The sequence below is a fragment of the Falco cherrug genome, chromosome 8, assembly GCF_023634085.1.
Source record: "Falco cherrug isolate bFalChe1 chromosome 8, bFalChe1.pri, whole genome shotgun sequence".
Lineage (NCBI taxonomy): Eukaryota > Metazoa > Chordata > Aves > Falconiformes > Falconidae > Falco > Falco cherrug.
Window position 1 is genome coordinate 53637572 of NC_073704.1, and position 103789 is coordinate 53741360.

Genomic DNA, 103789 nt, shown 5'->3' on the forward strand with positions numbered 1-103789 from the left:
ACAAGGTTGCAGCCTCACACCCTACAGGTGACAGACACCTCATGCGATGGTTAAGGGACAGAAGTAACTCAGCAAGTCCTCTTCTGCCTGGATGGGCTCACTGCAGAGCTGTCACTGCAGAGCTGATGGGAGCAGAGGCAGAAGGGGAGCCTGTGCCACATGGAAAAAGGCTGAATGATAAAAACTGCAGCAAGAGAAATAGCACCAAAAAAGGCCCCACAGACTTTTATCTATTGAAGAAACATGTGTTGTGAGCTCTCCAGATCCAGACTATCTGTGGCTTAGAGGATCTGCAGAAAATAGCAGCTTTGCTAGTAAAAAAGACTTACTCCAGTGTATTGCCTGACACTAGCCAGGAGAGGAAGAGGTTAACCCAGATGGAAGGTTTGCTCCCTGAACAGTGTAGGATGCCACATATTGTTACTTGCACTGTTTTCAATTTATGCCTTTGCTAAAGGTGGGTGGATTGCACAAGCATGGGGTGAAGATGAGAATCATTTTCACACTAATAGCAGCAAATCACAGATTACGACCGGAATCAGAGGCAGGGGACAAAAATAGATCTTCCAGAAATAAATAACATCACAAAAAACAGAGCTGGAAGAGACTGCAAGAGGCCAGCTAGGTTTTTCCCCTGCTCCAAAGCAGGTTCAGCTTTTCCTGAAACAGTCCCAAAGGACGCTTGCAGCCCAGGCTCCCCAGCCACCCCTCCCAACTCTTCACAGTCCTCCCCCAGAGCACCAGCATCCAAACTAAGCCACCCCTTGTGAACACAGAAGCACAATCTTAAATGCTTAATACAAGGCTGGCCCAGGATTGCTCCTCAGGGGGGAAGGTACGGGGGGGATAAAGGCATGAGGATGCCAAAGAGCCTCACCTGAAGCTTCTGATGGACTTCACTGCCTCATTAAAGTGGGAAATGCTTGCATTTGGGATCTGCCAGCCCTGGGACAAAAAGATTAATAGCTTGTAACATTTCCTTTAGTAATACCGAACATTTTAGTGCTTCCAGAGCATCTCTGATACTTTCATTTTCTCAGATAGAACAAACTTATCCCATGGTAGCTTTTACAAGATCACAACTTACTAAGACAATGAAGTTACTTTGCTTCTGGTGATCTGTTTTCAAACCACCCAGATTGGTAATAATGTTGTAATTGTGCCTACAGTTATAAACGGTCTTGTCCTCCTTTCCTATAAATATTTCTCCACCTTGTATGAGGGTATGAAAGCTGGCAGAGTTTGGTGATTTTCTGCTTGGAACACAGAGCTGAAACACATTGCTAGGAGAGATCTGTGTTAGGAAACATACAGTCCCTGGAGAAACCTACTCTAATCCCGGGGCTAATCACTTAGCAGTGCTATAAATGAAGCCAAATTTGTTATTGTTTTTAATTCAGAAAACCAATTCACATAACAATTGATTTAGAGTGGTAATAATTGCATAATCGAGTCTAAAATTATATATACTAAAGAGAAATGTGTAGGGTAATGCTGATCATTACTGGAAAAAATAGCAGCACATGCTTGGGGAGCTAAAGCAGGGAAAAACAGAGCCCCCAAAATAGCATCTATGAACCAGGTTGTATTTTTAGCCTCCTGCAAGTTGTGGAGGGGGTGACCAGGAGCCAGAGACATGCAGGGTCTGCACTTAAGCAAGATTGTAATGCAGACCCTCCCTCACAACAGCACAAGAAGAGCCCCTGAATGGCAGCAGATGTTGTCCATACCACACATGCTGAGCCAGCAAAAGCTCTCTCTTGTCAGTATATGTCAGTTTACCGCCTGGCTTTATGGGCACAGCAAGCCAAGCTGGCTGGGTCAGCAGGATGGGACAGAGGACACCTGGTCTAAGACAGAGAAAAAAGGCAAGAAATATGATCCAGTGATTTTTCACCCCTCCTTGATTTGGAAATGCCACGTAATTCTAAATGGCCTATATAACACAAAGTGTTTCACTTGGAACATGAAACCTCTTAAAAAAGAAGCAGTGATCTTGGCTAAGGTTTCCAGAATCTCTGGGTGCAGTAATAAATAAGATCTATGCAGAGACGTGGGAGCCTGGCATGTAACTGCTGAGTCTGGATGCCAAAGTACAGATATTTGATTGCCTTAGGACAGGCAGGCAATGCCAGTGGTTTTGGTGTGTGAAAAGGAGCAGCAGTGTTGCCCTGAAAGCCAGACAGCTTCAACACCAATGTGGAGAAAATCTTTAAAACTCCATCAGTTCTAACCAGAACGTAGGACCTGCCCACACATCTCCTGGGTGCCACAGATAAAAACATATCTATTGATTACTGGAGGCACAAAGAAATACAGGGACTGTTACTGTTATCATTCTGGTTTAAAGGCAATGAAAAGGCATTGTAGATCTGTAGCGCTGCAGAGCTGAGGCTAAGCAATGTAAAATACATCCACGAGATCTAACAACACTGCAAGGGAGGAACTGAGTTAGAAAGTCAGCTGCGCTGTTGGCGGACAGCAGGGGAAATAAGTTTCAGTGCATTGGGCATCACTGGCCATGTAAACCCAGACCTTTCTGGGATGGCTTGTCTGCTTCTGAAGCATGTCAGCTCTGTCTGTTCAGCCTCTCTTACACTGCCCTCTGTGTGCAGCACGGGTGGACAGACCTTGTGCACACTTCTTTCTGGGTTCCAGAGACTGCTCAAGGCAGCTGGTTCACAGAATAAATACGGCTCTGAACCGATAGGTTTCCCCAAGCAGTTCACTTTGTGCAACGAATTAAGGATCAGACCTTTTAGTTTTACTTGCTAATATCCATCTGTTTGATGGATTCAGGGAGGGGAACCTGCTCTGTGATGGGCAGCGAGTTACAAAGCCTGCATTCTAACAGACACCTTAAGGTGTTCTCAAGGTCCAAAATGTGTCTCAGTACATCTGTTCTGTAAAAGTCTTTTGCTTAAAATTTTAGTCTACAGCTTGATTTCTGGAGCTCTGGAAACTCTCAGCCAGAGCTGGACCACAAAATTGGGTGTACGGTGTATCCCAGACTCTAAGCCTGAACTGGAACATCCCCTGGTCATGTTTTCTCCAAGCCAAACTTGGGTAAATCTTGACCAAAATGACCCATGCTCTCCCAGGTCCCCAGTCGCTTTAGAAGGTTTCCAGAGCTTTGCAGCATTCTCAACCTGCCTGTTTGTAGCTTTGCATCCTCTTGACAACATTTTGTCCTTATTCACCTACTTGGAGTGAAGCATTTTCAACCCGGGGATAGATGTGTCAAGGTGCTGATGACTAATGGAGTTTTACTGCCATTAAGCTGGCACGTTAGTCTGCTGAGGGCCACCAGAGATTGCAGGGGACTCGCTGCCTTAATAAGCTAAGTGCCCCACGTGTCCCACTCCCCGAGGTGTGCACACAGGCAGTTGCCTCCAAGAAAGCCTCCAGCATGCAGGAAGACAGATGGCTCTGATAAGTGGAGGGATGAACAAGCATGATGGAGTTGGTTAAAGGGGTCTCCTGGAGTAGGACTGCTGTCGGCCTGAAGGGCAGGCAGCGAAAGGGGCTGTCAGCAAAGCCCAAGGTGCAGAAAGCCAGAAGCACCTCGGCTTGTCCTGCGTTTGTGTCATCGGGGCTGAGTCTCTCTGCATGGGGCACCATGGAACATGTCTGGGAGACCAGCCTTGCTGGAGGATTGGAATCACTGATGTCTAATAAGACACAAGCTCCTACCAGCTACTCCATTGCTGGAGGCTTTCCTACATCTCATGCCCATGCCAGTCCTCCAAGACCTCAGGAAGGTTGTGCTGATGCTGCAACCTCTTCCTTAGAGAGGATGTTGATAGGTTTGCTTTCTGCTGCTCGGACACATTTTTTCACAATATTTTTAGGAATTTTGTTCTCTTTGGCACCTGTGTCCCTCTGTTAAGTTTGGTGGAATTTAACCAAGTTCAAAGTTAGTAGGGGGATGAAGAGAGACAGTGAAAAAACATGTAAGCCTTGTTCCATGAAAACACCAGAGAAAAAAGCCTTTTCTGTGTTGTTTATCCCCCAGTCCGAAATTACTGTATATATTTATTACAGCTACATTCAGCTGACAATGAGGAATAGCCCAAGGCCATGCTGAGTGTCACTCTGGCCCCTCAGAGCTGGGTCCTGAACTTCTCCTGAGTACCCAAAAGGGTGATGCCAGGCCTTTCCAGACACTGGCCTGATCGGTGAGATGTAACTGGCCACATACTCTCTCCTCTTGGCCATAAAATAGAAGTCTGACTATCTCCACGTGTGTCCTTCCCAGAAAGGAGTGAATCGGTCTCAGAGCAGGGCATTCAGACCAAAGCAGGACAGGTGCCAGCACTAATTCTGGCAATGAAACAAGGAGTCCTTCCTGCGATGGATGGAAAAGCAGGAACGGAAGAGCTTTCCAGTCCCCAGTCCTGGTGGCAAATGTCCAGTCCTGGTACACTGGGTGGTTTGTTTAATGCCCGGTGTGGAACGCAGGAGAATGAATAGCCACACAGTCAAGCAGGAGCCTGCTCGGCAGGGGTATTTGGGGTATGAGAGTGAGAAATCCCGCCTGCCCACTGCCTGGCAAGACCTGGTCCCACAGGAGGCAGGATTTGTTGTGCTAGTTGGATAATCACTGCGGCACAAGAGGCTCTGCCCCTGCATCCATCACCAAGATAGCAACCGGACTAACCTCTCCTAATGAAAGGCCCTTGCTTAAACCCAGGGATCCGTTCCGGCTTGCTTTCAAGTTCAGTCGCTCTCCCATTTCACAGTCAGGTGCTGTAGTGAATTAATAACAGCAGTACGTAAAATACCGTGCTGTTTTGTGTGGGTCCAGCCGGGCTTACCCTCACCCTGCTGCTTACATTGACTGCAGCATCTGGCACACAGCTCAAAACCCTGAAAGGTAAAATACAACCACAGTCAGGGTCTGAGCTCGAAACTCTGAAAGATAAAATACAACTACAGTCAGGGTCTGTCCGTCTCATGCCCAGTGCTTGGTTAATGTGGTAGGCCCCAACACCAATTTTCCAAACTCCTGTACCTGTGATGCTCTTGGCTTCTTGTCCAACCCAAGAACACCATGTGGTCACCAAAAAGCAAGGATATGGCAGACAATTAGGTATTGCACCACCCTTCACATTCTGTGTTGTCTCCCACTGAATTACAGACTACCATCTTCTATATTTTCTGATAGGAAAGTGTCTGTTCCAACTCTGCCACGCTGCTTTTCCACTCTGCAGCACCTGATGAGGGCAGCTATCTCAGCAGCATTTGCTTAGCAAGATTCATTTACCCCAGAGATACTTGTGTTGAAAGCACTTCACAAACATTTCTCTGTTACTGTTGATGGAGCTAATGGACAAGAAAAGAAGGCAATGAACAACTTCCCAAGGGTCCGTACTTGCCTATCAGATTTGCACCAAGAAATCAGGCTTTCCTAGCTTTTGATCTGCATTTATTTTGATACTTCTGCTCACTGCTGTCAGTATCAGAAAGGCAGGAGAATACAGTAGTTGATTGCACAGCTCTTAAAACACCTCAGCCCTGCCTGTATCTTGGCTCTTGCAGCTGGCATGTGGCTGGACATAACTCCAGCCCTGGCACAGAGGAATCCATCCACGTGCAGGCATGGCACATCAGCGCAGATAGCTTGGTGGCAGGCTGGGTTGCTGCCTTTGCCTTTTCTGCTTTGAAGCTGCCTGCCTGCTTAGTGTCTCACCAAACACGAGCTTCATATTTTTCAGCTGCTGAGTGCTGCAGTCCCTTGGGTACAACAGCTTTGGGCAAAGTGGCATGGGGCAATAAAGGATACTTGGAAATAGGATACTAATTCCAGGGCTGGTTTACATATAGATGGGGGCAGCATGAGGAAAGCCTTGCTACATCCCTGCTAATTGATCCTGCCCCATCATATTACCTGCCTGGGGCATACACTTCCCCGAAGGCAGGGAAACATTTAATTTAATGAGCTAGAAAAATGAAGAAAATTTATGAAGAGCTGCTGGCACTATATTCTCAAGCACACAGAGGGAAAAGAGGGATTTTTATTTTCCACCACACTTAGATTATTGTTATAGAGCTCCCTGAGATGCCTGACATGGGGGCATACAGCAGCAGGAGGGCTAGCTGGAGAGCATCATTACAGGGCAAGCAGAGTCTCGTGGGGTCCGTGATAAACGGCTTGGTCAAACGATTGGGAGTGATCCCCTGTAGAACGGACTGAGCAAAAGGATACATATTTTTATCTGTACCAAAACTTGTGGAAGATTGTTTGGCCTTTTTTAGTCAGTGTTTGTGTTTATCACAGCTGCACACTCAGGCTTGGAGTGGCGCTACACCCTACCTCCCTCACCTAGGGTTGTACCTTCTCTTCTGAAGGGAAAAAGCTGGTTTCCCCTTTCCCCTCTGAAGAAGCTATTTTCCCATTCACAGACTGCTTTGCTGAAGTGCAATCACCAGCCCTTTGTTCCCTGGCCGAAGGGTGCTGGTAGGTAAAGCAAAAGTCTGTTCCCTATATGCTGTGCTGAAGAGCACATCTTAGGATATGAAAAATATGACACAATATATGCTTCAAAGAAGATTGAAGAGACAAAATGCTCAGTTCAACCCAGAGCCTGCACTGCTGCTTCTAAATTAACAAACTTTGATGTCAGATCTATTATCTAGTTATACTAGTAAATACTGGATGGTGTCCCAGCTGCTATACTGGAAGGGGAGCATGGCCAGGCAGGATCTGGAGGGACTCCAACCTGCCGTGGTGCGGCTGCTGTCCAACCTCCAGCTTTCTCCCAGGCAGTACCTCGGGGCAGAACAAGGTACCATGACCCAGGCTGGGGCCTGAAGCAGACACCTCCCAGTCCCTGAGCCTGCTAAAGAGCCACCCAGCATATCCCAGTGGCCCAGCTTGCTAGAAGAGCATTAAAAAAATTATAAAGCTGTCCTGTTTGGTGTAGAGGAGGAAAGGGAAAACTGTGATGGTAAATCCTGCTCACCTGTGTCTGCCTGCACACCATGGGTTTTCACTATTACTGCCTGCCTGCTGCTCTGGCCTCCCTACCAGCACAGACTGCAACTGGGAAGTGACTCAGGGATGAAAGCTGAAAAAATGGTGATTTTGTTCCCTCTATTGACATCCCTCAAGCCACCCTCCTGCTGCCTCCTCCAACAGACTGAACAGATTTGGCAGAACCTGGCTGAAAAAGGGGCACTGGGTGCAGGGGGGGTGGGTTGCAGGGCAATGCTGAAGGATGTTTGGACCAGGGGCATCCCAGTCAGCTCTGATGGGTGTTTCAGACACAGCAGCCTGAGGCTGCCTCTCCTGCAGCACCACTGGAGGTTTCCACCCATGTCACATGCTCTGCTGAACAGAACCCTTGCCAGGGCCTCTCCCAGCTCCAAGCCCATCATCCCACCCAAAGCCACCAAAAGGTGTTGGGTTATGAAACTGAGTATCTCAGGTCCCGGCAAATCCTCTGTCCCTGTGCTGCACGCTCAGCCACAGTGGGTAGGTTGCAGTGAGCAGCAGGAGGCAGCTGTGTCTGCAGCACTAATGCAGTGGTTCCTCAAATGCACGTTTGTGCCCTGGCTCCTCCATCTGCCTAATGCTGCACAGCCAGGAAAGCCCCAGGAGAGCAAGCAGGGCCAGGCAGCCCCGTGACACCACCTGCCAAACCCAGACTCTGGGACACATCTCATTGAGGGGGTCGTTAAGAGGCAGGAATGATCTATAAGGCTCCACATCCCAAGGCTGAGTCTGGGGTAAGAGTAGATAGGAAAATCAGCTTTTAATTTGTAGTTGGAGAAAAAGATTATCTGGCATTGCTTAGAGAATGAACAAAAGATCCTGCAGTGTTAATTTATACTGTCACCCTCCTCCCCTCCTAGTGAGCTGTAATGATAGGAGCTTAATGATCCTTTTTCAAATCACAGGAATTCATCTTACACAGTCTATATAGCCTCCAGAGCAGAGGAATGTGTCCTATGGAGTCTCAAAGGGACTTGGAGACTTAACTGGGTAGGAGCAGCCCTTCCAATCTGTTTTTGTTACAAATGCTTTAAAAGAGGCAGGTCTTGGTAATGTAGGGTCTCCTTAGCCAAACTCAAGTCCAAACCATCTGCATGCACAGTGGCTTTAAATGAGCAATCCTGCAACTGCAAGTAATATATGGTGAGAAACAGCTGGTCAATTTGCAGTCCTCCTCCTTCCCATGTCCCCAAGGAAGGGTGTGCAGGACAGGATCTTCATTTATTAGCATGGCTGCACTGTTTTCCTTTTATTTCTTCTTACGTTTGTAAACAGCCCTGTCTGTGGGTCACCGAGGACTGAGGATGCCATACAGCTTCCAGGTTCCCCCAACATGCCATCACACTTCCTTAAAAAATGAGTGGAAGGATAAGGAGCCAACTTGCTAATTCACTTGGTGTTGGGGGTGAGAGGTCTCTCATTTTCACAGGACCCAGCCTCTGCACCAAGTGAAAATCAAATATTGGGCTCTTGGGATCATTTATTTGGTACTTTGGCAGTTGCCAACAGTCTTCTGCTCCCACTTTCTGCAGGGCAGGTTGTGTTCAGAGGCATATGAAGGGCTAAGGAGGTGTGCCACTTGGATATGTCTCTCTCGCTCTCTCTTGGATGTATGTTTAAGGCACCGTAAGAGTTTCTATGAAGGTGACATTCTCCTTCTTACTGCCTCTGGTACCCATTGAGAATATAGCTGGGCTCTAAAATTTGGTGAAGGTAGATAAATAAAACTTAATTTTATAAAGCAGATAGGAAAATATTAAACTGTCCTGTGCTCTGGTTAGATTTAGGCACTGCATCTCAAGACTCTTTAATTTTAAGCTTGGCCCTATTATTAATTTGACGCTAATATGCAGGCTTGGCCAGGTTTCCTAACTGCTCTCTATCAATTTTCCCATCAGTAACAGTAGAATAACAGCACGGAGCACTGAGTTGTTTAATTAGTTATTTAATAGTAATTTAAATAGTTGTTAATACTTGTAGACCATTTTGAGATCCATTTTTAATTCTTGTTTATGGACTTAGAAGACCTCCAGCAGTGATTTCAGAGGGGATTTGAGAAGGCTCTGACAAAATGGATTTGTCCTCTGTTCCTTTGTTCTGCCATCTTGGTCAGCTCCTCTGTGCCAAGGAGAGCAACAACAAAGACGAAGGATGGAGGGTTTCATTTCTGGTACTTTTCCCAATTCATAGGAAAGGGCATGGCTCCCAAGATGAGAGAATGTAATTTCAGCTGATTAACCAATATCTAGGCTCAGTGTACAAGCTTGGTTTGCAGTGAGCGCCGGCTGCCTCTGGCACATGGGTGGAAAGGCAGCCACAGGCAAACCTGCTAGATACCTCCAGGCAAGAAGAAGACAACGGGCACTGGAGTCAGCAATAGCTCTATGTCAGGTCTGTCTTGGAGTGTGAAGTGCTGTAGACGTGAAGATGTGAAGGGAGAGATTCCTCTCAGCTAGCGTTAGTCGTCTGGAATTCTGGCATCAAGTTCCCTCCACCATCAATGGAGGGTTGGGGGCATCTCCCAGAGGGCAGCTCAGCTCTGTCTCCAGGCTCCTGTCTTTGGAGAGGAAGGGTCTGGCTCTCGGATTCAGCAGGGAAAAGAGGAACCCTGCCTTCAGAAATAGTAAAATGTCCCAGGCATCATCATTTTGTTACCTGATGCCTTCAGATCAGGGCTGTGAGAGCTAGAACAGCTGCCACATCTTTATTTTAACATAAGCATTCAGCTGAAAAGGAGAAATGCTCCAGAGCTCAGCCTTGAGAGAAGGAGCTTTGGGAGTTGCCCCTCTGCTTCACTATTGTGTTCAGATCACCTCAACCTAAGCAGGATCTTTGGCATCTGAAGCATCAGCAGTGACCTTCAGACACTCTCGTTCTCCTGCCGGTTGCTTTCCCCATACGCATCCTGCATACTGATGGCCAAACTGAGCATCCTGACTTTCTCCCCCACCAGTTCAGGTGATGAAAATAATTCTGTCAGGAGAGCTGTGGGGAAAACTAACATGCACAGAGATGAAAGGAGAGGATGTGAGCAGGAAAAATGTGATCTTGTCCTCTGCATAGAGGCAGTGCCCATTGATACATTTGGTTGGCAGATGTGTGATGCTGATGGTGTTGATCTGCACCTCTCAGAAGCAAGCAGTGCTTCACAGCTGGCTGCAGCTGGCCGCAGCAAGGCCGGAGAGGAATGATCTATTACGAAACAACCTGTGTAGTTCGCCAGGTAATTGGGATCACCTGCTGAGCTCCCTTTGTGGAAGAGTGTTTCTAAAGCATTTCTTACCACGATTAATAGGGGTCTGCCAAAGCACACCTCCCCTCCCTGCCCTGCAAACCACTCTGACAGGAGAGTTACCATTTTTGCCAGCCAATGTCATCTGTAACCACCCCTGTGCTAACAAAAGTGCATTCATCCCATAAATTCCCTATAAACTAAATATAGCTGAGGGCAGAAATTGGAAGTCGTCTTACTGAACAGAGAGCTTTGGGGTTTTTTTTTAATAAAAGAAGCTTTCTGAAAATGAAACCTGACATGATGAAGCCTCAAGAAGAGAAAGCAAATATTTATTACTGGTGGGGAATGTGAAGAGAGGGAGGCAACTGGTAGTAACTCAGCCTGGGTTGTGCAGGGAGTCATTCATGTCACTAGAATCAACACAACCTGGCAGAGGGTTCCTCTCTTGTCCTTTTTCCTTGTAAGTCCCATTTCTTCAGGAGGATCCTTATGGCCTTTGAAATACTTTTAAAAGGTCAAACTGTGCAACGGCAAGAACTACAAAGAGAGAGGGGGAGAAAAGCAGCAGAGAGAAAAGCCATCAGTGGAAACCCATTGAGAGGAGAATATTGACTAGATAAATAATATCATATTAAGTGGGATTCAAGAGCCAGACCTGCCATGCTGTGCTAACAGAGAGTGAATAATTACAGGAGGGGTTAGGAGGTGAAATCCTGTCTGCTGCAGGGGATGAGGAGAGGATAAGCTTAGCACACTCGCAAAGGCAGCCAAGGAAATCTGACCCTTATCACACACTATCTGTGGAGCAGCAGATGAGATTAGGCCCATAATGCGATTGGTGCCACATGAAGCTTTGCATTTCTGACGTTGCAAGGAGGTTACTGACACCAATCCCTGCTAATTTATTGAATTGCTGCAATAAAAATGCCTTCCCTACTGAAAACAGTGGAGAGTAACTGAATAAACCTCTTGAGTAAAAAGGGATTCATTGCCTGAAGAGGATTTGCAGGGCACCGCAGTTATCGAGTTAGCAGATTCGGAGGCAGCCGGCTGCCCTGGGGAGAGCTTGAACTGAACCGTGGTGCTTTCCCCGGCCGTTCTGCTTCTCATCCTTGGCACTGCAGGGAGCTGGGCGCAGACTCTCCCATTCCAGAAGGAAGGGAAGGGATTTGTTCAACATCAGGCAGCAAGCGGAGGTTGGGGGATTGCCTTCATCTTTGGGCCAAGCTAGCGCAGGATTCCAGATAGAAGCAGGTCCCCATGCTCCTCACCGTGTCCTGGAACCAGGGTGCTTGTAAGGCTGACCCTAACCTGGATATGGCCGTGAGGGCTGGGCTTACCTTAGTTCTTCCTCCCCATCTGCCCAGTCACCCCTGCGCCCTGGAGGGACCATGGGCAGCGGAGGGTCCTCAAGTCTGGGAAGCAGGTTCTCTGGTGGTGTGAAGGATGAACAGCGGGGTCGACTGCTCCCACTTCTTTGGCGACACTTCCCCTCCTCTGACCTTTGAATCTTTTTTTCGGGGCCTTTTTTCTCCCCTCGGAAGGAGCTTTTGAATGGTTGATTTTTCTCCCAACAGTTCGTGAGCTTCTCAGCATCTGCATGGCCCAAACACATTAGTATCCTGGGAACTCATGACAGATACTGATAGAAAGTACTGTTTAAGTAGTGGCTACTGATAAAGCACAGATGGAAATGGGTAGAAGTTGGCTGTAAACAATTATTGAGTGAAAAGCATGTGATTACAGTAACATTTGAGAGTGACTCAGCTAGGACTAGCTAAAGATTAAGAAACTTGCGGGGATTGTTTCTCAGGGAACAGCAGATTTATAACCCTTTCCTCCAAAAAAGGCTGAGTTCCTTGAATCCTTCCTGACATAAATGTTGAGGTGGAAGAAGAAAAGCATTTTCATAAAGTCAAAACACATTGTTTCAGCTTTTTTAAAATCAGGTGGTCTGTTCAGGGGCTAAAACCAAAGTGGTCAGATTTTAATTTTGAAATATCCCTTTTTTTTACAGTTGACCTGTTCTTTGAAAAATGTCAAGCAAAGTCAGAGTCTTGAAAGTGTTAAATTACTTAAAAATGAAACAAAATGCAAGGTTTTGGGTTGAGCCAAAATAATATTTTTCTTCCTTTTTTCATTTCAGAAGGAAATAAAAATGTTTTGATTCAGTGGGGGCTAACATTTTTATTAGATTTTTCTATTCAAGCATCAATCGAAAAAAAAAAATCAGTGCTTTCCTCAGTGCTAATTAAGACCATTTTTGGCTGGAGGCAGAGCAGAGAGGGTACAGCCCCAAGAACCAACTTTTCATTTGTGTCTCGTTACGTCATACCAAGAATAATCTTTCCACTTAACCAAACCATAACCAGGTATGTTTAGCACATTCCTCTCAGAGGAAACTTGGATGGTGCAGGGAGGCCAAGAAAGAAGCTCTTTGGCAGAGCGGTGTGGGCAAGCAAGGACCAGGACAGCAGAGCTGAGACATGGTGCTGAGGGCACAGGGATGCTGCATGCAGAGATCTCCTGCCTTGTGCAGAGGCAAGCAGCAAATAGGGCTGTTTCCCCTTCTCTTATATTGGATTCATTTTAACTCACTGGCATTTCTGTACTGATTCGGGGATGTATTTTAGGGATACTTTCTTTTAGGGATATTTCTTTTAGGGATACTTTCAGCTCCAAAATCCTCCATCTTGGAAGCAAGCATTACAAACAAAGCCTGCCAGGTGACAAATGGGCTTATGCCTTGCAGAGGATTTTCTTGTTCACATCGCTGGAAAGATGGATGGACAAATGGGTAAATGAAGCAGCCATTCCCACAGGGACGATGCTACAGGTGCAGAGTTCAGCTCTTGGCTCCCATGGGAGCCTTCAGGTTTAAGTCTTTCTGTTTGTAGCATGAAACTTCTTTTAAACACCCCAAGTATGATGCTGACATGGAAGAATTTAAACATGGCAGTGTGAGCTGGAGTGAAGGAGGGGTACAAACACAGCAGGAGTGAGGGGCTGAGTTATGTTACTCAGCCAAATGGCAAATCTGGAGAGCAGAAGGTGGAGTGTGTAGTACAGAGTGAATCCTGCAGGACAGAGATGCTCTTTTTCTCTTGAAAATGCTGAATGTTTTACACTGGCTATATCTCAGAAGAATACTTGACCCCTCCACTGTCAGCTCATTAAAGAAGCAATCTTCCCTGACACCAGTAACTGTTGGCATGAACTGTTATCGAACTCTTACCCTGGCTGTTCTTAGTAACAGGACTTTCCAAAACAACATCAAACATAAACATATAAGAAGAGGTTTCCAGTCTGCAAAATAACCCTGCAAACAAGTGTAAATTTAACTCTCAGTCCAAAGCACCAGCTAGCCCTCCAACGCCACAGGTTTAATACCATATTCTCTCTGGCAGGAGGTAAGACCAAGGAGCAGGACTAGGCTGAAGCCATGGCCTGCAAGATAAAACAAGCCAGACTGCAGTCTCCTTGCTCCCAGAATCAGCATCTCACTCTTTGGAACAAGAGTGAAAGGTTACCATTTTGACGTACTTGCAAACATTTTCCACAAGGTATAAAAGATGACGCACAAGGAAAAAAGCAATGAAGAAGGCAGCCCTCCCTTCCCCGCCCCCATCCATGTAGTCCCCTCCATTTCTTTCTAGTCATTTAATTGGAAAGCATATTTGCTTGTGACGCACTCCAGATATCATGTTCCGTCCTGATTGTTTCCACTTTGTTTGCCTATATATTAATTCTTACAGCTCACTGCCTGTCTCTACAAAGAAGGTCTCTGCCCAAGAAGACAACCCCTCTGCCAGCCACCCATGTCACGTACAGTGTGAGGCCACCCAGCTTTCTCACCCCATGGTGAAAGAACACCTTGTTTGGGGTGGCAGGTTGGGTTTCCACACCAGAGTAGAGGCAGTCACAGGGTTTCATGGGAGGGATGATGGACATGTCCGTAATGGGAAAATAGGTTGTCTGTTATTCCTGGTGGTAATAGAGCCCTGCAGCCCCAGAAAGAAGGCTTCCAGAACCAGAACATCTTGTCCTTCTTCCTGGGTAGGCAGCTGACGACCTTTGTGACGTGTCCAGTAGATGGGCTGGGGAACTCCTCAGCTCCGGAAAAACGGGGAGTGAACAGTAGCAAGGTTTCGTCCTTTCTCTGCAGCAGGAAGGAAAGACCCAGGGTGCTGGGGAGGCAAATGGAGGGAACACCCCATCCCTGCACTCAGGTAGCTCCTTCCCAGGTGGGGGTTTTCTCCTTCGAGCATTAGTGCCCCTGATCTGTTATAAACACTCTCAAAGCCTGGAGCTGGCCCTTGTCTGGCAGTGACCGACAACCTTACCTGGATCAAGCATCGCTCAGAGATTCATTTCTGCTTTATTTAGAGTTTACTCTGCTCTGCCCCGTCACTGTCTGTTTTAATCTTTCATCTTCTGTATCAGTCTTCCTGTTAGGCACACCCCAATTTTTCCCTTCCTTAGCCTCCTTGCTACACTGCAGCTTCCCAGGGCTGCTGCGCTGCTCCATTCCCAGCAGCTCAGCGCCACGTAATGGTGCAGGAGACGTCTGACCATTTCCTGACATCTTCCCTTCCTCACATGTGTTTTAGACAGACCTTGATGTACAAGTGGTGTTCTTTTCACAGAACCCATCTCCAAAACAGGTGGCGTCCTGTGTTAGCAATTTTGCTTCACTGCTGGAAGGAAAAAGTTTTTTTTTTTTCCCTGGTCTGCTCTCTCATGCTTTGAAAGGTTTCCTCTAGAGGAGATGGGAAAACTCCCAAGCCTGGTGCAGAGACCATAGTTAAGACGGGGCTTTTCCTCCCTGGCCTGGCCATCAGAGCAGTGCAGAGCAATGCACAATCCTGCACCGCTCTGTAGGGCCAGCCCCACCAAGAGTTTTGGCTGCACCCATTCCTTGTTCCTCGGTGCACGCCAGCAGCATCCTCCACACAAGGCTGGGAGGACTTCACATAGCAGCAAAGAATGTCACAAGATTTTCCAGCTGTGCCTGCAAAGTCTGTTTCTTATTTAGGTGGCAAATTGCACAAAGTGAGGCTTGTCCCTCCCTGTGCTCTGCAGACTTCTGGCACTCAGTTATTGTAGCATAATTATACTTACTGTCAGCTCTGTAAGCAGTAATAAAGCCTTGCAGCATAAAAGGCAGTCTGGATTAGCAGTTTATTGGTCCAGATGAGCCAAGGAAGTGAATGCATGGAAAAATGCAGGAAGCGTTTAAGGCTAGAACCAATTCCCGTTTATTTAACTTCCCACTGCAGCCCAGCAATGCAAGAGGAAAGCAGTGCAAGCACTTAGGTCTGATAACACAACACCAGGCCAATAATTTTATGGAGCCCTTTTTGGATATTACTTTTTCTCTGTTGCTTTACCCACCTAAATTATCATAAATGAAAACTGTGAGTTTGCTGAGGAAAACTAGGAAATAGCTAGATAACAGCTATTTCCCAGATGCAATGGTTGTCTGGGGGAGAATCAGAAGATCATTTAGGTTGGAAAAGACCTTTAAGATCATCAAGTCCAACCATTACCCCAGAATTGCCAAGTCCACCACTAAGCCACGTCCCCAACTGCCACATGTACACATCTTCTAGATACCTTCAGGGATGGTGACTCATCCACTGCCCTGGGCAGCCTGTTCCAATGTTTTACCACCCTTTCAGTGAAGAAATTTTTCCTAACGTCCAATCTAAACCTCCCCCGGTGCAACTTGAGGCTGTTTCCTCTCATCCTATCACTTTTTCCCTGGGAGAAAAGACCGACCCCCCCTGCCTACAACCTCTTTTCAGATAGCTGTAGAGAGCGTTAAGGTCTCCCCGGAGAGTGGGGAGGGAAGGCATCATTCCTTCTCAGATTTAATTCCCTGCACCCCACCAAAACCTGAGAGAGAGTGAGCAAATGAACCTTCAGCTTTATACTAAGGTACTTGGTCAGCACATGCCCGTGTGGGCACACAGGCACTAACATGCCCACACGAAATGTGCTCACCATGGTCCCGAGGGGCTCTGGGCTCCCAGGCTTCAATCCTGGCCATGCTTTGCTGCAGACCATCCCTGGGTGGGGTTTGGCCAGCCCTACCTCCACCATCCTTTGTGAGCTCCCTGAAAGGACGCTAAACATGTCAGCCAGCATGTTTGCGCTATACAGAAAATGGACCATTGCCCTGCAGAATCAGGGTGCTGCACATCGCTGCACACACACAGAGCACCTCTCTGCATCTTCGGGTTAGCTTCCCTGTCTTGAAGGAGTTACTGTCCCTCTGCTCGACTCTAGCAGACTGCCTGGGCTGTGGTCATTCTGCAGCTCTCCAAAAGCTGGATGGAGAGCTGAGCTGAGCTATTCCCTCCTCATTTGCAGTGTCCAAAACCTGAAGAGCTAATGCATACGTGGCGTGCTCTGCAGTCCCCTCCCCACTCCCCCAGAAGGACCTCTGTGCTGCAGTGCCTGTGGATGGTGCGGTAGATAGCCCACTCTGCCCTGTGACACCTGTGGACGTTATCCAAAGCAAACCCAAACTTTCCCCACGCTGGTACCTGAAGGATGCAGTGGTACAGTGCTACCAGGATGAGCATGTGCATTTATACAGCACCACCCTGTGTGTCCGTCAGAGCCTGGTGCTCTGGGTGAGCAGTGATGACTCCAGCCTGCTTGATTTCACTGTGTGGTGGTCAGCTGTGGGTTCAAAAGCTCAGCAGAGGAGGCTGTGGGCTCCCCATCAGCAGTACCTGGCAGCCAGCGGGTACCAGGAGGGCACCCATGTGGCTGCACATCCCCACAATCACCTCCTGACTGCATCCACCCCAGCTTTGGCTGGAAGACAGGGAACATAGCACGTCAGAGAGGCAAGAAGGATGCGACTGCCAGACACGCACACCACGTTCTTCTCCACTGGAAGAACTAGAGTGAACAGAAACATGGAGCATTTTGGAGCCAGAAAAACATATCTCCTTCTTTACTTTTTCTGGCTTTGGACTTGGGGGTGGAGGGGAAGTTACTATTTTGCAGCTGGTGAGAGAAACACCTTTTTCGGCCAACCCCCCGCCGGGTGAACAGATGCGTGATGCATGGCGGCATAAGCAGTACAAGGCCATAGCCCTCCACTGAAGATGTTATTTTTCTGCTTATTTTGGGTCACTCATGCCAGGCCCTGAACAACTGCAGAGATAGAGCGATTTGCAGAGACATGGTCTCAATGAGCTTGGGAGTGCTTCTGAAACTTGTCCATGGCTGCTGCGGAAGGAACAGAATGAGCTGATTGACCCTCAGATGTTTCTGCCTTCGGAGAAAAGACAAAGTGCATCATTTTTAAATGCTTCAAATCACCACTGCGGTCTGTAAGGTTGCAGTCCCCACCCAGCTGGGAAGGGGGAATGATGGCCACCTGCTCAGTGGGAAGAAAAAGAGTGGGAAATGACTGTGTGGAGGAGTCTCCACTGCACACCGATTGCTCTCTCCACGTGGCTGGGTCTGCACTGTCCTGTCAGCTCATCCTCACTGCACACAAGGGCAGCAGAGATGTTCATACCTCTCCCCCTGTTTATCTCTCTTGTGCCCTGGTCTTTCACCTCAGCATGTCCCTTTGTGTGTACACCAGGCTGCTCCTGTATCCCAGCCTGCCGTCACTGAGTAACATTGGCCCTTCTCTGAAGGGAGGGGAGGGGGTGATACGTTGCCCTGTGGTGTGAACAGAATTCTCATCAATTAGCTTTGGGCTGCCATAAAAGTCATCTGAGGTACTTGTGACCCATGACAAATTCCGTGGTGTTTTATCTTCTGAGGCAAAAAGCAACAGATGACATCAACATTTCAAACCCACCTTCCCATGGGCAGCCCAGCAGTCCCCTTCGCTGCCAGTTAGTGCAGTGACCCCTCTGGCAGCATGGCAGGGCTTTGCTGACACCTGTAATCAGGCCAGAATGGTGATTTTCCCCTTCCCGGTAAATCCCACCTCTTCCTACAAGCTTTCATAAAGACAATTTCTGGGCTGCTAGACCAAAACCTCTTGGTGCTTCTCCAGGCTGTGCCAACATATAAATGTATACCCAAGTGAGTGCCCAGATGCACACACAAATATAAAAGTATGCCTATATCATTGGCCTTTAGATAAGGAAGTTAAAACTGTCTTAGCTGCATAGGGTTGTGGCTTGTACATGGGCAGTTTGAACTATCCCAGGGAGAAGGTATGTGCTGCATGTACCCAGTGGTCATGGTGCTGCTCCCAGACACACACTCAAGACAAATCCAGCCATACAACTGCACATACAAAAATGCAGAAAGCCGCTTCCTTTATTCTCAGATTCTTTCTTACTGTTTCTGTATACACCAAAGGAGCTTTTGGCCCAAATATCCCTCAAAGAGGGGAGACAGTGAAGAGGGACCCATAGGATACCATTGCGGCCAGGCCAGCCCTCATGTTCATTAAGCCCTGAAAATCTTCTTCCATTTTCTGTCTTTAAAGCTGTGTTTAAAGCATGTGCTCTTTAACACTATGGTGCCAAACACATTTTTTTTTCCTTGAAAGAGTCAATGAGAAACAGAAGCAGTGCCCCAGAGCGGGAACAGCTTGCCTAGTCACTGGGATTAGGAGGGTTTCTCTCTTCTTGATATTTCAGAGCTTACAGTGGAAGCTACAAAGTTTGTAAACATTCCCACTTGGCAGCCTTTTCATATTTGCTTAGACTGTGATTTATAAACTGAATCACAAACTCCCTTTCCAGGATGAGCTCTTTGCTGTATCAATAAGTGTGCACACAGGGATCAGCTGTGGATATAGGGCTCCCAGCATAATTTTCCTAAGTGCGAGCTACAGGGCTCCGTGTCATCTCATACCCCATTTCCTATTGATTATCTCATGCATTTTGCGTCAGCCCACATCATTAGACAGACCTAGCCCCAGTGGGCTGTGGTGGTTTCTCAACACTGACTTCACTCCAGAACTACTTGGCAAACACCCCACAGCCTGCAGCACCAGCCCCGCTGTCTGTGCAGCGTGGTCTCATGCTGGGTCCGGCTGGAATTGCTTGGATATTTGTTGCTGGACAGCCAGCGGTAGGTGGCTTGTTACCTGGTTTTTGAGGACCAGTGGCAATTTGCCTGCTGGAATGAAAACTGTCCAAGTGTCTGTCATGGTCCTCATATCACTTGAAATAGCCTTCCAATGACCCAAGTGACTGTGTGTGACAATTCAGACCACACGGATATTTTGTGACCGGACTGGAGTGGGCTCCTATGAGCAATAAATGGAATTTATTCTGTGGGGCACACAAGTTGGGCTGCCTCAGGAGATGAGCTCATCATGGCTAGTGTGCACAAGTATCGAGGGTCACCATCTCCAGTGCAGAGAAGCCCTCAGACAGGACTGTGATGGGGCCCACCCGTGATGGGTGCCCTGTATACACATTTTCCCATCCCTCAGGCAAACCCAATGTATGGCCCCAAGGACAGGAATCTGCTCTTTGGGGAATTGGGGGTGGGGGTGGGGTGGGGTGTTGGAGGTTTTTTTGCAATTGTTTTTCTGGCCGGTAAACAAGGCAAGGGAAGTGCTTTGCATCCAGGGCTTCCTCATGCAGCAGAGAGACAAAGTCACTCCATCCTGCTTTTAAACAGAATGTCTCCCGCTAATAAACAGGAAGCAACCTCTTTTGGTCAATAAAGCCCTTCCCCAGTGAACGTCTCCCCTGGACCTGCTCTGTTAAGCCCTTGGGAGCCTGGAAACTTTTCAGGTGTAAAAATAGTCTCTGCAAAGTCAGCAGCCAGCCCCTGCTCCTGGGCAGGTTGCTTGGCCGGGGTCTTTTTTGTGCTTTATTTATTTTCCCAAACCTGTTCCAAACTCTATTGAAGGAAGCAGGGACTCTCCCATGCCATCTCAGAGTATAGAATACTGAACGATATTCCACCTGAGCCTGACCTCCCGGTGCAGGGAGGAGACCTCAGAAATAGATTTCCCGGTAAATGGAGCTCCTATCCGCACTGCTGAAATGCCTCTAACGGCAGAGGCGCACCCAGTCCTCAGCAAAGCTCCTGCCCTCAAAGCCAGCCCTAGGGTCTTCCCAAAAGCCCCCTCCTGTCCCTGCTTTGCCTGGGAGGCTCCTTGGTGACCCCATTTGCTGTGCTGTTTTCAGGTTAAAGCCAGATGGCTGTTCTCAAAAACAGAGGTGGGAGTCCGTTCTGGGAAACACTTCCAGGTTTGCTAGCAGTCCTTTTGGCTCACCGTCAGGGCACTGCGGGGAAGGAGGAGGCTGGTGGGCAGCAGGGCACTCACTCACCAGGGAAGGATAAAATCCATGAGTGCCTACCTGGGATGGATGTAACTGGCAGATCCTTTAGAGGATCCTCTCTCGCAGTGCTCTGAGCTCAAAACCTGAGGTTTAGCAATGCTTCCAGTATCCCCTCCAGAACCTTTCCCACAAAAAGTTCCGATTTGAGTAAACTGGCATTTTCTGGGGAAAAAAAAAGCTATTTCTGAAGAAGCATTTCAGAAAATTCTCCATTGTCTCAGCTGATAATAGCCTGTACAAGTTGAAAGCCCTGAGGACATCTTACTGCGTTATGTTCACTTGCGTATTGCATGCCCAGCTATCTCTTGAACAGATCAAAGGGCAATTTTGGCTACTGCAGCAGAGGAAAACAATAGTGGAGTATGTCCTCTTCTGCTCCTTCGGAGTTGTTCAACCAGAAAATTATGAAGAGAGAATTGTTTTTCTTTGGCTATGCAGTAGAAGTTATTAGTGAATAAATAAGCCCAAAGGCCAAAGGATGAAGCATTTATTGATTTTTGCAGTGTTTATTTCTGAGTTAATTTGCAACCCACATAAAGACAGAAAGAAATCGCTGCAAATATAGCATGCTTTATATTGTATGTATTATGAAAAGGGTTTCAGTAAAAAGATCATTGCATCTTTCTATGTGGCATTCACTGAGTTTGGTTGGTTTAACTCCTGACAAAGTAATTTGATGAAATCTTAGCAGTCGCAAGGCAGACCCATGTGAATTTTATAGTTTGCTTTAAAGCACACAGATGCCATTTTGCAAACCTGAAATTAAGGAGATGCGGAGATGTAACAAATGCATTATCTCAACTCCCTGTGAGACCACCTAGCAGTCCCTTGTATCCATCTACAGATGTGTTTCCTGTGTGTACAGTGAGCTCACAATGCCAATATCCCTCTCAAAATTTCAGTAATGCAGAGTTGAAAAGACTTAACACAGGAGATTTCTGTGCTCTGACAACTCCATCCAACTGTACCATCTGCCAGAAGTCCCCAGCTAATTAACTATTGATCTAAACTTTTGGGGGTTTTATTAGAATCTCTTAGGTGTCACATTATTGTTAATAGGGCTTTAGCATATAGCGAAGAGAGATCTGGCTCTGAAGATGAAATGTTGACAATGAAATGTCAAAAATGATCATTTTCAAGAAGCATGACGGTGTTTGCGAGGCAGGCTGTGGGTGTGGGTGTGCTATTTCAGTACATGCTTGCAGTAAGCACCGCCTGGTTCTGTGGTTTCACAGGATCCCCAAGACAATACAGGACCCTGATTGCTGGTGGTAAAGTTTTTGGACCCAATATATTTTAAGATCTTTTATCGCCTCTAAGCTAACCAGCAGCTGACTGGATGGATCCCATGAGTACAGACATTGCAGAGCATCAGAGAGGAGTGGGGAGGAGCACCAGCCTACATAGCATACACAGAAGTTCAGCAGAAGATCTGAGCAAGCATCTACCCTGCTGAGGCTGCACGTGCCAGCCCCCATTCTTCTCTGGCATGGGGCAGGAATACAAATGGGGAAGAGAGACACCAAACATCTGATCACCAAGGGGAACAGACTGGCCTCAGCACAAGGCGTTTTGAGTAGTCCCTTTAGCCTGTTTCTCAGTCTGAATAATTAAAACTCCCTGCTGGTTTAAAGGAAAGAACATGCTGTATGGTAAGCTGCCGTTCCCATGTCAACACCCCTAAAGCATCAGAAAGGACACTTCCTCCCCTGTCCAGGTCACACTTCTTAACACTTCTTTGCTAAGCGCTGTTATTGCTGATGAAGACGCGAGGTTGTACACTTCTGCTGAACAGAAATCGGCCAGCACTTCTGAAGCAGATTCCAAGTGAGAGATGCTGGAATCTATTAAATAAACACAGAAAGACAGCTTTAAACAAGCACAGCTAAAGTGGCACAGCCCATCTAGCTTCCTATCGGCGCCTTATCTAAGTTAGCCTTTCCATTTTTCTTTCTTTGCTGTAGTGTGTTTTCTCCATTTGTATTGTACTTTTGGGCAGTAGTTCTCCAGCTTTGACTCAGCTCCTTTCCTAAAGGTGCTCTTAATAGACCGAGAGAGGACACCCTTCATCGCTGCAGCCTAGGCACTTTGGATCTTCTTTAGATGAAAACATAACACGCTGTCAGGATGAAATTCAAAGTCCTGCGCTCTGGACACTCTCCCACAGAAGAGGAGGCAGTGGGGAATTTTGATGCCTTAGTTCTTCTCTGACACAAGGGCTGGGACAGGCAGCACCGTCACATGCCTCAGAGAATTCTGATAGACGTGGTCTGTCAGTACAGGAGCTTTCCAAAGTGCCCTGCGAAGCTTCTCTGCCCTAAGCACTGCCATGCTGCTGTTCTGGCTCTGAGGCTGCTAGAAAGCTTCCTGATCCTTCTGCAACAAAAAAAGCCCATTATATAAAGAGCCGTGGGCCAGACCGGAGGGAAATATATTCAGTCCCTGCCATTAGCTGCTGCTTCTGCCTTGGTTGTGCTATGCCCTGGCTGCCTGCGCTTGGGCTGGCAGCTGCACCAAGTTTGCCTTCCGTCAGCACAGTGCCCTCCCGGAGGAGTCCCGGTCTCACAAGGGCTTCCTGGCAATGTAATAATAACAACAATAATAGCTGGCTTTGTTACTCTGGTATCTTAGTACACACAGCGTGTTTTAAAAGTTCACAGTCCAGCGATGCTATTAAAATCCCAATCAGTCTAATTGTAGTATTAATTCTGAGCTGAAATAGCCCACCATCTACATCACGGGAAAAGTATGCAGAAAAACACTGCCTGTCTCTCGGACTCCTGGGGCGCTTTGGATATACGGTGGCCATTTACATTCAGGTGGGCAGAAGGGTGGTTTATGATATTCTGTGCCTCCTTTTTTCCTAGGCATGACAGCTGAGACCCAGCATGTATCAGTGTCTTGACCACCACAGTGTGAATGGGGAGAACAGTAAATAAGAAGGTGCTAGCAGGGGCTAGCACCCTTGGTACACTCGGTACAAGCAGGGGCTTTTAATGAAAAGCCTCTTGCGCCAGAAGGGTTGGAGGAACGGATTTACTTCAAAGGTTTAAAACTGTGATATTTAAAGTCTTGGGGACAGGGACAACTGTGTGTCCTCTCAGGTCACTTCATGGTCTTAAGCACAGGGTGAGTGCACAGTAACACCAGGCTTCAAATCCCACCCCTACACAGCTCAGCCCGGCCTCACCACACAGGCTGCAAGGAGGGGAGGTGGGCATTTAATTAGTCATCTGAACTTGGAAAACCTAAATCCGTGTGGAACTTGGGTCCTGAATGAGGAAGGACACGGAGCACCCCATCAGACAAGAGCCCATTCTCCTTCCAGCCTGGCAGCTCTGACCTTGGGCACCACTTGCAAAGTATTGCAAAATAAATTAAATCTGCAGAGCCCTTTGCCAGTGGGGAATGGGGCTCACCAGAGCAGGGCTCTTCGGGGCCTCTGGCCGGGAGCTGCACGAAAAGCCGCCTGGGAACGCCAGCAGTTGGCTCACGGCTTTCTCACCCTCTGCACCTGGGGAAGAAGAACCATGCTCTGATCAAAATCCACCTTCCCATCCTCACAGCAGGGTGATGGGTCAGAGGGCCGCAGCAAGCCATGGTTCCCATTCTTTGTGTTGGCCTTGTTGACTCAGTTGCACTTGTTTATTCACTGCATGTGGTTGGAAGGATGCTGTTGGCCTTGGCAAACTTGCAGCATGTCTCGCTTTGCCAGTGCTTTGTGCTTGTTTTGCTACTCTGCAGCAGGGACACAGTGGAAAATCAAGGCTTATTGCTCATATTGTGGCAAATGTAGCAGAATCCTTTGTCCAGACTGTCCCTAAAAAATCCCCTTCCACTTTAGCCCTATTCTTTAGGCCAAAAAGGAGTATGTGGATGAATTTAACAGTGGTGAACACTGGGGTTGTCTTCATTATCCACACGGAGCATCCCCAAGGCCATATTCATGCCCAGCCATGCTGCTATGACTGAGAGGTCCTTCTCCAGCAGCCGAGGAGAAGCAGTGGAGATGGCAGGGGCATGAGAGAGGTTACACCACTCTTCAGGACACTCAGCAAACCTCACTTTCAAAGTGGGATGAAGGCAATTTGCGGGCTAAAGCAGTATTTTCCTGGAGGTAAACCACCGAAGCACTGCCTGGCTGAAGCCACATCCAGAGCTGCATCACCACCTTCACAGAGCCGTCCCTTTCACTGGTGAGATGGGTTTCAAGAGCTAACATATATATACAGACATGAGTGAATCTCTCCAGTCCTCGTGCATTATTCCTGTTTAAATCAACGTGTTTTACCATAGCAACTACCAAAGAAGGAATCAACAGCTTTTGAGCAAACAAACACTTATTAAAGCACCCTTCTGAAATATTTATGCTTTGTTCCCAAAAGCCCACTAAGTGCATTGACAGAGTGGTGCAGCACAGTGCTGCGTGGCACCAGGAGCATCAGGAGAGCCTTTTCTCTGCTGCCTGGCAAAGTGGAAAAAACATTCTTTGACAGTCTGTTTATCAGACCGGGAGTTTAACCGTCTCCGCACAATGTGATTGAGAAACTGGGAGGTGGATGGATGCGATTCTGTCAGAGAGCAGGACAGCCTCAGTCCTTCCTTCAGTCTCAGGCCAGTCTTGAAGAGTGGCTCTAAATTATAAATTGCCTGTTTGATCAAATTCCCTGAAGAATTCACATCAAAGTCCAATGAAACAGTTTTTGTCAAAATTATTTCTGTGCTGATGTTTATAGTGAACGGAAGGAGATAAGAAATGCAAGAGGAGTTTGTGGGGTGGGAACTGGAAAGTGTTCAAGAAAGGAAACACAAACTTACGTAGAAAAATAGGGAGAAGAGACCTAAGGAGATCAAGGACGTCATGACATAAACACTCCCTTCAGCAGTGAAGGCAGCTGTGGAGGTACTTGTCCACCTCTCCCCTTGGTCCACTTTGCTGCCACCTCAACACTGCAGATGCAGCATGGAGACTGTTCTGAGAGCACTGGCAGCATCTGGGATGGGGAGCATCCACCTGCAAACAGGACCAAGGAATGGAGGTGGGGAGCATGGAGGGAAGGAAAGACCTTTTAAATGAATTTTACTGCTGTGAAACAGCAATCTGAGAGAAGTGCACTACAGAGGGCTAGCTGTATCTCTCATCATTCATGGTTCATCATCCAGGACCTGCAGAATGGCCCTGTGGCCTCTTGTCCAAGAAAGACAAACACTGGTGATTTATTTTATGGGTGTCTGCTCTTCTGCTGTGTGCCTGCCTCCCTCAGGAAGCAAATCAGATGGCTTGCTCTTGAAAACAGGCTCCCCAAAAGCTCACTGTTTCAGGCGTGTGCTGGTATTTAACATGGCCCATGTCTGTCATCTTGCGCCAAGTGTTGCTTCTTGACAATGATGGAGCTGTTCAAAGCCAGGGCCATAAACCAGAATGAAATGGTTCTGCTGAAGAAAAGTTGTTTATGATCATGCTTTCCTGGAGTTGTCAGCCAGCTCTTATGAGTAAATATTGTTTTACAACTGAAAAACTTTCATTGGGCCTGCTGTTATTGCTGTTTTTTTTCCTGGGATGAGTTTTCTGCATAAATCAAGTTAGCAAGAAAATTGTGTGCTGTTACGCTGACAGGAAGGTTTAAAACACTTGAGGTGTTTAAACTGAACTGTGGGGCTTGTCAGTAACACCAAAACCTGTAACAAGACTGAAGTTGTACTAGCTGCCCTCTGCTGAGGTTTATCTATTTGCAGCTTTCAGGACCACCAGAAGCTGGACCTGGAGATGGCCACACAAGAAAATCAGTGGACATTTTTACTTTATTTCATTTGGTAGTTGGTGGATCTGTGGGGTGTTGGGTATGGATGAAAAGATGTCCATTTCCCCCAGTGTTTTCCTTTGAAAAGAAGCAACACAATTAAGCTGTTAAGAAACAAGTGCCAGAGAACTCTACGAGAAAGGGCTGCTGAAAGTGGGCATTGCTTACAAACGCAGCAAGGGAGTGGGTACAACTGATGGAGCAAACATCTTGGGGGGCATCAGCCTCACGAGTGGGATCTGTGTCACTCCAGGCAGGCAGACTGGAAAGATACAGATAAGATGACTGTTCCTCTTGTGCAAAGATGATGTACACACGGTCAAAGTATGTCAAACAACCTCTACCGTGAGAAGCAAGGGAATAAGAAGCAGCATAAGCAAAGGCCATATACTTGGATGCACATTTAAATTGGCACTGCCATCAGCATCCCAGCACTTTTTGTCCTGGGTTCATTCACTTGCAGGCACCCCCCAGTGATGCCTCCTGTACTCTGCATGCACAAATATCCGTGTACACACGGAAAGAGGTCTTTCTAAGCAGAGGTGTACAGCGATTCAGTCCAGCTGGCTGTTTACCTTTCCTTCCTGCTGGGTTACCTGGGCCCATACAGACGCAGAGCAGAGTGGGTGGCACGGTGGCTGTAGTGAACGGCCAGGCTGTGGGGAGGCAGCCACTGCTTTCCACAGCCCCACTGCCAGCTTAAATGCAAAGCTGACCTAAAGAGCTTGTTTTGCTCTTAGGGCACATCTCCCCTCCACAGCTCATTTACTGTGTGTAGACACATGAGCAGGATGGCATGGGATATATGAGTTAACTCTGGCTATGTTAATGTAGCTACAGAGCCTCTTGGACAAGCAAATTGCTTTAGAAAGAGTTTGCTAATCTCAATCCTGGGTTGCAGTGTGCTCTGGACACATGCAACACAGGTGAAAAATGCGGCTATGAGGCAGGATCGCCTAAAGATTTATCCCAATGTGATAGACGATCTCAGTCCTTTCAATCCCCACTGTCACAAAATAGCAGAAAAGGGTTTGGAATCCCAACTCCTAAAATTGCTTGAAATCTCTCATTTTGCAAACCTAAGAGCTCTACTATTCAGCTATGAATTTGATATTTACAGCGCAGGAGATGAGTCAAACAGAGAAAATGCGCTGCAGCACACAGTCCATCAGTACCTGCCTAAACCACAGGCTTCCATTATCATGCCTCACTGGAATGGGAGGCAGCGCCTGCACAGAAAGGGCTCTCCAAGCTCTGTTTGCCTGCAGCAAAGCCGAGGTTTTTGAGTCAAGCTTCAGGAAAGAAGGGCAATCACTGAACCAGTTCAGTCACCCCAGGATCTATACAAAAAACTTGTTAATAAGGACATGCTGCTGCCAGGGAGATCTTCAAGAGCTGGAGTACTGTCCCACAGTATCCGTGGGCTCAACCTGCTCTCAGATAATAGACCACATTTTCTGTAGTTTGTTTGGGGCAGTAAGACCCCCTGAAGGGCTATTCAGTGACTGACATCAATGAATGCAGGGGATAAATAATAGCAAACTGCAGCTTTGTTTTCTGGTGTTGGAAGAACATGAAGAGGGAGAATTATGTGACCATTTAACCTAAATGATGCCCAGCTGACTGTGCTAGCCTGCAGAGCCCTGTTTGTTTATCCAGTGATGCTATACACAACTATTTGGCAAGCTTTTGTCAAACTACTTCGGGAAGTTTTCCTTTAAATAAGAGAGTCCCGCTGTCCTTTGCAATATTCTCTACTGCAAGCACTCATAGATTTTTTCCACTGAAGGTTATTACAAATCACCCAGACACTCAGCATAGAAAGATGAGGAGGAAGGGGCGCTGTTTTACTTCATGTATTTTTATTGCTTTGTATTTGTTGCTGCCACCTTTTCCCATTAAATCAGGCAGGCAGATGTCTAAGGAGAGGTAGCCGTCTTTCAAAAGCAGCTGTCAGATGCAGCCCTAATGCCAGCAGGAGATAAAGCCCCCAATACTGATTGCCACAGTAAGTCGCATACCCGTGCTGGGTCACAAAACAGGGGACACTCCCCCAGGAGGCATGCTCACAGCACACACATATGTATCACATCACACAGCACAGGAGGTGGCCAAGGAGGAGAACGTCTCTCTCATTTACACACACACAGAGCCCACAAGGCTCTTTCTAGCAGCTTTGCAAGGTCCAGGAAGGAGCCATGGCCCTACAGAGCAGCTGGGAACACAGAGGCAGAGGTGCCACCACCCACCCTTTCTCTCCGCTTGTCCTGCTGATTGAAGTGAAACTTATAGCCAGTGATCTCAACCTGTTCGTAGCATTAAGTTTGCTCTTTCTCTTCCAGACTTCCACTGTGCATCCAACAGTTCATCTGTCTTTCTTTCCCCATGATATCAATCTAATAAAAGTTATTATTTTTCTCTGCCAACTTTGTCTCACTCATACCCTTAGACCATCAACATTACTTATAGACTTTACTACTAAGTATTCATGCCTTGACTTTTTTAGTACCACTGAATTTCTCCATTTATTTCCCAAACTTGATTTAGCACATTTTATCCTGCCAGTGGACAAGGCTGGTTCTTTATTAGTGGACTGCCAGCCGTGTGCTTGTACTGGCCAAAGGCAGGCTATATATGTTCTGGCTCAGTGTCAACTCAAGGCCATAACATGAGTCCCAGATTGGAGCTGGGTGGCTCAGATCGCAGGCAAACCAGGCTCCTTACACCAGCCACAAAAACATTGGCCTTACTCGGGGCAGTTGACTCCAAATCTAAACTGAAATGTTCCTCAACTGCTCTTCACATTAATCTCTCTAGCACAGCACTTCGTCTCCACCCCAGACTGAGGTGGCAAAGGGGACGCTTTGGTGGATAGAATTTTTGCCCTTGCACAAGTTAGGCAACAATCATTTGCTTAGTTAAGAGCTGTGCTAAAACCTTTTAAAGGATATTTTTTCTGGCGCAGTTACATAGGAGATTAAGGAACTCTCTAGACACAGAATGAAATTTAGCACCTTGAAAGCCCCAGGACAAGATAGGGGTGATGTTGGGCAGCCAATGTGTCTTATGCCTGAAGAGAGCAGAATTTCCAAAGCACTTGCAGGAGCCGTTTCGATCGTTCATCGCAGGTGGAGCCAGACTTTGAAGGGAGATATGCTGCCCCTTGGCCCATAGGGCAAGGGGAAAGGTGATGTACCTTAGTCCTGAGATGATGGGCATGAGCTCTAATCACAAATTTTGACTTAGTTGTTCTGGATCTGATGATCTGACATGTCATTTCCATTTCATGCTACACAACAGTTGGCATTGGCTATAGTCTGGCTCACCCTAGTGGTCTGAAGCTTAATGAGATGTATGTAATACTCTGTAATTGCTTTGGGTGATTTAAGTATTAATGAAAAGTCACCCAGTCACTTTTGAGCAGTTAAATTAAAAGCAAACTGGATTTTGCTAACTATGATATGTTTCCAGGTGATAAATGCTTTTTAAAAAAACTCATAAAACCTCCTCTTTCTGCTGCACTGAATGAAATTCGGATTTTTATGGTTCTTTTTAATAGTTCCTCAAATAATTTCATCACCATAAAGTCTCCTTCTGGACAGAAATTTAATAAAAAGCTGAATTGTTGTGAAAGGTATGAGCATGATCTCATCTTGCCCACTCTTATTCCCAGACCTTGTAAATGTATTCCTAACAGTCTGAGAGTTAATAATTAATAAATGAAATAAATTACTTGGAAATTTCAGGCTTGCACTGTGCTCTCCCCACCTGCCTGGCCAATGATAATTAACACTCTCATGTTCAAGTCAGATGCCCTGATGCCTCTGTGGTCCGCTGTAACCAGCTGCACTACCCAGCTGGAGATGTGGAGTGTCCCGTGTGTCCCACCATGACCATGCCTGTGCCTTTGGCACCAGCGGGGCCTCGGCTCTTTGTAAAGCTGCACCAGTGTGAGTTTGCTGGGTTCAGACCCAGGCAAAAGTGCACCTAAATAAATCCAACAGAAAACACTGGTCCTTCTTGCAGGTCATAACATGTCAAAACAACAGCCCAAGCACATGAGCTATCATGTGGACCATGACTGAATCAGTGAGGTAAGAGTACCAAAGTTCCCAGTGCAGTGGATGATCTGTGTTCTGACTCTCCAATTCCTTTTCAAAGTTAAGAGTTGCAAGTTCAAAGCTGCCAGAAACCCTTGAATGCATCTGCATCCTTCTATGGGCCATAGGTGTCCTCACAGACCAGTTTGCGTGCATAACCAACATTTTAGAGTTTCACAATCCATCTCACGATTCGGTAGCCTTACTGTAGTGTTCTGCACCTCAGATGAGCAAACACAGTATCAGGAAATAACCCCTGTTCAGTAGCATGAGGTTTAGAGATAATTGCTGCAAAACCATGGTCTTACTTTTTCTGCAGACCTGCATGAGGGGCACCACTCATTGAAATGAGCAGGTGTGGGTAAAGCAGCTCAGAGGTTTGTTACGATCAGCCAGACTGTGTCTGTGCCGTGGAGGCCAGGACTTTCCAGCTCCCTGCCTGGGCAATGCCTGTCGGTGTCTGGGCTCCATTTCAGAGGGATGCTGCTTTGCTCCATCATGAAATCTTCCCTCACACAAAGCATCATCTGGTGCATGGGCTAGAAAGGAGCTGCACATGCAGTCTGGAATAAGAGAAGAGCACCTGTGGAAATGTGTGGATGTCCTTAAGTCAGCAGAGTTAATGGAATTCATCCCAGAGCACTTGTGAACCAGCCAAGGAAATGTCTAAAGCATTAGTAAATATCTCTGCGAAGCGATGGTGGCAGGTCCCCAGGGACAGGAGAAATGAACAGTGTCCTAGCTTGGAAGAAGAGAAAAAAAGGCCCCATGAGTTATCCGTCAGCCTGCCTAACTCTATTTCTTGGAAAGATACTGGAACAAATTATTAAATAATCAATACAAACACCTAGAAGATAATAAAATGACAAGAAAAAGCCAGCATGGATTTCTCAAGAACAAATCACATCAAATCAATCTAATTTCCTCCTCTGACAGAATAACAGGCCCGGTGGACAAGGGAGAAGCAGATGTCATACATCCTGACTGTAAAAAGACCATGTACTCAGTATTACATGACAGTCTCATGAACAAATTAAGGACATGTGAACAAAATAGGAACATAAACAAAATCATCATAATCTGGGTGTATAAGCAGGAGAAAAACCCATTTCCCAACAGGCCATTTCGAGTGGGGACATTGGAGCCTGGTTTGTTCATCGTGCCCATTAATAACTGCTTTGTATGATAGCAAAGATAATACAGTTTTATAAGCTGGGAGCTATTGTAAACAATGTGGAGGACAGGATCTGAATTCAAATTAATCTAGATAATGGGGCGAAAGCTGTAAGCGAAAACTCCATGAGGACAAATGAGAAATACGGTGCTTAGGCAAGAAAAATCGAATGTACAAATACAAAATGAGAAATAACTAACAAAGCATCACTGAAAGGATGATGATACCAATTACTTTATCACTTCTGCCTGTGTGCAGAGTATTTCTTTTCTGATTACAATGGTTAACCTAGAATTTACTGCTGTGTGCTGATACTGTTGATGTTGACAGAGCTGCTGTAAGCTCACACTTTTTTATTTTCGGCAAAGAAATTTTCTTCCAAGGTTTATTCGTTAAATGGTAACTTTCTTGGGCGGAGCTTAAGTGGAGAAAAAAGCAAATGTTGCACAGTAGAAATGATCCCCTTCTCATTTAAGGCAGAGTTTCTCCTTCAGGACAGCAGTACTGTATGCAGTGTGCTGTCATGTGCCCATGAGCCCTCTGAGCCCTGGACCATCTACCCCCGAAGGACAGACTTCACTGTGCTCATCCAGCTCAGCCCTTGTACCAAGCATTGCATGCTGGCTAAGCCAAAAGACAGAGGAAACCTCAGAAATGGTCACTTATCAGTTTCCATTCCCAAAAAGGGGTTCCTTTTTAGATCCAGCAGCAAGGGTCTTGTGGCTCAAGGTTTAAGAGGTTTTCATTTTCCATACCCAGCAATGTGATGCTCCCATTTACTAATATCAAGATTTAAACCATTTTCCCATCTCTTCAGATTTTTCCTATCATGAGTGGCTTTGGTCAGCAGATTGCAGGTGTGATGTGAGGTGACATGAATCCAGGCTGTGGTGTTAACTATAGCACAACAGAGGAGGTTTCCTAGTAGAAATAGTGGTGATCATTCCTTAGTACCACTTTTCCTGAACTGGCATCCTTTGAGGTTCCCAACTCTGCCAGAGTCGCTCTAATCCCTCTGTCCCTTCAGTTTAAATCACTGGCAGTGGTTTGTGGAAGAGTGCAGAATGCTGAAGTGGAAATTAAAGCAACACCTACTTCTCAGAATTCGTGGATTATTAAACTTGGCTCTGTGTCTCTCACTGGGTTCCTCATATGCACTGGAGGCCACGTCTCCACCAGGACAGGCCAAGGAGGGTTGCTTACACCATGCTCCTTCGCATACAGATGTGTTATCTTCCTCGATTCATACAAAGACTATCTAATAAGATGGAGAAACTGCCTCTTTGTTTATTGGAAATATAACAATAGGATCCTATTCTAAATCCCGAGCATAGGAGACAAACAACTCGTCATGAACCAAGGTCTCTTGTTGTCATTACTCGTTTTTTTAATATCAGCATCAAAAGTTCAAAACAGATTTTCAGCCAAGTTTATCATCCCTGATACAATTCCACCAACTCAATAGAGGTACAATATATATGAAATAAACTTCTCCTCAGAGACGATACCGATGAGACAAGCTTTTGACATACATCCAGGCAAAGTCATCCAACAATTCAGTGTGAACGTACCCTGCCATGCTGGGGATCTGGTTTTGGTTGTTTTTTTTTTTTTTTTCCTTTCCATGCAAAGCTCAGTCCTATAAAAGAGAACAAAATATTTCACCTCTGAATACTGTATGTCACCGTTGGGAACTGTGAGCTGGCAAGAATCTGGGAGCAGAGAAGTATCACTCCTCTTCTTGGTAGCATCTGGTGACTGATAGCTACTGTTGTCACTGTCGTGACTTCTGGTTTTCTCTGTAAGACTGGTAGAAATGAACAGGTCTGGGGCTTATGCTCATTCACCCCTCACCCTTCACCTCTGCCTCCCCTCTGCTGCCGCAGGGATGGAGCAGGAGGTCCCGACCCCCCTGGTTGTGGTGCCTCTCCTCTGGATGTCCTGCAAACCTCTGGGTTGGGGAGCGACTGGCAGTGCCAGTGTCCCTGACCTGCCCCATGTGTGCAGTGAGACCTTGTCCTGTCCTCTGTTTCCATTTCCCTTGTGGGAAAGCACCTGCCCAGACACACACACTGCTGTGACATGCTCCCAGCACAGAGCAGGGAGAAAAAGCAACAGCTTGGCCAGATGTTTCCTACCGGTGAGGAGAGCGGAGGAGGAATGAATATCCCACCGCAGTACAACTGCAGTCCAAGCAAACACTTCCTGAGCATGTGCATCTTCTTCCAGCTCACAGCCCATGAGAATGCTCAAGATACAAATCTCAAATATTTGGAATATTAACATCTATCAGTTTCACACATTCCTTAAAGTAGCATATTTCTTGCATGACTGATCCTGCCATATGGGAACGTTAGCCTGTACCATTACCATCTGGCTCAGCCTTGATTTTATCAAAGGCAATTTGACAGGAGGTAGCATCTTTCCTTTTCCACCCCTCCTTCTCCTCCCGCCAAAACCTGTATGATTTCTCCTCAAATGAACCCAATTTTCAGTCCTGTGTTAGAAGGTTGTCTGTATATTCTGTCTAGAAAATAGCTCTTTGATTTCAAATGCTTTGCATTTGGGAAGCAGAGCAAAAACCCAAGAACAAGGGAACTCCCAAACTTCTTCCCCAAAGAAATTTTTGGTGCTCATTAACACAAAACCAAGAGAGAAGCAATTGGTCCTGGGTGTTCGGCATTTCTTCCACTCTCTACTCAATTACATGCTCCATGAAAAAAAATTTTCCCTGGTTAGCCCTGACTTACCCTGTTACCGTTGCAAGTATGTGTCCTCATTTGTGCGCAATAAAAAGGAAAAAAAAAAGGAAATCCAGATCTCTTGCCCTGTTTCTTCTCACTTACTCAAGACCACAGATATTTTTGTCATGCCCCCTGCTATGGTTTATTTTTCTAAAGTAAACTACATCCTACATCACCATGTCTTCCCTTTGAAACTTCAGTGTCCTTTCAGGTGGAGATATGGGATCCTGAGTGAGCCCTCCAGATACTAATGCAATATTGATAATAGCAGCAAATGCAGGAACGGTAATAGCACAACGCATCGTGTGGCCTGCCCTTCTGTGCTGGCGCAGTGACCCAGAGCCTGGAGAACAGCTCCTGCTGCATCAGAGCAGTTTGCAGGTAGGCTGGGGGCCCCCAGCCACGGCAGCTCTTTGTCCCGCTGCCACTAATCCTCTTCATTATTTAGCAGGGCCGATACGTACGCTCCTGCACCCACCCAGGCAGAGAATCAATTCAAATGCAGCTGAAAGAGGAGAACTTGTCCACAAACAGCAGGTCATAATGAGATAAGGTTCTCACAGCTTCTATTGCAGCTGATTAGCAAAGCTGGCACTTGGTATGCTTCACCAGCGCCGTCCAGCTTTGGAAAGACACTTAAATCCAGCGCCGTAACAATAACAGCAGGATGTGAATGACTGCTTGGCTGCAGATTAGCAAGAAAGCTCTTCAAATGTCATTGTAATAATAATATTTTTTTTAAAATCACTTAAAATGCACAATTTATTTTGCCTGTAGTGTTTCCATGTGTAGTAAGGAAGGTCACCACAGGAGGGAAGCAGTGTTTCACTTTTGTTTGTTTAGTAGGAAAGCTAAGTTAAAAAAAAAAAAAAAGTCTATTTTGACCATTAGAAACATCTTCCTGATGTGACAAAGCAATAAATATCTTTTATTCGGAGAATTCAAGTTGACAGGAGCTGGTTGGGATGGTGGATTAAAAAAATCCTGCTTTCAGAACAGCTTGCAGAATTCAGAATTCATTAAAAACGAGAAGCATGTTTAAAAAGAAGAGCAGCAATAAAGCTGTCATGGAACAGAAAATGAAAGTGGACAACTCACTTGCCAGCTGCCTTCATGTGTGCCTGTCAGGAGGGTACCTGCTGGCCAACAGCTAATGTTGTATGGTCCCTCTACCCAGTTAAAAGAATGAATTTGGAAATCCTTGATTTGCAGTGCGAACAAGAAATGGAACTTGTAGTGGAATTGCTTATACACCTGTAGCCTAAAGTTAGAGCAACTCTTTTTCCACACAAATTGTTTTGAGAAACATAATCTCACAAAGTTCTGGTTTTAAACATGTGAATGAAGGGAGAAATAATCTGATTAAACTCTGGACTGATTCATTTATCCATTTTCAAGGTTTTCAGACTAAAAAGCAAAATGTTTCCACAGTCCCTATAAAATAACATCAGTGCTGAAATGCTCAATGAAAAATGAGCCTTTCCTCAACAGCCTGTCTGTCGGTGGAGGGTAGCGCCACTGCTGCGTTCTGGGCACCTGGGACTCCTGCAAAGTGGAACTGCCAGCAAGCAGTATTTGGGGGAATTTCCTTCTGTTATTAACACAGAAGATATAAAGACCCTGCCAAAGCAGTCCACAGGAGTAGGTGTAGGGCTTTGCAGAGGTCAGGAGAGAAAGGTAACCTGCTCTCCACAGCCATACACTCTCCAGTCTATGGAAGTTCCCTCAGAAGCTCAAACTTCCCATCCCAGGATTTCCTGCAGCAGAGGTGTGTGCCAGGGCATTCGGAGTGATGTGTTTGTGCTCCTGGAGCTGTGCTGAAGGACATGCACTACCACAGGCACAGGGCAGGCACAGGCAGGACTAGGCAGACATTCACTCTGTTTGTCCTCGGCCAGCTCTGGGTGTCCCGATGTCTGATGAGGCCACTCAGCACAGGGACTCACCCGTGCAGTACTTTTCTTTCCCTTGGTCATTCCAGGCAAACAAACTCTGTCCGGTTTAACATCATTTTGACACAGCTTTGTGGTCTCTAGGTGGTGGAGATTGACACCAGTCGCTTTGGTATGGCTTTCTACGGGACAGATTGTACTAGCTTGGAAGCAGCCTAAAAGTTGCTGGTGGGAATTTTGGAGTAGGAACCAGCGTTCCTCAAAAAAGCATCTAAATGTAAGTGCTGTGCATCACATGGGGGCAGGGAAACCTCTGTCATGTCGCCTGTGAAATTGAGGCTACAGCCTCATTAGCTTTCAGGAAGAGCAACCATGTGGAAGTAAACCTGAAAATAGCAACTTGCTCTATTTCTTAAGACTCTCCAAGGAGGAAGACGGGCTTGGCATCACACGATGGTTGGACTCCACGGTTCTTTCCTGCTTCTGCTTCCTGTGGGACCTTTGACAAATAACCTCCTCTCTTGTTTCTCCCCATCCCATCTGTCAAAGGAGGATGAAAGAGACCTGGGTAGACTTTCACTTACAGTGATAAGACTTTGATACTACAGTCCTAGGTAGCACTGGTAAAAGTCAAACTGTTGATGCCTGACACAGAAGTTTCAGCACTGGTGCAATTTGTTAGCACCTCATACTTGTTCCCACGCAAAGCTGAATCATCAGAGAACAGAGATTTATCATACTGTATCATCATGTGATGGCAAAACCCACCACCACTGACTGCGAGAAAACAGTGAGATCTCAGCTGGAGAGAAAAACTGGTGAAGTATACAAAATATTTTAATATATAGGAATATATAGGAAATAACCCTGACAATACATACATAGATCAATTTAGGCCTTTTCTGTATGCTGCGTTCCTTGGCCACAAACCGCACTGCTCTGGCCCTCCTGGTATAACATGCAGTCCAGTAGCACCTTGTGCCGAAGGAGTATCCTTTAGCCGTTAACACCGTAGGGTTTCTGACCCACAGAGAATCATTTCCAACCATATAGGGCAGTCGTACCTGTGTGGAATAGTCAATTCATTACACTATTTAATTTGTGAAATGACACTTCTGATCTACAAAGTGTTTCACATCCCACACATTGCAGGCAGTTAACAAGAAATAGAGAGTAAGAATTAATTAATCTGAGCCATAGCCCCAAGAGATATGTAGACAAACATTAATCTACTGATAGAAATAGAGCAACTGAGGTTGTGCGACTTGTCCAAGGCCACAGTGGGAACCTAGGGCAGAGCCGAAATTAGAGTGCAGCAATTCTGACTGCAAAGCTCAGTCTTGCCTCTCACGAAACTCATTTTCAGGAGGAATATAATCTTTGAAATACACCATGCATTTAGAAAAAGTCATGGTTTGTCTTCTGTACTTCATTAGTGTGTTGCAAGTGCCTCCTGATACATGGGTTCAGGCTGTAAAATATTGACTTTGGTGCATCTTGAGTGTTCATATACACAGAAATACACTCATATATATATTACATACAGCACGTGCATGACAACAAGGTATCTGACGAAAGAGTTCAGTAGCAAATACACAGAATAACGAGTGGTGATGTGTTACTGCACAGCTCTGCAAGCAGACTGCTGTCCGGGTGCGGACACACATTCCCACGCCAGCTAGCTGGAGTCCTGCAGCCACCCTGTTGTGGAACAGAGTCACGTTGCATTTAAGCCCACTCAGCCTCACTGACGGGCATTTTTGGAATCCCACTGGGAAGGATGATATCCAGAGGTAGAAGGCCCCCCCGTACTCATCCCGAGTGCTTCACCACAATCCATGCTTTCTCTGCAGAATCCTCATATTCTGATGATGATACACCCACGTCAACACCTACTGTCATGAAAATTTGCAAACATCCTCAACTTTCTTTCATATGGCTACAATTTTGAAGAAATTACATTCAATCAAAAAAAAAAAAAATACCCGACATACCTTTGATTATGCCTGTGTATGTTCAGGCAAACTTTTGGGTACAACCTGAAAAGAAAACTAGAACAACTGAGCTCTGTGTGTTTCCTTTATCTGGTTTAAATGCCTGCACAGACAAGGAATTTTTGCTTTCCTTGTAATTAGTGTACATGTGTTCAGACTCAGATAATCTTTTCCTTAGGTTTTTTTACCAGTCCTGACCTTCCTATTCGGACCCGTGAAGCAGACCAGCTCTACGTCTTTTGGTTCTCAGATGATGAAGTGCTCGGCATTTGGCACTTGGCTTATCTCATACATTTGGGATTATAATTATCGACACAAGTGCCTTCCCAAAGGCTGGCTGATCTTTCGGTATGAAGATTATGTAGGAAAATTAATGGTAGAAACACGGATTTGTCCATCTGTTCCTTTCACTGTGGTGACTATGAGCTCTACAAACAACTGTGCTATTTCAATTCTAAAAAATACATTTGCAATGTCATCTTTAAGGAGGTAAAATACGCTCAGCTTGAGTTTTGTTTTCTGCCGGTTTGTGTATCAGAGCAGTAAGCTGCTGTGCATAGCAGAGCATGCGGGAAACCCAGAGCACAGCCTGTTACCATGCTGTATTTTTTGCACTGTCTGCTTCTATTTTTCAGCGTCCTGCCTTGTTGCTGGCTGATTCAAAGCGCTACGGAGCATCCGATAGCAGACAAACCGTAACTCCTCGCGCCCAGGGTGGGATTGCTGCTGCAGCAAGGTGACCCCGCCAGGCATGCAGCACCCAACTCAAACTTTCCTTCCCCGAGGACTGAAGCCAGGTGCCGGTTGACCCAGCACCGCTGATTTTGCTGAGTTTTTCTGTCGCTTTCCATGGACAGCCCGCTAACGCAGAGCCGGCTGGATGCTCAGCGGGACGCAGGTCTATCCCCGAGCGTGCCTGCACGATCTTTCCACGTGTAGGCGGAACAACAGGGCGGCCGCGGGCAGCCCCGGCTGCACCGTGACAGAAAATAAACCCATCCCGGCACCACGGCCCGGCCGGCCCAGCCAGGCGGGCCCTGCCCCGGCGAGCCCGGAGGCCGCACCGCAGCGCTGCCCGCAGCCGGGAAGGCCGGCCCCGCGCCCCCGGCCGGCCCACCGCCCCCCGCCTGCTCCGGCCCCGCGGCCCCCGCCCCAGGGCCGCCCGCCGCCTGCTCCCGGGGCTTCGCCCTGCCCCGCGGGGCTGCTGCCCCCGCCGCCGCCCGGCGGACGGCCCCGGGCTGGGCGGGCTGCAGCTGGGCCCGGCCCGACCCGCCAGCCGCCGCGGCGCAGGGCCAGGCGGGGCGGCGTGACCTCCGCCCGGTGCGGGCCGGGGCCGGGGCCGGGGCCGGGGCTGGGGCTGGGGCCGGGGGCGGTCCCCGGCGGGCCGGAGGCGGAGCCGTGCGGCGGGAGGAGGCCGCGCCTCGGGGGCGGTGTTGCAGACCGAGGAGGCGGCTCCGGAGCCATCGCGCCTGCCCGGCCGGCGGCGGAGCTCGGCTACAGGGGGAGGGGGGTGGGGGGGGCGGCTCGGCGGCGGGTCTGCGGGCCGGGCGGGCCCCATGGGCGGGTGTGTGGGCTCCCACCACGACTCCTCGGGCAGCCTCAACGAGAACTCGGACGGCACCGGAGGTGAGCGCTGGGCCCGGGGGCTGCTGGGGGGCGGGCTGGCCGGCCGCCCCCGGCGCGGCGGGGGGACCCCGGGGCGGGCGCTGCGGGCCGGGGCCTGCGGCGGGGCCGGGCCCGGCGCCGGGCGGGGACGGGGACGGGGGGGCCGCGCTGCCCTCGCCGGGCTCGGTGCGCCGCGCCCCGCTTCCCCCCGCCCAGCGCCCGGCGCGGTGCGGCCGCTCGGGCCGCAACTTTCCCGGGGCGGCGGGGCCGTGCGGGACCTCGGCGGGGCGCCCGGGTGGGCACAGCCTCGCGGGCAGAACCCCCGGCCCCGGTGTGTGCAGGGGCCCCGCGGTCGGCCCGGCGCGGCCCGGGGGCAGGCAGCGGGTGCAGTGAGGGCAGCCTGGGGAGAGGGCCTGCCTGCGGCTCCCCAACTTTGTTTTTCTTGGGCTCAGCTCCTTGTGGTGTGCGGAGAATAATTCTTCAGGCAACTTAGAGCCTGGCACCGCTGCGGGTTTGGGTTTTATTTTCCTTTTTACTCCCTCCAAGAAAGATGGATGCTTTCCGGCAGCCTAAGTCACCCACGCTAAATAATCCATTTCCAGCGACTTCAGGTGTTGGAGCAGCGTGTTCTCTCGCTCGTGTGCAAGTGCACACCTACTTAGCCGGCGTGGCTTATGTGGAAGTGCTGCTGCGGCATAAGCAGCCTTTAATCCCTCTGTTATTCTCTACCTAAATGTCAGAATGATTGCTTTTTTAACGTTCTCAGGTTTGTGGGCCCCTGATGTTCTCCAGCTGAGCTGTATGTGCTTTATAATCATTTAAAGTCAGCCTACCAACGGGACGCTTGACTTATAAGTAGTCCTCACGCATGCAGGGTCCACAGATTTCAGGTTGAAAATTGCTGACCCAGCTCTGCGTTTTCCCCTGTGCCTATGGAATATTATTTATCAGTCTGTCTGTATTTTGGATGCCCCAGCTGATGGGTGTTCTGTTATATCAATGACCTTGCTGTCATTCCATACTGTAAAAAAATGCAGTGCTCTACAACTATATCTGAAGCAGCCACCTGCTGATTAATGTCAGATACGTAGTTCATAGAAATACCAGAAAGTCCAGCTGCTAAGAACTGTGTAGGATTTAATGACATCATTGTCATTAAAAGGATTTTTGTAGCTTTGTCTATTAGTCTTCCTAACTCTTCTCCTTTTCTCTGTTAACACACTTCTTCCTCCTTTTTTTTTTCATCTAAAACGCATCTGTACTAAGCAGAACCAGTAAAAAATGTAAGAGTGTCAGTGCAGAAAGGACCAGAGCATACTAGAAGTCAGAGAAAAATGGCAGGAAGCATTGCTTACCCAAAAAGGCTTGACCAAAAAAATAGCATTAGAAGCTACGCTCACATTTGTTCTGAGACCTGCTGCAGTAGCTAGGTGTTACAAGGTGAGATCATGTCACAGAAATAGCCTGTTTCATTTCCTCGCTCTTGTCTTCCCTGTAACGTCGAATGAATGAGATAGGAGAAAAAAGAAGTATCAGAATTTGGCTGATATTGTAAAATAGTCTTATCACATGCCCAGTAGCAGCGCGTGAGGTGGACAGTCTCCATCCAAGTTGTCCACAGAGCGCTGTCCCAGATGGCCTTACTGGGTGCGTGTTCCTGCTTGGTGTTTACGTGGCACGACACACTGCTGCTTTGGGGTTAAATAACCTATTGTGCTTGGTGCCTTAGAACAGCAGCTGGGTTTTTCAAGATGTAAGAGATGTGAAATGCATGTCAGCTGGCTGGCTCGTGTTGATTCATGCTCTAAGGATAATGTTCCTTAAGGTTGTCTTGCTGAAGTAAGAAGTGATGAAATTTCAGTTGAATTATGGGCTTCTCAGGGCTGTCTTAAACAATCAGCTACAGTGTGCAGTAGCCCGTTTTGTAACGTCATGTATGTGTTCCTGCCTCTCAACAAGAAAAAAAGGGGGTGTAGGTTAAGCTGAAAGAACCTCAGAATATCTTTTGTAAATCCGACTCCCAAGATGTCAAAGTCCAGCCTGCACTAATTCTTGGCTTTACAAATTCTGCAAACATGCCCATGCCAAGTATGAAATCAGACTTTCTCTCTCGAGGGTGCGTATGTCTTGAGGCATCGGCAAGCAAACCAGCTGAGGCACAAGTGAACGCCATCATTTGGAGACGAGACCTGTGCAGAAAGGTGACTTACTCCTGTTTGCTATATCAGGCTCATTTGCTGCAGCTCCTGGGCTGTGACCTAGTCTGGTGTATTTGCTGTCAGATTGCTGTCAGTGAGCAGGGCCAGGTCATTTATAAATCTCAGGAAGGTATTTTGGAACAGAAACAGTTCTAAACAGAGCTCTGCCAGCGATGGACTCACTTTGGGGAGGCTTTGTCTTTTTCCCAGAATAGAAAAGTTTCTTGGAGAATCAGTGGTCAAGAGATTGATTAGAGACTAATGGCAGTGCTTGGTGCTGCATAAGAGTGGGAGCTGGATCTCAAGTCTTAATTCATACCGGTCTCAATCTGTTACGGTGCTGTGGGAAGCTGGCGGAATCTTGCTCAATTCTATCACTGGAGCTGAGGTGCAGATTTGCCACATCCCTGTATCCTCCTCAGTCCTTTTGTCAATCACTGGCACTTCCCGTTACTTCTCCGCTGCTCAGCAAAGCTGACAGTGTGCCCTGACCACGTGCGCTTCCTTTGTCTTTACTATGAGTATTTTTCAAGGTCAGGATGTTTGCATGTAGCTGGAGAGCTGTTGCATATACTCAGGTGTGTCTCTGTGTGTTAAAACTGAGTTAAAAAATACCAGCTCTCTTAGTGTGTACCAGCTTATTGCACGTTTCTGTTCACATTGACTGAAGCAGGAGGAGTCTGTACCTTAACCAGAATTAAGCAGATGCTGCTCTGCCCACCCTGCTGGAAATGAAATGGTCTTTGCAGATTGGTACCAGCTGTTTCATTATCACTGCTCTTTTTAGCAAGTTTTCATTTCAACAGAATACTGCTTGTCGTATTTACAAAAAAGTTCCTGTCTTGACACTTGGTGTGTTGTAGGCCAGCAGAGCTGTATTGTGGTGGGTGGGTGTTCCGGATGGTGAGATGGATTTATTGGTGACTTACTAAGGGAGATACAAGGAAGAATAAAAGATGATCATTAGGTGGTTTATAGACACAGGGGTTCCCCACCCCTTTACCCCTTTTGTTTAGCTGTCTCCCATCCAATATCCCAAGCTTTCAGGAGCCGAGCACCACAAGTTTCTGCTTGCCGTGCCTTGTCAAAGGTGGCTGGGTTTCTACAGGATGGTGAGGCAGGGGGAGAAATAGCTGTCCTCTGGCCACTTACAGGCTATGTGACTTCTTCAGTTGGGTGTTCAGAAGAGCATTGGGTTTGGTCTTTACTGCTGGAAAACTCTGGTTTTGTGCCTGTACATAAGGTTTAATAGCTTATCAGGTATGTTCAGTTTAGCAAAAACAGGAGAACTTGCGTTGCCAACTTGCCATCCCCATAGGCAAGACCTTTCCGGAGGGCTCTTAAATTTCCTTTCTTTCTTTGGAGGGGAGCAGTGGGAAGGAAAAAGAGAAACATGAACTCATTCGGTTTCTCCTGGCAGACTTTTACCCTATTAGAAGTTGCTTATTACTTTGTCTCATTTGGTAAAATTCAGTGAAGACAATAATTTGCGTGGAATAACGAAAGGGCAGGAAATCCGATGTCTAGAAGTATGGGCATGACAAGTCATTACAGATAAAGCCTTTTGGCTGCAGCTGTCTGATTGCTGCTGCGTTCTCCTTGACGTGATGTTCGCCTGCCTGCTGGAGTTCTTATCGCCCTTCTTTGTTATAAAAGACACTGATTCTGTTTGAAATTTGTCTTCTTTACTGCTGCCCCTATCACCCAGCAGTGATAATAGGGACAGGTGGAAATAGGGCTGCACATTTGACTGACATGCTAGAATAGGAGGCTATTAAAAATATAAATTCCTCCTGCAGTATTTGATGCAGTGCTAGAGCCTTGTTAACTTCTAGAAAGCCAAATATTGTGCTCAATCTCTGCTTTGGCTAACTGGACAACGGTTTCTTAAATATTTTCTTTAGAGTGCTGTGCAGTGCTGCATATCACATGTCTAATTTGAAGTTACAATAACTGCTTTCATGGTGCTTCTATGGAAGACTGACCAAGGGAATTTGCATATTAAGTAGTCAGATTTGTTGCTCACAATTGGACTAATACAGTAGGGCTATGCATGGCTTGCACGGGAGGGGGGTTAAACGAGCATCTCATGACTGAGCAGTTAATAGCATCTGGTGCCTACCCCTTGTATTGCAGCATACAAAGAATCTCCCACTTCCAGATTGCATTTTGCAGTGTGTTTTAGCTGTTGGTGCAAGCTGTGATGGTGCGTGCCTGCCCACAGCACTTTTCTGGGATTTCTTTCATTGCCATCTAAAGGAGGTAGCTTTAGAGCTCAGGTAGTGCCTGCTGTTTCGTAATGCAACCCTGAAATACGGTGCTGGATATGTTTTTGCAAAGGTAGTATTAAGTCAGAGCTGGAATTAGCTGTTAGGTCTTACTGTGCCTTTTGTTTGTTTTTTTTTTAAATTGAATGATAAGAAAAGCTTAGCATGGCTCTGACAAGTTGCTGTATGTCTCTCATGATTTCCACAAGAGTATGTGTGGGTTTTATCTGGGCTTTGTAATAAAAGTAGCCTTTAATGACTGTTTCTTGAGGGCTGGGCACCCACTGCCTCCTTGAGATTATTAGGATCTGTGGATCTTGTGCTGAGAATGCCTGATAATTCAGTCCCAAGTATTTTTCTACTGGAATACCACTTTGATGGTATGACACTTTTCATTTGTAAACTAATAGACTTTGTTTTGTTTTTCAGGTGATAACAAGTAACTCTTAGAAAATGAAATAAGGTGTTACTTTTACTGTTAATAAGGGCTGACGAACACAGCTGTTCGGTTTCCTTTTTGGCATTGTTCCTCCATGTAATTGTTTGTTTGGTTTCTAGATGAAGTGATTTGTTTTAATTTCCCTGTTTGGGATTTCAGTGTTGAAAGCAACAACATCCTCCTTCGCTGAATATTAAATATAATAAATTGAACATCCATTGTGTTTTGGAGAATTTTGATAAATGGAAAATATTATTAGTTGCCTGTTTGAATAAACTCTAGAAAACGGTGATCCACTCTTGATGCAGCAGGTAATATGATAGCTGTTATTTTTCATGTGAATGTTGAATATAATTTATGAGTCACAAATTATAATACAGTTGAAGCCAGAAATAAAGATTTGCCTTACAGTTAAGTCTTGCCGATTCCTGCAAGTTGTCTTGCAGGTATGAAAAAGATCAAGTTGGCCACAGCTGGTCTGGTTACCCAGCTCCTGAAAAAGAGGGGGAAAAAAAAAAAGAAAATAAATATGTGAAAAACTTCTGACCAGATGGCCATGTTTGAGAAAGGAATACAACTGCTCCTTTGCTGTTTTATAAGCAAAAAAGGACTGTGATCCTTAGAGCGTTTGACATAAAAAGCACTTTTACCCTGTCTTGTAGACAAACACTGTATAAAAGTCAGTTACATTTTTTTAGGCAGTTGTTTTCAATTTACTACCTCTGGTTCACTCCCTTAAAATTCAGATTCCTTTGATTCAAATACTTCAGGGTTTTTTTTCCTCTTGGTCCTTAATTATTTTTTTTTTTTTACTTGCTTATGCATACTACAGGGACGTATGCTGTACTGGCCAATAGGTGCTTTATGATCCTCCCAATTCTTTCTCACCAGACTCAAAATGACTTTTTGAGCACGGCTGGTGCAATATGTCCATCCTCTCCTGCAGAGAAGCCAGGTCCTAATGTGTCCACAGCAATGCAGCATGACTTTCCCAAATACTGCTCTGAAAGAAAATATGGAGCTGGCTTGATTTTCCTTCCCGTGGGGTGTTTCCTGCAAAGAGGCACAGCTGGGTGTGTGGCTGTAAGCTTTCTCTTCCCAGAGCTGGTGGCATCCCTGTCTTAGGAAGGGAAGAATATTTTTAGGGGGGAGTTCTGCTGCCCAGCAGCCAGGATGAAGCAGGGAAGCCTGCATGTGGCATCTCTTGGGTGCACAGTGCTTAACTGGCAGCTTAAAGGCAGGAGCCATTTGGTTCACCTTCATCTTTCCTATTTACAGGTACTTTAGGTGAAGTTTGTGGAGGTTTATGAGTTTTATTTTTCTTTCAGCTGGAAGGTTTGCAGGACTCTTCTTTCTTTTGCAAAGGTCACATTATGAAATTGAGCCTTTCTAAATCTTCCTAACTCCAGTTTTAAAAGCTGCTTCATTTAGACAGCTGTAGTCATCATAATTGTAGTAAAAATAGAGTAAGCAGGCGGATGAAGTAGTCCTCAGGGATGTCTTGCCAGTTTGGGATGCTGAATTTCAACATGCAGAAAGGTGCTGACCTTGGGTGGATGCCAGGGCGATGCAAGCGTTGCATGTGTACGGTGGGCTTTCAGAGGCATCTGCTCACTTTGTTTACTGAGAACCTACGGGCTCTGTTTGCTCACAGCGATGCTAAGCCTTTGTGTTTGTATTGTGACTTGGCAGGGCTGGTGAATCCGCAGGAGCATGGGACACATCAGATCCACTCGCTGGGAAAGTGCCTGTGCCATGGCTGCTGGTCCTACTGGGGGGAGACTGGGGCCAGGCATTGCTTGGCATGGGAGCATGGCAAGGGTGATGAGGCTCAATTACCTGAAATGAGAAGTGAAAGGTGATGAAGTGGCCTGTTCTGTGAAGCAGGTGGAATACAAGGAAGAAAAAAACCAAAACCAAACAAACCCGAAGTCAGTAACCTGGTTTCTGGCTGTTGACTGAAACACTTCACTTGCACTCTGAGGTTTTCAGTTACAGCTTAATTTGCTGCCTGTGTGTTGTCTGGCTCACATCTAAGACTTGAAGAAAGAGAAACATTCCACTAATTTGGAAGCAAAAGTAGTGCAGGTTTTGGGTTGTGTGTGTTTTGTTTAGTTTTTTTAAAGGTGGGGGGGGGGAAGCTTTTCCCTGATGTAGTGATTGTGTTTCTGGTGTGAAAATTGCAGAATGTAATTCAGCATTTCATACTGACTACCAGAAGCGTGCTGCATCCCAAAGCAGTGTGAGTGCTCGTTGCACTGCTTGTACAGCCGATGGATGCTGTAGCGTAATATGTAACTCGAGATTTTACACTCTTGACCTGTGCGCAGTAAAAATGCGGGATGTCTAATGTGGTTTGTTTAAGGTTCAGCTGGAACCTGAATTTTGCATTTGCTGCCTTCTGCTGACCCTAGGCCGATCTCACAGCTATCAGCCAGGTAGCAGCTTTCTTTCCTGGCACACTTGGATTAGGTTTGTGCATATGAGAGATGGACAAAAGATGGGGAAGTGCAAACTGCATAAAAGGGTTTTTGCTCTGTGCCCCACCTTTGTAATAAATTTAAAAACTATGCCTTAAATGCTGAGTGGGGCTAGTGTTTCCTAGGCTACCTTAAACATTTAAAATGACGTAAGTAGCCTGTCATCCTGAGACTTCACCTTACTGAGGGAGGTGCAGGGGCATTGCAGGTTCTTCAGGTAATAAGTGCACAAGCAATGAATACACACTATCCGTTCGCAGAGGCTGTTCTACATTCGGTTGACCTATTAGGGCCTGATGTAAAGCATTTGAAAATTGTACTTCATAAAGTAGAAATACTGGTGGGGATGGGGATCCTTGCTGCTGTGCTTCTGTATTAGAACACTTCAACACCTCTTCCCTTCATCCTTTTCTCAATGTCCTTCTCTCTTCCCATCTCCCCCCGCCCCCCCTCCACAAATGATTTAAAAGGAAAAAAATTCAAAGCACTGCTTGAAAGCCATTTGTGGGAGGAGATGGGCACAGTTCTGAAGAAATGGTTCTTCACTTCTGTAGAAACTCAGATGTGCTGAAGGATTTTTATATATGTATAAAATTTATATATATATATATATATATATAAAAAGACATCCTTGTGCTGAAGATTAGGTAGAAGGGAGGGGAGTTGGGGAGTTTCTGCGTGATCTGTCATGTGGTTTTCCCATGTTCTCAAACATGAAAGAAAAGGCACTTCACAAATGGTAGTGAGGAGTGCTTCAATGGTTTTTAGCGAGAACAGGTGCTGCCCAGGGTGAAAAGATGAGGTTAAAATGTGAAAATGTATCATACAGTGCTGTAGATTGCATGTTATCTTTACCCACGTTTAATAGGGAAAGTTTACCCCTGTAACACGTATATAGATTCAATCTACCATTACTGACACTTGCATAAATAAAATATTTTCCATAAAATGAAATTATAAACGTTTAATAGTTCATAACAACTCACAGTTTATAATAATTTATAATAAATGTAGCAACTATAAATAATTCTCTTTGTTCATACAATGTATTATGTAGGAAGGCATTTTTCAGCTTTTCCCAGTAGAGATGTGTGCTCTTTGAGAACACTCTCGGAGCCTGAGATGGCGTCAGGAGCAGAGTAGGGTAGTTTGGGGTTACAAACTTGTTACCTTTGGTATTTTTAAAACTCAGTCCTGGAGCTCAATTTCTGCTCTCACACTGTGATCAAGGGCACTCTGGATTCAGGCTCTTTCATGGCATTTGCTTCGTTGCTTTATTTTTCTGCCAAAGAACTATCATCTCCTGTGATTCCGTGTCTGTATAGGTAAATACAGTATTTTTGTAAAAGAGTACCTATGAAATAGTGGATAGTACCTGCAGCTGGTGAATGCCATTTTCTCCTGCCAGGTTTTTTTTGGCAGCACGCTGCTGCTTGAGTGCCTGAGCCTGCTGTAGAGCATCAGCAATCACAGGATAATGGCTGGCTGGTGAAAAGGTAAATGATGTAAGTAAAAATTGCTAATTCATGTGTTTCATATGTACTTCACAGGGTATTTCTTGGCAGTGGTATAGCAAAACGTTGCCTCTGTCATATATGCTGGACTTTTTAATGCCTTCAGAATGTTTTCAGATGCATTTGCTTTATCCCTGCTGCAAGTAAAAGCTATGTACCTTAAAATAATGTCTTTAATGCAGGATGCTTAGCTTTCAGTTGGGCTCTTACCTGTCAAAAGCTTCTGAACCTCTCTTGCAGGTATCATTGCATTGCATGCCTCCTTCATAGGGGACAAGAAGGACCTGCAGGGTCATGCTGGAAGCAGAGAAGGGACACGGTGTGTCTGAACATGGAAGCATGTTTTAGATACCTTTTTGGTATAGGTACGAGTCCTATTTCAACTAATTGCAGGCTCTCGGTGCTCCAAGCTTGCTGACACGTGGACTGAAGCAAGGGTGAGAAGACATGGGTATAAGCAATTTGGAAGTGTTAATGGGAAGCAAAGTGTAGAATACGTGTTAAATAGTTTGGAAGCCATAAATGTTATCTGAAGGTTGGACTAACAATTTCACTAACTCTTGCTGAATGTATTCACACGGAGGCTATATTTGGTGGCAGCAGTAGTTAAACATACGTTCAGATGAAGCTTAGCACTCCAGTCCTTCACACCTCTAAGTAGCAGCATCCTTCGCTGTTCCTGGATTTGGTCTGGTTGCATGTTTGGGACATGATGCGAATGCTCTGCTTGCTGAGGACGAGCAAATCTTTTCCTTTGCCTGTGCGTTGCGTACATCCAGTGCATGTAATGAGCAAACCTGCTGAACGGGTGGTAAATCACAGGTCCCAACTGAGGGTTAGCACTTTGAGGGGTGAAGAAGGGGAAAGCTGTCAAATATCTATTTAAACTGTATTTCTAAGGAGTTGGAACTCGCTTGTGAGTTGCATGTTGATGACTTGGCTCAGTAAAATACATAACAGACTGATTTTTCTGTAATTTTTTTTTTTTTGCTGTGTGTCTACAGAAGTACATTAAAAGAACAGGGGTTGCTATAAATACAAGCAGTTATCGAACAAAAATATGTTCTGAAAAGTGCTTATCAATATTGGATATTATGCTAAGACAGGTTTAAATGCTCATTTGAGATAAGTTCTCTCACTCATTTGTGTGTTGGGTTTTTTTCGCATCTGTAGATCTCCGTTGTATCTTTATCCAAATCTAAAACTAGTTCTGGTGCCAAAACAGCTTGAATTGCAACAGAAAACCACGAGTATTGAAATCACATTGCTTGGTTAAAGTCACATGCTTTAAGTCAGTCACGTATTGTATAGCCTCACATTGATGTTACTTAATGCAGTGTCCCATTGCTGCCTTAACGCAACTGAAACAAGCGCATTCATTGTATGTATCCAGGACACTCCAGCTGCTGCACTGGTATTACAGCACAAAAATAGCTCCGAAAATACTACAGGCTTGGGTTTTGGCTTTAACTGAAACTCCTTCAGAATGGAACAAGAGGGAATACATGATTTTAGTCTCTCCTCTGGGAGAAAAAAGGAGCAGCAGCATTGTCAGAACAAGCGAGCATGGATATTGTGGTTTGGTATTGCAAGGCAATACCAGACTGAGAGTCCTTTAGGTGTAAATAATCTTCTTGTTCCTGAACTCTGGCTCATGATAGAGACTTTCTAAACCAGTGTGCTTTCTATCAAAGTGAGGAAAAAGATAATCCATTGTACAGAAAAACTCTTTTCCTTCAAACCTCTGCAAACAGTTTAACTGTATTTGGGGTATTATTCCCCCTCTGCCCTTGTAAATGGCATGAACTGTTAGAAAACATACCAGGTTCTTCTCAACTGTGATAGAGCTGCCTGGGCCATCACTGCCTTGAAGAGATGATGTAAATAATGCTGTGTCCAGCTGCCAGTTTCCAAAACCTTTTCTTCCTTTTGTTTCTTATGGAAAGAAATACTAGCAAAATATGCTTTTTAATGTTGAAGTCCAGTGTTTTGTGACCTTGTGTATCTCTCACAGATTCTGTCCTGCTGGTCTCTTCTTAAAATCATGTTTCTTCAGGGGAGACGTACTTAAGCTGGAGTCGTGCCAGTCCTGAGTACAAGTCGTAGTCTGGGTCTCGGTTGGGCTAGCTCATGAATATTGAATAAATTGAACCGAAGGAACAATATTGGCTGCAAAGAGTTTACTGTCTGATAACTGGCCCTTACAGGTTAGGTGGAAGCAACTTGTGCATTTTCTGAACTGTCCTTACCCATCTTTTTTGGTCAAGTGAGCTTGACCAGAAGGGAATTCTTGACTCCTAATCCTACCATCTTGCTGCTGAGTTTTTATTTTGCCTATTTAGCAGTAATTAATAATGCTCCAAGGTACCCATGTTTTGTAAGTTACATCTCACTTCTGCTTTGATTGGCCTCATCATCCTTTACCCACCGAAGTCCAGGAAGGTGTTAGTCAAGGTGAATGTCAAGACTTGGGTGTGCTTTGTCTCCCTGGGAAGTCTCATGCCCTTTCTAGCGGAGTGACTGGTCTGTTGTGCACCTAAGTCTCCTAAATACTATTCTTCTAGTAATTAGGTTTAAGTGGGGGAGGAGGAGCAGTCATGGCTTGTGATTAAATGACCACTTTAGCTTTTTAGGCAGCTTGAAAGGTGAAATACTCCACTGGTTTTTGAAGAGTTTGTGCCCAGCAGTGGGGAAAACACATTGACGCAATTTGAAAAAAGAGAAATTTGGGTTCCTTGTTTATCTTTAACATAGCAGGTGTCACTTGTGCTGCCAGTGGAGATCTCTTAAGTGTTTTTGACACAGGTCAGTTATGTGGAAGCTGCTTCCCAAACCAAGTAGGAGTAGAAATGTGGGGGTGCGTTAGCTGGTGAACCCCGAATGAAACACCCCGTTTGCACCCATCCCATTGATGGGGTCTAGCTGACTGCTTCACCTGGGAGTGGTGATTACACATGCAGAGTGGTGGGGCTCTTTAACAGTCCCCATTGCCAGCCTTCATCTGTCCCAGGACACGATCAGTCATGATCAGTTCCCAGGGAGCAACTTTTTCTCGAGAATTTATCAGTAAACATATTTAAAGCTGTGCTCACCACTGCTTCCTCAAAATATATGGCACTGGAAAATAAACCAATATTTCTTTTGCATTCTATATAACTCTTCACTACGGTATTCACTTTTTTTCAGGCTTTATCCATGCCAAAAATGCAAGTGTTTTATCTTAGGAGTGCAAGTGCAATTTTTTTACTCCAATTATGTTCTTATGATTATATTCAGGGAAAATGGTATGCCACAGGACTATGGAAGAAGTGATATTAGCATTTTATCTTACTGTGGTGGGAACTTATTACAAAAAGTTAATAATTTGCATTGAGCTCCACATTAGCGGGGAAAATATTATAGATACTTGGGGGTGGGGGAGGAAGTGTTTCGGTTCCTGCCGGTGTCCTGCTTTGTTAATATCTCTTGGCAGGCTACATCCAGGGAGGTGCTGAGAGCACTGCTATCTGATAATCAAGCCTGTAAAAAAACCAAAACAAACAAAACTAACTATTAGGTAGTGACAGTTCAGCTTAAAATAAGGTTGTGCAAAGTCCAAGATGGCTGTTCCAGCAAAGGTTTCTGTATTTCCTAGTTCAATGCTGTGTCAAACAGAATATTCTGTCTTAGAAATTCTACCAACTGATCTAATCTTGTCTTAAAAGTCTTTCCAGGTTTGCCTACTCAAGTATGCTGTCGCTATCTGATTGCTCTGCCTGCCAAATTTCCAAGCTGAATTCATCTTCCATTGATAAAGCGCACTTTAGCTGCTCAGTGCAGTCACCCTTCCTTCTTTCACATGTCTCATTTCATTATTATAAATTAATACGAGGATTTTTTCCAGCTGAAGGAACTCTTGCCATGCAGTTCAGATTTAGATATCTGCACCATTTTTCTTTTTTTGAAACTTTCCAACTTTCACTTGTATATGTTGAAGGTTAAATAAGGAACCCTTTTCCTCACAAAATGAGGAATTCCTCACAATTTTGATGCTAAATAATGAGCCCCTATGAACGAGCTCTTTCCAGCTGCCGGGACTGGGGTGAACGCTGACTCAGATGTGAACATTTTCTGGTGTGTTTTTCTCATGTTCATCTTTAGCTTTTACACAGGTCAAAAAAAAGTTGGATTACGTAGCTTTCCCCCACTGCCTTTCCTCTGTGGCTAATATTACAGCCTGCTCTTTCAGTGGAAACACAGTTGAGGCTGATTAACTAAGTACTGGGCACTTTATTGCCAGCGTGTAAATGTTCCTAGGTATGTTCCATACTTTTCCAAGCAGTATGATTGCTGAACATACATTTTTCAGTGGCTTTCTTGGAGTAGCAATTTGGATTGAGCGCTTGGGACAGTTTGGATCTGCTCCTGCTGTTGCAGGTTTAGGAAGACAAACTGGAAGACACAAGCTCTTCCATGATAGCCAACAGGCAAGTGCTGTGCTTTGGTGGGAAAGGGGCTGCGTAGGACTGCAAAGATGATCAGGGGACTGGAGCATCTCCCTTGTGGGGAAAGGCTGGGAGAGCTGGGCCTGTGTAGCCTGGAGAAGAGCAGACTGAGAGGGGATCTTACCAAGGGCTACAAATATCTTCAGGGCGAGTGCCAGGAGGACGGGGCCAGGCTCTTTTCAGTGGTGCCCAGTGACAGGACCAGGGGCAATGGGCACACAGTGCAACACAAGAAGTTCCTTCTGAGTATGAGGAAGAACTTCTTTACCTTGAGGGTGACAGAGCACAGGAACAGGCTGCCCAGGGAGGCTGTGGGGTCTCCTTCTCCAGAGACATCCAAAACCCACCTGGATGAGACTGTGCAACCTGCCCTAGGTGACGCTGCTTGAGCAGGGGGTTGGACTAGATGATCTCCAGAGGTCCCTTCCAACCCTGACCAGTCTGTGAAATGACAGGCCTGTCACAAAAATAGGGGTTGGTTCGGAATACTAGAGATCAAACTTGCCGGTTTAGTATGAAGAGGGCATGCAAAGAGAGTTATTCTTCCGACTTGATTTTTCCAACTGTCTCCAAGTAGTTGGTATTAATCTTGGACATACCCCAGCAAAGGTTACTCTTCCCACAGCAGAGGAGTCTCTTGTGTTTTACTGCCTTTCTGATTATTATTTTTAATAGTCTCTGTTGCTAGTAGTGCCTAAATATTGCTGTAATAGGGAGGGTCCTGAACCCTGGCCGTAGTTTTATGAACCAAAGCTACAGCTTAAAAAGTAAGCAGGGAAGAAACTGCCGTTGGAAGAAATCGCTGCCTGGGGTCTGGCCGAGCAAGGAAACCTTGTGTATTTGTTTATTCTATTTGCTGGGGGATCTAAATGGGTTTCTTTCACGTTTACAGTTTGATTGCTGCCGTGATAGAGTCCAAAATGCAGCCCCAGTTTTGCTGCATTTGGGGTTTGAGGTGCCCTTGATCAGAGCTGCAAAAGCAGCAGTTCATGGGCATGGTTTGCTCATCAGAGCAGAGTAATTAGTACAGTGAGCTGGGTGAATCTGGAATGTACTTGCATCCAGCCATTTTTGTGAATTCTTCTAATTGCTATAGCCAGGTATTGGGGGTTTTGGGGTGGGTGTTTCTTTTTCCTCTCAATGCTTTCAGAAGTCCCTCCACCTAAACAAAATAATTGTACCTGCACTAAAAAAACACAGGACATCTCGACTTTTGTTTTCAGATGGCTGAAATAAAAATGTCTTTTTGACTGATGCCTTCTCACTCATTACCAGTCAAAGTTCTCATCCTTAAATTTGAAGCTAGGCTTATTTTCCTTTCAGGTTGGAGAAGGGATGAGAAGAAGGTCTCTATAATACTGTAGAGTTCTGCCTTAACTCAGAACCAAAGACTTTTCCTACAGAAACTTAACTCTCACATCCAGATTCAATATACACTTATTTAATCTGTCATTACAGCACACATGTCTTAAATTATGTGGAAAAAGTAGGAAAAGTGCATCTGTCCTGAAAAATGACACTACTTTTGCTTATGAGTAGGTGATGACACTGGAGAAATAAGGTCCTTCGAGCATTATAGAAAGTACCTTTTTAGAAAAGTGAAATGTAGCCCATGGTCAAGACCTACTTCATCTATTACTGGATATGTAACAGCCAATACCAGTGCCAACATAATCATTGCACTGCCAGTTTTTAGCTTGCTCTGAATTGCTGAGAATTAAATGTGTTTTCAATCAAATTGTGTTCTGTAGTGATCCCTCCATTTGAAAGGAAGAGCAGTTACTTAAGGGCTGTGCTGTTGTGTCTGCTGGAAATGCTGCCCTTCGGTACAGAACAGGCATTGCTCAGTCCATTAATAAAGCTAAAGACTTACGTGCTCAGGGACTTTTGAAAGAGATCAAATGAATTTGCTAAAGGTGGAAAGGCTCTGGCTACTTTAATCTGTCTTCATTTGAGCAATTTAAATGAAGAGGGCAGTTTCCTGCACTTATTCAAAGGTCCTTCCATCTCACGGAGAGTAGCAGGCTCCCGCAGAAGGAGGTTTACAGCAGCAGCTGACAGCTGGGCTCAGCACTGCTCGGAGGAGGAGGATGCCTTGCTTGTGCAGGCACCTTGGGTTAAATGCTTAAAGTGGGATTGCATCAATAAACCGTGACCATAGGGCTGTAATAGGTCTGTCTTTTTTTCCCGAGTACATCCACAGGGGGCTAAAACAGCCTTGAAAGGATGTAGCTTTAAGGTTACTTTGGTCAAGTGCTCCCATTTAACAGTAGTTTTATTTTTGCCTGGATGTACAAGACATACAGATATATATATATATATACACACACAGGTTGCAACAAAGGCTTGTGTATTTTTCATTTTGGGTTATGAAGATGGATAATAGCTTTCTAATTATCTAAGCAATGCACTAGTGTACTGATGTATTATTATTTGTCTCTAACTCTGGCATAAATATGGTTTTCTTAACAAAAGGTGTACTTGAAAGGTAGGAGTTCCTTATGGCTAAGAGGTTGGTATGTATAAAATAGCTGGACATACATGTTTTTCAAAAGGCATCTTGGTCTTCTGAAGTTGCCTGGGCATTATTAGTAAATAGTACTTACAATATTGCAGATACACTTTGTGCTGTTTTAAAGGAATCCTGCTTGCAGATGACAGTTAGTAAAACTGAAGCATCACCTATTAAGAATTTTTTTTAAAGTCTTTCTAATATGTCGCCTGTCCTGTAAACTCTACCAGTATTAATCTGAACACTGGGAAGTAACTAAACTTGTACAATATGCCCAACTTGTCCTCTACTAAAAAAACCAACCAACCAAACAAAAAAACTACCGAAACCCCTGAACGCAGAATTCATGTTCACATCATCCTTGTATGCTGCTGGTTCTTGCCATCTCATGTTGTGCACAGAGGAGGAAATTCTCTGCATTTACCATCAAAAGAAGGATGATTCAAAGGTAATTGTGCTAATTAATCATGTAATTATTATCATTAAACTATTGTTACTTATTAAATCGTGTAGCAAAACAGTATAGAAGGTAAGTCTTTAGTCTGATTACAGAGGAATAGTTAGGGAATTTTTTTATTTTAATTCTTGGTATGATTTGTTTCCCTTCCTTTTAAGTATTGGAAAATAAATGGGAGCTTTGTTCCACCTTTGTGATGAGCCCTCTGATTATGCGTTACGCTCCTTCTCTCCCTAAAATCTTTTACCTTGGAGACTGCAGTCGAAAACAGTTTTTAACTGTGAGAACTCAACTCGCGGTGTGTTTTATCCTTTCTTCCAAGATCTGCATAATTAAATGTCCATGGAAAGCAGAGGCAAGAGGATGGATGTCACTCTGACAGCGTAGAGTAGTAGTCCACAGAAGAGATGTGGCACCTTATGGCACGAGAGTGGGACTGCACGCACCGTGAGACACGGGGTGGGACACGTGGATAGGTGGTGGGGAAATTATCCAGCTTTGCTCTTACTCAGAAGAAGGTACTTTTCATCCTGTTTCTGTGCTCTTGGCTGATGGAGCTCTCCCTCTCTCTGAACTGCTCTCCTTTCAGGGTTTAGTTTTTGTTTTTCTCCTGTGTTTTGTAATCTTTAGCATCTTCAGCTGCAGAACAGAGCTGTTGGTCAATTGCTATAACGTGCCTCTGGGTCCCCACAGCTCCTGTAAGTAACTGTTTTCATTTTATTGCTTAATGCAGTCACTGAAGCAGATTCCAGTGTTCGCTTTAGATTCTGTGGCCCTTTTATATATTGTTTTAAGGCAAATTCCTATCCTTCACATGGGGTAAAAAGCATATGTAGGGTTGGACCCACCAGTGTTTTCGGCAGGAGTTAAATTTGGAACGGTCTGCTTGAAAATTATCTTCAGTTGTTCTTTACTGTCTGTTCTAACCTCTGGTGGGGGTATGGGGAGCAGCAGACTTTTTCAGCGTCCCAAGACAGCTGCTGATCGCTGTGTATCACTCTTGTCTGAGAAGCACAAGTGTTGCACCTTTGAGCCATTGATGCTGCTTGGCCTTTACACCCATCTGTAGACCTTCCAGCTGCTGAATTTTCTCCAGTCTTGGGTACTGGAGTTTCTTGGAGAATGATTTTCCAGAAGAAAGAAGTTTAGTTTCAAAATTGCTTCTTTAAAAAAATCTAACTTGCATCATCGTTTTTCCTTAGCTGGTTTTTTCCCTGCTTGTTTTAGACGACATGCTGTTGAACTCAAGGCTGGAGTTTGCTTAGGCTGTGAGCATATGTACTTCCATGAATAAATTCTCAAACTTGTTAATTGGATTGTGGATCCAGAAAGTATTGACTACAGAAGAGAAGTAAATGAATGTTTTTGGTTTTCACTGGGGTGTTAAGCCACCAGTCTGTCAGACTTCTGCCCTGCAGAAGTTCAGTGTGCACAGTCAAATGTATGAACATGAAAATGGATCTAGTTATGTTGGTAGCCCACTGTTTGGGAGTACCTGGATGTACTGGGAGTACCAGATCACTGGTATGATCATTTGGCTTCTGTGGTCACACTGGTTTGTTAATGTTGTGACAAATTGCATTTTACTGATGGGAAACAAGGGACAGCGGAGAGGAGGATGAGGCCTGCTAGTTAAAATATTGTAACATGTAGAAAACTTCTCTGTGGATGAAGAGTCTTTTGTGCTAAGGGCAGCTGAAATTTAGAGGGGGTTTTGTTAGGGTGTGTGTGGGTTGTTATTGTTTTTAATCCACCTGCTGCAGAAATGGAATCTCGCCCTTGCAAGGCCTTGGGGCTTTTTTTAATCCTATGGCTGTAAACTTTCCGGGAAGGGCAAATACTCCAACAGATGAGCTTGGTGGTAGATGGAAAAGCAGGTCCATGTTCTGGGTGAGTCTTGTGCTGTGTGACCTTAAAAGATAAACATCAAGTGGAGTGCTCAGTTTTCTGCTCCTAAATCACTGGTGTACTGGTGCTGTATGTGGCACAACTAACTTGACAGCTATTAAAGATGATATTACCACCTACCGTTAAGAGCTGGCTGAGAGATTACTTAGCAGAAAGAAGCCTGACATCTGAGGAGCATCAAGAATGCATTATCCCACTGTTACACATCTGTCTGCAGGTGCTCAGCACGGCTGCGTGCCCGCAGGTCTGCCTCGTTCAGCTTGCACTGGCAGACGTGCTTCTTGGAAATCACCAGGACATAGTCCCTGGGAAAATAAGTGGTAGGTTTTAGTTAGACATTAAGATAAAACATTTCTTAAATGGGAACCAAGCTGAAAGCGTCTAAGAGTTGATACAGAAGTAATTTGTAAGGAGCATGAAATGGTACTTTTATCATGAACAACTGCCTTGTAAAATAGAGCTTGATAGAACAGCAGGTAACATTGTGAGAAATACAGTTCCTTAGATTAAACCTTTAAATGTTTGCTTATGCATCTTTCACCTTAAACTGAGCAATTGCCTTTCAGTTTTCCAAATGGCACCTGTGGAACGGTAACTGTAAAATTAAATCATTAAGATAATGTATGTTTGGTATGTGTGTCAGGTAAGGTTCCTATTTTTGGCTTATACTGAAGCTCTTAATTAACTGATGAGCTTAAGTAGCTGAGATACAGTAATAGTGCATTTAGTTAATTGGCTAATGTGAAACTTTATCCCTGCCAATAACTGTGACACTGGAATAAATTCAAGACATGGTGTTAGATCCTGTAACTAAGCTAATTTAATCATTGGTCATTGTAAAAACAGTTACCAACTTGGAGGCTTTTTTTGTTCACTCTGTTCTGGAATTTGTGACTGTGGTGCGTGGCAGAAGTGACATCGTGAGCAATTCCATGTTCACCTAAGTATTCATTAGGAACATTAAATTGGCCATCTGGCTTGCGCATTATACCGTGTATTGCACAGACAGCGTTAAATGTCAAGATTTTGGTGGAAGGGTTTAATGCAACATAGCCCAATGCAAATGAACACTGTGGTGAGATGGGATCTGAAAATTGTGCTGACTTCTGCAGCTCCTCCTAAGCAATTTTACTTCAGGGGAACCCTATGGATTTCTAGGAACTCTGTTGGTTTTAACATTTTCCTAGGTAGGACTGAGCTGTACTGATGACCTAAAAAGGCTTAAATTCTGTTGGAACTAGCTCTCAATTTCTGTGGTGCTGGTGGAGCTTGTTTCTGTTGGGGCACTGAAGTGCCACAGCTCTTCCCTTGCTGTCCTTCCTGCTGACCCAGTGAATGGGCTAAGAGCTGCAGAAGTCTGGGTTTACTTGTAATCAAGTAAGTTCCCTGGTGGCATCGCTCAGAAAGTCTTCAGAAGTCGCAGCGTCATGTGTACACACCTGCACGTGGGTCTGCTGAGGAGGGGTGTGCTGGCTGGCTTTCAGCATAGTTGCACCTAAGCAGGGTGGTGCTGGCTGCTTTGTTTAAAGAAAATTATCAGCTTAATATTACTTGTAATTCTAGCGGGATGAAAGATAAGGCTGCCTTTGATATTTTTGGGGGGTTGTTGTTTTGTTTTGTTTTTTTAAATGAAAATTGTACTAGTGTTAGAAGTACTCACGGTGTTTTAAACACAGACCAGATGTACAGCAGATGTCCCTGTCTGTCACTTAACAAACTCAGAGAATTGTGATGACCTTGCACGGTCGGTCTGTGGCTACGTGACGGAGGCTGGCGCTGATGGCGCCGCTGCTCCCATGGCTTAGGCCAGCGTAAAGGCAAAGCTTTGGTTTGAAAGTTGCTCAGCCAGACCCTGATCTGTGCCTTGCTCATGGAACTTGGCTGTTAGTGTGCAGAGAACACTTGCAGCACTTCCAATTGCAAGGTTTTTGGCAGGAGGGATGTCAGCCTCTGGTAAGCGTCTTGAAATCTTGCCCTAGCAGTTCACATAGGGGCTTTTCAGGCAGTGGTCAGAGGGAGAAAGTTATCAAGCAGGGAGGGGGCTTCTGAGCCAGGACAATGTTCATTTGCAGCTGTGAACAGCAGACCTTTCCTGGCGTTAAATCCATGCTAGGAGTCGAGACTGGTCCATGCTGCTGGCGTGGAGCAGCAGGCGGGTGCCTGCATCACAGCAGTGCGCCAGCATGGAGTTGACTGGTGAGAGGACCTTGCCACTTGGTGGTTTTATCTGATGTCTAAAGTTTCCCTGTTAACTGGATCAAGGGCAAGATACAAAGGATTTTAGTACTTTAAAAGTGAAGTTGCTGAGTTGCATTCTTCCTCGTGATGGGAGACAGAAAGCACTGGGTTGTTATTTTTTTTTTTTTTTTTTTAGGTAAGCTCTGTGTGCCTTCCCACTGCATTCCCACAGCTGTTTTCAGCTCTGCTGTGCTGCGTGCTCTGCTTATTTTGTTGTGCATGCGAGAGGTTGTGCTGATGCCGAGCTCTTGGCTGCGATTGAGTTTTAACTTAAGCTATGGTTTGCAGAAGTCAGAAGCAGCATGCACTTTATGTAGCCTATCTCAAATAGAGTATTTTTCATGTTGCTGACAGCTTACTTATTGGTTCTTGTCATGGTTTCCAAAAAGATAGTTTAGTTGTGCACTGTAGATGGTACAGATTAAAGGTCTTGGTGCTTGCACACCGTGATTTGGAAATGGGTAAATCTTTATCCTGTTCTGCATTCAGCTGAAAACATGCACCTACCAGAGATAGGAGCAGTTTAAATTCTAGTGTAAACAGTGCTGACAGGTAATTGCATTGATAATGTCTGTCCCTCGAAGCTGTTCTGCTGTAGTGCTGCTCAAACTTCACTGCAAGGCTGAAGCTAATGCTGAGCAGCCAGTATAGCTGCTGCTGTTCTTCCTACCAGCTGCAGAAGCAGAATTTGTAGCTCCAAGATTCCTCTCATGGGTTGCAATAGAGACAGATGGGCATCATCTGGCCTTTGCCCTGCCTGGCCGTGTTCCTCCTTCATCTGTGGTCACCCCTTGACTAGAGGCACTAAGGATTTGAGGTGGTGTCTCGACAAAGGTGTTTGCTCCCTTAGACCTTTTTATCTGATGGGAGAGGAGATGTTGCATCATGAGCTTAATTGAGATGATGGAGAAATACTCTTCTTGTGCTTCCTGGGGGAAGCTGGGTGGGCAGGCAGAACTCAGGAGTAACCACAAAACTTTTGTAAACGAATAATAAAGCCTTAGAATTAATGCTAGGAAATGGTGCTGAGCTTTTGGGGCGACGCCAGTGGGAAAATTTTCCTTTGAAAAATAGTTTGCAATGTTGAGGCAAATAACAGTAGAGAACTTCACAGCAGCTTTCCATTATTGCCCTGGCCGACACCACTTACCCGGAGTGTTTGTAACCCTTGGGCTTTGCCGTCTTGCTCTTGCAGCTCTGGGAGCAGAGGAATTACCCTCATAAAACCTGCATGAACAGACGGAAGCCTGATTCACCTCTTGCCAGCTGGCTCTTGGCTGTGAATCGCACCTCATGTTAGACAAAACACGCTGATATGGTTTAAATTTCTGTGAAAGGTGACCTGCGTTATCACAGCGTGTCCCAGCGCAAACCACACATCAAGGCTGTTGGTAGTCTGAATAGATCCTGCGCATGTTGGGATGCGGTGAGATGTTTGGATCTGGTATGCCATCAGGGAGCAAATCTCAGAAGTTTGAAGCTTTTGTTTCTTGGTGCAATACTGCTGGCTTCTTTGAAATGTGAGGGGTGATGAGTGATGAGCTGCCTGGAAATACCAAGCTCTCGATTTCTTCTGCAGTTCCTGTTGAAAATGGTGGGAGAAATGGAAAATACAGTGTAATAGCTGGTAATTACAGTCAATTTTTCTCTTTGTCCAGCACATTCATACGCCCTCATCCTCTCATGTGTTTTGTATCTCATGCTGTGAAGCCTCAGGATTGACTCAGCAAAGATTTAGTGCCTTGTGTATGCAGAGAGGCAGAGAAGCATTGTGCATGTATGACTTGTCCAAAGCTGCTTGTAATTACCAGTTTAACTTGCATTTTATTCACTACAGTTTCTTCTGTGCAATTAACTCCTTGTGGAGGGAGGTGTTGGGTAAGAGCTGGGGAGAGACCTGGAGAAACAGGGAAGGCACATTCCCTGCTCCTGCTTTGCAACATCCCTAGTGTCGGCACAGGTGAACAGCATCTGGGGGATGCAGCGCTGTTCGCCTGGTTGGATTTGAGCGTAGGGGTGGCATGAGTGATTAATGGCACCCCCTTTCCCCAGAGGGACCACATACATCATTTAGCACCAGCACATGTCGTGTCTGGCAGGCGGCTCACGTAGGAGTGCAAGCCTGGCTTTGAGTGATGGTAATCAGTCTGCTGGCCCCCACTAGGTCTTCCCCTTCTCCATCGGATATTTTTTTTCTTTTCTTCTTCCCTCCTTCACTCCCTTTCAGGTCGGAGAAAGGGGAAGTAGCCCCTCAGCTGGTTGGTGGTTTTACTCCTGGTGTGCAGTTTCGCTTTGCTGGGTTTGCTGCTCTCAAAGACTTCACACCAGAAATTTACTGCTTGTCTGGCTCCAAAATAACTGGTTTGCCTACACCTTTATAACACACGTTTGAGTCTGTAGCCTGGCATTTTCTTACACATCTGTTCAAAGACATAACTTTAATTTCTATCAGGAAATGCAGTTTTTCTTCTAGTGTTCATTTCGCCCTCCCCAGTCTTCCTTCATGGAAAAAGCCTAAAACTTAAGTTTCAAGCATCGTCTTCATATCTAACTAGCAATCTACGCACAGCATGTGGAAAGCCTATGTCTTTCTCAGTCCCACGGGGTCCTCAGCAATGTTACACTGAATGCTCTCAGGATTGTACTAACATATTTCCTTTAATTTTCATATGAAACCTTGATGCGCCTTAATTTCCTTGTTAGGAAACTTTAATTGTTCGGTGAAATATTTCATTTGTAAGTCTTTTACTACTGTCCAGGGACACTTCCTTTCCAAAATACTGTTCATGCCTTGCAAAAATGTAACCCTCTTAAGAAATAAAAACGCTGAAAACTAGCAATAAACAGATAAGATTCTGCCATTTTCCCATTGTTGTGTAAGCCTGTGCTACTTAATGTAATTCAAATTGTCTGCTGGTTAGACACAATACATTTCCCTCTGCCCTCTGCTGGGTTTCTCTGCCTTTTTGCACCTCTCCTTTGTACTGACTCTTCCTCCAAGTGCTATTGTAGTTCAGCTACTGGAAGGATTACACTAGAGAATGATGCAAAGAAAATGATTAGGATGAACTGTATCTAGATACTGATATCAAATTACAAGATACCTTATGAGGAAATGGGAGCAAAATAGATCTAAAATGAGGCTCATTTGATAGAGTACTGCTCACTGATTGTGGGGAGGGAAACCCTTGGGACTGTTCCTAAAAGAAATTTCATGGGTAGTAAACTGTTACTTTTACTTTGCATTTCATTTGTCTTAGAAAAATACTTTGTTAGCAACAGATCCTCCACAGGGAAGCAATTTTGTAAAGAAAATATTTTTGATCATTAGTTCAATTTGTATAATGTTTAGTTTCTCCTGACTGTCTTCAAATAACTGGCCATTGCTGTTTCTGAAATTGCATGTCCTTGGGATGCTGCTGCTTCCCTGTTGAAGCTACAGATTAAGAAAACCAAACAGTACCTTGCTGCCACCTTCTCCTCGCTGGCCTCAGCCCCTGCAAATCTTTGTCTGTGTTGTTTCCTTGACAGCTTATCGTTTCTGTCCTCCTCCCATGGAGCCTGACAGGCACAAAATCCCATCTTCTCCACTGATAACAGTTTCTGAAAATCTGTCTCATCTTTCCCATTCAGATACTCTGTTTTGGTGATTTTTTTCTTTCCTTCCTTCAGCATTTCTGTTGGGCGCTCCTGTTCCTTTCTTCACAGTTAATACAAACCTTCTTCAGCTCTCAACACTTAAACGGTTGTCTTCATCTTTTAGATATTTTCCTAAACAAAACAAAGTAGAAAACACAATGAAAATATTACCAGATCTCACCAGATTCTCCTGATACTAGTGTCATTTCAATATTGTGATGTTATTTTCTAACACTTGCCTGTATCTGCTCTTAACTCATGCTCCACAGGCTGAGGGTCCCTCCATGCCAGCCTTCCCCAGTGCTTGTTTCTCGTGGTGTGCTGCTCTCCATACACACCTGCAGAGATGTGGAAGCACAGGAGGGCCCTGTTCTTGCAGCTCTGGCACATAGCCGCTGGTGGATGCGTGGAGGTCAACAGCTTTGGGCCTCCAGTCCTCAAACAGAGCATGTCCAGTCCAGGTGTCTCCTTCTGGGAACTGCACTGTCAGGCTCTCCATGCCCTGGGTGGGTTGTGTGTGCGTGCATGGAGACTTTTTCCAACACACACTTTAGGCAAATTGGGACAGGTTCTCCTGCCTCTTACAAAAGCAGCAAAAGGCTAATGCTACAAGCAACATATGCTTCTGTTTCAAAGGAAAAGGAAGAAATTCACTGAGGAGCACTTGTATGAATTTAACATGCCAAATTTTATTCCTAACATTATTCTTAAGAAATAGGTGAAAGATACTTGGAAGAAATGGGGCAGCAGGAAATATCTCACGTAAGGCTGGCTGTGACAGCAAAGGAGACATTTACTGAAATGCTGAAGTCTTTAGCTCAGTTGCTGGAGGTAACTCTGGGCTATTACAGGGAGCAAGTCCTGTGGCCTCTCTTACAGGCTTACCTGTGTGGTCAACAACTGGGAAGGAGGAAAATTAATTCACAATTGAAGCAGAGCTCCACTTGTCCTCCAAGGCTGGAGGCTGTCCTCTAAGGCTGTCCTCCATAAGCTGTCTGATGTCTCATTCAGCCGTTGCATTTGTGTTAGTTGATTTGACAGTAAGCCCTTTGGGGCAGAAATATTATCCAATTTGATTATCGAGTGCTACAGTTCATGGGTGTATAAACAAGGAATTATGAATGCTTTAGCTGGATATTGGCTTTTAGTATGAGACTCTTCTGTTACCAGCTGCTCCTACTCATCTGGTCTGCTTCAGAGGAGGCAGCAGTACTGTGATCCACAGTGATAGTGACATAACAAACACAACAGCTGTTTAAAAAAAAAAAGTTTCACAGACATTTCTTGACATTCTGTTAAGAAACTGATTTAAATATCTAGATTTATCTGCATAAGCTCACTCAAAAGAAGCATAGATAACCTTACTGATCGTTTTGCTTTGATGGGAAGCTGCAGGGGAGGGAAACAGACCTTTATAATTCAGGTTATAAAGCAGTCTGCAAGGACTGGAGAAATATGTCTTTCCTTCTGAAAAATAAGACTTTGTAGTTTGCCAGGAGCTAAGATTAGTGGGTCAGACAGCAGTAGTTACCTCCAGGATCCCGGGGTACTCATCTACCTGTGAAGGGACACCACTTCATATGTTGCTAAATCCTACTGATGCGACAGAAACAGCCTACTGCTTGTCTGCCAGTTTTTAAGTCGCTTGGAGGTATTAAACAGTCTAATAAGGGACACTTGACTAGGGAAGGGGGCTTGAGCAGTGCTTGGATTTCATACCTGCAGGCACACCTGGATGGCAGACGTGCCAGATGGGTGGACACCGAGTTCAGATGAGACTTGCCTCCCTGCTCGCCTGCTTCTCCAGCCTGCTGCGTATCACTGCTGTCCTGCCTCCTGCTATGGGCCCCGCTCCATCCTGGAGTGCCTAACTAGATAGGTTTGCATTCCTCCTAAGCGTGCTAAGCCCTGGGAAGTTCATCATGCAGCTAGTAATTATCAGGATGACTTACCTTCTTATCTATTGCTTCTGTTGTAAACCTGAACGGACCTTGGAGAGTCCTAAAAACGGTACGGGGTGTTTGTGCTCTGTGTGCTAGGCAAGTAGTAGTGCGATTCAAGCTGGAAGGGAGCAGCACAGGGTGCATCTTTAAGGCAACTCACTGGCTAGAACAGGCCCAATATCCAGGAGAATAAAAAGCATCTGTTAATTTGCAGTGACCCTTCTGAGCTGCCCAGGAAAATTCTTTTTAAGGCCATATTGTGGCCCATGTGGTTCTTCTCAGAGACAGGCTGCTCTTAAGCAAGGTCCTGCAGCTTGTCAGCAACTTCTTACCCCTCTTTGGGATGCCCAGCACCACCTGAATATCTGTGAGCTGTTGAAGCAAGAAAAAACAAAATTATTTTGGAGAGTCACTAACGTGCCGATCTTTTCCTTTTTGAAAAGTAGACTCTTAATGGTCTTCACATTTCCTCCTAAATAAATCTCTTGCCAAAAATACCAACCATCGCTGTCTATTGAGATGAGCAACTTTCAGTATTGCTTCAGCGAGAACGTGCCGCCTTGGCATTTATAAAACTATTCATATTTTCAAGCAGGATATTAATAATTTCTTACTTATGTTGAAGTGATGTAAGATGAAAAATTAATGTGGATGTTACTTTCTCTTCCAGATCTTGCAGGCTGGTTGTGCCTCTGATGTGCATAGTCTTAAATGAAGTCAGCATTTTCTTTTGAGCTCTAGTTTTACTTCCAAAGCAAGTAATAGGAAGCTGACACTGTAAATACCTGACAAAGTGTTTCAGACTGCTGAACTTTGTTCCATTCAGACTGGTCTTAATCAGCCTTATTACGGAAAAGGGAAAGTCCTTTGATGTGGTCCAAAACTTTGACTGTAGAAATTAGTGTAGCAGTGTTTCTCCTCAGTGACTAAATTGTGAGGTGGAAAGTGAAAGAGTTGGGCCCTTTCACACGTTAGGTTTTGACCACGTCTTAAGTTTCTTGGATCCCTTCTGCTCCATCTACCCACACAGCTAGAGAGAGTAATATTTCTTCTGGGGGGCATAAAAATTCCAGGGGATTCTTGAAGCACTTCTGATAAATGGTAAACATGCTGAAGACCTTCTTAAATATTGGCTGGTGACTTTGTGTTTAAAGGCTTAGTACTGGAATGGATGGCTTGTTAGAGTGGATTTGACTTTGGAGGTATTTGTAGAGTCGCTTTCTTCCACCATCTTTCTTTCCAACTTAAACCCAGTGATAAATTCTTTTTTTTTAATCATCACTGTTGTCTGTGTGGGAAGAATTGTGTCTCCAGGGAGAAGTTATCCGAGACTGTTAGGATCTCTGTCTCTTCAGTCTCTCCCTGCTATTCTTGTCTAGTGAAAAGCAATATGTTGAATGCTGTCATGGGCAAAGGGGGAAGCAAGGGAGAGAAATGGCCTGTTGCAGTTTCTGCCGTGGCACTGGGCGGGCAGGGCTGTGTGCAGGAGACACCACCGTGCCCTGGGACTGCGGGAAGTGCCTTTAACCTGCCTTAATAATTAATATTTGGGGAGAAGGAGAGGGCCCTGCAGGATAAATGAGCATTCATTGAGTGTACATGCAAACAGATGTTAGCTGAAGTAGAATGGAAGAGAAGATGCCCGCTGACCCAAATTTCTTACAGTATCCTGTTCTATGTCTGAAACTTTCATGCTCCGACTACCTTAATAAGGAAACAGTTCCTTAAATGTTTTACCACATATGTTTTTACAATTTCATAATACACTGTTTAATGCATGCAGCCCATCTTGTCTGGGCTGCTGCCTTCACCATTGTTCTAAGCTGGACCATCATCGGCTCTCAGCTTGCGTGTGCTCAGCTGAGACTTGGACCAGTAATGGCTGGGTTTTGCCAGGAAACTTGGTGTTTTGTAAACACTTGGGTTTGCTGTTCTGAAATCTGTTAAATGGTCAGCACTTCTTTGAAAAGCAAATGGAAGCAATCTCATGGAAGCAATCCCATGGAAACAAAAAGCAATAAATGTTTGTGGTCACTTGAAAGGATTCAGAAGTTTATTATTGTTAGTTTCTGCAGGGGATGCAGAATAACAGCTGGAGTCATTGCATGTGTGCCGTGGGATTGTCATTTGCTACTTTTAATTAAGATCTGACTTTGTTTCTGTGCAAATATATCCCCTACTATATATATATTTTTTCAATCTGAAGAAGGCTCATGGCTTCATTTCACATCATTGGCAATGTCACCTTACCATCAGGAGTTCTTTAAAATAGCCTATTTTCAATGACTTAAGTCTCAGCTTCTTAAGTGTGAATGTCATTCTGAGTTATGGAAATGAAGTAGATAGTTCTTTGGTCATATAAAGTCAGACTGTATGAGGGCACGAGGTTTAACCTCACGTATGTGTTTTGGTTTCCTTAAAGCCTGTGTGTAGCTGAAATGCCTGCTGCGACACCAGGCATTGGTGGCCAAACCTGAGCCCCGGTGTCAAGTGCTGTTCTGAAAACAGCTGAGTATGTTTGGCAGAAAAAAAAATCACGGAAGGATAGAGAATATCTGAATTAAATACTACTTTTGCAAAATGTTACAGCTTACCTGAAATGAGTATTTCTGATAGGTGTACACTTACTCTTCCTAGTCATGTCCCTCACCCCTCCCCACTCTTTGCCATAAATATGGTTTGTAGTTAACTGTAAAGTACAGCGTAAGTCTAGATTAAGAACGGTGAAGAATATTTAGACGTTACACTATTCTTCCATTGAAAACTGAATGCTGGAGTATGATCGAGGAGATATAGGGGGGGCGGTTGTCAGCTATTGTCAGTTTTCTGCCAGAAAAATACAAGGGTCCGGAGAAAGGAAATGTTTCTTGTTATCTCTAAGGATGTACCTGGGATACAGAATGCTAAATGTGAGCCCTTGTGTTTGTCCTGGTGCTCTCCCATCCTTGCAGATGAGCCAGGAGCGCTTGGTAAGAAGCAGCTTTGCTCTGCAGGCTTTGATATTGCAGCGGCTCTGGTGTCTCATCCTTCTAAGAGGTATTTTGGCTTTGGTAACGTGGACATGAGGTGACAAACTGTATCTCTTCATGGTTCCCTGGCCTGACAGCAGCTGGGGTTTCCTCTGCTTTCTGGGGACGGTAAGGGCTTTTCATGGAGAGCGTAGGAGGGGGATGGCTCTTGAGCATCATATGTGGTGGAATCCTTAATCGACTTCATTCCTTTGTAGCTTATCTGTCTTGCAAAACCATACCGTACTCATCACTCCATTTCTATGACCTGTCCCATGGAGGGACTACTTATTTTCCGTTTCAAACACACTTAAATTTAGCTTAACTGTTGAAAGACACTTCATTTCCTCTGGAGACATTTAAACTATTTTGCTGTGGTGAGAACTGTTTTCATGATTTGTCGCTGCTCTCCCAGTACTGTCCTCGAAGGGTCTGGCTGCAGCAAACTGCTCCAGCTTCTCACTGCCACGAGGGTGCTGAAGGAAATAGGCTTTTAACTCTTGCAGGGAGACTTTCTTCCCAGTGTACACTGAAGTTTGCTCCCTTCTTTTTCCCTTTTCCTTTCAACAGAAGTTGAAATAACCCCTTACGCAAGTGGAAGAGAAGGATTTGGCACAGTCTTAGCAGTGCTGTAATTTAAAGTGAGCAGGTAGTTTTAATCCACAGACATTATACCTATGTGATTATCTTAACTGCCTATTATGCAAAAATAGCTGTAGTTAAAATGAAACTATTGCTTTTGTGTTTATTGTGAATGAGGTAACTACTTTTTAAAGCTTGATAGATTCCTGGATTGTTCTGTAGGGGCTTCTATCTCTGACAGTTCTAGCTTTTGTGCATCTTATTTGCCTTTCTACATATATTTTGAATTAAAACTGCTTAAAAGGAGATGATGAAAAAAAAATAAATCTTCAGCCTCTGAAACTCTTGTATTAACAGTGTATCACATCTGTTGAGCAGAGCGCATTGCTGGCAGGGTAGGGCAGAGCTCCAGATGCAGTGTGGTCTCACTGCACCCTGATGCTGGAGTAATGGGTGTCTTGCTGTACTGCTGCTACAGCCTCTGGAAGATGTCTGTGTGGGGTGTGAGTGTCCCAGCCAGGCACACGGGGCGCAGGTTGGGGGGATGCAGAGTTACTTGGGAGCTTGGGGAGAAGTTGTGCAGTGCTCAGAGTGCAGGTGAAATCAGCAGACAGGAGGTAGCCCTTCAGTTTTTCTAAGAGGTAAAACCAACTTGGAGCCCAGGGAAGGGAGGTGATGCTTCAGAGATGGAAGAAAAAGGATCAGGATTGCCTGAAAGTAAACTTTGGTTCTGTAGATCCCAAAGACAATAAGCAAAGGTCATTTCAGTAATTTTGTGCTATTACCTTCTTTTAATTTCCCTTCTTTCTCCTTCACAGTGGCTCTTGGTCGTAATCAGCCCTTGAAAAAGGAGAAACCGAAATGGAAAAGTGATTACCCCATGACAGATGGACAGTTGCGCAGTAAGAGAGATGAGTTTTGGGACACCGCACCAGCTTTTGAAGGTCGCAAGGAGATTTGGGATGCCCTCAAGGCTGCTGCACATGCTTTCGAGAGCAATGATCACGAACTGGCACAAGCAATCATTGATGGTGCAAACATAACACTACCACATGGTAGGTTCATCTAAGATGGATGTGGCCTGTGAGAAGTGTAATGTAGGTTAAGGCAAATGTGGTTTTAAGCTGAAAATCAATTGAGATATATATGCAATAGTTTAAAATGTGCCTGTACCTCAGTATGCATGTCTTCCTACTTGGTGTTTCAAAGCAAAATCATGTTTGTGTGTAGAGGGACCAAGAAAGGCTACTATTCTGTAGTTACCTGAATTCTAATGTATCATCTGGCACGTGGTATAATGCACAGTTTTAGGTGTCTGATCTCTGTAGGCAACACTTGTGACTTTCTGTAATTTTTTGAAACACCTGGATGCTCGAAGGCATAATTTTCTTATTTTTTTCCGAGCCTCCCTTTGTAAGGAAATAGATCCCCTGCACCACCACCACCACCACTACCCACCCCCATCTTATGGGTTTCTTTGGCACTTAAATCGTCAGGGGATTTTAAAGTTTCTCTTCTGAAGAGTATGAAAAACTTCCCCAAAACCTTGGTGCTGGCAGTCTGCTGTAAGATCTTTGAGATAAAGTCTAGGTACTTATTTTGAGTGCTTTCCTCATTGCTCTGTTGTTCTGAATTCTGTTGGTTGGTTGTTTTTTTTTTTTTTTCAAGCTCTCTTCTCCCTCACTCCACCCTTCTGAAATTAATCACTTCCCTTTACTCCCAATAAAAATAGAGTTCAAGTTCTCTATTTAAAAAAAAAAAAAAAAGTAATTGAATGAATTTGTACCTTCAGTAACCTGAAACAGTCAGGATGAAACTGAGTATGAAAAAAACCAAACAAAAAAACCCCACAAAAAACCCCCAATCCACACCAAAAAAAACCAAACCAAAAAGCCCACCAACCCATGACAAAATGCACAAAACTGAAGCAGGCATGTGTTCTGGTTAAGTTCTGTTTGGTGCCCTCTCTTCCGTGGGTTGACTAGTGTCTTCTGGGGAGAGAAGAAGGGTTATTTGGAAGATCACATACGTTGCTTTCCAGGGTAACTAGTCTTCATTAGATTGAGTATTCATATTGCCTTTTTTTTTTTTTTTTTATTGGTGATGTTTAGGACTTCAGTTCCCTTAAGAAGTCACAGTTGATCATGTATTCAGTTTGGAAGGGGTGGATTTAGGGATCTGTCTGTCTTTTCCCATACTAAAGTGTGAAGCATTACTAGTAGTTGTGGCTTAACGTGGTGTTCTCCCCACTTCTGTTGAGTAGTCAGGATCTCTGCAATGTCGCGAGAGTTGGAAACTTCCATAGCTGCAATACAACCTGGCTTTTCCATTATTCATGGCCAATCTGTTGTGGTCCTCCAGATCATTGTTTGTTTTCAAGGAGGTTTGTGGTTTGCTGGTTTGACTGATAATGAGGGAGTTTTCATCAAGGCTGCTTGCTTATGCATACAGAAATGGTTTCTGTAGTAGCTGTAGTTTTAAAGAGGCATTTGTCCATTATTTCCAGAACATGCCAATGCCAAGGAGATCTCAGGCCTCCTCTTTGACAGACTGTTGGAGGTCTGTATCCATTCTAGACCAAATGCATTAGAGAGAAAATTAATTTCCCTGCTGTAAGCTAAGATGGTTTTCAAAAGCGGGAGGAGTCGTCAAGTTGTCTGGTGTGGAACTGGTATCAGAAGACCTCTTTCTGCCCGTGTTTGTCATACGTGTTTCTTTCCTTGCACTAATTCATCAAACTGGCCAGAATCTGAAAATGCTAAATTACCTACAAGGCTTCCTGATTTTTATATATATCAATACTGTATTTTAAATAGCGTAGCATATTTATTCTGTTTCCAGAAAACAACAGAACAGTCTCATAAATTGATGATGATGCTAGATTTTTGTCCTTCCAAAACATCTACATTCCTGAAAGTGTCCCAGAAGAAGCTGGGTGTTTAGGCACTTGCAAGCTGGGGAGAATTGTATAGGTGAAAGGCATCTGGCAAAACAGGTAACTGAAGTTACTGCTAATTTTAAGTCACCATTCAGATAAATGGAAATCATTAATGTCTCAGAGATTGCATATTTGCAGACCTAAGATAGTCACTGCATTGTTTTGTTTAATTGCTAAAAGAGTAGAGGCCAGGAAAATTCAATGTTACATATGGGGCAGGTTTAACAAAATATAAATTGCCTTCCTCTATGGTCTCTTACTGCTTACGTGAGTTGCTCTGCAGGTCGGATGTTTGCTCAGCCTGAAGAATTGTCTCGGTGTGTGACTGTCCACTCTCCATGGTGAGGGTCTGCATTTGCTTATGACCATACATAGAAGACCGATAGAAAAATAATTCTTTCAGTAAATGAAAATTTGAATCCAAAGCATGCTTTTGCAGTGAGAGGGATATTATTTGTATAATGTGGTTATGGAATTTGACAAGACCCCAGTAATGAGCTGTTTTGATGGCGTTAGATTATGTGTTCAGTTTAAATGTTGCACAAGTGTACATACAAACAGCACTTCCAAGGGAAACATTAGGTTTACAGTGTCAAGTCATGCAAAGAAGCAGTTTGACATGTTGGGTCTCTGCTTCGTCTCATTAAGCGGCATAACAACTTGTAATTGTGGAGGAGGATTTTATTCAAGTGGGAAAGTTTAAGCAGTTTAAACCTGCCTGGAAATTTGGGTCTGTCTTTGGGTTCTGAGATGGAGTCACTTGTGTGTCTGTCTTCCTTGCCTACAAGAAGAGAAGATAAGTGATGTATATTTTCAACACTCCCAGATTTTGCAAATAGTGTTTCTTAGTTTTTTGAATACGTGCTTGTTAAGCTCAGACTTTATGAGCATGTTTCAGGCTTTTAAGTCCTAGCAGTTTCTGGTTGCAAGCAAAAATCTGAAACTGGGCAGATAACTCACATTTCTTCTCTTTGGGCAGCTTGAGGAATGTAGGATGGATGCCATGCCCTGGAAATAAGCCTTTTAATGTCGTTGAATGTAATACTTAAGGGGGAAGAAGTATGTGAACTCTTAAATTTGGCTTTTCAGCAGACAGTTTGTTTCAGGTCCTGCCTACTGCTAGCAGACTGTAGGCTGCTTTCTAAGGCCCACATGCAGAATATTCAGAATATTTCAGAAATAAGTCAGGAATCCAAGTTGTGTCAGAAGCTCTGTTACCCAAGCTGGGCCTGGCCTAAGGCCGGATTCCAAATACAGAGAATATTTTGAATATTTTTCCAGAATCTTGAGTTTAGTAGTGATTTTTGTACCTGCATAATTGTTACTTGCGTTTTATGCAGCTTTCCACTGGTGACACTTGTACATCAGCTGCATGCGTAGTTCTCTCTGCAATGTGACCTTTCCGCTACAGGGAAAGCTACTTCTAGAAATTCAAGTATTTCTTCGTCATCAAGCATTGTTGGTGCCATATATGAATAGATTATGAATAAAAGCCTTCCATTTACGGACTCAATAATGCCCGTTGTCAGCAAACTGAGCTTATCTCCAGGCAGGTAGCACAAACAAACTGTCCTTGTTCTGAGTGATACCAAAACCCTCTGGGGTTTGGTTTACAAAAAACTTGCTTTGTGCAAAATTTAAGAAAGGAAGATAGAAATCCAGCTGCTCTGTGTGCATTAACTACCCAGTCCTGTGCTTACCCGACTTACACCGCTGTCTAGCTGTACTCACGTAACTGTTGAGCAGTGCTGTGCCCTGTCTTCCCACCCTGCCCTGGGCTCTGGGCAGGGACCTGGAGCGTGGCACGAGGCCTGTGTCACCTCTGAAATTCACCTTTTCTATCTTTTTTTATTGGCTGTAGCTCTTTACCTGGCCAGGCAGCAAATTCAGTTTGTTTTTCCATGTGCAGTTCAGGCAGTGTCTTCTATAGCAAAGTTAGAATGAGAATCAAAATGCTTGTAGAGGCTCCTGAAATAACACCTAAATGCCTACATGCCATTTTGCCATTTTGTCTTCTGGGCCGTGAGAAACCCTGGTAGAAACTCTTTGGGAATGCCTCCTTGGAGTTTAGGCTTTGTTTCTTCAAATAGGAGCAAAAGGGAAAATCTGTTGCTCAGGCAGTGCATGAAAATGCTCCGTATTTCCCCAAAGAAAGCAACCATTTGGGAAGATGACATGCAGAAATCAAGATTTTTTTTTTTTTTTTTTCACTAAGTAAATAATTTGACAATGTAGCTGTAGCATTTTTGTACGTGAAAACTTCTATTTGTGATGGGACAGACAAGGATGGGATGTTCTTCCTTTGATTTCTTAGCTCACCAAAGAATTCCTATGGAAAACTAACATCAACTGAGATAAATTTCTTTAACTCTATCGAAAACATGGAAAACTTCTAACTAATTTTTTCCTCTCCCAGAGGAAGAGGTCTTCTGCAAAATGATGCAATACTGTGAGACTGTGGCATTTCCTCCTATTTATTTTCTTTGTGCACAACTGAGGCTTAAAAAACCCAAACCAAATCCATAGATCCCCATTTTTAACTGTCCCTGTGTGGTAAGCATGTTGTGTATGCATTCAAGCTGTGTATTATAAAATTAAACCTTGCGGGAAGTGGAGGAGTGGGAAGAGGGGGCTGGGGAGTGAGTAAGGACTGGCAGAGGTTTGCAGATACAGATTCTGGCCCTAGCTGATGCTGCAAAAATAAAATTGCTTTTTTTATTGCAGAAACCTATAGGAAAGGGAGGAAAAACTCACATCTTTTAATGCTGTGCTCAGCCAGATACCTCACTTGTCTAACCTGTGTGAGGAAGACTCTAACCAGTGTAATTTTTCTAATGGATGCCTTTTGCTGTCTTCCGCGGTTAAAAATAGCATGTAAGAAGCATTAAATAAATAAATAAGCTTGTGGGATGGGCTTAGCACTTCTCATCTATCTTGGGTGCCTCTGTGGGATGTATTTAAAAATAGAAATAACGTTATCGCCAATTTATACTTTTTTTTCCTGATGTCTTAAAGTAGCACATCCTCAATATTTTATTAATGAGTCCATTTAAATTTAATGAAGAACAGTTTTACATACTTCTCAGCTATCAAAAAGGAAATGTTGGAGCATGTGGTATTTTATTAGGGTCTGCACCAAATGTTAGTGTTGAGCTGAACTTGTCCTGAAAGTAGTTAATATTAATTGGAATCTGTCTGGGGTTAAGTGGACTTTTGAAATTTCAGGATGGACACTTAATCCGCTATAGCGTTGTTACCAGTATATTGGATTTAACTCTTTTAATGCTGTTTGAACAATAAAAGGGCCTCTCTGCTAAGACTGGCTTTGTGCTTGGGAGCAGTCAACTTCTCTGTGCCTTAAAACACAGCCCCTGTAGCTCGCAGCAGGCTTTTGCAGCGAGCAGTCTTGCAGCGCTGGCTCTTTGTGTGCAAGCAGAACTATCGCATTCACTGTGTGTAACACTTGAGATCATCAAAAGTAGGGATGTGAGTATTAAATGCTGGTGAAAAGTAGGTGAAATTACTGAAAGGTTCTTGCTGTGAGCAGAGCATTTTCTTCTCCTTCGGGTGAAATATTGAACAGAAAACAGTAATAATAATAATAAAAAAACTCAAACCAAAAAAACCAAAGCCAGCAGCAATGGTGTAGAGGAAAGAATGCTTCACCTCCACTGTTTACCCCACCCACCCCAGTCCAAACACAAATTCCTAATTCTAGAAAAACTCCTTGCCCCCCCCCCGCCCCCCTTGACCTGTATGCATCGTACTGTGTTTTGCTGCCTTTGGGCCTGATGTTTCCCTGCACTAAAGAGCAGCTTTTAATGGCTGTGCCTGCAGTCCTGCATCCTTCTGAGCGCTGCCTCCCCTTTGTGTGCACTGGAGTTTCAGAGACTGTCGCTGTCTCAAAGGACATTACATCACTTCATGTACCTGCTGTTCTTTATTTATACCAGCTATCAAGACCTTGGGGGTGCAAGGTGGAGGGGGAGAGAAGATGATAGCTAAAGCTGATGGAATGGTATGATTTTGGATAAAGAGGAGAGCAGCCCATAGCACGGGTGTGTTTGGCAGGATGTCAGTGTTGCTTTTAGCATTGATTGCATTCAGCGTGCGAGAAGTCCCAAGGAGGTTTTTATGCTGCTTAAGTAAATCACTGGGAGCGTTGGGAAACTTCTGCTCCCTGCCTGGAGGTGGTATTTCACCTTCTCTCATTGGTCTTGAAGTAAATCGGAAGAATTATTGAAATGAAAAATTATGGAAATGAAAGCTGTGCCTGTGCTCAGAAGTGTTGGGCGGGCTCACAGGTTATTGATGATGGGCATCAGTGTGCTTTCTTGCTGCCTAGTGCTGGTAGACTGTTCATATGTTACCTTTTTAGGATGGTGTTTTACTAACTTTGTTCAGTGGATGCTGTTACTTTGATGCTATACTCACTGACATTATTCTAATGTTTAGGGAAATTTCAGGCTGACAGATCTTGCCTTGCTCTAACTTCTTTTCTGCAGTAGTTTCATGAAAAGCTTATATACCAAGATCATGCTGGTGCAAGAAATACGGGATTTGCCTAAAGCAGCTTTCCCCGGTGTTTGAGACTGGATGGCAAACACAGTCTGGACTGGTGGTAGAGGCAAACCAAAAGCAAAGTTATCCTCTTCTTCCTTGCAGGGCTGAGGACCACAGTGATGGGAAGGCTGAGCGTACGTGCCATCACTGTTAGTCATCCCAACCAGCTTCATCCTTGCTTATAAGGAGAGTGGAGGGTGTACAGACCGTCCTTTGCACAACAAAACCACCTGAGGTTGCACGTGACTTGGAGTGAGGAAAGGGAGGAGCGATCCCAGTAGCTTGTTCTTGTAGAAAGAGTAAGGGAGGATGAAAATAGCATTCGGTGCTTTTATTGAAAAGAAACCAGACAGTTCTCTGTCCTGGAGAGGGGAAATTAGCACCCACATCCCAGAGGACCCAAAAGTGTCATTTTAAGGCTGTATCAGCCATTAGTGGCTGTGCCACTTTGTAATAATTTAACCAAAGGTGTTATGTATCACCAGCATATAAACTGTTCTGTATTAAAACCAGATCATATATCAGAAGAGGGATTCTTTGTGCTACCCAGAAGCGAAATCAGGCATACTTTTTCTAAGACAATTTGAGGCATGGTCTCTAATTGAATTTATTAGAGATTTTATTCTGTTGCAGACTGTCCATCACCTTTTGGAAAATATATCTAATGTGATGCTTTTTACCTATTAAATAGGAATATTTCCCAAACTCTGTTTCTCTGTGAATGTTAAGGATCCTCATGTCACATGCTTGATCTTTGTTGACATCTGAGAATTGCTGCATGTGAGTGCCAGTGGTGGGATGCTACTGTAGATGAGCTTTCTGCAATGGGCCCTGCGTATCCGTCTCGTATACTGATTTTCCAGGCTCCCAAAACATGTAATTGCTAAAAGCGAGCTGCTAGATGTAGACAGAAGAGGAAGCAGTAGAAATTAGTCAACAGGCTCTCAGGAGTTAGTCTTTAACGTTGTACAATAATTCAGAAATACCTACAACAAAATTGTATAGTAGATGTTTAACACTGACCATTTAATGTATGTCTCCCATAAAATAAGTAGCTCCAAAAGTGGAACTCTAATTTTTATACTGCTTTTTGTGTGATGGCTTTATTGGACTTAACTGTTGTAGTGATGAATCTGTACAGTAAACTTTGCCATGGCATCTTTAGCATTTAAATTGAATCTGTTTCTGTAAACTGCTGCCTGTTAAGCCGCAAGATCCATGGGTTTTTTTCTCCCACCCTTGCCTGCAACTACTGTATCCATTGCTTAGCCTTTGCTAGGGGATTAAGGCTGTAGGAATTGCTTTCTCAGTAGCTCATTTGTCTGAAGAGACTTTTTAATTGTCATTGACAAAATATTTTTTCTATAATGTATTACATTGTCTGCACACATGTGAAATGTTGAACAATGTGTTACTGTGTGGGGATACAGAATGCTCGCTCAGGTTTCTCTAAAGTCTCTTTAAAAGGATAGTGAAAGGATTTGGTGACTGTGGCTGTCTAATTTTAGATTTCAGCAGAGTTAGGAAAGCTTTAGGAGGTCTGACTATCAAAGCGTATCTGTCAATATGATCAGCAGTAGTACCGAGATAAGCACACAGGCTGTAAAAAGCTAAGGAAACTAAAATCTTTCTGTAGTGAGCATCATAAAATTTACAGTTGAGGCTATTAGGTTTTTTGCTTCTTATTTTTGGGGGGTTTTGTGTTTTTGTTTTGTTCTAAACTCTGCTCAGTAGAAAGCAGTTCTTAGTTTGAGGGGAGGCTTCTCTGTTTTGTTTTTACTTAGGGTAAAAAAAAATACCAACAGTAAGGAATTAAAAGCCCAAAATTGCTGGTGTCTTGCAAGGAACCAGGCGAGTTGTTGTTAGTGCTGAGGACGTGAGTGTGCGTTAGGAGAGTGCTTGTGTTTTGGTTTTTCTTCGACACATCAATGTCTATTTTTAAAAGTTGTTGATGTCAAGTTCCCTCAGGTTTATCTTTGCTAAAATGGTTAGTGAATACATTGAGTCTGGCTTTTACAAGACTGCACCCAGACTGGTTTTAATACCTTCCTGCCTCCGTGTGTGTGCGGCACCGATAGATACTCTGGAAGAGGGAGGTGGGAGCTGCAGCCCCAGTTTCGCTGGTGCCCCTCTCAAGTTTTGGCTGCTCTGGTTGTTGCAGTCTCATCATCACATCACTCTGAAGCATGGACGTGATGCAAAGACGTGACAAACTTGACAAGAAATGCTACTGTCCCACTGCTGGATGAGCACCTGCTCTGGGCTCCTGCGAAGCAGTGGGGGAGACAACTCATCCTCAAAATTCATTTCATGGAGCAGCTTTGCGTATGCTCCTTCTGCCCTCTCTGTCCACAGAAAGTACCTCCTGCTGATGAGAAATCTCTGAAATGCTCTGGCTGTTTCACTTCTGCTCAAGCACAGTAATTGCTTTTTCGTTAGAAGACTTCATCTAAATTAGGAATCTTCAACTGGTGGCCTCCAGGCTGTGTGCTCCCTGCTCAGCCACTGAATTCAACCTGCTCCAACCCGCTTCTCGGTGGCTGCTTGGAGGCAGCCGGCAAGGTGGCGGCTCTTCCTCCTCTGCTGTTTCTTACCTACGTGATTCTTGGCGTTTTCTTTGTCATTAAACTGGCATGCCTGGGAAGATGCCTTCTGACTCTTGGGAAATGCCTTTTTCCAGGGAGGCACATGCAGCGCTGGGGAAGGGCAGGTGTGCTGCTGCACGTGCCAAGTCCTTACAAACGTTACACAAAATCAAACGTTACACTCAAATCAAGAAGCATCCCTTCGCTCTGTGGCTGTTGCAGCTGACGACTGGCCAGATGCTTAGAAGGTCTAGTAAGTTGTCTGGTAAAAGGAAGAGAATCGTTTCATTGTTGCTTTTGATTCATGTGAAATTTAAGAAGACAAAAGTCAATTATTACACCAGTTGCTTCAACTTTTACTGTCCTTTGGAAAAGGATTCAAATGTAGATGCAAACTGCAACATGTTTAAACCTTTTCTCTACAGCCTTGTTTCTCATTCTTTTTTACCAGTTTCTGTTGTCACTTGGTTTAACAGCACTGTGTAAGTCCATAAAGCCTCATCACATGACTTGCACAATTGGCAGCTTTGGCTGCATTTTTCTTTTTAAACTGGAACTTCAAGGAGGAGATATTAGGTTTATAAATATGAGTGAGAAAACAGCTCTTCCTGGCTGAAAATACAGCACGTTATTTCAGTTCCTGGATGCTTAAAGCAATCCATTTGTTTACCTTCACACTGAAAAAGGGCAAGTTTGCAACGTTTATTTATAGACTATAGTGCAGTAGAAACACCTTATTTCATAGTAACCACTTCAGAGCTGGGAGTTGAAAGCTTTGGAGAGACCTTTGATTCAATTTTTATGTTTAAGTGGGGTTGTGAATGCTTATGCTTTTTGAGTACTTTCCCTGTTTCCCCCTTGAAAGCCTTCTAGGGAAGGGAGGCCAGGAGTTAATGCAAATCACCCCATCCTGCATTGACTTGGAGTCTTAAAGCCAGTTGGTTTTGCTTTTCAGCTATGTTTTGTCCTATCTTTGCTCCAGTTTTTACTCTAAAAGGACCCACTGAAAGCAGTGTGTTACTGTGAAGTTGTCTATAAAGCACAAAATAAACTGAGGAAGATAAACCCTTGTTTTTATGTGGAGTGGGGTAAGAGCTTTCCTAAATAGCAAAGCTAGCTGTTGCTGATTTCTTTCATTTGATGTAATTCCTTGGATTGTGTTCACTTGAGTCAGAGGAGGTATGCAAGGGAGCAGAGGGGCAATGCTGTATAGCAGGATGGGGCTCCTGCTTTGCCAGGTCTGTTCTTTAGAGCTGTGGGCACTTTGGAGGGCAGAGTGTGTGTACTAGCAGGGGAATTACTGAGAGCTAGTGACTTTGAAGTATGTGGGTTTGTTCAGCATTTCTTTTGGGTATTAGGCACAGCGTGGAAGAAAGCAGAATATGTATTCTCAATTTGGTAAAGTGGCGATGGCTTCCCAATACTGACCAGGGCTGTGGATCCTGAATTGCTTTAAGAAGCAGAGCAAGATGAGCAGGTTGCCTGCTTCCCTTTGCACAACCTTCTTGTTGCCCCTGCACATCTCTTGATGGAGCTGCAGGATGCTGAGCAGGGTCAGTGAGCATCTCTAGGTTTAAAATGTCCTTTGCCGCAACATTGGATCAGTTCTCCCATCCAGTTTATAAGACAGCTGCAAGCACCTATAGCAGGGCGACTCAGTGAGTATCACAGCAGCATGAAGAAGCAGGAGCTGGGAGTCAGGTAAGTGCTAGGATGGCTTTACTGCTCAGAAAGACATATGTGCATCACCAGCCTCACATCTCGTGGGAAGGGACCATCTATGAAGGGTCTTTACTTTTACAGCTAGTGGCTTGCATGCGTTTTAGAAAGAAAAAGATGTAAACCAGTAGTGGTTTTAGAATGCAGTGCACTCATCTACCACATAATAGTGCTGTTAAGAATCACTTTATTACATGGGTTATTCATTTCCACGCCCGCACTGGGTGTGACTCCAGGTTTCTGAAGAGCACTGGGTGCAGCCCCTGCATCTTGGGACAGCTGTGCTCCACTGGGATGTAGTTAGAAGTGAGAGGTAGAGATGCTTGGAGTATCATCCATCACTAGGCTGGCACCATGCACCTTGTAACTGAATTAAACCCTTGTGTTTGGTATGGTATTTTTCATTAGAGAAATAATTCTTACAGAATTGAACTGTTCAAGAGATCCCCTGACTGAAAATTAGAGAAATGCTGATAAATTATTTTGAAATTGGCCAATTCCGTGTGAGAAGGCTGCATCGGCAGCACCTACAAGGCGATGCTCCACAGGGCTAGTGTTTCTCTCATTTTCAAGGAAGCAAATAAGAGCTAGGCTAACGTTTGGCCAATATTCGTGTTCTTTCTGCATTGCAACTGCTGTGCATAGCGTGTGGTAGGAAGCTGAGTACAGAGATCTGTGAGTAGAGAATAGGGGGAAATGACAATAGCTAATCAATGAGGCAATTAAAGATAATCTTTGGAATTGGGTTAGCCTATCACTGCTGGAGGTGCTTTTATTCTAATGGTGCACTCCTTTTTATAATTTTGATTTTTTTTTTTCCATCCCCTTGAAAATTCCAGATTGTTATGTGGGATCTCTTACTCTGTCCTCCCATTCACTTAAATCTAAGATACTTGGGCTGTTACCCAGACACTGAGGACTAAGTACATGTGTTCACAATGTAAAACACACCTTGTGCTGCCTTAAAGCAAAGGGCTACTGTGGAAGATGGTGAGAAGACCCATCCGTGTTTGGGAATTGCTTAAATTTCCTTATTCCCTTATAGGTGCTTGCAGCACTGGGATGCATTTGATTCTGTGGCGGCTGGCTTGTGTGTTGGGTGTTTCCCATAGGAATGGTACAAGCTCTCTGCCGTACTGCCTGCAGTGTGGTGCTGGTGAAGAACACGTTACGCTGTTGTGCTTCACTGGGCTCCTCCTAACCTTGAAACAGAGTCTGATTTTTCTCAAAAACCTCTTCAGTCCAAAGCTACAATGAAGATGATGCTTTCTGGCATTTCTGCTGTGATTAATATTTTTAAGAGGTGCACAACATCCTTTCGGAGGGACTCTGGAATTCCATGTTTTCTTCAAATGGAGCATTGATTCAGATCATCAGGTTGTGAAGCAGTTGTGGCTGGCTGAAATATTTATATATCTAAGTGCAGGTTAGAAACTATCAACCCTTCAAATAAAAACGCACTTACTGCTGCGTCCCACAGTTGTTTTCCTTACATATTTTTAACTTCTGCTCTTGTTTTTTGAAAGGTATTTTGAGGAATTTCGTCAACATAATTGCTTGGACTGTTCTCAAGTCTCTTCCCCTGGTAGCATATGCCCGTCTGTTTCCTGTCTTTGGTTTCAATTTGCCTTTTCTGGTGTGGTGAGGATGGCTGTACAACTGTTTTCAGAATTGCATTTGTTTTTTATTTAATCATTAATGTGTGACCAGGAAAGTGCAGCTAACTCCTTTAAGGAAAAAAAAACCAACCAAAAAAAACCCCCCAATGAACCAAGACTGACTCTACATGGTGACCATTAAATGCTCAAAATAAACCCTAAATAAACCCAGACAAAAGAACACCTTGAATTCTTCATATAAGAACCTGCAGACTGCTTGTTGATCTGCATGTTATGGATGTTCCAGACAGGAGTATGTCTGATTTAAGTGAATAATATTCCTCTGGTATGTGGTACTGGTCAGGACATCATGTCTAGTTTATTCGATCCTTCATAGGAGTGGACATTTACTCCATCACTGGCCACTTTCAGTGGCAAAACTAGGTGTCTTTTTCATTTGCCTTGCTGCTGCTAGTAAAATGAGGAAAAAGAAGCATGAAGTGTTTAAAATGTATTTTTCACTGAAAAGTTCAGTGTAAGCCAATGAGACACCCTTAGATGCTGCCTTCAGTGTGCAAAGATGATCTTCAGAGGTGGTGTTGCTTGCTTCTGTAATTGATACAGAGTGTTTTGCCCTAAAATTGGTGTTCCTGAAGGAATTGGTGTCCTTCAGAGCAGTGCCTCAGATTGATAAACAAGGGGCTCGGCCAGACCTTGGGCGTCTCGCTTGCTCCTTGCCCATGGACGCATCCTGCTCCTCTTCCATGATCTCCAGTTGACTGTGGCCATGACATTTATCATCTTTCACTGTGTTGGCTTCAGGTATTTCAATAACAGGAAGATGGCAATTTTTCTCCAGGAGCCAAGCAAGACAGTTATGATCAGAAGTGTCAGAGTCGCTTCTCCCTAGCGCAACTTTTTAGGGCCAGGTGGTGGCTGAGGAAAGTCCTGCCTGGGCTGTGTCACAGAGAGCCCAGTCGGTACTTGCTAGCCTCGTAGTGAGCCAAAAGGAGCTATTTTTGTGCTTCTAAATCTTCCACAACCTCCTCCATTACATACCTTGGGATGGTAACTTCAAGTTGTCACTGGGCTTCGGGACAGGCTGCAGAACAGATTCACCTCTGGAAATGGAGGAGGAACTCCTGAATATCTTCAGCACTGAGCAGGCTGGTAAGGGTGCATCGGTGCCTGAACAAAGCATGTGGTAGACACCTGCTTCATCTGGTGAAATCCGGGTTTGCTAGTAAGGGGAAAAATACTAATTTCTAAGAAAATTAGGTTTTTTTCCATGGTGCTAAGGTACTCTGTGATAGTACAACTTGAAAAGGTTGAAACAATAAGGCACTTCTAAATCATGACTTGAAAGAGGCTGAGTGAGTTTGGACCTAGAGCTGGCCGTTGCTTTTTGCTGACAGTTATCACTGAGAAGTGGAGTGGGCTTTGCTTTTTTGCTGATACACATCTGAGCCTAACAGAGAGCCTAGTACAGTGTAAGTGGTTTGGTTTGTAGCACTATTGCAAAGAAAAATTGCAACAAAATAAAGTGTGCATTTCTGTACATGTTTTGGCTATTAGCCATTATACAGAAATAATGAAATCTCAGAGCTGTCTTTACTTGTTCCGCAGCAATCCAGCAAGTTTTTGGTAGAAGGTCATAGCTGCAGCAAGGTCTTGAGTTTGTAACCTATCTGGGCTCTCGCCATCTGTGCGGATCCCTAAAGCCTCTGCTAGGTGCATGTTTGGGTCATGATGCAGCTCTGACTAACATGCACTCTTCAACCTTTATGCTTAATCAATTTTTTTTTTCTTTTTTTTTTTTTTAAATTATAAAGTAACTGAAGGAACAGCATCTTGGAGGTGAAGAGCACGTTACATGGGATAAAGCTATGCTGCAGCCTTCTGTTGCTTCACATCTTTCCCGTAACCTTTAATCCCCTCCACCCCCATCTTTTTAAACAGCCTTGTGTTGTAGTTTTATTTTAGGTTGTGGGTACTCATGTGGGATTGTCTCAGTTTGCTTGACCTCCCTGCAGCCTTTAACATTTCTGCTGGTTATCCTTGGAGACTGATCGTGCAAATGAATATTTTCCATGCTCATTAACAAGTCTTCGAGTGTCAACACAGGGTTATAGGGAAGTTCGGGAGCAGTAAGCGAAAAATGGTACATGGCAAGTTTTTGTTTTGGTCATTCTGTGCTTTCTTTCTATTCCCTGTTGCATATAGGTAGGTTGTGGGGAGAGTTGTTGTTTAGGCTTAGAAAGTAGTTTTCCACATCCTTTTCTCATTGCAAACTGATGTGGGACTCCTTCACACTCCATAAAAGTTAATATTTGCTTTTGTGTTCGGTCTAAGATATTCCCCCTGCTGCTGCTGTTAGCTGAAGCTATCAGAGTGCTATCTCAGGCTGAATTTCCATCCATATCCATTTCGAGCTCAGATTAAAATAAGTCTCAAATACCGTTTTGCTGCCCAGGGTGGACATTGTGGTGGACAGGGGATGGTTCAAAGGTTAAGTGTGCTGACAGTGGGCATGCAATGGAGATGGAGCAATTTGAGTTGCTGCAGTGAGGTGGCTACAAGGGTCTGTCCAAGGTGGAACAAGCAGTTAAGGACATGTGAATTGTACTTAATGAGAGTAGTCTCAAGCGAAGGTAAAGTTATCTTTGCCTTTTGTCTTATTTGGAAAGGAGTGCAGCAGGCTGTGGTGTATTTGTTGGATGATGTAGTGGTCCACAGTGTTGTTCGCTAGTGTCCTGCTGATCTTAGCTAAAGGAAAGTCCTCTTGAAGTAAATTGCAAATAGCATAGCAGTTACTTTGTCTTCAGAAGTAACTGGAAATACCAAAGTAGTTTGTCACATTAAAAAAGAGAGACTGAATAGTTATGTTTTGTGTGTGGTTACTATGTAAAAAGTCCTATATGGACTATAATGGACAAAGACTTTTTTTTTTTCCTGGACATCAAAAACAGTCTTCACAAAGCATGTTGTTTTTCGTAGGATGATGGAGCCTTCATAAAAGTAGAGGTCTAGTTTAGGATTAATACAACTTCTGCAGTCCAAATGCCATTGTCTCCTGTTTTATAAAAGAATAAAGCATTTGTACCTCAAGAGCCTGTACGTACGTGATGTTTTCTGGTGGCCTTTCTGCAACATCGTAGTCAAACATCCATGACTTCTGCATCAGGAGACTTTTACAAGTCAGTTTTAGGAAAGCAGAGGAAAAGCTTTGTTGACCTCCAAAGAAAGGAAAAACTGCCTAAGTCTTTGTAGTTAGCAAGAAAAAGGAAAATCTCAATCAGTTGTTAATCTCCCATTTGGTTTTCCATTTTTAACCATGTGTGTTCTAGGATTTTGGGTGTTGAGTGCTAGGTATTTGCTCTGGGTTTACAGGAACAACAGACCAGTTAAAAAATCAGTGGTAACAAAAGCAGTGACAACTTTTGTAAATCTGAGTTCAGCTTCTGTGCATCCTCACGCTGAACAGATAACCTGGTCGCTTTAGATATTGCCAGATCAGCTCTCCATGGAGGAACTTGATGCAAGCTCAGACGACTGTAATACTGTGCTTGCTTTTTTTTTTTTTTTTTCCCCCTCCAAATGCCCCCACTCCCTTTAAGATGATGGATAATGGAGAACAGCAAATGTGAATGAAGAGGGTATACAAAGAAACTCTTACCAACCAGATATTTTAATTTTTTTTTTATCTAAGAAACCTGTCTAGACAGGCATCTATTTTAATGACATGCAAAGCAGAATAGTACATGAATGCTTCATTAGTAAAAAGACTTGTCATCTTTGAACCCCAATGTAATGTTTCTTGGAAGCTGTTACCTTCTTGCAGTATTAGATCCAAGTTTTACAGAGTGATGCAGAAGTGGCAGTACATATGGTATAGCTAACATGACAACTGCTGAGCGCTAATACGTAATGGAGTTTATCAAACCTCATTTGGGTAAAGAACGACTCACTGATGAATCGGTCTGTTCAAGACTTTGTATGGCAAAAGCCTGCAAGGAAAGGGATGGGGAAACTTGTCATAAAGGATGCTATGACTGGGTGACTGATTAACCAGCCTGTGAAGCCATGGTTGTGGTTAAAATTCACAATTTTCTTGCATTGTTTAGTTGTTATTCATAATCCTGGCCCAGTAACTGGCAGTCCGTAGTCATGGTCTGGATTACAGGCGTGCACCAGCCCGATGGGTGTCTCAGGTGTTTGCCACAACCAGAGCAGATGAAAAGCCAATGAACTGCATAGAGCACAGGTACCTACAGCCTAGTAAAACTGTATTAAGAAAGCATTAGCTCTGCTCTGTAAGTTACACCACTGTCAAGTGCTGAGCTTTCTGGCTTAGGACCCCTCTTCTTGGCTTCCCCTCGTTCTCCAGCAGATGAGCACGGTGGGGCTGCAGATCCCCGTTCTGACAGGAATGCCGCCGCTGCTGTTGGCACTGGTGAGGATTTTTAACAGGTATTTTGAGGGAATTGGTTCAGGGCCCTGAGCCTTCCTTTCCCACAAGACAAGCTGTCTCCTTCCCAGATTTTCTCTATCCCAACCTGTCTCTCCTCCCATGGCAGCTAATCTCTCTCCTCTCCCTGCCCTGCTCTCCCTGCTCCAGCCTAGTGGGGACAGTAAGGGCTGCACACCTACGGACTGTGGCTAACATTTGAAGAAAAGTGGCTTGTGTGACTAGTGCAGAAATTTCTTTCTTTCAGAACACTGTGTTAATCTTAATTATCTTTCACCTTCAGCCTAGTTAATTAACACTAATGAATTAACTGATGCTGGTGCTCCGCTATGATAAAAGGGAGCAGACTGGCATACCCAGCAATGTACCTTGCATATCTACACCAGGCCTTTCTCAAAAGAAACACCCCTACCCCTTCCCTTCCCCGCCCCCAACCCCAAATTCAGCCCAAACCAAAAAAAAAAAAAAAGGTTTTTGACAAACGTCAGTAGCGATGGCATGCAGGTGGATTGGTTTTCAGTTGAACACATGGATGAGACGTACCTCAGACAGGGTGACGATGGCACATCCCAGTTAGGCAGCAGGTTAGTGCAGAAGGAGCTGCACAAAGCCCTTGTCTTGCTTTGCTGTTCAGATGCATCTCAGTTTCTTTGGCAGGTGAGTGCAGGCGATGCCACCTTAGAGTGCAAGCCTTGTGCTCTGCAGTGCTGCTGCCCTCTGCGTTCTGTAGGTACCACGCGCTGCTGATTCGGTGATAGCGGTTTGGGTTTTCCTCCCTTGTGCCAGCATGCAGGCGTGAGTTGCAAAACTGGTTTTGAGAAGGGTTTACTCATGAGATCGCCAGCTTGGTTCACAAACCTGCCCCACGCTAGGGCGAGGTGTGCTTAGTTTGAAGCAGGATGGCTTAGATACGCATGGGGGATCTTTAGTGAGATACTCTGAGATTTGCTCTTTAAAGCGTTGTTGCAGTAAAAGCAGCTAGTTAGGATCATTCTGGCTGGGAAGGGACCTCAAGAGTCTGTGTAGTCCAGCCCTCTGCTTCAAGCATGTCTCGGGTTATTGCCCTGCAGAGCCTTTTCAGACAGCTCAATGTATGTTATTTTATCAGCGACCTTGGAGCCTGGGTGAGCCGGGTTTTCTGAAGAACATCCAAGCATGGAGATGAGTGTGAGCAGTGCAGTAGTTGATTCAGTGAATCAGCTACGAGGTAGTTCTCCTTCCAGAGAACGGTGTGAAAGGATTACAATGGCAGTAGCAGAGTATTTGAATTTTCTCCTTTCCCTTGTTGTAATGCACTGAGCACAATTCCAGTCTGTCTTGTGCCAGTTGCTGCAAGTGGGAGCGAGCTGGTCCCCACGTGCCAAGCAGCTCCTGAAGCACTGGGCTCTGCTGGCTCTGGGAGATGTTCTCCTTTGTGGAATTGAGCCAGACTGATAATGTTCCCATAAGGAAGAGTTGTTTTTCAGTGAATTTTACATGAGAATTATTAAACGCTTAACACTTACTATCTACAAAACCCATCCTTTAAGGACCTGGAGTAAGTTTTTCATTAAAAAGGGAGGCTGAAGAGGAGAGCAGAGCTGTGTTGTGTAAGCAGTTGTGCTGTGGCTTAGGAGACAAGCGTGTACCTTTTATAAAGACTTTGTACAGTAGCTTTATGGTAGTTTAAATTTTCATAGCCCATGGAAGTTTAGTATGGGAGAAGCATGGGAGGGGGTTTATATACGTGGTTTATTATCAAGTGCTTCATCCATACCATTAATGATTATAGGCGCTTTATTGTTCTCCATACATGGTGCAAGGCACAGGCTTGCGCGAGTACTCCCACGCATTGCCCTCCAGAAAACGGGAGAGCTACAGTTACAAACTGCAGCATGAAGCCATTTCAGTCGTCATTAAGTTATACAGGGTTTAATGTGAAAGAGATTTTTTTTTTCTATTAACTCCTCCCAGTTTGTGATGGTTGTAGGTGAGCTGGAACAAACCACGGCGTGTTTTTACTTGCTTGTCTCAACCCTGTTCACGTACTGAACCCTTCACCACTCTTGCGTGTTATTGACGTCAGTACACGTTTGTTTTTTTCTTACAAGATCCTGTGTTTCCCAGCTGTGACCAGGAACCAGTGACTAATAAAGATGAAGATGTAGTTCAGCTTTTCTGCTTCAGTCATTGCTCTCTAGGAACTGCTGTACCATAGGACCCAGAAGAAGATCCACTTGTTTCTGATGCTCGTAATGAATTTCAAGCATTAGTGACCTATATTGGATTCAAACCAATAGGGTACAGGTGAAAGCTCTACTACTGCCAATTTATTCAGCAATCCAGGCTCAGCTTGGGTTTGGAATGGAGCTTTTCGGTAAGAAAAACAAATGAAGCAGCTGTTCCTTGGGCAAATGTGTTATACACAGACACTTAAGCTCCTTAAATTAGTTAGACTCATTGCAATGCTAGGTTTTGTTTTGTGTCATTTTAATTTCTCTTGCTGCATCAAGTCTGTCTGGGGGAAGGGAAGAAGAGATGGAAATCTGCTCAGTCCTTAAGTTTTGGGTGTTTCTAAGCAATCCTCCTCAAAACTGCTCAAAATCTTAAAGAGTAAAAGGCACATCGTGAACAGAAAACAGGAAATTTTCTGCTTTTTCCTGCAGAGAGAGTGGTATGCACCTTTAAAGAAATATCCAAATGCCATGAAAATGCATTAACGTTTTATGTTCTTAGATGAGTGTGGTCATGTATGCCTGACTTCAATAACTTGTGCGAAAGTTTTACCTCCTTGTCATTTAGGTCTCTTAAATTGTTAGTCCTTTCATGTGCAGAAGGACAGGTAAGTCCAAACTCTGAACTAGCTAGGGGTGGAAGCAGTGTCTCAGCCAGTCCTTTTTCAGTCTTTTCCCTTACCAATCCAGAGAAATAGCTTCATCCTAATAATCTTAGCAAAACAAAGTTTTTATGGCCTGCAAGGCAATTCATTTCAAAGTGTTCCAATTCCTTATGCTTGATGATCACATCTGCTTATTTTCCCACCCAAGAGTCTCAAGCTGTCTCCTACCTGGATAACAACCAACGAGAAGCTCTGCCTTGCAGCTCCTTCCAGAATTCCTTAGTCTCTAGGCTGATGTTGCTTTTGAAATACTAAAATAATTCAATCTGCTGTGGTTCTAGCATTGTATTATCTGTTCTGTCTGACTTGAATCAAGCCTATAAAATTAACTCCGTAACTGTTGCAGCATCGATGCTGAATGATTCTAGAGCTTGCTTGACAGTGTAAGTCTTTTTTAACTGGGAAATTTTCAGAATAATGAATCAGTCAACGAGATCCTCAAAGCACTCCTTAGATGACATGCCATGGCACCTTAATTCTGAATGATAGGAAGTTGGAGAGGATTAGGATTTGGGGTGGGTAGATTGGTTTGTTGGTTGGTTCTGCCATTGACTTTCCTCAAAGGCAGTTCTCATACGTCTGCCAGGATTTTTTGCATCCGAGTTTGTTAAAGCTATGTCAACATCTAGAGGAGTATTTAAATACACAAAGAATACTCAAGTATATGAAGTGTTGATAAGCTTAACTTGTCCTCTCCTCAATATTGTTGTAAGATCTTAAAACATCTTGATCTTTCATGTCCAGTACAGAGCCTTCCACCTAGACCTGCATGCGTGCCGCCCATCCTCTCTGCTGCTTTCTTCCTGAAATCTGCTCCTTTTGCATGGTTTCTTTGTATGATCCAGCAGCGAAAATTCGAAGTACCGACTCACCCTCTAGACTTTGTCACCTGAACTTGGTCTGGTTGCCTGATGTGGTGTCCAGCTGCAGGATCTGGGGAAGGAAGGGGCGGCAGGGAAGGGAGAACCTGTTGGAGTGGGGCTGCAGGGTGGCTGTCCCCGTGCAGCATGGGGCACCCTGCCCGCTGCAGAGCACGTGCTGGCAGGGGCGGCTGCAGGGCTGCCTGCCTGAACTGCAAAACCTCTCTTTTGTGTTGCTTTTTCCTTTGCTGGTTTAAGAGAGGCTGCATCCTTCCTATGCTGTAACTGGCTGGTGAAGGACCCTGGTTGCCGAGGTAACAGAGAAACCTAAAAAAAATATATTTTTTTTTCCTTTTTTTCCCCCTCTGTGTTTTCTCATAAAAGCTTGACATTCCTTTTGTGTACCTTTCTGCTAAATAGCTTGTGTGGCCCGAGCTGATGTACCTTGCAGGAAGAATCAGAAACATGCTTTTCAATTATAACAGCAAAATTACGAAGGGTTTTGTAGTTTGGATGTTTAATTTCCCGCATGCTTTGCGCACTGCATAAGGGACGCTGCAGCGAGTGCCTCTGTGAAGAGCTGCCATCTGGCTGGTGAGATAGGCCTTGCTGTGGTGGCTGTGGGTAATTCAACCACTTTCTCTCTTCCTCTCCGATAAGGGAATCACTTAAAATACCTCCAGACTCACCACGTCTTCTAGTTAAGACGTTCAGTCATCGTTTCATTTTGAACTCCAACCAACATGAGACCCCTTAACATTCTTCTGCCTTTGACTTTGTTGGCATTTACATCTTGAAGGTTGTAGCAGAGCCTGATGCTCTCCAAAGATCACTTAACCAAAAGCCTCGTAAAGCCCCTCAGGAATTACCTGGCTGAAGAGGACCGGGCTGTGTGTGCGCAGCTCCACGTCTCCTTGGAGGCAAGGACCAACACCTTCTCATCTGCTCCTTGGAGCTCTGGCTTGGCCTTCTGCAGGTGCCATGTGCTGGTAAGGAGGTAGTGCCATCGTAAAGTCTCTTCTGCTCACAAAAGTCACCATCTGTGCTTTAATCAATACATTCAGGCTTGACAGCCATTGAGCGGTAGGTAATAGGACTTGGGAGTCTTCGGGATGTTTTTACCAGCATGAGTGGGAGAACGGGATTACCAACCAGTGAGGTTTATGGTAACCTGTTGTTACATTAACAATTTGTTGTAAACAGTTTCTCAGCCTGGGATGGGACTATGTGGTTTTTATTGGCAAGAGGTTTCCTCTACTGTGTCTTTTGTTACTTTTTTAATAAGACAGACCTCCAAGTTAGCTGCTGCTTCAGAGGATATTTTTAATATTGCTTATCTGATTATGATTAAGCATTCTGGTGTTTATAGCATATGCTTTGACCTTGATGTTAGTTCAGCTGGGCAAGAATATAAATGATGAAGAAATTCCTTAGCTAGCTTACCCCATGGTATTTAAAATTAACTCTTTGATATTCTGTCCTAAAGTAGGAGCACTCTTTTTGAGATAGATGGCTTTAAAGAAAGGTACAGGTTTAACTGCTCTAGCTAAATTTAAAGGGTGTTGAAGTTTGGATATTTTTTTATTTCTTTCCAGCAAGCTGCATCTTCTTGTTTCTATGAACTTTGATCCAGAATTTAGAACTGTGACATTTACTAAATAGATCAGGCGTGCAGAATGAAATGAACGTTGTAAAACCAGAACTGAAGTATGGGAACTTCAGACTTTAGTCTGTAAATCATAAAGTACTTGTTTTTCTCTGAGATTCGTAAATGATACAAGACTGTAATGAGTGCTATAACTAAATTTCTCTGGATTTCCTTTTTTTGTTTTGTTTTTTCAATAAATCTCGGGGCGTAGCTGCCTTGGTGCTACCTGTACAAACAGAAAAGCCTCCAAAAGCAGCTGCGTCTAAACCATTGATCTTTAGCCAAAGATTTTCTCTGTGTGTTTTCAACAAAAACTATCCTTAAAAAAAAAAGGGGGGGGGGGGGGGCGCTTCTGATTAAAAGAAAGATGATTTCCAGCTCAGTATGCTGCTGTCATAGTGGGCTGAGTGACACAGTATATCCCCAAGTTATAATTTTATATAGCAGTAGTTTTGCTGATCAAATAGCAAAGTTTAAGACCACTCACTGTCAGCATGGAAAAAACCTCCAAGAAAAAAAAAAAAACGCCCTTAGTTTCTAACAAGGAGCTGTTGGGTGTTGTGTGCAGAACTGCCGAGTCAAAGAGTTTTTTTAAATATTCTGTAGCTCAAGGACTTGGCTCCTCTTCAAACATTTCCAACTACAAAAGGATGGGTAATCTTGCAAGTGAGTGTGCCCCCTCTAGGGGCAAAATTGTGGAAATTTGTTACAGCAGGTAAATTCAAAACGGGAGAAACGTTCGCTTGGAGTGAATATCTGAGGGTTTTTATCTCCCAGTGAGAAGGAATTTCTGCTGCAATTTAGGATGCAGCTTCCTCAGCACCTCTGTTGCCTGGCTTGCTGCAAGAGGTGACGTGTGCTGTAGGCAGCAGGGCTCTGCTTTCATCCGTCTCCCACTTCAATTCTAAAAACATTAAGAAAAATGTGCTGCTGCTTTTCCGGGGTAGTTCTTGAATTTTCTTTATAAAGCGTGTCTCATACTGTGGAAAAAGTCAACTTGTATTTGTTCCTTCGGTAAGTGTTACAAACCTTGAGCTGTTCTGTGCGCGTTGTACCATTTTGGTGAGAAGGAATCACTGCCCAGCCATCTTTAACTGGGCACCCAGATTATTCTAAACAACCTCCCGGGAGTCTAGGGAAATAAAAAATCACTCCTGAAACTTCAGAGCTCTGAATGTGGGAGTTAGAGATGCTGTGCAAATACAAAGTATGTGCTGGGTGGCGTGCTGGTGGCGACACCGTGCTCCGTGCGGAGCCACAGAGTTGTCTGACTTGGGTGGTCATGTTTGTTTGTTCTGGCAGTGCTCGCTAAAACATGAGTCCTATATGAAACCATTTCAGCAACTTTTGAATGTTTGAGAAGTTACAAAATCTTCCTTTGACAGTGGTCTTTTGCCTTTGGTCTTTGCTATTTTGCCTTTTCACAGCTCAGGTTCAGGATCATGGAATTCATCCAAGTAGCGTTTTCGGGGTGTGTGTGTGCTCTGATCCTCAGGCTGTGCTACTGGAGAAATATTCCTCTTCTAAATGACCCGTGGGGAGAACATCCTTCTCCCTCATCTCTTTTCCAGCTGCTTTTGAAGTTTATCCCGGTTTATCTGGAGGGAGGGCTGCGTTTCGCTTTAGGGGGTGCTTTTAACTCTACCCCAGGTTTCCATACAAAAACAAGGTGAAGCAATTTTTAATGAAAACTTGAGAATTTTGTATCAGTCCTTTAAAAGCTGAATTTGGACCTCATCACTGGGATACTTTAACAGCAGGATAAATGCTTCCGAGCATGACCCCTTGAATGTTAAACATAAAATGCATGCATACTCATTTTTTCCCCTCTTATCTCCTAAAGGTGCTCTTACAGAGTGTTACGATGAACTGGGCAACCGGTACCAGCTTCCCGTCTACTGCCTCGCCCCACCTATCAACATGATAGAGGAGAAGGGCGACCTGGAGACTCTGGATATTCCTGATCCCCCACCCAATTCAGGGCATGAATGCCAGCTTCGTTTGCGCCTGTCCACAGGCAAAGACCTCAAACTCATGGTCCGCAGCATGGACACGGTGTACCACATGAAGAGACGGCTGCATGCGGTGGAGGGAGTGGAGCCAGGCAGCCAGCGCTGGTTCTTCTCGGGCAGGCCGCTGGCAGACAAAATGAAACTGGAGGAGCTGAAAATCCCAAAGGACTACGTGGTGCAAGTCATCGTGAGCCAGCCCTTAGCAAATCCCACCCCAGTGGAAAACTGATTTCTGCTTGTTTATCGATTCTTCTTTCCTCCGTCTCTGTCATGGGGTTTGTTTTCACTGCCCTCTCTTCTTTTGGGTTGTCCTGCTAATGGATTGGTTCCAAGAAATGACCAGCAAAAATTCCATCTGTGATGGAGATCTGCAAAAACAAAACATAAAAATGTAAACTGGCCTTTGGGGGTTGCCTGATCTCGTATTTAACACAACAGCAAACAGCACAGGGCAAGGGCAAAGGAAGGAAGGGGAAGGAAAAAGGGAGGAGGTACAAAGAGGGAGGGAAAAGATGATTGTTCACTTAAACAATACAAATACGTAATGATTCTTGAAACTGTAGGTGGTGTCCTGATCTATAGAGCCAGAGCAACAGAGAGCACTTTTATTAAAAAAAAAAAAAATATTATTACTAAAAACTAGTCAGTTTATAAAATTTCATATCAGCACCACGTACAGTTCATGCAAGAATCGCAGCTGCTCTGGGTGGGTCCTGCGCTGTTTGCGGGGATCCTTCCTGGTTTGACCTAACGCAAATGCTTTGCCAAGGCACAGCCAGCCCCAGGCAGCGGAGCTGGGCGAGGGGCTCCGTCTCTGTCCCACGTGCGCACCTCCTGGTGATGCTCAGACCAAGCAATTGTACATTCCAAGATGGCAACACAGTCCTGTGCCACGGCTGGCTCCCGAGCTGGGAGTGCAGCCCGCTGGAGCCTTAGGCAATAACTTAGTCAATGTATACTCTCACGTACTGTACTGTAAACTTACTGGCCACAAGACTGACTTAGCCTGAAGTTTACTGGCTGACTGGCACCTGAGTACTTGCCTGCTGGATACTGTATATCACTCAGATCATTAGAACGGGCTTTGATCAGGCTAGCTAAGGTGAGCTCAAGTTTAGGTGCATCCCCGTTGTCAGTTGGCACTGGTGTAATAGGTCCGGGTTAAACTGCAGTTGCACCCAGATGCAACGGATTGCAACTTCCCCTGCTCAGTTCCTGGAGGGCACAAAGCATGGAAGATGGTAAGGAGGACACAGTAGCACATGGTTTTCAGCTTCTTGTGTGAGTGTCACTTGAAGCAGCAGCCGGTCTTGTAGCTCTGATGACTCTCCAGCCAGGGCAACTGGAGGTTTCTTCACCACCACGCGCCTGCAGCCCAGAGCGTGACGGCAGTGTTTCGCAGCCGGTGCTTTCCCTTCAGAATGTAAGAGGAGCCCGTTCAGCAAATGACAAATCCTTTGGTAGCCTCAGAAATCTGAATCATTGTATTTTGGGCCAAAAATCTAATTGCTTGTTCCCTCAGTTAGAGATGCTCTCTGGCGGCTCCGCACCCCTGACTGGTAATGCCTTTGGTTGAGATCAAATGCCCTGTTCCTTTTAAACTTGATTTCTAATTTGCTTGGGTTTTCAGCCATCATTGAAACGACTTCTTCCAAAATCCAATGTGCTACTCGGGTATGAATAGCATATTTTTATTGGTTTCTGTCTTCCCTCTCTGAATCATTGGTCTAAAGCTACAGTTGTCCCAGGTGTGTCTTGTCTGCTAGTGAAACTGGTGGGTTACACTGACAGTTTTAAACTCGTTAATTTTGCTCCTTCATGAATTGTATAGAACTCAGTTTCTCGGACTCAAAGTGAATTCTTGCTCCGTGAGCATCGGCATAGAGCTGGAAGGATCAGAGGTCACCTGTACAACATCATGTGTCTTTCCCAGCAGGTGGAAGCAGGCACAGAATTTACATTGATGGATGGAAAACAGATCCACATTCTATATGCATTTCCCACCCTACCCCAAATGAGTATAGCTTTCTTTTTGGTCCCCGTGTTGCTGGAAAACTGTAGGCTTAATGCAGCTCCTTTAGCCCCAGTTTGGTGCAGGATGACTGAAGTGCAGTGGCAGAGCTGTGTGAAGGAAATTTAACTCCCTGTTCTCATATACACCAAAGTGACTTGGGTTTCTTTTTTCTTTTTTTTTTCCTTGTTAAAGATGAAATCAAAGCTGATAAATACTAATCTGTAACAAAAATTTTCTATTGTGAAGGCTTTTTTTTAAAGACAAATGTGAATTACTATACTGGGTTTTTGCAGCCAGATCTTTTGCATTCCAGAGGGGAAAAAAATATTTGATATATAAACAACTCAAAAAATCTCTTGGATTTTCACTGGGTAAAAAATGTTTCATGCCAGGAAGACACTATTTGTCTCATAAGACCTAACTTACATCTCTGTGTAAATGGTCTTTACGGTAACGTTTCCGTGCAGTCGCTTCTGGAAGGGGTGTGTGTGTGTGTATCGTGATAGATTAAGGGAGGAATAAACCAGAGTAACAGTTCTGTAACAGTGAACACTAAAACACTACTTTTTTTTTTTTTTGAGGATACATTTTGTTGATTTTTTTTTTTCTATTTTCATTCAGGCAATTGTCACCATGTGCTGTTTTTGAGATTACAGTGTAGGGTCTGGGAGAACTCCTTTTCCCTCTCCCCTGTCTTAGTTGGAAAAGGTTCAGTTTTATTATGCCGTTGTAGATGACCATGTCTTACATTAATTGCTTGTGCGTCAGGGAGGAGGGTGATGATCTGAAGGCCATGTTGTGAGTGGGCTCTGAGTAGAACAGAGAACTGATTCATGAAAATACTGTTTTCTCTAATAGTTTCCCTCTTGTCACTTAAGCACATACCTAAAACTGAAAAGAAAAAAATCAATGGTAAAATGCTTTTATAGCTGAAAGTGGAGACTTTTCAACTTATTCTTCAACCAATGACAGATATACCAAGCACATACCCTGATGGAAACAAATTTTACAAGATTTGTGTTAGGAAAGAATTCCAAGTTTCAAAAAAAATATTAGAATATATATATTAAAAAAATACCAGCAGTGAAGGCGTACAGGGATACAACAGCATGTTGACTAACATATCCCATGTACATAACTAGCAGTTGCAATATACATTGAGAGACCAGTCATTTCTGACTCTGAAATGCCTTGTCTTTGTCCTACAAGGTGGGCTTCAGTGCAGATGCCGGTGCAGGGGGCTCCCGTGGGGCTCCCGTGGGTCCTTGGGGCAGAGCAGGGCTCCCCCCGTGCCTGGAGGTGGGGGTGGGGGGAGACTCATTTAATTGCAGAGCCAGGCAGGCATGGCTGAAGTGAGACTAACCAAGTACTAAACCCTCGTTTAGCTGGCAGCCCTGGTGAGGAGGACTGGTGCAGGTCTGCGTTGTGGACACCAGTGGCTGCTTCCAGGGAGGATGGACAGAAGCACGCTGGTGTCTGCATCTTTATTTTGCAGCATGGAGTGTGTGTTGAGCTTGCAGCTCAGCGCTGCTGGCAGCGTGTTGCCGTGCCGGTTGGTGTGCTGCCCTGCACTGTGTGGTGTCTTGGGTATAACTGGCGCAATGCAACAGGGTTTTTTTAATGCATGCAGCCATGAACTGCAGTGCTAAGTACAGACAAGTAAGGAGTAAAAGGATTTTCTTTTTTTTTTTTTTGTTAGAGCCATCTGTCCTTTGTGTCATTCCTGATTAGCTCTGGCTATAAACTGATGCCAGTAGGTAACATTTTTTACCATGTTAGTGACAGGTCTGTTCGATGTGATTCAGATTTTTATACTCTTTATTGTTGCTTCTGCCTGACCCAGAAGTAATAACCTAGTGAAAGTTCACACTCCTGAACAGCTTGAAGGGCAGAGAGGCATGAACACACATAGTCTGCTGGGGCAAGAGATCTCCAGAAAAGCTGCAGGTACTGTAGAGACGTTGCTTGGTGTGCTACAGAAGGATGCTCAGGGTCATCTTCCACAAGCAAGTGACAGCTGCTCCTTCAGAGCATCCAGCTCCCAAAAGTTTCATTGACTGCCTTGGCTCTCGGTGCATCGCAGTTTTATCGGTGTCCTCCACAGAAAATACAGCTTGGAATAGTGGCACTGCGAGATCTTTTTTTATAGTTTTCTGAAAGTCTTTGCTCCTCTGGATCTGGGAAATACCTTGGAAAACTAAATGCAAGTCAGCAGTGTAGTAAGCTGGGTTCTTTAATAGACACCCCAATGCTAAAAGCCGTAGTAACTACAACACAAAACCTCACCCAGGAGCAAGCAAACAAAACCCATCTCCTCTTTGCCTTTCACAGAAAGTTCCTAAGTTGCTTTGGGGAGGAGAGGAAAGGGGTTCATTAGAGCAACAAGGCAACACGTGGCAATGTGCATAACCTTTGGTAAAGCAGATGGTCAATTGATAAAATATTGCTGTAGTATGACATGCTTCTGCATATATATCCATTGTTAGTAAATAATGTAAAAACTTTTTAAAAACTATTAAAAATTTTTTTTGTTACAGTGGTGGGATGCTTTTAGCCATGGAGCTTTGAAAGCATTTTTGCTGTGTAAGTGTTGACGAATTGAATGCTGTATGTTTCTCCATTTCTATCTTCTTCAGAAGCATAAGTGGTAGCTACAGTTCTGTATGTTGATCTATATTTTACAGACTCTTTTCTATGTTACTGTACATACATCCAACACCCTGCACCTTATGCAGAGAATGTTTACATTTAAAAAAAAGAAAAAAAATTTGTTGGCTTTCTCACTACGCTGCTCAGCTCCTGTTATGTTGAAATGAAAGTAGTCTCAGTTAGAAAACGGGGCTTTTTTTTTTCCTTTGCCCTTCACCACTTCCCCTGTAATTCTGACTCCCTCTGGGATGATGGCTGGGCTGGCAGCTCTTGGACAGCTTGCGCTTTCCTGGAGTAGGATGTAGCGGTATTTGAGAAAGGCATTTTTGCTGACTTGCTTTGGGTGGGGGGATGAGCTTTGTCTGCTCTGCAACTTTCTTGGGGGGGGGGGGGGGGGGGGGAAATTGCTTCAAACCCACTAGATGTTGGTGGTCTGCCTTGCAAGTTAACTCAGCTAGGAAGCCTTGGAGTTAAACTTTCCGGCAATCGTGCTTCTGTCTTCTCCCAAAGAAGATGAATGTCCCACTATTCTATCTGCAGCTACAAACACTTCTGTTAGTTAATGGCTGTATATACGAGTCTGCCTGCTTTGAGACTTTCCTTTTCATAAAGTGTTTTTGATTGCTCTGTTCTGCAAATGGCTCTCCTCTTCCATATTTCATCCGCTTAGATACTCCCTAGCTGCGTGTGTGTTGTTCTTGTTCATAGGAGGTGGAGCTATAGGTCTCCTTCCAAGGGACATAAATGCCACTGAGCCTACAAAAGTCAAATGTTTGGAAGATGAGACGTAACCAGCGGGCTTCTCACCGTGGACTTTGAGACTTTGAATAAACGTGTCCACTGGACTCTCCGTGAAAAAGTATGTTCCTGCCCTCCAAGCAGGACCGCTTGTTGGGTATTTATCCAGTAGAACTCTGCATTTGTATATTTTACAGATCATTTGATCAGAGCCATGGGGCAAATAGAGAACTTAAAATCCTGACTCCTGCCTTAAAACTTTTAGTTCATCTTGAGCTCCAAAAATTCTGCACCTGCTCGTTCTCAAGTCCCTTTTCTCTTTAGGAAATTTGAGTCCAGTCAAAGGTTGGAGACAATTTAAGAAAATTTTAAAAGAAAATAAATTTTAGCGGATTGCTTTATTAAAAATAACTAACTGGTCTTGCATTGAAAACCCTATTTGTGCCTCTGTTAAGTCCAGGGAATGTTTAGAAAGTGGAGGTGGCTTTTGAGCAATGATTGAAATGACTGCATTAGCTGGCAATTTGTAAGACACTTGCTTTCATATGCTCTGAGCAAGAGACTTCGGTTTGTGTCCTCTCTGCCTCATGGTAATGGCTTTCAAAGATGGCTGGTACCATCAAATTTGTACTTCTTGAATAAATATCTTCATTTTTATGGTAAAACTTTTTTGTATGCAGTTTGTTTGTGTGTGCCATGTAACAAACATTCATGTTACATAGGATAAGGTGCTAGATTTGGTACTGACACAGAAAATGCGCAGCTCCAACATGCAGTGAAGCAAGGACGAGGGGATTCCAGTGACGTGACTGTATTTTTGCCCCTGTAACTTTTATAAAGTCTTTTAAAAATCAAATGTATGAGTTGTGTGAAACATGCTTTTTAACTTTTTTCCCCTCCCTGGCTCCTTCAGTCAATGGAGAATTCTATGCCAATATAAAGATGCTGTGAACATCAGGTAACTTCTAAAATGCATTATGTATTTTTATGTTGTACCTCTGTTTCTGGGTTGACATATCGCAGTAGCGTGTGCCCGTATTTTTAATCAACTGCAAAGCACAAGCAGGTCGTCTTTAGACTGTTAAATTATGTGATTTTTTTTATTTTTTTTTTTAATGTAGGGAAGATCTTTTTACCATTGAGAGCAAACCATCATGAACTTCTCTCAGAAATGCTGTACAAAATTTCCTGTATTTAAAACAAAAAAAAGAGAATTTTTTTTTCACCCTGCATTTAAAAAATAAAAGTAATCCTGGAAATGCCATGCCTTAAGGAATAAACTCAGTGTTGTTTTCCTTTTTAATTTCTTCAGTAGGCCTTTTGATTCCGAGCTGGAGCTCTACAACTTTTTCATTACCTGTCTGATACCCTAGAGACATGTTTTGGTAATAATTTCAGTGTGTGACAATGTTTTATCTTGCAAATAAGGTGTGCGATCCATGGAGAATGCGGGGCCTGGAGATGTGCTCAGACCTCCAGCATGAGCCACCTCTGTGCCTGGCGCCTGCTGTCTGCAGATGTGCTTCTGGCTCCTTGCTGAACGCTGCAAAATAATGGATCTGTGTAATTGTCCTATAATTACATTAACTGACATGTTGTCTTAATTCAGGTCACCACTTTTATAGTCTTGATTAACTACCTAAGGTATCAGAGGAGTAAGAACAGTTTTTTGTAGGGCACTTTGGTTTAATGTTATTACAGCTAAACATTTCAAATTTATTTATTTATTTTTTTAATCTTGGGATAATTTCACGGTAGAATTTGTGATGTCAGCTACAAACAAAGAAGCGTGATTTTCCTGGAACTTTTTTCCTTTTATACATATATATATATGTTTTATTCCTTTAATATGTGTGTATATAATATCTTATATGTACATATTCCCTTTTTAATATGCGCATATGTAAAGTAACAGGTGCAAAGGCTTGTTTGCAGCCATTTGTTCTGACCCATGTGACAGCCCTGCTTCTGCCTCCTCCAGGATGGACAGGGAAGGTTCTCAGAGCTGATGTCCTTCAGCACCAGGAGCGTGTAACTGCGTGTGATCTTTCTTTACCCAACTCCTAGCTGGGAAAAGTGTGGTCGCTTGCCAAGTAGTAAGAGGGATGTCCATCTCCAGGTGTTGCATGTGTGCATACGTACCCACGCCACAGCGAGCTGCCCTTGGTGTGCAGCTGTAGTGCATTTTGGTGTGTATGAAGTGGGTTGGGGGACTCCAGGCCGACTGTTGACCGAAGGAAAAACCCCAAAAGAACGTGGATTCTAGGTCAAAACTGCACAAGAGTATAAATTTTCTCAGCCGCTGCTGCAAGCAGTGAAATCGAGTGCAGCTTCACACGCTGCGGCGTGTGACCTTGGGGGAGAAGGCTGCGTATCTGTTCCACAGCTATGTGTTCTACCTTACAGTGGGTTTATTCCAAATTAACGTCATTAAAGTTTATATTGTGCCTGTATTTATATTTCATCGACCTGTATCTTGCTCTATGACATAGCATAACATGCAATGACAAGGGTGGGGGTTCTGCCCCATGGTGGGTGCTACAACCTGTCTCCTGGCCCCCGCCGACCCCTCCTTGCTTTCCGCTGGCTACAGCTGCATCCTGGTGTGACGTGCCCGTCCCACTCGGTCTGTGCTCCTGCGGACCAGTGCTGCGTTACTACCTGGTGCTGGGCTCCAGGGACAGCACTAAGGGAAATGGTCTTTAACTGTGGACCCCATATTGGTGGTGCTGCTTATGCTGGGGCAAGTGCCCTGGTCAGCGCGGAACCCCAGGGTCCCTCCGGATGCTGCAGGGAGCATCTGGCTGAAAGCTCAGGGTGGCTGGTCCCTCCAAACCTGGGTTAAAAGTATCAAGGTAACTTATGGAAAAGGCACTGAGCTCTCAGCTCTGCAGAGAATGGTTCTCTCTTTGAATAATCCCAGAAATTTGGGATTTCAGGCATGTAGTTTATTTTCTCAGGACTCGGAGCAGTTGCAAAGATCCAAGAGGAGGGATGCCGCCCTGCAGGCGTGCTGAAATCTCGCTGCATGGGAGGTCAGCGGTAGCACTTGGAGACTGGAATTTTCTTTTCTAATTAGTCCCTTATGGTGCAGCTATGCTGCTTCATTAGGGAAGCTCTCGAACAGCAGCGAGTTTGGAGGAGGGTCAGTGTAGCGATGTCCTGTGCGTAAGGTGAGAGGAGGAAATAAACTCACTGGATTGCTGTGCCCAAGGGGAAACAGTCAATACTGAGGAAAAGAAACTGAAATGCCTCTCTTGCTTTCTCTCCACATGGACTTAATTAGGTGGTTTTGTTAATGAAGCAAACAGTGTTTCCTGTGGCTGCGCTGTTCCTCACAAGCATGGCAGCAGGGATGCAGGGAGCTGCCCAAGCCTGGGGCACATAGGTGGGGGCTGCGGAGCAGAATGCATGGGAAGAGAAAGCTGCCAGCGTGAGTGGCTCCAGCCTCAGAGACCAGTCTGCCCCATCTCAAACCAGCCTTGCTTTGTGTGCGTCTGAACGTGGCAAAATGGCAGCATTGAGGAGGGAAGGCTCTTGCTAAGCCAGTGGGTAATATAGGGGCAGGACAAGGTGGTCTCTAAAATAACAAGATGACCCCCATTGCAGGGTA

At 44.6% G+C, this 103789-nt stretch overlaps 1 protein-coding gene across 1 annotated transcript; it reads left to right on the forward strand.

Moving 5' to 3' along the window:
* Positions 1 to 39723: 39723 nt before the first annotated feature.
* On the forward strand, positions 39724 to 100841 carry UBTD2 (ubiquitin domain containing 2). Its single transcript, XM_055719022.1, has 3 exons — positions 39724 to 39858; positions 70325 to 70561; positions 94607 to 100841. The coding sequence occupies exons 1-3, from the start codon at positions 39789 to 39791 to the stop codon at positions 95002 to 95004; spliced, it is 705 nt and encodes a 234-aa protein (XP_055574997.1). The 5' UTR covers positions 39724 to 39788; the 3' UTR covers positions 95005 to 100841.
* The last annotated feature ends 2948 nt before the right edge of the window (positions 100842 to 103789 follow it).

Bases quoted from the DNA above. Each gene is read 5' to 3' on its own strand.
- UBTD2 (XM_055719022.1), top strand. From the start codon at position 39,789: ATGGGCGGGTGTGTGGGCTCCCACCACGACTCCTCGGGCAGCCTCAAC. The intron at 39,859-70,324 runs GTGAGCGCTGGG...TCTCCTTCACAG, and splicing joins GAACTCGGACGGCACCGGAG to TGGCTCTTGGTCGTAATCAG. The intron at 70,562-94,606 runs GTAGGTTCATCT...TATCTCCTAAAG, and splicing joins AAACATAACACTACCACATG to GTGCTCTTACAGAGTGTTAC.